Source organism: Chelonia mydas, chromosome 12 (genome assembly GCF_015237465.2).
Source record: "Chelonia mydas isolate rCheMyd1 chromosome 12, rCheMyd1.pri.v2, whole genome shotgun sequence".
In the NCBI taxonomy this organism is placed as follows: Eukaryota; Metazoa; Chordata; order Testudines; family Cheloniidae; genus Chelonia; species Chelonia mydas.
In genome coordinates this window covers 1,620,563-1,727,551 of record NC_051252.2, presented here as the reverse complement: position 1 = coordinate 1,727,551, position 106,989 = coordinate 1,620,563, and the positions used below count along the sequence as shown (strand labels likewise).

Below are 106,989 nucleotides of genomic sequence, written 5' to 3'. Positions count from 1 at the left end.
TGGTACTCCAACGCCCTCTATACACCAGCTGCCACTGGTGATGGAGCCCAGGGGAAAGGGCTGGCACTCCTGGGGCAGCTGCATCGGGGGGTTTGCTCTGAGGAAAGCAGGCTGCTACCTGGGCACAGCATGGCAAAGGAGCCAGGGTTAGAAGAGAAGTGTGGTGTTGTGCCTCTAGCCTGCAGGTTTCACGGCTAATACCCAGCCATTGCCAGCACTCAGGAGTGTGAATGCTCCTTCAAGTCCATGTATGAGGGGCACAGATGCCCTGGGTGCTGTTTGCACCCCCAGCCTGTGTTACACCCCAGAGAGGCCACTCCAAACTCCAGCCCAGTGGGGGTCAGGGGGCATGGAATCATTCTGGGCCTGAGCAGGGTACCCGGGGATGGCAGTGCTCACAGCAGGATCTCTCCCTCTCTCTCTCTCAAAAAACAAATATCTTTCAATTATATCACTCCCCCAATTTTTGTGTCATCTTCAAACTTTATCAGGATTTTCACAGCATATTTCTGAGCTGAAGATGGCCAGAGATTGATCTTTTCACCACCTCTGAGAATAGGAAGTCTTCTGTTCAAAGGCATGCTTGGGTCACTACTCCCTGGGAGGTGCCTCCCTGCTACCATGGAAGAGTCTGTTCTATGCCTTTCCCCCAACCCCATAATTCTAAGGGTGTTGAACAAGATCAGGCAGGACAAGGCCAATCATCTTCACAGCACCTACCTGGCCGAGACAAGCTTCGTACCCTTACCTGCTTCAACTCGGTGTCCAGCTGTCGATCAAGCTCTCGGTCATTCCTCATCTCCTGTCTCGGAATGCAGGTCACATGCTTCACCCCACCCCAGCAGTTCTACACTCAGGCTGTGGATCCTGGATGGTTCTCAGGAATAAAGCCTTCCTGCTCTATAGATGTGCACTAGGTGGTGTTAAACATTAGAAAAACATCAGCCCACACTACTTACCTGCAGAAATGGAAGAGATTTGTCCATAGGTGTAGTCTTCATTACCTCAGGCTGGAATCAGTTCCTCTTTCCATCATCCTAGATTGCCTGCTGGGTCTGAAGACATCCAAATTATCCATCAGTTCAGTCAAGGTACAGCTGGCCGCCAAACCAGCCTTTCATCCTCTGGTCAAGGGATTCTCAATTTTTGTTCACCCAGGATCATTCAGGTTTATTAATGGTGTGGGTTCTCCCACATTAGACACTTCACCCCCATCTTGGGACTTCAACCTGGTTCTCAACCATCTCACAAGACCTCCATTTGAACCAATGGTGACCCTTCCCCTACTTCATTTCTCTATGAAGACAGCATTCTTAGTTGCTATCCTATAGGGTCAAGGAGACTGCAGCCCTCATGGCAGATCCCCTTTTTATGATGTTCTTTAGTGACAGAGTCACTTTATAACTGTGACACTGTATAGAATATTGATGACCATTTATAATATTGATACCAATATTACAAAAAATTGCAATGAATCATGCAAGTTATGCCATATAAGTCAGTGGAAAAATTATGAATTGGCTAAGTATAACGATGCTTATATGCATGTATCATCTTTGTATTGAGTTATAAATGTGTGGAATATTTGTATATCAAACTTGTGCTGTGTTTCTGGGTGACACCCCCAGAAAGATTGGCATCAGCACTTCAAGGGCAATCATATACAATGAAACCATTGAGAAAAGGAAGGGGGTACACCCATGAATCAGCAGAGCATATAAGGACATACCTGTGGATAGGGGACTCCAAGTGCTTTTCCATGCCCATGTGCTGTGAGCTTGTGTTTGGGACCAAGGAAGTACAGACCACATGGCAAAGGATATAAAAGGCAGCAGCATTTTATCCATTTTGTCTTCAGTCCTGCTTTTTACCTCTGGAGCAACTTCTCAACAAAACTTTGAACAAAGAACTGACAGACCCATCCAAGCTTTGGATGTGTTCCAGAGGGACTCTACAAGCCAGCAAACTCACTAATGCTGATACATGGACTCTGAAGTCTTATGTATGCATCTGATTGCTTTGACCATTTAACAAATCTCTTCTTATTCTTTTCTAATAAACCTTTAGTTTTAGATACTAAAGGATTGGCTGGCAGTATGGTTGGCTCGCAGCCTTCAACTACTGAAGGGGGGTTCCAAAGAGGATGGAACTAGACTGTTCTTAGTGGTGGCAGATGACAGAACAAGGAGCAATGGTCTCAAGTTGGGGTGGGGGGAGAGGGGGAAGTCTAGGTTGGATATTAGGAAACACTATTTCACTAGAAGGGGGGTGAGGCACTGGAATGGGTTATCTAGGGAGGTGGTAGAATCTCCATCCTTAGAAGTTTTTAAGGCCCAGCTTGACAAAGCCGTGGCTAGGATTATTTAGTTGGGGTTGGCCATGCTTTTGAGCAGGGGGTTGGACTAGATGACCTCCTGAGGTCTCTTCCAGCTGTAATCTTCTATGATTCTGTGGTATTTTGGGTAAGATCCAAACAAGTATTGATCTGGTAATTTGGCTGGCCTTCTGGGGATCAGAAGAACATTTTGTATAGTGAGCAGAGTATTAAATAACTCCTTACATTACTGGACCTATGTGCTGATTGGGAGCCAGAGACTGGGATGCAATAAAGGGTGTGATTTCTCCTTTTCTTTAGCTTCTTGAGTGTGGGGGATCAGAAGCATGGTTGGTGACTGGTTGGTGAATCTAACTACAGTGTTAACCACCAGTTTTGGAAGAATTTACTCTCCTTTTGCAGCCTGCCCTGACCTTGGCATTTTCAGTGTGGGCTACCCTAGGCACCTCAGGTGACAACGTGCACATCCTAAATTCCTACCAATGATTACATCAGATGTTCATCTTACCTTATCTATTCAACTACCAATATTTTTTCTGAAACTCATAGTTCTCATCAGGAATCTTCTTTCCATACCCTGGATGTTAGAAGGGCCTTGGCCTTCTACCTGGAGACGACTAAGCAGTTTAGGAGATTGCCTAGACTCATTGTCTCCTTTGCAGATAGGAGCCCCCTTAGATCTAGCTCTGCTCAAAGATTTCAAAATGGATATCAGATTGTATCTCTACCTGTTACGAGTCTGCAGGTGCTCAGACCCCTCCCCCACTGTGACATTCTATAACCTTGGGGGAGAGCACCCTGTAACCCCCATACTCCTCATTTATATATAACTCTGATATTACATATAAAGCAGGCTGTGTAAGGTATCAGGGGAAAGGTTATGATCCGCTGAAAGTCACTGTTCTATCTAAATATGTATATCATTAATGCATATGAAGTTATGAAAATTGCGTTGTATTGTTGTTACTAAAATATGCTGTGGGTTTGGAAGGCGCCCAGATACTAGCTCTCCAGAGACAATGACAAGGGAGGTAACCAAAGCCTGGGTGTGCGCTGAACAGCAGACATCACCAGCCATTGTTCAGCAGAGGAGTTACAATTCAATGACTCACCTGCATAAGGCTGCACCAGGGGAATTGTTCAACCTTGCCTGGGGATTCAGCAGTGCCCAACAGACATGCCTGGACTTCTGTTCTCCAAGCACTTGGACTAAGGGTATAAAACAGAACACAATGGCCTCATATTTGGCCTTTTCTCCTGCCCCCACCTATGCTACAAGCAACAAAGACACTAAGAAAAACACTGAAGACTGCAGCATTGTAGTGGGGATTACAGTGGACAAGAAGCTGGATATGAGTCAGCCATGTGCCCTTGTTGCCAAGAAGGCCAACAGCATATTGGGCTGTATTAGTAGGAGCATTGCCAGCAAATCGAGGGAAGTGATTATTCCCCTCTATTCAGCACTGGTGAGGCCACACCAGAAGAATTGCGTCAAGTTTTGGTCCCCCCACTATAGAAGGGATGTGGACAACTGGAGAGAGTCCAGCGGAGGGCAATGAAAATGATTAGGGGGATGGGACACATGACTTACAAGCAGAGACTGAGGGAAAAAATGGTTACTCACCTTCTCGTAACTGTTGTTCTTCAAGATGTGCTGTTCATGTCCATTCCAACCAGGTGCGTGCGCACCGCGTGCACACCAGCCAGAAGATTTTTCCCTTAGCAGTGTCTGTAGGATCGGCCTGGGCGCCCCTGGAGTTACGCCTTCATGGCACACAATATAGCACCTTGCCGACCCCCACCCCCTCCGTTCTTTCTTGCCGACTACTCCGACAAAGGGATAGGAGGGTGGGTTTTAGAATGGACATGAATACCACATCTCGAAGAACAACAGTTACAAGAAGGTAACTGTTTTTTCCTTCTGCGAGTGCTTGTTCACGCTCATTCCAACCCGGTGACTCACAAGCCAAAGTTCAGGAGGTGGGGTCGGAGTCATCCACTGATTGGAGCACGGCTCATCCAACGGCCGCGTCGTCTCTGGCCTGTTGTGTGATCACACAGGACATTGTAAACATGTGTATCGAGGACCACGCTGCTACTCTGCAGATTTCCTGGGTAGGGACCTGCACCAGGAATGCAGCTGAGAAGGCCTGAGCCCTGGTGGAGTGAGCGGTGATCAGCGGAGTGGGCACCTTCGCCAGGCCGTAACACTCCCAAATGCAGGACGTGATCCACAACGAGATGTGTTGGATGAGATGGGGGAGGCCTTTCATCCTGTCTGCCACCGCTACAAATAACTGGACGGACTTTCGTAATGGCTAAGTTCTCTATATAGAAGGCTAGCGCCCTGCAGACATCCAGTGAGTAAAGCCTTCACTCCGTGTCGCAGGAATGTGGCTTAGGATAGAACACTGGGAGGAAGATGTCCTGGATCATGTGAAACTGGGAGACAACCTTAGGGAGAAAAGCCGGGTGAGGTCTGAGTTGAACCTTGTCCTTATGAAATACTGTGTAAGGGGGCTCAGCTGTAAGGGCCCTGAGCTCCTACACTCTCCTAGCTGAGGTTATCGCCACCAGAAATACCACCTTGTAAGAAAGATAAAGCAGGGAGCAATTCACAAGTGGCTCAGATGGAGGGCCCGTAAGTCTGGTGAGGACCAGGTTAAGATCCCAAACCAGGACAGGCTGACACGTTTCCAGGTAGAGTTTGTCGAGGCCTTTGAGAAAACGGCTGACCATAGGGTTCACAAAGACCGAGTGGCCGTCTGCGCCCGGATGGAAGGTGGAGATGGCGGCCAATTGGACCCTTATTGACGACACAGACAGAGCCTGTTGTTTAAGATGGAGGAGGTAGTCCAGTATAAATGGGATTGGGGTGAGCGTCAGCGACTGATGGTGCTGCTCCAACCAGAGGGAGATTCTCTTCCACTTTGCAAAGTACGTTGCCCTTGTAGAGTGCTTCCTACTGCCAAGGAGAACTTGTCTGACTTGAGCAGAACAGGACAGTTCCATCGTATTTAGCTATGGAGCATCCAAGCTGTGTGGGGGAGCGACTCTAAGTTCAGGTGCCAGAGGCGGCCATGATCCTGCATGATCAGGTCTGGGACCAGTGGTAAGGTGACCAGGGTAGCTATGGACATTTCCAAGAGCAATGTGAACCAGTACTGGCGTGGCCAGGCCAGAGCTATCAACATGACTTGGGCACAGTCCCTGTGGACCTCGAGGACCAATGGTACCGGTGAGAAAGCATAAAGCAGACAGTCCCCGCCATTGAAGAAGGAAGGCATCCGCGATGGAACCCGGGCTGTGATTCATGAAGGAGTAAAACAGTTGACACTTCCTGTTGCTGTGCATGGTAAACAGGTCTATCTGGAGAAAGCCCCAGAGATGGAAAATTGAGCTCACTACTGTGATGGGTTGGATCACAGAAACCCCCTTGGGGCTGCCAACTGATGCGCCAAGACTACTTCTGCCCCTGCCTTTCCTGCCAGCTTGGGACTCCAGAACCCTGCTTGGTTGCGCCAGACACACTTGCCAGCTACAGACACAGACCAGGTCTGAACCATGTCCCACAAACTGCAGGCTTAACTGAAAGCAACTTAAGAAGTGTTCCTGTCTCTAACGCTCAGATGTCCAACTCCCAATGGGGTCCAAATCCCAAATAAATCCGTTTTATTCTGTATAAAGCTTATACAGGGTAAACTCATAAATTGTTAGCCCTCTATAACACTGATAGAGAGATATGCACAGCTGTTTGCCCCTGCCCCCCCTTCCCCCGAGGTATTAATACATATTCTGGGTTAACTAATAAGTAAAAAGTGATTTTATTAAATACAAAAAATAGGATTTAAGTGGTTTCAAGTGATAACAGACAGAACAAAGTGAATTACCAAGCAAAATAAAATAAAACACGCAAGTCTATGCCTAATACAGTAAGAAAACTGAATACAGATAAGACCTCACCCTCAGAGGTGTTCCAGTAAGCTTCATTTTACAGACTAGTCTCCTTCTAGTCTGGGTCCAGCAATCACTCACACACCCCGTGGTTACTGTCCTTTGTTCCAGTTTCTTTCAGGTATCCTTTGGGGGGTGGAGAGGCTCTCTCTTGAGCCAGCTGAAGACAAAATAGAGGGGTCTCCGAGGAGGTTTAAATAGACTCTCTCTTGTGGGTGGACACCGCTCCCTCCCCCTGTGTAGAATCCCAGCTACAAGATGGCACTTTGGAGTCACATGGGCAAGTCACATGTCCATGCATGACTCAGAACTTACAGGTAGAAGCCATGGTTCACATGCTATCTTGAACATTCTCAGGTAGACATCTTATGTGGATTGGAGCCTTCCAAGATCCATTGTCTGTTAAGTGCTTCTTAATTGGGCACTTAACTTGCAAATTCCTTTCTAAAGAAGCTGCCCAAATGCCTTACTAAAGCTACTTAAAATCAAACCAGTACACAGCCAATATTCATAACTTCGAATACAAAAATAATACATGCATATAAATAGGATGAATAGATTCAGTAGATCATAACCTTTACGAAGATATGTTACATGGCATATGTAGCATAAAACATATTCCAGTTATGTCATATAAACATTCATAAGCATATTTCCATAAAGCCTCACTACATCTGGAGGGGACCACATGAGGTCATGAAAAGTTCGGCTGAGGCTGTCCGCCAGCTCGTTCTGTACCTCGGAGAGGCATGATGGCTGCAGGTGTATCAAGTGCTCTACACAGAAGTCCCACAACATGAGGGCTTCCCAGCACAGGGGAGAGGAGCCTGCACCCCCGTTTGTTGATATAAAACATTGCCGTGGTGTTGTCCGTTCGGACTGATACCCATCTGCCTGATATGTGGGCTCTGAAAACCTGGCATGCCAGGCGCACTGTTCTCAGTTCTCTGACATTGATATGCTAAGCAAGGTCTGCCTGAGACCAGAGGCCCTGAGTCCTCCCAAATGTGCCCCCAGCCCAGATCTGAGGCATCTGTCACTAATGAAGGGAATGGCTGGGGGCTGGTGAAAGGTACTTCCGCCCAAACTACCTGTGAGTTGAGCCACCACAGGAGGGAGTCTAGTACAGGGCAGGGCAGGGTTACAATGCTGTCCAGAGCATCTCGAGCTGATAGATAAACCGACACCAGCCATGACTGGAGGGTGCTGAGTCTGGCACGCTGGACTACGTAAGTACATGCAGCCATGTGCCCCAGCAGTTTCAGGCAGTTCCTTGCTGTGGTCATAGGGAACTGTCTGAGGTCCCATATGATGTCCCCTAGAGAGACAGAAACCTGGTTTCCGGGAGGTACATCTTGGCCTGAGTCGAGTCCAGTATGGCACCTATAAACTCTATCCTCTGCACCAGGGACAGAGTGGATCTGGCCTCATTGAGAAGGAGACCTAGCTTGAGGAAGGTCTTCCTTATGAAGCCAACCTGTTCCTCCACTTGGGATCTGGAGTGGCCTTTGATCAGCCATTCGTTGAGGAAAACCTGAATCTGGTGCTTGTGCAGGAACGCACGCTGACTGCCATGCATTTGGTGAAAACTCAAGGTGCTGCTGACAGGCCAAAAGAGAGGATAGTAGACTGATAGTGGCTGTTGTTCACCACAAATCTGAGGTAATGTCTGTGAGGAGGGACTATTGCTATGTGCACATACGCGTCCTTCAGGTTGAGGGCGGCGTACCAGTCCCCTGGATCCAATGCAGGGATCATGGAGCTCAGCGAGACCATGCGGAACCTGAATTTCTTTACAAACTTGTTGAGCTGCCACAGGTGCAGGATGGGTCCGAGGCCGCCCTTGGCTTTTGGTGTGAGGAAATAGCGGGAATAAAAGCCTTGGCCCCTTTGCTCCTGAGGAACCTCTTCCACTGCCCCCACCAAGAGGAGCGAGTGCACTTCCTGAATTAGAAGTTGCTCGTGAAAGGGGTCCCTGAAGAGGGATGGGGAAGAGGGGAGGAAGGGCGGGAGGGCACAGAATTGGATGGAATATCCCCCCTCTACCGTGCGGAGCACCCAACAGTCCGAGGTGATACGGGACCAAGCACGGTAGAAAGGGGATAGACAGGACAAGAAGGTAAGAGGGGATGGATCCAGATCTTGAACTGGTGAGCCGTCCTCAACCACACCTTCAAAAGGGGAGCCTGGGGCCGGCCGAAGGTTTGGGCTGTCTGGAGCTCTGCACCGATGAGGGGTTCTGCCTCCTTCTACTGCTCCTATTTCGCTCTGAAGGGGTGTCCTGGCGGTTCTGGGTCTGGTAGAACCTGGAGGGAGGCTGAGGTCTGAAATGCCTATGCTGGGTGGCTGGTGTATGGAGCCCCAAAGATCTTAAGGTGGCCCTAGAGTCCTTCAGACTATGAAGTCTCTTATCCATTTTCTCAGAAAACAGAGTCAAGCCCTTGAAGGGGAGGTCCTGGATCATTTGTTGGACCTCATGGGGCAGTCCAGTGACCTGCAACCAGGAGCCCTGTCTCATTACAACACCAGTGGCCAGGGTACGTGAGGCTGCATCCGCCACATCCAAAGTCACCTGTAGGGAAGCTTGGGAGACCAGCTTTCCCTCCTTCACTAATGCAGAGAACTCTGCACGAGAGTCCTGCTGCAGGAGCTCCACAAACTTGGCCATCGCAGCGCAAGTGTGTGCATACCTGCTCACGATGGCCCGCTGGTTTGCGACGTGGAGCTGTAGTCCCCCCATCGAATAGACCTTCCTGCTGAACAGGTCTTTACCTCCCTATTCTTAGGGGAGGGGCCCTGAAAGCCCTGGCGCTCCTGCTGATTGGCTGCATCAACTACCAACGAGTCAAGTGGTGGGTGGGTATATAACTGTTCATACCCCTTAGAAGGGACAAAATAATGCCTTTCATTTCTCTTGGCCGTAGGGGTCAGAGAAGCAGGGGTCTGCCACAGCGGTTGAGTCGTTTCAACTATTGTCTTTATCAGCGGTAGGGCTACCCACGATGGACCCGAGGGCGCGAGGTTGTCCACAACTGGGTCCAATTCCTCCACCACCTCCTCTGCCTGTATACCCAGATTTTGAGCAGCACAGTGTAAGAGCTGCTGGAGAATCCTATTATCCTTCAGAGCTGGGGCCACCGACGCTCCCGCAACCACTTCATCCGGTGAGGATGAGGAGGAGAGGCCCAGCAGCACCCTTTGGATCTCTTGGCACGTGGTATTCTGGAGGTAGAAGCCTCGGTGCCATAGTCGGAGCTGGAGCCACTAGATCCGGTGGCGCTGATCTCGTCAACGCCGGTGGAGTTGGAGCTGAAGCTGTTGGCAGTGCCGCTGATGGGGGGGTTGGTGCTGGAGCTGTCGTGTGTAACAGTAGGGCCGGCTCTGGTGGTACGCCCAGAGTGTCCAAAAGGGCCATTGAGACGATGGCTGCCACTGCTGAGGCCACGGTTCTGGGTAGGGCTGGTGGCTCCGACAGGATCTGGACCTCCTGCTCCTGGACCTGCTGGAGCGATAGGAGTCTGCCTCCGAGGTCTCCGAATAGGAGGACCATGGAGGAGCTGTGCCCTGGGCTGCCGGAGTGGTGCCGAGAGGCTGGGGATCGTTGTGGCTTCCCTAGGGGGATGGGCCGTGCTGGGGAGAGGTGCGCCGTGGATGGAGATTGGCATATCATCAGCGCTGGTTTGCCCCTAGACTGGAAGTGGGGCAGCGCAGTCACTGGCAATGTCCGTCCTCTGCAGGGAGGTTGGTACCAGGAGGCGCATCAGGTCCATGGCTGCCTCAAACGCCTCAGACGTAGATGGGAGCTGGAGGTGGTCACTTTGGTGATCTGGGGACCGTGAGGGGTTCAGACTTGACTGAACGCCAGTCGGAGCAGGAGTCGACGAGACCCTGGAGGGCTGCAGGGAGGTCTGTCCTGAGGTACGCCAGCCCTTTAGACTTTGGCGGGGGGGACCAACCCCTCTCCAGCCTTTTCTTCTTTAGCATCACCGGGGATTGAGAGTGGTGCTGCACCGAGGATGGCTTCTTATGGCCAGAGCCGTGGCAGTGCGGAGGGGCCTTAGGGTCCATAGTCGGCACCAGTTTGCGCACCGTCGACACCGGAGCACTGCGTACCGACTAAGAGGTGCTCAGCACGGGTTCAGTGGACCCAGGGTCGGAGTGTGGCCGTAGTGCTGCCTCCATCAGCAGGGTTTTAAGTCTCTGCTCCTGGTTTTTAAGGGTTCAGAGTCGAAAACCTTTTCACATCCTGCACCTTTCCTCCTGGTGGCTCTCCCCGAGCACCGCAGACAGAAAGAGCGAGGATCACTCTTGGGCATAAACTTGCCACAGTCCTCACAAAGCTTAAACCCTGGGGACCCAGGCATACCCTGGAGGTGGGGAAGACGTTGTTGGGGGGGTGTCACAATATAACTGCCCCCCCCAGGGGGTTCCCTGGGTAAGCCCCAGCACTGTACATTGCTAATGCTTTCATACACATTGGAAAGGATCTTGGGAAGGGTTGAAGTGTTGTGGCAAATTGCCAGCACTACTATGATGGGTCTCGCGCTTTCTCTTCTTGCGGGGGTGTGTGTGTGTGTGTGTGATTCAGGGCACCGTTTCTTGCCCCTGAACTGGGGTATTAACTGCCCCACTAGTGTCCTAGAGGAGGGGAGTGGACAGGGAGGGACCTGGGCCTGCCCTCTTCTCCGGGTCCCAGCCCAGGTGACCTAACCACTTGAACTAGTGGTTCCTTCCCCTGGGCTACTTCCCTCTCCTGCCCTTCAGCTTGTGGGGCTTCCTGCCCTCCCTATGCACAAACCAGGTGTCCCTTTACCTAGGGTCTTGGTCTTCTTAGCCCACTGCAGCACTTCTCCAAACTCTCCTCTGCTTCAACTCCTCCAAACTGCTCTCTGCTCCAACACCAATCCACTCTGCTTCAACTCCTCCTCTTGTCTGATTGAAGCAGGGGGTTTTTATCAGGTGACTGGCTTCAGGTGCTTTAATTGGCTTCAGGGACTTTAATTAATCTATAGCAAACTTTTTTCCCTCTATAGGAAATAAGGCTCCCTTCCAACACTCTCCAGCTGCCCTCTGGCCTGGGCTTTCCTTGCTTTTTGCCCCTGCTTCAGTCCCCTCCCCCCCGCCCCCCCCCCGACCAGGCCAGATGCTTTTTCTTCGTTTTGTTTTTTTTTGCTGTTTTTTTCTGCCGTTCGAGTGCTGGTTGGCTGCCAGCTTGCTGCTAACCCCCCCCCCCACGCCTGCTTTCAGACACTGCTATTGCTCCAGCTGAAACCCCCAGAGGAGGGGGGAGGACTGCCGACCCGCTCCCCGGAGGAGGGGAGTGGAAGCCCCCAGACCCAGCCGTTTGCTGTTTTTGTGGACCCATAATTAATCACTTCTTATCTGCTTGGCATTTCTGGAATGCTCCACAAAGCCCGGAAGAGAAGACAGGTGACGGAGAAATCACCCAGGGAAGCTACAAATCATCGTGGAGGGGGCCATAAGACTGAGTAACTTTTGAACTGTACTCTCGTGTGGGGGGAGTTTGACTGTGTCTTAACTGCATTTGTAGGGGCACAGGGGGTGTGGCACGGAGCTGCCCCCTGATCCATCGGTGCCCCCCCAACACTACTACAACCGTCACAGCCCCCCCGCCATCCGTCCCTGCTGGCAACTTGCCATCTGCCTCACGCCTCAAGTGCTTGCCCTGAATTCCATCATCCGGACCAGACACAACAGCCGACCAAACAAGACTCTTTGGACAAACGCGTGTGGGTCCGCATTCCCCACCCCCCCCGCCTGCCCCGGACTGCCCACCCCACAGTTTGCCCCTACTACCTGACCCCAACTCCTGTTTCCTTCCCCTGTCCAGTCCGACCCATTTGCCCCCCACCCCCGCCTGCAGCCCAACAGGGAGAAGTGGTTAATCTGCTTCCCCCTCCTCCTTCTGGAGTCTCCCCGTCTCTCTCTGCTCACGATGGCAGGGAATGAGAGGGGTGAGGCCCCTCTAACAACCTCAGTTGCCCCTCCCCCACCTACCCCCCTGCCCAACCCCCAAGCCCCCCCCCACTGCTGCCAAAACACCTGCCACCGCCCCCCCGGGGCATGGGCAGCCAGAGGCACCGGGGCGACTATTGCCGCTGCTACGCCCACCGCCGCCCCAGATTCTAGGAAAGCCCCCCTGGTTAGCCGGAAAGGCCAGGGTGTGAAGAAGGGGAAGGGCCCTGCCACAACCACCAAGCCCTCCATGGCAGGGGCTGCCCCCACCGCTGTGGCCTCATCGCCCATGGCATCCCTCCCCGCTGTTCCCTCCACCAGCTCTGCGAGCGTCCGGCCCCCAGGGCGTATGTCCGGGCGGTGGCAGCCCCCCCCACCTGCCGCCTCGTCATCTCGCCCACCCACCTCCTCCACTACCATCAATAGCGGCCGAGGCCCCTTTCCCACCATGACCAGGAAGCATGGCGTCCGTTGCCTCCTGGTGCCCTCCTCGCCCTACGTGGAGACCTACGTGCAGGCATTGGCGAGGGTGGTAGGACCCACGGCTATTGTGGCGGCCTCCAAAATGTACGGGAAGGTTGTCTTTTTCTTAGCAGTGGAGGCTGCCACCCAGGAGGCGATGGAGAAGGGCCTGGTGGTGGGAGGGGTGTTTGTCCCCCTTGCGCCGCTAGAAGACCTGGGCGTCCGCCTAGTCCTGACCTCCGTCCCTCCTTTTCTACCCAATGCCACCCTGTTACCCGCTCTCTCCACCTGGGGAAACCCGTTTCTGTCATCAGCCCTCTCCCGTTGGGCTGTAAGGACCCCACCATCCGTCACATTCTTTCGTTCCGCCGGCAAGCGCAGCTTCTACCGCCGCCAGCTGCGCATGACGGAGAGGCACTCGAGGGGTCCTTCCTAGTCCCCTACCAGGGAGCCTGCTATCAGGTCTACTATTCCACAGGAGAGGCCCAGTGCTACCTCTGCCGATCAGCGGGGCATGTCCGAAGAGACTGCCCCTTGGCCCGGCAGGGAGGGGCACCTGAGACCCCTGAGACCCGGCAGGACATCGGCTCCATCGTTGCCGACGCCCCTGGCCACCCGACATCTGAAAGCACCTCTCCTCCTGCTCGATCCACCACTGCTCCCGTCCGGGCCCAAGAGACACTTCCCCTACAACGCCCAGACGAGCGAGGGAGCCCCGCCCTTGCTGTTAACAATCCAGCGGAGCCTATGGAGGAGGATGCAGCAAAGATATTAGCGGGCATAGGAGAGGGCCTGCCCCAAGGAGAACCGCCCCCCCCATGCTGCCTCACCGTTACCCCCCCCCCCCGAGTCCCTGAACCATCGCCTCTGCCCCCCGACACGACCCCTGCTAACCAGCCCCCAGACAATGCTATGGAGGGCTGGACCCTAGTCCAGGGAAAGCAAGGGAAGCGGAAGGCTCGAGCTCCGCTGCACCCATCCGATGCGGAGGCCCCCCAGAAGACCAGGAAGGGAGGCACTGACACTGAGCCTTCCGCTACGCCCACGAGTGAGATCCATCCGCCGGTGTCAGGAGGGGAAGACAAAATAGCATTGGAAGGTACAATCTCCCCTCCACGGAAGACCCTCCCCTCCGAGACCCCTGAAGAAGCCCCTTCTGCCCGAATATCACCTGAACCCCCCGTGAACCCCAAAGCGACTGTCATAGCGGGTGCCAGAGGGGAGACCCCCGGGGTGGCAGAAGACGACCTCTCCTCCATGTATGAGGAGATCGAGGCCCTAGGTTTGATCCCGGTCACCCAGGGAGAGAATGACCTACTGCCGGCTGGCCTCGATCTGGGCAACCTTACCCCAGTCCCCCTTTCCCCATGCTCCTTCCCCCTAACTGCCTTCCCGGGCGAACACCCTGCAGAAGGTGGTCCACCACCTGATGCCATGGCTGCCAAATCCACCACAGAGCCTGTGCCTAGCATCACTGGGAGCCCCCTCCCCACTCCCTTAATCCTCGAATCTGTTCGGGAGACACCACCTCTCAGCTGCTTGCCTCCCGAAGCCCAGAGCCTCGCCTCTGCCCCCACCCCCACACCGTCCCTGCCCAATCCACCTCCTCCTGCAATGCTATTGCCGCCCCCGGGGTTATTTCTTTCCCGTTTTTTGCGGACCCCCCCCCAAGGAGCAGCCTTTGCATTTTCCTGCCGCGACCCATTAGGAGCTGCAATTTTCCCTCTGCCATCCCCTTCTTCCCCAAGGCTTGAGACGGACCTAACAACTTTAGCCTGTCAGACACCCCGTCAGTGGTCTGCACCCTGCCTGCCCGCCTCAGCGGACCACAAGGCTGCACCAAGAGCCCCACCAGGGAATAACCCGGAAATCGCAACCCCACCCCCCCATGAGCTGCGAAAAGCATTGCGAGAGTTCTTAGAAGACATCCGTGGCTCCCGCAACAGGGTACAGCTAGCTCTCCAGCTATGGGGGGACTTTGATCAAATCCTCCAGGCCACAAGGGCCCTTATAAAGGAGGGTAAAGGGAAAGGAAGGCACGGTGCTGCAGCCTACGGGCGGGGCCACAGCTTCCGTGACGATTTACTCACTTATGGGATGGGTCACGGATTGTTGCGCGACCCGCCGGGGGCTGCGAACACCCCCGCCAACAAGGAACCCCCACCCCCCCCAGCCCTCCGCATGACGCCTCTCATTATTGCAACTTTGAATATCAGGGGCTGTAGAATGGCTCTCCGCAGGTCCAAGGTGCTCTCTTACCTTCGGGAGGGGGGGTACTCTGTGGTTTTCCTGCAGGAGACCCATATGGATCCGACCGCCGAGGACAGCTGGCGGCTGGAGTGGGGGGACAGGGTCTACTTCAGCCACTTCACGATTCGACAAGCTGGAGTGGCGACCCTGTTCTCCCCCAACCTACGGCCCGAGGTGCTAGGGGTCACTGAAGCCGTGCCGGGCCACCTGCTGCATCTCCAAGTCCGTACAGAGGGGCTCGTGGTCAACCTCGTTAACATCTATGCCCCGACAACGAGCCCGAAGCGGCCGCAATTTTATCAGCGGGTGTCCGACTTCCTCAGCACCCTAGATTCTCACGAGTGCTTAGTCCTGGGAGGGGATTTTAACACCACCCTCGAGGAACAGGACCGCTCAGGGGCCGAGCTGAGCCCAGCCGCTGCGAACGTTCTCCGAGAAATAGTCAAACATCACTCCCTAGTGGACGTCTGGTGTGATCATCACCCAGAAGACACTTCCACGTTCACCTTTGTCCGGGTGGAGGCCCATCGGTCACACCACTCTCGGTTGGACCGTATTTATTCATCCCATTTCCATCTTTCACAAGCCCACTCCTCCAACATTTGGCCGGCCCCATTTTCCGACCATCATCTAGCCACCATAACAGCCTCCCTCCGTGCAGAGAGGCCGGGGCCGGCCTATTGGCATTTTAACAACAGCCTGTTGGAGGATGAGGGCTTCATGACGTCCTTCCAGGAGTTTTGGCTGGCCTGGCGAGAGCAGCGGCGCGCCTTTCCCTCGGTGCGGCAATGGTGGGATCTAGGGAAGGTGCGCGCCAAGCTCTTCTGCCGTGACTACACCCGGGGCACTAGCCGACGGAGAAATGCAGCGATAAAGCAGTTGGAACGGGAGGTCTTAGAGATGGAGAGGCATCTGGCCGCCAGCCCCGAGGACCCGTTCCTCTGCGGAGCGTGCCGGGAGAAGCGGGAGGAGTTCCAGGCCCTCGAGGACCATCGGGCCCGAGGTGCCTTTGTTCGATCCCACATCTGCCTCCTTCGGGAGATGGATCGCGGCTCCCGTTTCTTCTACGCCCTGGAGAAAACGAGGGGGGCCAAGAAACACATCACCTGCCTTCTAGCAGAAGACAGCGCCCCCTCACGGATCCAGTGGAGATGTATGGGAGGGCCAGTGACTTCTACACAGGCCTTTTCTCCCCGGATCCGACCGATCCTGGCGCTTGCAGGGTGCTCTGGGAGGAACTCCCCACGGTCAGTGTGGGCGACCAAGACCGACTATAGCTGCCTCTCACCCTGGCCAAGTTCTCGGAAGCCCTCCGTCGCATGCCCACCAATAAATCTCCGGGCATGGACGGGCTAACTGTGGAGTTCTACCGCGCATTCTGGGACATCCTTGGCCCAGACCTAGCCACTGTCTGGGCTGAGTCTTTGCAGGGCAGGGTCCTCCCTCTTTTGTGCAGGCGAGCGGTGCTCGCCTTGTTGCCGAAGAAGGGGGACCTCCGCGATTTACGAAACTGGCGTCCCGTCTTGCTCCTTAGCACGGACTACAAAATCGTAGCGAAAGCAATCTCGCTGCGGCTAGGGTCCGTGATGGCGGAAGTGATCCACCCAGACCAGACCTACACTGTCCCGGGTCGCAGCACTTTTGACAACTTATTTCTAGTCCGAGATCTTTTGGAACTCGGGCGTAGAGACGGTCTGTCGTTCGCCCTCCTGTCTCTTGATTAGGAGAAGGCGTTCGATAGAGTGGACCATGGGTACCTCCTGGGCACTCTGCAGGCGTTGGGATTCGGACTTCAGTTTGTCAGTTTTCTCCAGGTGCTGTACGCTTCCGCGGAGTGTCTGGTTAGGCTCAACTGGACCCTGACCGAACCGGTCAGCTTTGGGCGAGGCGTACGGCAGGGGTGCCCCCTCTCGGGCCAGCTGTGCGCTCTGGCGATCAAGCCCTTCCTCTGTCTCCTCCGCAGGAGGTTGACAGGGTTGGTGCTGTGGGAGCCAGAGCTGCGGCTGGTCCTGTTGGCGTACGCCGATGACGTGCTCCTCGTGGTCCAGGACCCGGGCGATTTGGCGCGGGTGGAGGCTTGCCAGGCCATCTATTCGGCAGCCTCCTCCATCTGAGTCAACTGAGTCAAGAGCTCTGGCTTGGCGGTGGGGGACTGGTGGCAGGTGAGCTCCCTCCCACCTGCGCTTCAGACCATCCGGTGGAGCGCAGGTCCACTGCTCTACCTAGGCGTTTACCTTTCTGCCACGCACCCTTCTCTGCCGGAGAACTGGCAAAATTTAGAAGGTGGGGTGATAGAGCGGATCCGGAAATGGATGAGGCTACTCTGATGTCTCTCCCTCCGAGGGAGAGCACTGGTGCTTAACCAACTAGTCCTGTCCACGCTCTGGTACCAGCTCAACACCCTGGTCCCAGCCCCAGGTTTCCTGACCAACCTCCGGACATCAATTCTACAGTTTTTTTGGTCAGGAATGCACTGGGCCCCTGTTGGGGTTCTTCATCTACCCCTGAAGGAAGGCGGGCAGGGCCTGAAGTATGTACACACTCAGGTCCGTGTCTTCCGCCTCCAGGCCCTGCAGAGGCTCCTTTATAGTGCACGTAGTTCGACGTGGAGCATACTGGCGCACGCCTTCCTGCGCCACTTCCAAGGGCTCTGATACAACCGGCAGCTCTTTTATCTCTGTCCGAGAGGTTTTCCGCGAGACCTCTCCGGGCTGCCGGTCTTCTACCAGGACCTCCTCCGGACCTGGAAACTGTTTTCAACAACCAGGTCCGTGGCGGTCACCGTGGGAGCAGATCTCCTCGCAGAGCCCCTGCTACACAACCCCCAGCTCCGTGTGCAGGTGGCGGAGTCCCGCTCGGTACGCCAGAGTTGGTCCTGGCGGAAGTCACGAGAGTCGGAGACCTCCTGGACTACGACCGGGGAGACTGGCTGGATCCCTTGACACTCGCTTGGCACATGGGGCTCTCCAGACCTCGTACCCCCCGGCGCGTACTTCAGGAGGTGAAGGCTGCCTTGACGCCCGCTGCTCGGGCTTATCTCAACCGAGCCCTGCGCGAGGGCGCACCCCGCCCAACCTCTACCCCAGGCCCGCCGGACCTTTCAATTGGACCCTTACCCCGTAGATCCCAACAAACCCCTCACCCTTTCACTGCGAGCCGGTTGCATAAACTGCAGCCAGTCAGCTTCCAAATCGCGACACGGAAATATCTATACACACTCACACTTCACACCCTTCACGCCCACACCCTGGTGTCCCACCCCGATACAAAGTGGTGGGACCTCCTGCCACCTTTGGAGGGTGAGCAACCCCGGTGGGCCAGCCTGTATTCCACCTTGGTCCTGAGGCCCGTCGGGGACATTAGTTGGCGGCTCCTTCATGGAGCTGTGAGCACGGGCTTGTTTTTGACGTGGTTCACCCCCTTCCTGGATACTTGCCCTTTTTACAACGTGAGGGAAACCCTGGCGCACGTATATTTAGAGTGTGCCAGGCTGCAGCCCCTTTTCCGGCTCCTCACGAATATTTTGTTACGCTTTTGGCTACACTTTTCCCCTCATCTTTTTATCTACACATTCCCCATCCGTGGCCCCACAAAATCGTGAGATCTCCTGGTTAACCTCCTCCTAGCCCTAGCTAAAATAGTTATTTATAAAACCAGAGAGGGGAGGTTGGCTAATGAAACATCCTGCAATTGTAGGGCCATTTTCCGATCCTCAGTACTTTCACATATCCGGGTGGAGTTCCTCTGGGCGGCATTCACCAACTCCCTTGATGCCTTCGAGGAGCGGTGGGCGCTGTCCGAGGTTCTCTGCTCGGTGACCCCGTCCGGTTCCCTCCGTCTGACCCTTTGATTGAGGGGAAGAGCGAGAGACCCCAGCCCCAACCGTTGCTGCTGTGGATACCATCATCACTGTCACCTCGGAGGGGTCCTATCACACCTGGGTGTACATCCCTCCCACTCCCAAACCGCCCACCCTGCAGCCGTGCCCATCTTGTCGGGCACTCTCAGGAGAGGAATAATTGGTGACACTGGGCGTGGCACTAGGTAACTCGAGGGGGTGGAAGACCATGAGTGTCAAGGAAGCCCCCCTGCTCTAGGCCACCAGGTAACTCAGGAGGGTGGAAGACCACAAGTGTTTAGGAAGTCCCCCTGCTCTGGGCCCAGCCTAGCCTGAACACTTCTCCCTCCTGAAGGCTGCTGTGTTATACCTTGTGTTGCTTTTGTTTTGTTGCATAGTTTTGCTTTACCTTTTTTGGTGATTCTTTGTAAGTGTTACACAAATAAAATTCTTTTCTGCTTCAAAAAAAAAAAAACCACACACACTCTCCTGCTGCCCTCCGGCCATGCTGTATCACAGTGTGGAGTGAAAGATTCCTTTGCAGGTTGCGAGAGGCCAAAGGGGGAGGAAGGGAGAAAGGAACAGGTTAACTCAATGATTCAGTGCAGCTCGAAGATAAGGGGTGAAACTGCCGCTCAAGACCAACGCACACAAACAAGCTTCCTCCTGCTAAACAGCCAAAAGCCTATGGGAAAGGAGACCTGAACCAGACAGACCTGAAATGGGGGTGCAAAACTAGTGAGAATGCAAAGGTCAGTGAATGGGAACAAAATAGTCTCGCGATCCTGAAGCTGATGTGTTTTGGGGAAACCAAGGAAGCCTTGGAAGGTCAGTTTGGACTGGTACCGAGAGCACGGGGGACAAAGGGCCCTGGACGAAAATGCGCCCGGAAGAACCCAGGGCTTAAAACCCTCCCGAGAGCTGAAGCAAGTCAGAGATCAACAGCGGACCCTAAACGGCCTGTGCACAGGACAGAACTCTCGTCTACCCCTCCCCCTCTTCTTCTTACGTTACACCCAGGCTTGGCCAGCCTCGGGTTGTATGTGTGTGAGTATGAAAGTGGGTTAGGGCTCAGGCACTAACACTTTCTTCCTTCCTCTGAGTGACCTGGGGAGCACCCAGCACTCACCGCTGTTATTTTACTTTTATTTTATTAATAAAGCTTTAAACTTAGTCACTTGGTGTGCTCCTTCATCGCCTCCCCTAACGATCCTGCGGCCTCAGCCTGATCACCTGATGCCTCAGGCAGGTTGGTAACACAAATCTGTCACAGGGGAACCCCCTAAACAAAGCTAAACTACTACAAACTGTATCTAACTACTTACACCGTTTGTACAAAAAACTACAGAGGACACTGCCAAAGCGCTTGCCACAAGAGCGAGTAATTTTCCAGCTAGCCATCGCTGGTGGTAAGAAGGAACTGAGGGGGTAGGGGTTGGCAGGGTGCTATATTGGGCACCATGAAGGCATGACTCCAAGGGGGGCCCAGGCCAACACTACAGACACTGCTAAGGGAAAAATCTTCTGGCTGGCATGCATGCAGCGCACACATCACCTGGTTGGAATGGACATGAACAAGCACTCAAAGAAGAACTAGGGTTATTTAGTCCGCAGAAGAGAAGAGTGAGGGGGGATTTGGTAGCAGACTTCAGCTGTCTGAAGGGGGGTTCCAAAGAGGGTGAAGCTCAGCTGTTCTCAGTGATGGCAGAACAAGAAGCAATTGTCTCAAGTTTGCAGTGGGAGAGGTCTAGGTTGGATATTAGGAAACACTATTTCACTAGGAGGGTGGTGAAGCACTGGAATGGGTTACCTAGGGAGGTGATGGAATCTCCATCCTTAGAGGTTTTTAAGGGCCAGCTTGACAAAGCCCTTGCTGGGATGATTTAGTTGATATTGGTCCTGCTTTGAGCAGGGGATTGGACTAGATGACCTCCTGAGGTCTCTTCCAGCCCTAATATTCTAGGATTCTAACAGAAGAGATTGGCCCAAGTTTAAGGGACAAATCTGCAAATTAAGGACTTGCAATACCCAGTGGGGTGAGAAAAACTGCTTCATCTAGATGTTGCCCAGTCTAACAGAGTTGAGAGTTTAGATTGTGTGCTTATATTTTATTTTCTTCTGGTAACTAACTCTGACTTTTTGCCTATCGCTTAAAATCTGTCTTTTCTACTCAAATTTGTTTTGCTGTTTATCTTTACCAGTGAGTTTGCCTGAAGAGTGTGGTAAATCTGCTCAGGTTTGCAAAGGCTGGTATATATCCACTTTCCATTGATGAAGCGGAGAACCAATTACTAAATTTGCACTGCTCGTCTTTAGCAGTGCAAGACGGCATATTCCTGAGGTACAGTGCTGGGAGCTAGGGGGATTTGGCTGGTGCTTTTCTGTGTGGTTTATGAGTGGCTCTGGGAGCATTCGTGCAATCTAGCTGGGTGTGCGGCTCCACATGCTGTTGTGCTGAGTGACAACAGTGCCTGGAGGGGTTTGCTCCTTGTCACTAGCAAAGCACTGTGAGAGACAGCCCAGACTGGAGAGTTAAGGGGGCTCAGTGGTCCTACAGTCCCAGGCTGCACCCCGGGGATCCCCTGGGCATGAAAACACATTTAGCCAGATTGCAGGCAACAACTCCCTTTTCTGAATCTAACCTCGCTGTATTTCTTCTATGCTGATAAAAACTGCTCATTCCCTGCGGTCTCTCTTTACCACCCCTGTGCAGAGGATTCCTGTTTTACAGATCTAGGAACTGGAGTGCCTGGCAATGCTATCAGGCTCATCTAACGACTTCCAGATCCTTAATTTAAATTAATTACCAGCCCTTTCTATCACCCTGCCTCTGTTTATAAGCAAATTACTGACTCCCTGCTCCTGGGACACAGGCTGGGAGCAGCACCTCTCCTCTGCAGAACTCACTACATTCCATACTCAGGCTGCACTGCACTTAAGAGCTCCGCCTGGAGCTAGGGCATGCACCACAAGCAGACCTCAAGTACGAAATCTGGGGCAGGGGGATAGTCTGGCTCACAGTAGGGAGCTGCCAACAGGAGCTGCCACTGCTTCTCTTAAGTTGCTGGAAGCACTCCTGGTGAGGACATGCACCACCAATCCAAGGAGGATAGTGTGAACATGCACCTCCACAGTAATTACTGTGGTGGCTGTAAGATGACCTATATAGGTCGACTTACGTTTTTAGTTGAGACATACCCAGTAGCTGGTATGGCTTCCACTGTCCCCCACAGTGAATGATGGCAAATGCTCCCTCATTCCAGCTACACATACTTGCATAAATATTAATGGGGAGAGTGATCAGAAACCAGAGTAAAGAACATAACTAGGCTCCAAAGAATGGCCCCTGGAATTCTGTGGCAAGAGCAGTTAAAATGTCTATTTATTAATATAGAAACCTAGTAACCTGTAAACCAACAAGGACGGAAATTATTAATTGAAACTCAGCATGATATAAATGCAGCATACAAAGTAGGTAATAACATGGCATTGGTGGAGAACAGCAAGCCCACCTTTTCTCGTGCACTTGGGAACAGACATTTAGGTCTCCCAGAACTGGCTCCAATTATTAAAGGGGTTTCTGTGTCTCCATAAATAAGTTCTCATTCTAAATGCTGTAGGAGAGGTGAGGCTGCTGCTCTCCGCAAATGCAGACAATATGGTACAATATCTTACAGTAACAACACTGAGATTTTCTACATCCCAAGAGTTCAAAGCAATTAAAAGCATAATTTGTACTCCTAGAAATGATCCATTTACATCCATCTGCTGAAACACATTCTCTTTGGAAGGGGAGAGGTGGTGGTTTGTAATGGCTGAGGAATCATGTTAACACAGTTGATTGTGGCTATCTCCTGCATCAGATGCATCCATTACACAACATTCATAAGCATAAGGCACTAGAAAACAGTGAGACTATAAATGTTTTCACAGTTTCAAGTCTCCAATTCTGGTTCTGCAGGAGAAATGATGGCACATTTTTTAAAAAAAACTTTTAAATTAAAGTTCTCCTAGCCCTATAAACTTGGTTCTTGGAAGGGGAAAGTGCAGACGGTTATGAAGGGATGACATTTCGATGGACAAACGAATTTAAGGTGCCACTAAGAATGAAAATAAGAATCACCCAAAGAAGGGATGCCTAATTCTGTGTGCAGTTCTGAGGGTCACAGTCCTGCTCCGGAAAGAACTGTCATGTTTTGTGTTGTACAAGGTGCAACTCTGGACATAAGTAGGGAAAGCAGAAGTGCTTGCACTGCACAGCTCAGTTCCCCGGAGAAACAGTGCACCAGTAACAGTGTGGGCTGCCAAGTCTAAGCAGCTGTAACAGAATGTTATCCAGAGCCCGAGGTAAGGATCAGGCAAAAAGGAAGCAGGCTGCTTACATAAATGATGATCCAGGCAATAACTAAATGCAAGAGACCCCTGTCCAGGGAGTTTTAAAACATTTCACTCACAGTTATTTGGGCCAACCCATTTGCAGATCTGACAGCAAACACCATGTTCTGGAGGGAGAGGTGCCAGCGAAACATCACTAATGCATGCTATGGAACTGTGAGAAAACTGCATGCCAGGGAGCTAGTCTATAGAGATCGATCCTCAATGTCAGGAGTAAGTTTGCTTCCCTCATGTAGAGCTTGCATCATTACTCTCTCAGATGATCACATGTGACCAGACCTCTATTCAGCTTTCTCTGTAGCCATAACAGCAGCCAAGACCGCCAGTTTTAGACCCCAGAGAGATGAATCTGCACCGACACATTACCCTAACATAGTAGAAGCACACTCAGTAAAAGGTGTAAATGCAACCATACCAGTGGAACAGAATCAGAGCTAGGTCCAGTCAAGGGGATCCAGTTGGCTCCCAACACACTTAAAAGATTTTGTAGCACAGAAGGGATCTTGACCACGTCCCTAAGAGGTACAAGAGCCTGGGACTGGCCCTTCTATGCTACAAAACAGAACTCTGCCATAAGCATGTGGGGGCAGCTCCTGGATAACCAGTGTATTTGTAACAGAGGTGGGTACCAAACACACACTTGGCAAGATCAGTTGTTTGTCGTCATTTGGTCAGGAAGCTGTTCATATACAACCATGCAAACCTTTCTCTCCATAACCTTCATGATCTCCCTTGATGCACATACCTTCTTAGGTGAATCATCTTAGACAGTAACTGTATACCAGCAATATAGAAATATTGCACTTTATATTGCAACTCCAATGCAAGCCTACACATTAGTAACATAATAAACTGAAGTATTTAAATATAAAGGAGTTAAGAAATCCAGAAGTTACCTGCATAAATAAAGCGACTGGACAAAAGAGCAACATGGCGAGGTTCATGTTGCTCTGAAAGCCTTAACTCCTGAATGCCCTGGCTTGGTGTGTAAACGCAACATTCAGATGGAGGATTTCATTGTGTTTTCTAAAAGCCGGAAGCAATGGGGCCCTGCCATGAAGCACGTTCTATGCCAGCGGACGCCTTTTTCTTTAAGCAAAGGACCTTAGCAGCAGTTACACTGGTGTTTTTCTGTCCCCCTTAATTGCACAATTCCACCCTTGAAAAAAAGCATTGCCTGCTGATATTTGCTCAAAAACGGAAACCGTGCATCTGCCTGGGTGTTTCCCTCCTGACTGAATTCCCACAGCACTTCTGTGCAAATTCCACTGCTGCATCAAAGGAAGAGGAACAAACGCTCTCTGGCAACTTCCACTGCCTTCAGCATTTACTCAACAGCCCCTGCTGGCATTTGTACCTGCTCTGCAAGTACAGTACTTGCAGTAACAAATCCAGCAGTATGCACCGCCTGGGCACAAACATCTAATGTAAAGCATTACGACATTTACAGACTTGTTAAGTATTCCTTCCTCAAGCTCAACATGGACTGTGCTCATTGAGGACTATGAGCACACCAAGTTTTTAATGATCAATTGTTTGAGCAAGTTTATTCTTTTTCTTTAAGTGTAAAAAATAAGATTTAATTGATTTCCTTAACCCAAACAGCTGAATTAATTTGCTTTAAATGGCATTAGGTTTTCTCCCCTTACAAACTGAGAGAGAGAGAGAGACAGACATGCACACGTGTGATGACTGAAGAGAAGTCAGTAGAACTGAAAGTCCTTCCCAAACTTAGCCAAAATGTTTGCCTCCAGAGGCACTATGATAAAAATTAGAAAAATAACCTGGGATGACAGAAATCTGAAAAATTATGAATATTTTTCTGTACCCATCAGAATATAAGCCTTTGTTTTAACAATAAACGAAACTCTTGCATTTGGAAGGAACTTTCCTTTTCACCCCTAGATATTGGTTTGTTTTTGTAGGGCTTCTGAACTTTTAAAAAAAAACAACACAAATGTGCGTTCAGCAAATTTATGAATGACAAAAGGGTTGGTCCAATACTGGGCTTACAGATGTTGACGTTACCTCTTCAGAATTAGGCACTACTTGCATGAATTTGCCTTTTAATGAGACCGGTACTCCAAGCTCTGCATACACAAGCAGCTCCATCATAACCTCTGATTTGCCTTGACTTCCTTCTAGTAAAAGGAGAGGCAATGGAGAGAAGTTTATGGTGGAAAGTGAACGTCTGCATTCATCATTATTATTCAGTGGGCATCTAGCACTGTAAATCTGCATGAAACTCACAGAAAACAGACATGCTCCCTTGACCGAGACCCCTCACCATCTTAATAGATGAACTCTGGAAATCACAACAGGTTGGGGAGGGATGAATGGACAAGGGTGACATGTCGAGAGTGAATCCTGGAAGATGAGAATATTACATCTGAGAACACAGTAGGGCAAACAAACAGATGGTGGATGGAAAACCAGCTGAGATAGCTGGAGTGAAAGCAGGGATCTGAATGCAGAGGGATGCTGTGTCCCACTGACAAAGGGAAGTATGGGGTATGTGGGGTATGGACAGCATTAGAAGCAGCATGAAGGTAGGATTGGGAGGAGACAAAGGGAGGATTAAACAAAGAGAGGGCAGAGTGGGGTGCAGGTAGGGGCAGAGTTGTGTAGCATCGTGAAGCTGAGAAGTTTGAACTTGATGCAGAAAGACCAATAAAGGGATTTGGGGTGGACTTGGTTGGAGTGTAGGAAAGGAAGCACTGTGGATAGATTGAACAGGAGGAGGAGCTTACAGTAGTTACAGAGAACAAGGCACGAACCAGGATTTTGGCAGTGGGGGGAGGAATGTAGATGTGTTACAAAGGGAAAAGCAACCGGACTTGGTGAGAGCTTGGATGAGAGAACAGCAGGAAACAGAGGAGTCAAAGAAAGTAAAGGCTGTGAGCTGGGGTGGGTAGGAGGAGAGTGTGATGTGAAAAGGGGGAAAGAAGGTGGAATAGGAGAGGTGAAGAGCAGACTTAGCCATGTTAAGTTTGAGGAGATGGTTGGACATTCTGGAGGAGGTACTGGGCAGAAGTAGATTGAGAGTCATCAGCACAGAAGTGATGCAAGAGACCATGGTATAGCCAAAGAGATCAGCCAAGAGGAGAGTGATAGAGAAGAGAGAGAGGATACGAGTCCTGCGGTGAAAAGCGTTCCCAAAGGGAATCCTGAAAGAGCAGCCAGCTCTGCAGAGCACCAACGGACAGCCCCAGAAATAGAGGGATGGAAGTGTCTCCAGAAGTGTGATCCACAGGTGTATATATTATGCGGGGGGAGGGAGAATGAGTGTGAAGAAGGGACCCTTAAATTTTTCCAGTCTTGTGGTGTCAGGGACAACTGAAAATGCCAACTTCATCAGACAGCACTGGAACTGTGTGTTACAGCATCTCCAAAGCTCAGATTCCCACTGCTTTTTTTTAATGAGGGGTTGTTTTCAGTCTTACTTTGCATCAAAGCCAAGATGGCAGCTTCCAACTTGTTTTTTTTTTCTCCCTTAGGCGCTTTATTCTTTGTAATTAGATACAATAGGTAGAATCTTTACACTGCAGTTTCCCTTTAAGAGTATGAAAGCATTATAGAAAAGGTAGAAGCTCCTTGCATGATCCTGGTGCCTAGTACAGTATTTCACAATCCATCATGTGACTGTCCACTGGCAAGCACTCAAGTTGCCAAAGTCAAATTATTCGTCAGCAGCCCAAAGGAAAAAAAAAAAATCTACCAAGGAAAAGGCGAGACTTCAAAGAGCACAGGCACAGAGGCTAGGCCATTCAGAGAGAGGACTCGTAACAGGTAAGGCCAGAATGGGTGCGCCTGAACTGGGAGACAGCCAATTGCTAAACTGTCTTATTTCAAAATAGTACCATTGTTACACTTAACCATCCCAGCAGGAAGAGACAGACATGGATGGAGTTACAGCATACCTGTGTGGCACCATTACAAAATCTTCACCCTCATATGTGGGTACTTCAGGGTTAAATAGACCTGGACAGAAAGGGAGCTATTAACTCTGCAAAAGGGCAAAAGGTACCCATGCTACAGAGACAAGTTTATCTTCCTAGGTATGGACCACTTTGGGATGGGGAAGCCATATTAAAAAAAATGCTCCTCTTCAGGGATTCCTTATTGCTGTGAGACTAATAGATACTGACTTTTTGGGTGCTCCTGACCAGCTGTGGTCATTAAAGTTTCACACTATAACACTCTTCCTAAGAAAGTGAAGAGTGTTCTGGTCCAATTCAAACTCAGATAGTTATACTCAGTCTACCCAGAATTCTCCATTGTGGAATAAAATATTTTTCACTTTCCCTCCTAAACTGCTATGTAGTACTTACCGTGTAAAGTGACTGATGTGTTCCACCGCAGAAGTGCCCTGGTGCTATACAGTAAGGGGAGGCTGAGGAGTTTTCCTTAACCTTGCCAGGTACTAAGTAATAACCACTTTCTGTGGGTCATCAGCCAGTACTCTATATAACAAAGACACAGCAATGTGCCAGATAACACAAGACAGGTCAGGACTGATCAGTACTTTGTAGGAGACCTCCAAGGAGAACCACATGTGCTGCAGAAAGTAGTATTGGTGGATTTACTAGGTGGCATTCTTCTGAATCAGTACTGAACAAATGCCCCAGCATGGGGGATGTAAATGTTATGGAGTGGCTGTAAAACGAACACCCTGACCACTTTGCCATGAAAGACCTTATGGCACATTTAGTTAAAACTGGGGTGCTAACCCTGGTACACTGGCCAAATTCCAATTCAGGTGATAACACTGCTAGAGGAATTTTAGCTAAACGGTATTAGCGAGATACAATAATTTCCTCCACAACCAAACTATTATGTCCAGTACTGCTTCTGTGTCCTGTCAAATGGCTGCGACGTTCCACCCCAAAAGTGGTTCCATTTCAAGCCATGAGGGAAGCTATTCGTGTGAAAGTCACTTGGGGATCCTGAAGGAGGAGACATTATTATTATTATTCTTCGTTTAGAATAGTATTAACTGCTGTTTACAAAAGAAGCCACTGCAGGAAGAAAACAGCCATCCACAGCAAGTGTATCCATGTCCTACCACAATGCAGACCCCACTCTGTGTTCCCTCCTGCCTGCCAACAGAGATCCTGCCAAGAAGTGCTGTCATTTGAGTCCCCAGTTCCTTCTCTAGTCCATGCCCCTCCCCGTGCTCCACTCCCAGAAGCTGTGAAAGCTGCACAACACTTTACCATTTGGGAAGCCTCCTCTGACAGCCAGTTCTTTACAATTAAAGTGTGTCAGTCTCCCACCTCGCCTGCTCTTACTACCTCCAGCAGCAGAAGTCAAAAAGCCAGCTTCCAGTGTATGGGAGGGAAGGTCTGGGACATTACCACCTCTACACTAGCAGGACAAAGACTTGATGGAAGCCAGAAAAGGAGAAAAACTTCAAAAGACAAGAATCCAAGCCAGGTCTCGAGTAGTGCTATGCTCAAATATAACGTTACTGATGCTCACCCAATGACAGGAAAAGCAAGTGCCAAAGCTAGGTAAAGTTCTGGCTCCTGGCTCAAAGACAAACAATTCAGCCAGCTAAGTGACCACAGACAATGTCAAATGGTGCTACTTGCTAGACAGAAAGATGCTGCCTTCGGTGGAAGGGCTGCTGAGAACCACCAAGCGGGGAAACCAGAAGTGTGTGTGGGGGCAGGAGGTAGTTTACTGGAGATGTTTTAATGGATAATTTTAAAATAAGGGAAGAGAAAATGCATTACTCTGATCTAGCTGACAACGGGAGGAGGAAGAATTTAAGAGACAAATCCATAGGATACAATTTAGCATTCTTCATCCACTTTCTTTCCCATTCCAGCATAACTATTTGTAATCAGTGCAGAGCTGTCACCTTCAGAGTGGGTGGATCCCAGCTCTGTAGTCTGAAGTGTCTGTGTGAGGTTCTGCATGATGACTGTGCAGAGAGATTTTGCCGAGGCAAGGCAATTCAAAGATCCTTACTCACTTTCTCTTCTAACCGCAGGGCCCTGCATAGTGAATCAATTACCTTCAACTGAGGTATTATTGTGATGGGGAAGACAGATATGCAACAGATCTGAGGAGAAGGGCAGGAAACACGCTATGGGCCAGCGGGCATAGCTGAAAGACATTGCCACCCTTATCAGGAGCATAGCGTTTTGCCTCTGCAGCACTCAGAGCATCATAGGTTCAAGGAACCAAACTTGGGCCCTCAACTCTAATCTCCCAGTGGTCACCAGCATGTTGCTCCAAGGCTGCTGCTGGCCCCAGCTGGCTGAAAATGCAAGACTCCATCCCTTCCTCTGCTCTAGTTTCCCAAATAACAAAATCCTCACATCCAACTCTAATGGTTGGTGTGTAAGCCAGACAATTGTACTTGCTCAAATACACAAAGCAAAACAAAGGAGAAAGGAGGAGAATCCACAGAGAATCCACTGTGCAGCTGAAACAAAAGCAGCATTGCAATAGTGCCATAAGTAGCCAGGAGTCCAGTGTCTCGGTCATTGTTGGAGATAGACATTTTCACTGAGAATAAAAATACAAAGTTCTGTCCCTTTGTAAGAGTGAAGTGCATATGTTGATCTTCACTTACTCAGAGAAAGCCATTCCCTTTCAATGACCCAACTCAGAAGAGGAAACTTATCAGTGCTATTTTGTCACTTGCACAGCCTCACGATCAAGCCTCTTAGACTCACTCCCTGGAAGGAAAAAAGAGGAGGGCGGTGATGGCCTGGAACCCACCAAAACCTGCCTGTTCGCTGCTGGCCACACAACGTTGTTACGTCTTGTGTGGTGCCAGTGAGGTAGCTGATCATTCTATTGCTCTGTGTATCAATGCACTGACCCCTCTGAATTGTGGACTGGAGGACCTCGGAGGAACTGGCTGGCAAGAAGGAACCCCCTAGTTGGCCGTGTGTGCACCCTATGGTAGATCTGGCCTCTCCACTGCAACTCACAGGTGAGGTTACACCAATAGGTTTAGCCAGGGGACAGAAAAACAGAGTTACAGGCCAGCAAACACCTCCTGTTCTAGGCTGTAGGCAGCAGGGGGATGGGAGGGGTACAGTCCTTAAGACTTCACTTGCACCCCTCGCAACAGCCATTGGGGTACAGCCTAGGGTTTCTGGAGGTGCTTGCTCCCATATGGGCTTTCGGATGTACACTCAACACCACGCTGCTGCCATGTGGGGAGGGAGATGTGGAAACATGGCATGGGAAGGAGTAAGGGGGTGAGAGAGACTGGATGAGAGGGTGGAAGGGTTTGAAAAATTAGTTCTACAATGTACAAAGTGTCACACACCGAAAAGGTTTAAAAATGGAAAGAGCAGGGGGAAGAGGAAGTGGAACCGTATAGGTTGAAGAATGAGGGAGATCGTGGGGAAGGAGAGGAGGATGGTGACAGAGACTCCCATTATGGAGAAGGGGTGGGGCCAGGTGGTTCTACTTCCCATGGTAGCCACTCAATTCCATCTCGTCCTTGCGGCGACGCTGTGTGAAGAGGGAGCTGAACGGGTAGAGCTTGGCTTTAGCCTGGAAGCGCTGCCCAGCAATGTCAATCTCATACTCGCCCCGGTTGATGAAGTCGGGTGTCACCAGCAACACCTCCCTGGTTTCCTCGTCAAAGTTCTGCACAAAGCCCAGGCAGACATGGCGTTCCAGGGTGTAGCTGTAAGCGCTGCTGGTGGTCTTGCCCACATAGTGTCCGTTGCGGTAAATGGGCTCCCCCCACCAGGGCCAGAGATCTAGGTCTGTATCATGATCCTCCAGGATGAACATGGTGAAGCGCTTGCATACGCCGTCCTGCTTCTGCTGCATCAGTGCATCCCGGCCAATGAAATCAGTCCCCTGGAGAGAGAAGGAAAAGCCAGCTGATGAAGGGCATGTGATCTGTGCCAGACTCAGCTGCTGGAGTTTAAGCGATAGATGCTTAGTGATACAAGGTCAGCCTAGGGCCAACACTATCCACTGAAGCTGGTTCCTTCCCAGCTGCAAAGAAACAAGAGCTGGCGAGTCACTCACATGTTCTGCCTTCCCTCATTTTCAGCTGCTGAACTGCATTAAACAGGCATAAAAAAAAATACAAAAACAGAGTAGGTGCAGTTAAATTCATTCCAGGTTTACCAGCGTTACTGATTCCAGCAGACTCCCCCACTTTGTTGTGTGTAAATTGTTGGAAGTGGCAATGCCTCAAAGCAGAATGGACACCCACTGTACTTCCTTAGCATTACATTCAATGTAAGCAATTACTGTAGTTGCCACAAAGATGCGATCTGGTCACAGATGGGCAGGGGCAGTGTGCACACAGTCAGCAATAGGAAGGTATGCAATCTCTATCAACATGTGGTCCGAAGCTAATGTTATGGGAAAAAATGGAGGACTGCTGCCTTAGTTCTCTCCACCTAGAGGTGTTTTAGAATGGCTACTGCTGGCCATCTATTTATTACCTTCCCTTTCAATCCTTTGTTTTCCCTTAGTTCAGCTGCAGCTTTTCATGTTTTGTGTGTGTTTTTAAAAGGGTGGGATTTTGTTATATTTTGTTTCTCTCCTATAGTCTAGTCCCACAAGCACTTTGTTGGAAACCATGAACAAAGCAATCATTCTCCACTTCCTGGATTAGCATGGATAATCATTTTAGACTTTGGTAGTAGCAATTTATGGTTTGGCTATACTGTGAAATTAATTTGGATTAAGGTAGGATGTGAATTTAAAGCAGAATAAACATTCCTGATTAACTCGCTGTTTGGATGTTCTTATTCCAAAATAAGAGTGTCTTATTCAAAATTAGCTTAATCCTCTTCCAAACCGAGTTAATCAGGAACAGCTATTCTAGAATCACTCAAGCCTTTAACTTACAATCAGGGGACTGCACGCTGTTTCACAAAGATGGGCAGATATCTGTAAAGTAGGGATAACAACAATAAGTAAACAGGGCACACTGGTTCAGTGACTTGCCTGACTTGCAAAATCAGGAACAGAAACCAGGTCTCCTGACTTTCAGATCCCTACTCCAGCCACTACATCGCACTGCAGGAAGTAAATGGCCAGATCTGCACCCCAAAGCAAGCAGGGCTGAAAGTAGATACAGGGAAGGTGCACTCCTTCCCCCAATGCTCTTGTGTAGCATTACTCCACTCTCTGGGGACGTTAGCTGCCCTCCTGGTCACATGGTTTGAGCAGGGTACGCATTGCTGATATAGTGACAAAAGGGAGCCCAGAAAGAGCAAAGGCAAGTCAAACCTTACAACTCCAGATCAATGGGATCAAGTTCCTGGAGTCACTACTTTACCAAGAAAAACAACAAGGAGTCCCGTGGCACCTTAAAGACTAACAGATTTATTTGGGCATAAGTATTCGTGAGTAAAAAACCACTTCTTCAGATGCATGGAGTGAAAATTACAGATGCAGGCATTATACACTGACAATGAAGAGAAGGGAAGTACCTCACAAGTGGAGAACCCGTGTTGACAGGGCCAATTTGATCAGGGTGGATGCAGTCCACTCCCAATAATTGATGAGGAGGTGTCAATTCCAGGAGAGGCAAAGCTGCTTTTGTAGTGAACCAGCCACTCCCAGTCCCTATTCAAGCCCAAATTAATGGTGTTAAATTTGCAAATGAATTTTAGTTCTGCAGTTTCTCTTTGAAGTCTGTTTCTGAAGTTTTTTTGTTCAAGTATAGCCACTTTTAAATCTGTTATAGAATGTCCAGGAATATTGAAGTGTTCTCCTGTTGGCTTTTGTATGTTACAATTCCTGATGTCTGATTTGTGTCCATTTATTCTTTTACGTAGGGACTATCTGGTTTGGCCAATGTACATGGCAGAGAGGCATTGCTGGCACATGATGGCATATATAACATTAGTAGATGTGCACGTGAATGAGACCCTGATGATGCAGCTAATGTGTTTGGGTCCTCTGATGGTGTCGCTAAAGTAGATATGGGGACAGAGTAGGCAACGAGATTTGTTACAGGGATTGGTTCCTGGGTTAGTGTTTCTGTGGTGTGGTGTGTAGTTGCTGATGAGTATTTGCTTCAGGTTGGAGGGCTGGCTGTAAGTGAGGACTGGCCTGGCTCCCAAAGTCTGTGAGAGTGAGGGATAGTTTTCCAGGATAGGCTGTCGATCATTGATAATGTGCTGGAGAGGTTTTAGTTGGGGGCTGTACATGATGGCCAGTGGTGTTCTGTTATTTTCCTTGTTGGGCGTGTCCTGTAGTAAGTGACTTCTGGGTACCTGTCTCGCTGTGTTAATCTGTTTTCTCACTTCCCCCGGTGGGTATTGTAGTTTTAAGAATGCTTGATAAAGATCTTGTAGGTGTTTGTCTCTGTCTGAGGGATTGGAGCAAATGCGGTTGTATCTTAGGGCTTGGCTGTAGACAATGGATCGTGTGATGTGTCCTGGATGGAACCTGGAGGCATGTAGGTAAGTATAGCGGTCAGTAGGTTTCCGGTATAGGGTGGTGTTTATGTGACCATCACTTATTTGCATTGTAGTGTCCAGGAAGTGGATCTCTTGTGTGGACTGGTCCAGGTTGAGGTTGATTGGTGGGGTGGAAATTGTTGAAATCATGGTGGAATTCTTCAAGAGCCTCCTTCCTGTGGGTCCATATGATGAAGATGTCATCAATGTAGCGCAAGCAAAGGACGGGCGCTAGGGGACGAGAGCTGAGGAAGCGTTGTTCTAAGTCAGCCATAAAAATGTGGCCATACTGTGGGGCCAAGTGGGTACCCATAGCAGTGCCGCTGACTTGCAGGTATAAGCTGTCCCCAAATCTGAAATGGTTGTGGGTGAGGACAAAGTCACAAAGCTCAGCCACCAGGTGTGCTGTGGCCTCATCAGGGATACTGTTCTTGACAGCTTGTAGTCCATCCTCGTGGAATATTAGTGAAAGAGCTTCTACATTCATGGTGGCCAGGATGATGTTTTCAGGAAGATCACCAATGCATTGTAGTTTCCCCAGGAAGTCGGTGGTGACGCGAAGACAGCTAGGAGTGCTAATAGCACAGGGTCTGAGGAGAGAGTCCAAATAGCCAGACAATCCTGCTGTCAGGGTGCCAATGCCTGAGATGATGGGGCATCCAGGGTTTCCAGGTTTATGGATCTTGGGTAGCAGATAGAATACCCCTGGTCGGGGCTTTGGGGGGTGTCTGTGTAGATTTGTTCCTGTGCTATAGCAGGGAGTTTCTTGAGCAGATGGTGTAGTTTCTTTTGGTACTCCTCAGTGGGATCAGAGAATAGTGGCCTGTAGAATGTAGTGTTGGAGAGTTGCCTGGCAGCCTCCTGTTCATAATCCAACCTGTTCATTATGACTACGGCATCTCCTTTGTCAGCCCCTTTGATTATAATGTCAGAGTCGTTTCTGAGGCTGTGGATAGCATTGCTTTGTGTACGGCTCAGATTATGGGGCAAGTGATGCTGTTTGTTCACAATTTCAGCCTGTGCACGTCTGCGGAAGCCCTCTCTTTAGAAGTCCAGTCTGTCATTTTGACCGTCAGGAGGAGTCCATGCAGAATTATTCTTCTTGTAGTGTTGGTAGGAGGGTTCCTGTGGTTCAGTGCACTGTTCAGTGGTGTGTTGAAAATATTCCTTGAGTTGGAGATGACGAAACTTGGCTTCCAGATCACCGCAGAACTGCATCATGTTCGTGGAGGTGGTGGGGCAGAAAGAGTCCCCAAGATAGGACAGACTCTTCTGCCGGGCTAAGTGTGTGGTTGGATAGATTAACAATATTGTTAGGGGAATTGAGGGTACCACTGTTGTAGCCCCCTGTGGCACGTAGGAGTTTAGATAATTTATTGTCCTTTTTCCTCTGTAGAGAAGCGAAGTATGCGCTGTAAATGGCTTGTCTCATTTTTGTAAAGTCCAGCCACGTGGAAGTGTGTGTGGAAGGTTGGTTCTGTATGAGAGTCTCCAGTTTTGAGAGCTCATTCTTGATCTTCTCCTGTCTGCTGTACAGGATGCTGATCAGGTGGTTCCTCAGTTTCTTTGAGAGTGTGTGGGAGTCTCTCACCGTAATCAGTGTAGTATGTTGATTGCAATGGATTTTTTACCTTCAGTCCATTTGGTATGATGTCCCTCTGTTTCCACTTGGAGAGGAAGATGATGTCTGTCTGTATCTATGCGAGTTTTTTGTTGAGGTTGATGGATTTCCACTTATACGGCTAAATTTAGTGCCTTCCATGGTGTCAAGTACCAGGGGGCAGCCGTGTTAGTCTGTATCCACAAAAACAACAAGGAGACTAACCGATTTATTTGGGCATAAGCTTTCGTGGGTAAAAAGCCAAAGGTTTTTTACCCACGAAAGCTTATGCCCAAATAAATCTGTTAGTCTTTAAGGTGCCACCGGACTCCTTGTTGTTTTTGTGGATACAGACTAACATGGCTACCCCCTAATACTTTACCAAGAGGGTTCTCGCCCCTGCAAACAGGACAAAATCAGATGATTGAACTGACCTCGTTAGCCCTAGCCCGATTCTTGCTTTCATATTTATACCTGCCTCTGGAAATTTCCACTAGAATCATAGAATATCAGGGTTGGAAGGGACCTCAGGAGGTCATCTAGTCCAACCCCCTGCTCAAAACAGGACTGATCCCCAATTAAATCATCCCAGCCAGGGCTTTGTCAAGCCTGACCTTAAAAACTTCTAAGGAAGGAGATTCCACCACCGCCCTAGGTAACCAATTCCAGTGCTTCACCACCCTCCTAGTGAAAAAGTAGGATGCACTACATGCATCCGACGAAGTGGGCATTCACCCACGAAAGCTTATGTTCCAATACATCTGTTAGTCTATAAGGTGCCACAGGACTCTTTGCAGCTTTTACAGATCCAGACCTAACAGGGCTACCGCTCTGAGACTTGTGACTGTATAGATCACTGTTGCAACCAGGGTCCTATGGTTGCACCAGATCTTGTACAGAGGAGGTCAAGTGGGGTGTCTATGGAAAGGTTGAAGTTTGCTGGTTATGACTATGATGTCTGTATCATTTTTGTATCTGAAGTTATGAATATTGGCTAGGTACTTCTATCTCAATGTGTTTGATTCTAAGCAGCATCAGTGAAGCATTTGGTCAGCTTCTTGAGAAAGGACTAGTCTCAGTAAGTGCCCAATCAAGAAACACTTAACTGACAATGGACTTTGGGAGACGCCAATCCACATCTAAGCTTTTATTCAAACTAACATGTAAACAATGGCATTGGCCTGCAAAAAGCTGGATCATTCACGGATATGAAACTCGCCCAGGTGGCTACAAACTCCATCTTGTTGCAGCGATTTTGCACAGGAGAACAAAGGAGTTTCTGCCCACAAGAGAAAGAATATAAAAGGCCCTGGAAACCCCTCCATTTTGTCTTCAGTTGACTCAAGAGATGGCCTCTCCACCCCCAAGAGATGTCTGAAAGAGACTGGAACAAAGGACAGTAAATACGGGGGTGTGAGCGATTGCTGGACCCAGACTAGGAAGGAGTCCAGTCTGTGAAAAAAGCTTATTGGAACATCTCTGTGGGTGAGATTTCATCTGTAATCAGTTTCTTACTGTACTAGGCTTAGACTTGCATGTTTTGTTTGCTTTTGCTTGGTAACTTACTTTGTTCGGTCTGTTATTATCTGGAACCACTTAAATCCTACTTTTTATACTTACTAAAAACATTTTTTGCTTATTAATTAACCCAGCATAAGTAATCAATACCTGGGGAAGCAAACAGTTGTGCATCTCTAGCAGTGTTATAGAGGGTGGACAATTTATGAGTTTACCCTGTATAAGATTTATACAGAGTAAAACAGATTTATTTGGGGTTTGGATCCCATTGGGAGCTGAGTGTCTGGGTGCTAGTGACAGGAGCACTTCTTAAGCTGTTTTCAGTTAAGTCTGCAACTCTGGGGGCGTGGTTCAGACCCTGGGTCTGTGTTGGAGCAGACTGCTGTGTCTAGCTCAACAAGGCAGTGTTCTGGGAGGCCCAAACTGGCACAGAAAACGGGCTCAGAGGTAGTCCAAGCACATCAGGTGACAGTCCCAAGGGGGTTTCTGTGACCCAACCCGTCACACCGATCTCTACCTACCCCTTGCCATAAGAGCAATTATTTATGGATGATCCCTGCGAAAAAACAGGGTTTGCTGCTCTTGGCCTTCCCTATGCAGTTGAACTGACCACAAATCTTGTTCCATGGGCTGTGCTGGCACCATCAATGAAACTGGGCAGGGGGACTGGTAGGAGAAAGCTAAACAATAGGCTGAATCCTGCAAGGCGCTGAGTGTCCTCCACACCCATTGTCCCTATCCAGGTAAAAGGTTCACACTAGGCACAAAGCCATAAACACTAGTGCCAAAGGGGTTGCTGGGAGATAGGATCTGCAAACATACACATATGCGAGAAGAGTTGCACTTCTAATTCTTCACTAACAAGTAGTTGAGATTACTGCCCTAGAGGCTGGAGGGTACAGCATTTGGTTTCTAGCATCTTTTCAAGATGCAACAGAATCAGTCATTAATACAGACAAAATATTTTCACAAACAAGTTCTCCACTTCCCCATGAAAATATTTGTGTTGGAATCTATCCCGTTAGAGAGCACTCTCTTTTCAGGGCAGTACTGCTTTGCCTTCTTTGTTTCAGTGTTCTCATGCAAACACTGCTGAGGGAGCTGATTCAGCCTCAGACACAGTACCTTGTCCAGTTTCACCCGGAACTCTCGTCCACATTCCAAGGGGGTGGTGAAAGTGTCCAGATCCTGGCCCCAGAACGCAAAGAACTTTTCAATGCGTAAGCTGCGCAGTGCGTAATAGCCAGCATTCCGGATCCCGTACTTCTGTCCCACGTTCATCAACTCATTGTACACATGCAGAGCATACTGCAGGGAAGAATTAACACGTCAGGATTACCAGCACACACAGCATCAGAGAAGATAAAGGGACAATCTGCCACACCAAGAGGCAGACTCTAAAACCCCGTCTCTGATGCAATGCTTCACAGGAAAGACTGCACAAGGTACCTACCCAATTGTGTAATGCTGCACAAAGAAGGGAAACGTCCTCCTGTCCCTTTCAGAGATCAGCTCACACAGTAAAGCCAGATTTGACTACCCTGTTTGAGTTAGTATTACTACAAATAAGGGGCATATAATTATGTATCCATCCTTTAAAAGCCAGCCACAGTATGGGACATTGATCCTGTATATCAGTGACTTCCACAGCCTGACTACACACTGTAGGAAGGAATATTTCATTTATTTGTTTTTAAATTTGCCAGCTATTATTTCCATTGAATGGGTCATTCTTCCCATAATTGGCTTTGAATAACATTCGACTCCCATAATCTTGAGTTTAATATGCTGTAGTTTCCCTACCCCCACCTCCTTCTGTCCCACAGTGTCATAAGACCCAGACCTTGCACTGAGTGCCCATGACTACACAACAGTATTTGATCTTTTACAGCACTATAAGAACTACAGTGGTATGATTTGGACTCCAAGGGCAGAAAATAGTCCGGCCTGGTAAACCTTCCTTTTATACAAATGGCTAAGTATTGACTCTAGCGAGCAAACACGTTCGACTGAATGTAAAGCAGCATTAATTTCACTTCCAGAATTCAGAGGTCCTAGCAAAGGCACTGGTATACTTCAGATTACAAAATGCCATTCTCCATGCTAAAAGAATCAAAGTTAACTACACCCACCCAAACAGGAAAGAAGCCTATTCATCTTTGTATGGTTAAGATGGAAGTGTTACTGATTAAAGACATAAGGACTGTACTGACTGGTTAAGACTTATAAACCACTCTACCTCTATAGGGATGTATAGCATGAATCCAGGTTCTCCTGTGTGTGTCATGCTCATCACACGGATCCCATTAGCATACCCCACGCTCATTTCCTGCAGAAAGAAGGAGTTAAAGAGAGAAAATCAAAGTTCAGACTGGACCATGGAATCTAAGATCCAGAACAGGGACCACCCACTCACAATGCAAACCCCATGAGCTAAACCTTTTCCCCTTCCTCATCTTAGCTCACTTCAAAAGTGAAGTTTAATTCAAACAAGGAGATTTGATCAGTTCTTATTTCCTGAAGTTGATGGTTTTCAGGGCATTTGCTACTTGCACTAACATATAACTCATTAGGAAAGCCATAAACACTAGTGCCAAAGATGTTTCTGGGAGATAAGATCTGCAAACACACACGGGAAGAGTTGCATTTCTAATCCTTCACTCACAAGCCATATGAGAAAGATGCCCACATTCATACCAATCATAAATACTGGCAGAGCTGTGGACACCCACCTCTTATTTTAAGAAGAGTTTCCTCAGAGGACAAGAGAGTGGATCCTGTGGTGGGAAGGAAGAGGCATAATTCATTTTGAGGTTATTAGGGGCCAGGTCCAGTGGAAAAACTGCTTTGTCCATGGGTGCTCTCCAGTCAGATGTATCAGAAAACAGACAATGATAACAGTATGTATATGTGGGTTTTGGAGGGAGGATGGGAAAGATAAGAACATCCCTAAAAAAAACACGTACAAACACACACCAAAATGATCTAGGCATTCCAAGCCACTCATTTGTGCACTACACAAAAGTATACCTTAATAACTAGAATGTTGTCATAGAGTCAGATACAGACACCAACCCCTCACTATAATTATGTGGTACTGAAAGCAACCAAACCTCCTGACTGGCTAATTGACTCCTAATAGGCCTGCCCCAGTTACCCAAAAAGTAAATGTAAATAACTCTTCCTGTTGATAGAAATTAAGTCTTTTAGAAGGATAAAAGCCAACTATTTTGCTCAAGAAACTTAAGATAAATGGATGCTTTCTCATTTGGAACCTTTCTAATCATGATTTTTATTAAGTAAAATACAGATTGCAATCCACACAATAGAGTAGCAGTTCTGCTTTATTTTTTGACACATCTCTGAAGCAGGGCCTCTGGAAAATTACAGGTAGTTTTCTAGACTTTGGTGGAAAACTGCAGGAAAAATTCTCTTACTTGCACTGAACACTTTATGGTTACTCTCGTACTATGACATTGTTTTTCCGTTAGGCTGTGCAGATCCTTTCACTTCAGACTTACTGCCTGACCTCCTGGCTCATAGACAAAATTGCCAGAAATGGCTGAGATTTTCAAAAACAATTTTGCATTGAAAACCTAATGGAATGGACAATGTTTTAATCTGTTTCTCAGGCATTCTTGCAAGTGAGGATGCATGCAAGGTATTTTGGATCTATGAATCCAACAGGAATAATACATTATCCAAGGCAAATAAACAACTATGAATGACTCACTTCATCGGATGTAGCTGTAGCTCACGAAAGCCTATGCTCAAATAAATTGGTTAGTCTCTAAGGTGCCACAAGTACTCCTTTTCTTTTTGCGAATACAGACTAACACGGCTGTTACTCCTGAAATGAAGTATGAGCAAGGACTGGACAAAGGCTTGCAGTCTCAAGACATGTAAGAGGCTGCACAACACAAAGGCATCTGCTGAGCCTCTAAATAGTAAAGGGCAGGGATGGTAACTCCACAGAAATTGATCCTAGGTGTCACCAGTGACTGGTGGCTTCGTATTCCATTACTGTCACATACACTGAGATATCAGAACTACAGCTACACAAAATAAAGTCCATTTCAAAGAAACTCTGCTGTATAATCAGTAAGTAGATTTTAAAGGGAGAAAATAAAAATACATTCTGAGTAGTGCTAAGTACCTAGTTCAGTTATCTCAGTAATTCTAAGTATTTGTACTCTCATCTGTAAATGCAAGTCACCCACCTTGCAAAAGAGAGAGGGGAAGTGTTCTGGAGTCATCGGGACATAGGATAATTCTGACAGCACGTCCACTGCACGAGGGCCAATCAGATTGAGAGCTAGATGGAGAAAGGAAAAGGTTTTCTACTACTGAGTAATAAGATGGATGAAGGGGAAGGTTCCATTTGGCTGCATGCTTACCTTACCTTTTTCCAGTCTCTGATTTCTGTATCAATTGTTGCTATGGACAACAGTCACAAGATTTATAGAGATTCACAGAAACTAGAAATGGAAAAAGATCTTCCAGGGGTCAGCTAGCTGCTCTCTTGGGAGCCTATGAGGAAGTGGAAGTGGCATCTAAGCTTATGCACATTGGAAGGAACAGTTTGAACTACTCAGACACATTACTGGGTTCTATGTAACCATTCAGGAAAAAAGACCTGAGTGTCATGGTAGACAGATTACTATCACTGCACGCTAATCAGCTGTGTAAAAAAAAAAAGCATGCAGAATTTCAGGGCAATTTCACCTCTGCCTCCAGGCATGTCTTACCGGTATACTTCCAGGTCACATCCTCCAAGAGCAAGTTACTGTCATTAGGCATATGCTTTTTGAGCCAGGCCCAGCAGTGGACTTGCTGGTCAGTAGGAGAAATCATGAAGAAGCTAGAATAGAAAATTAAAAGTGGCACAGTGACTGGATGGCCAGAAGGTGAACCTTTTCATTCTATCTCGGGGATGCCACACCAAAACTCACGTCTCTGAACTCTGGAGCCAGGCAGTAATCCCCTGAGCAAACAAGAACAGAGGCAAATTGCTTTGCTAAGACCATGTATAAAGTCACTGTCACAATGGGAAACCATAGCCTTGGAGTGTTAAGAGTGCTGGTGATTTATTTAGGGAATAGAGGCACAAGAACTGGACTAGAGATGGTGTCAATTCCTAAAGAACATGAGGCATCTCAAATGTCATGACCACAATACAAAGAAATTAACTATTCACACCTCTCTGCAGCCACCAAGATTCTAGCTACTCCAATAACCAATAAGTGGTTCTACTCCCTGTGTAATTTCCTGTTTCAAGAAAAAGGAGTGAAAAACCACCTGTCGGTACACCTTGGGGGGTTATTTGTATCAGTTTCCAAGGAAACAGAACTCAATTTGATACAGTAAAATGAATGGTATCTCTGAAGACCTAATACACCTTTATTTGGTTTAATGTCTTTCATACAAAGTGAACCCCAAAGTGCTTTACTGAGTTAGATAAAACAGCTGAAAAAATGAATAATAGGAGGGAAAACTACGAGGGTCACACAAATGCTTTCACCTGGTATATGAAAACACATGGGAGAACTGATGCAATGACGAGATAAAAAGAAACTGTTCCAGACAGCAAGAGCCGCAAAGGAGAAGGTTCTCACACTAACAATAGGGAGACTGTGCGGTGGGACATAAAGAAAGCTGATCCTGTGAGAGGGGAATGGAGGAGAGAGATATAAGCTATGCAAGAGAGATTGGAACATATCCATGGAGAGTTTTAAAATTGAGGGAAGCTTTGGACTTGATCCTGAAATGAATGAGAAATCAGTGGAGCTCTCCAAGCACTGGGCCATGTGACCATGCTACACTGTACATCTATGGGGTGGGGGCAGGCAATAGAAGTTTGCACAGGCTATAATCTGGAGAGCTGATGATTGGGGAAGTCATACAACAACATATGTGGAGTTAAATAATCAAGGAGAGAGGAGGTGAGGGTTCAGCGCAGTTATGCTGGCAGGGCTGCCTAGAATCCAATGTGTGTGCATTCTGTCTTGTATTTTAAATAATTAGGAAAACATTAACAACAGCTTCAAAGGACTACTGAATAGAATTTACCTTCCCTTTAAGAAGCTTAATAGTTCAGGCTCTAAACAGACTGGTCACACACGTCCTTTTAAAAACATACGCTTATTACTGCACCAACAGAGAAAAGACGGTTTTCCCCCACGTTGCCTTGTTACAAACAGTCATTCTACTGGGTGAGGAAATCAGGATTCTGTGGGGGTGGAGAAATCAGACTTAATTGCAGCAAAGGACTACTAAAAGGGAAAGAAAATGAAGACGCTGACTTATCTGCAATAAGAGGTACTATGGAAACTGAGATTAACGCCAAGAACACAGAGAGACTGAGTGTTAAATAAGGATGCTGCTGTGCTGACTTACCTGCGCTTATTTAATCGTGCAATGCTACAGTCATTCTCATACCCTCCTTCTTCATTGAGCATGCCTGTGTGCACAATGTGCCCAACTGGCACATCCAGGTCATTCGAGAAGAGATACTGCAGAAACTCCAGTGCCTGATCCCCTGTGGACTGCAGGGATTGAAATGGAAAGAGAGGATCAGGCTAGTTGGCTGAGCAACAAGCTGCAGGGCAATGCAAAGTCATGGAGGCTGTTCTACATAGCACCCATGATTCATCCCACCAAAAGCCTCTCAATTCATAACGGTAATTACACAGATGGCCAAGGCTTTTCACATAATACAAGAGTATCCAAGAATTTTCAGAAAGTTAAGTCTATTAATTCTAATTAATCTTGTCACAAATACTCTAAATTAAACCACAAAGGGTAGTACAAATAAATACTAATCATACAATCAGAATGTTACAGGCATGTGGTAAAAGCAGCAATTGATCATACAATTTTTCCTCCTATATCTATCCCCAATGGGACATGCTGTTCCAAGAAGAAGGATTGCTAGCCAGAGACAGGCTCTACCTAACGAAGAGAGGGAAGAGCATCTTTGCAAGCAGGCTGGCTAACCTAGTGAGGAGGGCTTTAAACTAGGCTCACCGGGGGAAGGAAACCAAAGCCCTGAGGTAAGTGGGATACCAGGAGGAAGCACAAGCAGGAGAGTGCGAGAGGGGAGGGCTCCTGCCTCATACTGAGAAAGCAGGAACATCAGTGAGTTATCTCAAGTGCATACACACAAATGCAAGAAGCCTGGGAAACAAGCAGGGAGAACTGGAAGTCCTGGCACAGTCAAGGAATTATGATGTGATTGGAATAACAGAGACTTGGTGGATAACTCACATGACTGGAGTACTGTCATGGATGGATATAAACTGTTCAGGAAGGACAGGCAGGGCAGAAAAGGTGGGGGAGTTGCATTGTATCTAAGAGAGCAGTATGACTGCTCAGAGCTCCGGTATGAAACTGCAGAAAAAGTCTCGGGATTAAGTTTAGAAGTGTGAGCAACAAGGGTGATGTCGTGGTGGGAGTCTACTATAGACCACCGGACCAGGGGGATGAGGTGGACGAGGCTTTCTTCCAGCAACTAACAGAAGTTACTAGATCACAAGCCCTAGTTCTCGTGGGAGACTTCAATCACCCCGATATCTGCTGAGAAAACAATACAGCAGTGTACAGACAATCCAGGAAGTTTTTGGAAAGTGTAGGGGACAATTTCCTGGTGCAAGTGCTGGAGGAACCAACGAGGGGCAGAGCTCTTCTCGACCTGCTGCTCACAAACAGGGAAGAATTAGTAGGGGAAGCAAAAATGGATGGGAACCTGGGAGGCAGTGACCATGAGATGGTTGAGTTCAGGATTCTGACACAAGGAAGAAAGGAGAACAGCAGAATACAGACCCTGAACTTCAGAAAAGCAGACTTTGACTCCCTCAGGGAACTGATGGGCAGGATCACCTGGAGAACAACATGAGGTGGAAAGGAATCCAGGAGAGCTGGCTGTATTTTAAAGAATCCTTATTGAGGTTGCAGGAACAAACTATCTCCATGTGTAGAAAGAATAGTAAATATGGCAGGCGACCAGCTTGGCTTAACAGTGAAATCCTTGCTGATCTTAAACACAAAAAAGAAGCTTAGAAGAAGTGCAAGATTAGACAAATGACCAGGGAGGAGTATAAAAATATTGCTCAGACATGCAGGAGTGAAATCACGAAGGCCAAATCACACTTGGAGTTGCAACTAGCAAGGGATGTCAAGAGTAACAAGAAGGGTTTCTACAGGTATGTTAGAAACAAGGTAGTGGTCAGGGAAAGTATGGGCCCCTTACTGAATGAAGGAGGCAACCTAGTGACAGAGGATGTGGAAAAAGCTAATGTACTCAACGTTTTTTTCGCCTCTGTCTTCACGAACAAAGTCAGCTCCCAGACTACTGCACTGGGCAGCACAGTGTAGGGAGGAGATGACCAGCCTTCTGTGGAGAAAGAAGTGTCAAGACTATTTAGAAAGCTGGACAAGCACAAGTCCATGGGGCCAGATCAATGTAGTGATCAACAGCTCCATGTCTAGTTGGCAGCCGGTATCAAGAGGAGTGCCCCAAGGGTAGGTCCTGGGGCCTGTTTTGTTCAATAGCTTCATTAATAATCTGGAGGATGGCATGGACTGCACCCTCAGCAAGTTTGCAGATGACACTAAACCGGGAGGAGTGGTAGATATCCTGGAGGGTAGGGATAGTATACAGAGGGACCTAGACAAATTAGAGAATTGGGCTAAAAGAAATCTGATGAGGTTCAACAAGGACAAGTGCAGAGTCCTGCACTTAGGAAGGAAGAATCCCATGCACCGCTACAGACTAGGGACCAAGTGGCTAGGCAGCAGTTCTGCACAAAAGGACCTAGAGGTTACAGTGGACAAGAAGCTGGATACGAGTCAACAGTGTGCCCTTGTTGCCAAGAAGGCTAATGGCATTTTGGGCTGCATAAGGAGGAGCATTGCCAGCAGATCGAGGGACGTGATCATTCCCCTCTATTCGGCACTGGTGAGGCCTCATCTGGAGTACTGTGTCCAGTTTGGGCCCCACACTGCAAGAAGGATATGGAAAAATTGGAAAGAGTCCAGTGGAGGGCAACAAAAATGATTAGGGGGCTGGAGTACATGATTTATGAGGAGAGGCTGAGGGAACTGGGATTATTTAGTCTGCAGAAGAGAAGAATGAGGAGGGATTTGATAGCTGCTTTCAACTACCTGAAAGGGGGTTCCAAAGAGGATAGAAAAGGAGTAATGGTCTCAAGTTGTAGTGGGGAAGGTTTAGGTTGGATGTTAGGAAAAAAACTTTTTCATTAGGAGGATGGTGAAGCACTGGAATGGGTTACCTACGGAGGTGGTGGAATCTCCTTCCTTAGAGGTTTTTGAGGTCAGGCTTGACAAAACCATGGTTGGGATGATTTAGTTGGTGTTGGTCCTGCTTTGAGCAGGGGGAGTTGGACTAGATGACCTCCTGAGGTCCCTTCCAACCTTGATATTCTATGATTCAGCATTTTAAGAAAGCAACGAACAGCCCACAATAAACAGCATTTGCCAGTTTGTCCCTTTGTCACCCCTGAGGTACTTACACTTATTTCAAACTTGGTAAAAGATGACATGTCAATTACACACACAGCCTCCTTACAGCACTTGACCTCTGACCCCACAATGTCAAACCAATCTGGTTTGTAGAAGGTCTTGCTCTGATCCAATGCCAACAGATCTATGGAAGGCAAGAATCAAGAGAACAATTCATAAGCTGACTGCAATGCACATTAAATCAACAGGAATGCTCTATGCAAAGGAGAATATGATCTCACCTTTCCCTGGTGGGACAAAGTACTTGGGTCTCTCGAATCCATGCTTTTCCATCCATCTGGCTCCCTGGGCATCCAGGCGATCATACAGAGGGGAAGTACGCAACTGCCTGCCAGTCTGGAAGTCCCAACGGGGAACCTTCAGATCATAGATCAGGGCTGTAATGGTCAAGGGTGGCCAAATATCAGCTAACTTGCTGACACTTCAGCCCAGCTTCCTTATAAAGACTGCCCTTCCTCACAAGTATTCCTTTCTAACAGTTAAAATGTACCCATTCTGCAGTACTTCTAGAGAGTTTATAAGGTAGCAAAATCATAGCTGAAGAAAGAATTCTGGTATTCAGCTGTTTGCTGCTCCTTATGGTATCAAACTTCACTTTTCAATGCTGTCCCATTATATCAAGTATGTCACTTCTGAAGTGCTGTCATTCAAATGTCAGCTCTTCAGAGGACACTGGTAAGTTCGATGCAGTACAGAAGCTGAGATGAGGAGGAGCAGGAAAAGGATTCATAAAATTGCTGAGTGCAAGACTAACTATTAATTGAATTGTCTTGTTAGCACTGACACCCCCAACTTGGTAAGGCAACTCCCATCTTTTCATGTACTGTGTATATATATCTGCCTACTGTATTTTCATGGCATGCATCTGTGAAATGGGTTTTAGCCCACGAAAGCTTATGCCCAAATAAATTTGTTCATCTCTAAGGTGCCATAAGCACTCCTTTGTTGTTTTTATTTCTAGGTTCTGATTGTTGTTTGCTGGTTATAACACAACACTATAGTTCTAGATTATGGAGCAGCCTTACTCCACTATTACCAATGGGTGGCTGGATTACATATATCTGGAGCCATATTTAGCTTTCTCTCACCAGCCTGCCCCCAAATCCTATGCCATGGCAGCTGGGTGCATGTGTCAGATTTTAAACAGCAGAAGGAACCACTGTGATCGTCTAGTCGGATCTCTTGCATAACACAGGCCGTAGAACCTCTGCCCGTAATTTCTGCATCAAGCCCATAACTTCTGAGCTACAGCATATCTTTAAGAAAGACATCCAGTCTAGATTTAAATATTACAAGTGATGGAGAATCCACCACATCTCTGTGTAAGTTGTCCCAAAGACTAATTATCCTCACCGCCAAAAGTTTGCATCTTGTTTTTAGTCTGAATTTGTCCAGCTTCAGCTTCCTACCATGGCCTTGTCCTGCTTAATTAAAGAGCACTCTACTGTCAGAAATGTCTTTCCCATTTAGGCCCTTACAGACTGCGATCAAGTCACCTCTTAACAAACTTTTGGATAAACTAAATAGGTTGAGCTTCTTAAGTCTCTTGTCATAATCTCGTCTCTTTCCAGACCTCGAAGCATTCTTGTTGCTCTATTCTGAACTCTTTCCAATTTTTTAACATCCTTTTTCAAGTGTGGGCACCAGAACTGGACAACATATTCCAAGAGTGGCCTCACTAATGCTGTAAACAGAGATAATACAACCTCCCTACTCCTATTTGATATTCCCTGCTTATAAATACAAGATTACATTCACCCTCTTCGCTACAGCATCACACTGTGAGCTCATGTTCAATTGGTTATCTACCATTACCTCTACATCTTTTTCAGAGTCAGGACATTACAGGACATTGTCACTCATCTTGTAAATGTGTTTATTTCTAGAAGTATGACCTTGTATTTGGCTGCATTAAAATGCACCATGTTCAGATGAGCCGAATTTACCAACCAATTCTGATCAGTCGGTATAAATGACCCCATCATTATTTACCACTCCACCAATTTTTGTGTCATTGCAACTTTTATCAGCAATGATTTTAGATTTTCCTCCAGATTGTTGAAAAAATATTGAACAGCATTGGGCTAAGAACATATCCCCACTGGAATCATTAGAAATACCCCCAAAGGACTATGATTCCCCATTTACAGTTACTTCTTGAGGTCTATCAGTTGTTTTTGATCAATGTAATATGAACTACATTTTAAAAAAAAAAGTACCACTAGAATCATAGAATATCAGGGTTGGAAGGGACCTCAGGAGGTCATCTAGTCCAACCCCCTGCTCAAAGCAGGACCAATCCCCAATTAAATCATCCCAGCCAGGGCTTTGTCAAGCCTGACCTTAAAAACTTCTAAGGAAGGCGATTCTACCACCTCCCTAGGTAACGCATTCCAGTGTTTCATCACCCTCCTAGTGAAAAAGTTTTTCCTAATATCCAACCTAAACCTCCCCCACTGCAACTTGAGACCATTACTCCTTGTCCTGTCCTCTTCTACCACTGAGAATAGTCTAGAACCATCCTCTCTGGAAACACCTCTCAGGTAGTTGAAAGCAGCTATCAAATCCCCCCTCATTCTTCTCTTCTGCAGACTAAACAATCCCAGTTCCCTTAGCCTCTCCTCATAAGTCATGTGTTCCAGACCCCTAATCATTTTTGTTGCCCTCCGCTGGACTCTCTCCAATTTATCCACATCCTTCTTGTAGTGTGGGGCCCAAAACTGGACACAGTACTCCAGATGAGGCCTCACCAATGTCGAATAGAGGGGGACGATAACGTCCCTCGATCTGCTCGCTATGCCCCAACTTATACATCCCAAAATGCCATTGGCTTTCCTGGCAACAAGGGCACACTGCTGACTCATATCCAGCTTCTCGTCCACTGTCACCCCTAGGTCCTTTTCCGCAGAACTGCTGCCGAGCCATTCGGTCCCTAGTCTGTAGCGGTGCATTGGGTTCTTCCGTCCTAAATGCAGGACCCTGCACTTATCCTTATTGAACCTCATCAGATTTCTTTTGGCCCAATCCTCCAATTTGTCTAGGTCCCTCTGTATCCTATCCCTGCCCTCCAGCGTATCTACCACTCCTCCTAGTTTAGTATCATCCGCAAATTTGCTGAGAGTGCAATCCACACCATCCTCCAGATCATTTATGAAGTTATTGAACAAAACCGGCCCCAGGACCGACCCGTGGGGCACTCCACTTGACACCGGCTGCCAACTAGACATGGAGCCATTGATCACTACCCGTTGAGCCCGACAATCTAGCCAACTTTCTATCCACCTTATAGTCCATTCATCCAGCCCATACATCTTTAACTTGCTGACAAGAATACTGTGGGAGACCGTGTCAAAAGCTTTGCTAAAGTCAAGAAACAATACATCCACTGCTTTCCCTTCATCCACAGAACCAGTAATCTCATCATAGAAGGCGATTAGATTAGTCAGGCATGACCTTCCCTTGGTGAATCCATGCTGACGGTTCCTGATCACTTTCCTCTCTTGTAAGTGCTTCAGGATTGATTCTTTGAGGACCTGCTCCACAATTTTTCCGGGGACTGAGGTGAGGTTGACTGGCCTGTAGTTCCCAGGATCCTCCTTCTTCCCTTTTTTAAAGATTGGCACTACATTAGCCTTTTTCCAGTCATCCGGGACTTCCCCCGTTCGCCACAAGTTTTCAAAGATAATGGCCAATGGCTCTGCAATCACAGCCGCCAATTCCTTTAGCACTCTCGGATGCAACTCGTCCGGCCCCATGGACTTGTGCACGTCCAGCTTTTCTAAATAGTCCCCAAAACTACACAAAACCAATGTCATGTGGGACTAAATTAAATACCTTACAGGAAGTCTACGTATTTTATGTCAACACAGTTAACTTTATTAATCCAATTTGTAATCTCATCAAAAGAGGATATCAAGTTAGTTTGACAAGACCTATTTTCCATAGAACCATGCTGACTGGCATTAATTATGCTACCATCCTTTAATCTTTTACTGATTGCATCCCATATCAGCTTTTCCATGATTTTGCTTGGGAATGTCATCAGGATACCCAGCCTATAGTTACCCAAGTCATCTCATTTGCCCTTATTTTAAAATTCTGGTACAACATTAGCTTTATTCCACTTCTCTGGGACTTACACAGTGTCCCAAGATTTGTTAAAAATTAATATTAATAGTTTAGAGAGCTGCTCAGCCAATTCTTTACTACTCCTGGGTGCATCTAAAGCCACTCTTCATTGAAGCTCAGTTTTGTTTCACGCAAGATTACCCAGTGATAGGAAGAAACACATAATGATGGGCCTCACCCTACAAGGCACTTAATATACAAGATTATGGGCCTCAACTGATTAGAAACGGTGGCATGAGGGGAAATACACACAGCAGCAGCATGCTGAGCCTTTTGCCCTTGACAGTGGAGCGTGTCTCTAAAACCTTTACAACTGATAAAAGATCATTAGACTCAATATTCCTAAATTTGCATTTTCACATTATACTGACACAAACTATCAGGATGCTTGCGATAACACAATGCTTTTAGGTGGAAACTTTCACAGATTCAGACTTTATGGCCAGGAGGGACCATCAGGCTCATCTAGTCTAACCTCCTGCACATCGCAGGCTACAGAACTTCTCTCACCCACTCCTGTAATAGACCCATAAATTCTAAGTCTTGATTTAAAGACTTAGAGTTACAGATAATCCACCATTCTGCACTGCCTTTATTCTATTGGAGTCCTAGCCGCCATGCACGGGACTCACATGCAGAAGATATGTTAACCAGGATCAAAACCACAAGGTCTGAATGGTGTTGGGTGAGCAGACAAGTACAAAGGTGTCTGTAGCACCAGTATAGGAGCATCTCTCTGGAACAGATTAGCGGAGTGCTACTAACTATCTGTGAGGAAACCAGGTGCTCTCTCTTATTGGGCAAAGGCTGCATGGCCACCCAGAGGGCCAGAAAGGAGAAAGTGGCCCTCAGAATGACTGCAGTTCAGTGCTGGGAGAAGAAAAGGTGCAGCAGAGACAACAGAGTCCTACACACCTCTGTGAATGCTAGACAGAGTCATCACAACCTCACCACCTTCCACTCCAAAGGAAAGGTGCATTTCTTCGATCTTGCCTTCTCTAACATAAATACAGTGCAACATGAATATATATATTTTCACAAACCTAAAACCCCATTAAAACAAGACACTCCCTTGAAAAACATGTCTCCCCCGGGGGAAGAGGATAAGAGAACAACACTTGACAGATGTTAGTCATGTTGCTCAGTGCACCAGTGGCAGATGATTGGGTAATACGGTGATAAGCACAGTATAAGAACCTACCTAGACTAGAATAGAGAGTACACTGGAAGGTTACTTACGCATTACTTCCATGACGCGGTGACGGAGGAAGGTGCGACTGCTCTGAAGGGCACCAAAGCGCTTCAGGTCCAGTGGCCAAACATTTTCTGATGGGCAACCATTTACCATCCACTCAGCCAGGTACCTGGTTGAAGGCAGAAACCAAGGAGGATTTGGATGTTAATTGAAGCACTATGAGCAAGAGTCTAGCTCTTAAGTCAAGGAGTAAAGGGAATTTGGGCACCAGGATTTCGTGCAATCAGCAGAGGCTTTGAAAAAGGTGGTTACAATAATACAGAAACCAATGGGAGCTGGGAGATTTCAATCTAAAACAAAACCAGCCACCAGATAATGGAATTATTAACTTCCCACTGCAATAAAATTTACCACACAGAGCAATGGAAGCTGAGGACACTGCAAGTGAAACCACAGAGCATCAGACTGCTAGCATTATGCTAAATCCTTAGGATACACAAAGCAGGGAGGGTTGAAGTATGCTTAATCTTTGTCATTTCCAGTACCTGGTGCAGGCTCACGCCTTAGCAGAAGGTGCCTGTCAAGTTGGAGGTTACATTTGGCAACACCTCCGGCAATGACTAAGCTAGGCCTGGAGGGTGTACTCCAGACCCCTGTCAAGTCAGAATGACAGAAAGCTAAAAGGAAGAGAGCACCCCAGACTAAAGCAGAACAGTTCAACACATTTGGCTGGCAGAGACAATAGCAAAGGGGTCATCGGAAAATCTACGGAGAAAGCTATGTTAATGCAATGTCAAGACAGACAGCTTGAACGGACAAATGGACAGGTCTGGTTCTGACCCAAAAACTGAAATAGCCTGCAGATCTTCCTGTAATGGTGCTATGGACCTTATTATGACCGAGAAAAATGGAGGATTCCCTTTTTTTGGTGAATCATTTGACAACTAATGGCTATCAGAACCAAACGGATACTAAATCTAGATACCAATAGCCATCACAGAAGAAGGGGGAAAAAACAGAGGTCGCTCTGGGGCTGGGATGATAGGAAGGATCCTGACTAACGGAAGGCAATGGGTGGGGGCAGAGGATGCTGGGCCAGATCAGGCTGCCAAGATGGAACCACAATAGGAGAGACTGGGTGAGGGCGAACCAGGGTGAGGGGCAGCAGCCATTTTAAATGCAGCCTTTTTTCCTGGATGTGATTTGTACAATTCTGTCAAAGTTCCTGGATTTGTGTGAGAGTCTAACCTATCAGGGAGTCATCACAACCCTAGGATGCTGGCAGAAGGAAGTGTGGGGGAAGTTTGTTTGGGAAATATATAAATGAGTCTCTAGGGCAGTGAACCCCAGAACCTTTCACCAACATTTAACTCACATTAGTATTTATAGTACAGAGTACTTTATCACCTGCATTTTTAGTGAAAATTAACTCTGAGAGTCACCTGAACAATCTGGCCTGAGAGAGGCTGGCCTGCAGGTCCAGGATTTAGGAGTTTCCCCCCTCTTGTGGCAGCACCACAGAGGCAATGCACCCAGCCTGTGCACAGGGGACAAGATGAGCTGTGCTGTGCTCAGCATTTACTTCTGCCAGCTGGGAAAAGGAACAGGACTGGTGGACCCTGCAAGGAGCCTCATCAGTCTTCAGCAAGCTGTTGGTCCTTGACATGTGGAGCCCAAAGAAGATGCGCAGGGAAAGCCAACAACCTGATTAGTCAGAAACCCCCACAGAGAAGGAAATCAGAGAAAATGCAATATGCTTTTCACCCTCTCAAATGCAGTGCTCTTTCATAACCCAGGCTGCTTTCTTGACTAAGCTCAGGCTCCCATAATTGACAAACAGTTTTACATGGTCAAATTCTGCATGTTGTCTTGTGGTACACAAAAAACACACTGTGCCTCTTGCACTATACCGGTGAGCTAAGTTCCCTCTAAGCTGCGCAGCAGGCTATAAAGGGCCACGCAGGCTGGGGAGAGAAGTGAGGTAGACAGGGAGGGGAGGAAGTTGGGGGTGTGCAGGGCTGCTGTTGGGGAGAAGCGCCTCTCTCCAGGGGCTGCCGCCAGTGGGGACAGGGCTGCGGGGGGAGTCCTCCGGCCCCAGCCCAGAGGCAGCCTGCACACCAAACACCTCATCCCCGGCCCCACCCCATATCCCGCACCCCCACCTGGAGCCCACACGCCAACCCTCTGCCACAGCCCTGAGCTCCCACACACACTCCAAACCCCTGGGTCCCACCCCCGTCACACGTCACTTCCATATTGGTGCACATAACATTCACCTCTACCCTGATATAACGTGACCCGATATAACACGAATTCGAATATAACGCAGTAAAGCGGCGCTCCGGGGGGGCAGGGCTGCGCGCTCCTGTGGATCAAAGCAAGTTTGATATAACATGGTTTCACCTATAAGTAAGATTTTTTGGCTCCCGAGGACAGCGTTATATCTGGGTAGAGGTGTAATTCATTCCACACATGGATATAAAAAATTAGAGGGAATATTGCTGGTGAGCCACTTACTTGCCTGCTCCTCCACCGAAAGAGGTGCCAGCCGAGTTCATTCCAGCCAGGACGAAGTAGCCCTGTACCGTGGGCGACTCTCCCATGATGCACCGCATATCTGGAGTGAAGGATTCTGGGCAGTTCACTAACTGCATGATCTCCAAAGCCTCCAACCTCGGCATCCTCCGCAGAAGAGAACTCAGCAGTGGCTCTAGTCACCAAAACAAAACAATACAATTTAATCCTTTAGTCTACAGACACTTCAACCACTCCTCCTCCATCCCAAAACCAGACACACAAACCAGTCCATTTACACCAAGACAGACAAACAGTAAGCTATATGATCTTAACAGACAGCAGTATCCTCCATGTCTCAGTGCATCCATGGGACAAACTGGACATTTTCTGTAAAGTACCACAGGTGTAGATCAGCAGAAGGGCAGGAAACCTAGCAGAGCTTGCCTTCTCAGGCTAATTAAAATGGATCAACCCTTAAAGAGAACCCTTTTGGGGGTATGAAGAACTGGCTATCCCCATAAAGCAAATTATCTCATTTCAATTTTTTTTTGGTTCGGGGTTTCCCTCCGCAAGGTATTTTATTTAAAATCTCTCACCTTCCTTTGCTCAAAATTCAGCAGCTGCAAGCACTAAAATGGTCAAGTTTCATGTTCCCTTAAAAATGTCTGAACAGAAATAAAACTTTTGTGCCCACTCCCCATGCACATGAGGATTCCAGCGTGAGTATGGGGTTCTGAATTTCTCTAGAGAGGGGTCTCAGAGCAGCCGGTGTCAGCTCTGGTCTTATAAGATATCTAGAACAGCGGTGTCAAAGGCTGGTGGACCCTTTAAAGCAAGCCAGGCGCAGCCTTGCCTGTGACCCAGCAGCAAGCAAGCCCCCCTCTGCCCACGTGACTGTCATATGGCAACTGAACAATAATTTGTGATCCAAGCTGTGAAACAGTTAGGAAAAGACAACACAATGAAGAATTCTTTGGGGGAAAGAGATGGAGCCTGTGACTGCAGAGACGGTAGGACTCTCTGACAGGTAGGAGAACCCACAGGGAGCGGCATAGGCTCCTGTGGGAGAAGCCCTGAGCTAAGGCCTACAAGGTACAAGGAGATCCCTAGGGGAAGATGCCAGAGTCCCTGGGGAAGGGAAGCAGTGAGGGAAAGCATGCTAAGACAAGACACAACAAAGGAAGAACTCTACAGGAGCAGGTTAGGCTCTCGTGGAGGAGGTCCTGAGGTAGGGTCAGTAAAAGCAGTGGAAGATTTAACTGTTCAGCAGGGAAGGGAGAAGACAGAATTGCAACCCTCTAGTTAAAATTATGGACAGAAAATAAAAATGAGATTCAACTTGGGAAAATACAAGCCAGTACATCTGGGGAAAAACAATCCAACACCCCACCCCACCGGGTGGGAGGAATCCAGGAGCAGCCATGCTATACTTTGTCCACATAAAAGGTATCATAAAATTAGGTGCACCTGGCAGTCCCTGTTCAAAAGAGATGCAGGACTGGAGTATGAGGAGTGCATGGCAGGTTACTGGTGCTGAACAGGGAGCCTGTAACTGGAGAAGCAGATGGTGCTGTAGCTTTAAGATCAAATGCTTTGGGGAGGTTTGCACAGTGCTCTTCTGCCCTATACTTGGTACAAACTGAAGTATGTGAACGGACATGCTGAAGGCTAATGGTGATTTCCAGCAATGCACATACAAGGCAACTGCAATTGATGGGAGTGGGATTCTCACACTAATTGCCCCACAAACTGACAACTGAACTCACTTATTAAAGTGCCCAACCTCCCCTGCCTCTTAAGAAAGGACAGATAAGAGTTCTAGCAAATCCACAGCACAGTCTCCCTTGTAGGCAGCACTGCCTTCCCGTTGAGCCCTCTGTTGTGCTGCTGTGGGAGCACATGTAAGGACTGTAAACCATGTAAGAACTGTAAACCAGGGTGGATAAAAATCAATGATTTTTTAAAAAAATAATTTTTAAAAAATCATTTTTTTCATAAAATGCTTTTTGAGGAAAAAACCTTGCTAAAGGTATCTTTGAGCTATAATGTATCTTAATTAAAACTATCTCATCATGGAACAGGGATTATAAATTCTAATTCTATAGTATGAGACAATATATTCATGTAATGTTTAAGAAAAGTTTTGTAAATGAGTTCCAATAGTTCATGGATTAGGGACCCAATTTTATGGGGTTCCAGGGGCTTCTGTATAGATTATTTAGGTTAATCTTTCTATCTACCCAATGGGACTCAGTGCTCAGTCTAGAAGATACTATCAGAGATGCTTAGTTTTGCAGTTCTCAAATTGTGGATTTGTGTCTCCAGAGATAACATGCTTGTTAACAGCAAAAATGTTTTTAAATAAATAATATATAGAGGTGAGAAATAACAGACCTCAACCCTATTGTCCCTCTGCAAATTTGTGTACACAGTCAAACCCTTACCTCTCTCTAAAAGTGCAAAGTTTCAAAAAATTCAATGAACAGAAGATTGTTGGGGTGGAATAGATCTGGACAAGGAGAAGAAGTCTGGAGATAAATGTGAAAAGGGAGGGACAGGCAGTAGAAACAAAAGTGAAACTGTTTGAGCAGCATATTCCAGAAGTCTTAAGGTCTTTCTCAGTGTAGCCTTCATTGATTTGAGATCTACCATACCATTCTCTCACTAGAAGGGAAAACCTACAATGGCAGCAGGCCGTAAGAGAGACCCAGTTTGAGAATATTTTAATGAAGTTCCTCTACCTATGGGTGACAAGCATGCGTGCAAAATGCAAACAGTGCAACAAAGAAATGTAAGGCTTGGTTGCCCGAATGAAACAACATCATGAGAAGTGTTCCTTCTCAGGAGGAAGCTGCGTTGAAGATGATGAAAGGAACATGTCTGAACATGCAGGATCTTCAGGTTGGTAAACTTTTTTATTTCATACTTGTTTCTTAAGAACTGCCTGTCTTCCTTCTGGACTATTCTTGAATTCTCATGGCTAAGCAAAAAATATAGTTGTTACTCTATGGTACTATCATTTTAGATGCAGCTGTGATAAAAAATAAATAGCTGAAATAGGCAGATTTTCCTTTTACAATTTCACCTTTAAAGTAGTACTGAGTGTCAGCGAATGCAATGAAGAATACTAAATGAGCAGTATGGTAATAATAATTAAATAACTGCATTGATTTATTTTGTTTAATAGAATCCATTCTCAACATACAGGATTCTGAAGACTATCCACCTTCAAGATCACCATCATTTTCTACAGTTTCAGAGTTATCTGCCAATGATAATGTTTCAATCACATCATGTATGTCACATAGCCACAGTATATCACCTGTAGCAAAAAGAAAAAGAAAAAATCTCCATCACCCAGAAACAACCATAGATAAGTTTGTGATAAGAACCAGCAGATTACAAAAAGAGGCAATTGATGAAAAAATTGCCCGGTTTGTTTATGCAACAAACTCTCCTTTGCGTATGATTGAGAACCCACACTTCATTAACATGGTTCAGTCATTAAGACCAGGATACAGTCCATCCAACAGAGCAGATGTCGCACGCAAATTGCTGGATAAAGTGTATGAAAGAGAAATTGAGCAGTGTGCAAAAGACCTAGAGGGTGAAATTGTTAACCTGAGTCTTGATGGGTGGAGCAATGTCCACAGTGATCCTGTTGTATGTGCTTGTGTGACAGCAGAAGAAGGGAACATCTTCCTGACAGAAAGAGGAGGTTACTCGACTGTGCAGTAACTGACGTTCTTCGAGAGGAGTATCCCTGTGGGTGCTCCGCTGTAGGTGTTGGTGCGCCCTTGTGCCGTTGTTCGGAGATTTTTACAGCAGTACCCGTATCGGCCGCGCATGCGCGAAGCCTGCCTCACATCCCAGTCTTGTCTTAATAGTGCGCATGCGCGGCCAAACTCCTCAGTTCCTTCTCTACAACGGAGGCCGCCCCAGCTCCGAAGTAGAGGGGAGGAGGGTGGGAAGTGGAGCATCCACAGGGACACTCATCTCGAAGAACATCAGTTACTGCACAGGTGAGTAACCTCCTCTTCTTCTTCAAGAGGCATCCCTGTGGGTGCTCCACTGTCGGTGACTGAAAAGCGGTCTCTCTCAAGGAGGTAGGGACTTTGGATCTGGAAGGAATGCAGTAGATAGAACAGCTCTGCCCACACATGTACTGGTGATGGGTCCCGGCGTAAGAGCATAATGTTTTGCAAACGTATTTTCAGAAGCCCAAATGGCAGCTCTGGAAACGTCCTTAAGGGTGACATTACGTAGAAAGGCCACTGAGGCTGCCACGTATCTGGTGGAGTGAGTCCTGATAAAAGTAGGGGGAGTCACATTCTGTAATTGAGAGCAGAGACAAATGCAACTCAAGATCCAGTTGGAAAGTCTGTGGTTAGAGATAGATAAGCCCTTAGAGCATTCTGCAGTGGGGATGAATAGCTTGTCGGAATGCCTAAAGGTTTTAGTCCTGTCCAAGTAGAAGGAGAAAGCTCTGCACATGCCAAAAGTGTGCATCGTAGATTCAAAGGAATTTGCATGTGATTATTGAAAAAGGTAGGGAGATGGATAGGCTCATTGACATGGAAAGAATTCTGGGGGTAGGCGTCGGGAGACTTTGTGCTTAAAAAATATGGTGAATTGCGGATCTGCCATGAGTGCGGCAATTTCTCCTGCGCGTCTCGCAGAGGTAATTGCTACTAGAAACGCAGTTTTCATAGAGAGATGTAGGAGGGAACATGTGGCTAATGGTTCAAATGGTTTTTGGGTTAGGCATGTTAAGACTAGGAGAAGGTTCCAAGGTGGATTAGGCAGTTTGATGTCTGGGTATAGGGTTTGGGGTCCCTTAAGGAATTGCTTAGTAATGGGGTGAGCAAAGATAGGCCTATTGTTAGTGGCATCACGGAACATTGTAACTGCGGCCAAGTGGACTTTGATGGAACTCAAAGAGAGTCCAGAGAGTTTAATCTCTAACAGATAGTCAAGGATTAGCGGGAGAGGCGCGGAAAAAAGGAGCGGTTTCTGTGGCAGCCCACCAGTGTGTAAATCTTGTCCAGTTACGAAGGTAGGTGGTGCATGTAGAATTTGCTGTGCTATGAAGGAGTACATTGCTCCAAGCAAGTTAGCTCGGCATGAGAGAACCAGGAAGGAGCCAAACCTTGAGGTGTAACATGGTTAAATTGGGGTGGAGTAGTAGACCGCATTGTTGGGACAAGAGATTCGGGCAGAACAGTAATGGGATGGGTGCGGAAAGCGCCATCTTGGCAAAGAAAGGGTACATGCCTGTCTGGGCCATGTGGGGGTGATCATTATGACCCTGGGTTGGTCTGTTCGTATTTTTATCAGTACTTTGTGTATGAGTGGTATCGGGGAAATGCATACATTAGGTTGGTGTTCCATGGGAACATGAACGCATCCCCCGTGGAGTGTTTGCCTAGTTCTGCTCTAGAACAAAATCTTGGGCATTTCTCGTTTGCTGCAGTTGCGTATCCCCCTGTGTGGAATACGTCTAGTACTATATCCTTGTTTAGTTCCCATTCGTGGTCTATGAGAAATCTTCTGCTGAGGTCATCTGCGGTGGTATTGAGAGAGTCAGGTAAGTATGCAGCTGATATTCAGACATTGTGTCTGAGACACCAGTTCCATCGTTTCAGTAGAAAGGGAGTGGGATCACCCCCCCTTGCCTGTTTACATAGAACATGCAGGCAATGTTGTCAGTCATTATTTTATGATGAGATAACTGGGCTCTGTGGATGAGGGGAAAGCAGTGGACGTGTTGTTCCTTGACTTTAGCAAAGCTTTTGACACGGTCTCCCACAGTATTCTTGCCAGCAAGTTCAAGAAGTATGGGCTGGATGAATGGACAGAAAGTGGAGGTGAAGGTGGATAGAAAGTTGCAGTGGGGGAGGTTTAGGTTGGATATTAGGAAAAAGTTTTTCACTAGGAGGGTGATGAAACACTGGAATGCGTTACCTAGGGAGGTGGTGGAATCTCCTTCCTTAGATATTTTTAAGGTCAGGCTTGACAAAGCCCTGGCTGGGATGATTTATTTGGGGATTGGTCCTGCTTTGAGCAGGGGGTTGGACTAGATGACCTCCTGAGGTCCCTTCCAACCCTGATATTCTATCACCTCAGTCCCCGGAAAAATCATGGAGCAGGTCCTCAAGGAATCTATCCTGAAGCACTTACACGAGAGGAAAGTGATCAGGAACAGTCAGCATGGATTCACCAAGGGCAAGTCATGCCTGACTAATCTAATTGCCTTCTGTGATGAGATTACTGGTTCTGTGGATGAAGGGAAAGAAGTGGATGTATTGTTTCTTGACTTTAGCAAAGCTTTTGACACTGTCTCCCACAGTATTCTTGTCAGCAAGTTAAAGAAGTATGGGCTGGATGAATGCACTATAAGGTGGGTAGAAAGTTGGCTAGATTGTCGGGCTCAACGGGTAGTGATCAATGGCTCCATGTCTAGTTGGCAGCCGGTATCAAGTGGAGTGCCCCAAGGGTCGGTCCTGGGGCCGGTTTTGTTCAATATCTTCATTAATGATCTGGAGGATGGTGTGGATTGCACCCTTAGCAAGTTTGCAGATGACACTAAACTGGGAGGAGAGGTAGATACGCTGGAGGGTAGGGATAGGATACAGAGGGCCCTAGACAAATTAGAGGATTGGGCCAAAAGAAATCTGATGAGGTTCAACAAGGACAAGTGCAGAGTCCTGCACTTAGGACAGAAGAATCCCATGCACTGCTACAGATTAGGGACCGAATGGCTCGGCAGCAGTTCTGCGGAAAAGGACCTAGGGGTTACAGTAGACAAGAAGCTGGATATGAGTCAACAGTGTGCCCTTGTTGCCAAGAAGGCCAATGGCATATTGGGATGTATAAGTAGGGGCATAGCCAGCAGATCGAGGGATGTGATCGTTCCCCTCTATTTGACATTGGTGAGGCCTCATCTGGAGTACTGTGTCCAGTTTTGGGCCCCACACTACAAGAAGGATGTGGAAAAATTGGAGAGAGTCCAGCGAAGGGCAACAAAAATGATTAGGGGTCTGGAACACATGACTTATGAGGAGAGGCTGAGGGAACTGGGATTGTTTAGTCTGCAGAAGAATGAGGGGGGATTTGATAGCTGCTTTCAACTACCTGAAAGGGGGTTCCAAAGAGGATGTATCTAGACTGTTCTCAGTGGTAGCAGATGACAGGACATTCCGTCTGCAGGCAGTGGTCATCCAACTTTGGAAAACACCTGATGAAGAGGCGAGCATTCCTGACTACAAAAGTGCAAGAGGCCATGTGGCCTAGGAGTTGTAGGCAATCTCGTGCAGTCACCTGTGGACTGTTGTACAGCTTGGCAACCAAAAGGTTGATGATGTTGAGCAGGTGGAGTGGGAGAGATGCTATTCTTTTGCATGAGTCGAAATGTGCTCCTATGAACTCCTGTTGTGGGATGGGAGTGAGTGTAGATTTTCTTTGTTCATTCGCAGGCCAAGAGCATGGAAACATTGGACTGTCCGTTCTGTGGACTGAACGGCTTCTTGGAGGGTCCTGGCTTTGAAAAGATAGTTGTCGAGGTAAGTAAAAATTATGATTCCCTACCTTCTGAGATGAGCTGTTACAACTGCAAGGAATTTGGAAAATACATGAGGTGCAGTCGAGAGGCCAAAAGGTAGGACCCTGTACTGGTAGTGTTGTGAGCCCAGAACAAAGCGAATAAAACGTCTATGGGCAGCATGTATGGTCACATGAACATAAGCACCCTGCAGGTCAAGGGCTGAAAACCAATCTCCCTGCTTCAGTGGTGGGATTATGGTTGCAAGAGTCAATTTTTATTTTTTTTTAAATAATGAATTTGTTGAGGCATCTGAGGTCGAGAATGGGTTGCCATCCCCCAGTTTGCTTTTCTGTTAAAAGTAATGGGAGTAGAACCCTTTTCCTCTGTGTTGGTCGGTCACTAGTTCTACTGCTCCTAATTGGAGGAGGTGATGCACCTCTTGATGGAGCAGTTGTTCGTGAGAGGGGACCCTGAAAAGGGACAGGGTGAGGGGCAAAGATAAGAAGGGAATGGGCACTGAAGTAGGGATGATGTTTTCTATACTCTCGACCACATCTTCAAATTTGCTTATTAGTGGGAGAGGGTTGACGTGGAGCTGATAAATTGGTACAGCAATGATGTTGTTCATATGGTCTATGACTTTGTTGAGTATATGTCGGGTGGACATTGATTAGGTCCATATTGTCTCCTCCTATTTGTAGGGGTTTGGATACAGAGATCGTAATGTCGCTCTCGAGTCCTTCATGGAGTGAAGCACATCACTGGTGTTACTGGCAAATAGTTTTCCACCATCAAAAGGGAGATCTTTTTTGGTATTCTGAACTGCGCGAAGAAAAGACAATGACGAAAGCCATGAAGCTCGATGCATCATAACTGTTGTAGCAGTGGATCTTGTAGCTGTATTAGCAACATCAAGCGCAGCTTGTAGTGCGGTACTGGAGAAGAAGATTTGTCCCTCAGAGACTATGGCTTTAAACTGATTTTTTTTTGCTCTCTGGAATGTCATCAATAAAGTCCATGAGTTTCTCATAGTTTTTGTGGTCATGTTTTGCCAGAACGGATGAATAATTAGATATCCAGAATTGTAATGTGGACGAAGCATACACTTTACGATCAAGCAGGTCCAGCTTTTTACTGTCTTTAACAGTTGGGGTAGACCTGGGAAACTGGTGTTTGTTCTTTTGGTTAGCTGCCTCTACTACCAATGAGGCTGACGCTGGGTGAGTAAAAAGGAACTCAGACCCTTTGGAAGGAATAAAATATTTCCGGTCAGCTCGCTTACAGGTAAGTGTGCTAGTAGTCTGCCATATGGTTTTGGCAGGATCCATTATGGCTGAATTTATAGGTAAGGCAATCTTGGATATGGAGGTAGGTTGCAGGAGATCAGTCATCTCATGCTGATTTTCAGAAACTTCCTCCAGATTAATCCTCAACTCGTTGGTGACTCTTTCGAAGAGGTCTTGAAATTTTAAGAAATCATCCGACCGTGTTGGTGGGGTAGGCAGTATAGCCTCATCCTGCGTGGATACGGGCTCCAGAACGGTTGGGGAAGCCTGTGTAGTGTGTTCATCGAAGTGTGGAGTAACAGCTTGTTGTTGTGTCTCATTCGTAGCCGTATGCACTGGTGGTGGCAAGGTGGCATTGCTCCTATTTCTGGCATCTTGGTTATCATAGTGGAATCGCTTATATGATGCCCACGGACCTCAGTATTGCCACTGACCGGGGAAGGACATAGGTGGTGCCATCCACGGGTTTGTATACCAGGGAGGGAGGTCTTTGATGAACGAAGACCTAGATTTTGTGTGACCAGTGCTGATTTGGGTCTGTGACTGGGAGAACTGGTATGATGAAAAAGTCTCCCTGCACTATGGCTTCCTCACCACTAGAAAAGTGAGATATAGGAGGAGACAGCTGTCCGGACCGCATGCGAATGTCTGGAAAAAAAAAAAATAGGTGTCAAGTAGATGAGACTGTAGATTAGGTGACACCTGTAGGTCCGGTGCATGAATGAACTGCGATGCCGGAGAGCCTGTGTGAATAAACCCTCTGTTAGGAGCGCCTGCGGAGCTGGAGGGTCGTTCAGCACCGACGTTCTCTGCACCGTAGCGCTCAATGCATGCGCTGAGGTTGGTGGTGCCGGGAAGGTAAGAGCAGCCCGAGTCTGTTCTGGGAAGGTCCTCTGTGCTGGCACCATGTCCACTGCAGTGCCGAACGGTGCCATGAGAGAGGCAGGCAACTGGAAGCCTGAAGCCTCGGCACCAGGAGCTTGTGCTGTCGCTGCAGCCAGAGGCAGGATTAGCACGATACTGGAGGAACCCGGCGCACCCAAGGTGCTGAGCCGAGAGAAGGTCTGCACAGAAGAAAAAGACCTGCTCAGCAACCTTTTTGCTTGCAATGTTTCCCTTCTGGGTGAGGGAGGCGGGCGTTTTCTCTTTTGTCCTTTTTGGAGGCGGGAGGGCTGCGGTTCACTGAGGAGCCCGTACCTGGGTAAGAAGCAGGTCCGAGTGACTCCTGCCCAAGAATCATTTTCAGCAATCTTTACTTGCCCTGGATTTTAATTTGGAACAATGGGCACATTTCTGAAGAATGAGGGACTCCCCCAGGCACTTTATACACTGGGAGTGACCATCCAAGATAGGGATGGTGTCCCTGCACATAGTGCACTGCTTAAATCCTGGGGAGCCAGGCATATTAGCGTCGGCTGGAGGCTGAGAGGAACAAGGGGGAATTTTTTTTTTTTGAGGGATGAACTTATCTAGTAACTAGAGTGCTAAACCAAGGGGGGAAAGGATGTAGAATGGGTAAGAGAAAAAGTTTTAACGAGTCTGCTGTAGGTCCAACTCTGGCAGGGGATGGTAGAGAAGGAACTGAGGAGTTCGGCCGCGCATGCACACTATTAAGACAAGACTGGTATGTGAGGCAGGCTCCGCGCATGCGCAGCTGATACGGGGACTGCTGTAAAAGTCTCCAAACAACGGCGCAAGGGTGCACCAACACCTACAGTGGAGCACAAAATGCACACACAACAGAATACTTACAAGTAGCAGAAATAAAAGCTATAACAAACTGAAAAAAAATTCAAATGTCTAGTACACAGCTTGGTCACAGACAATGCTGCAAATGTATCCAAGATGAGAAGAAATTATTTAGAAGAGAGTCCCAAGCTAATAAACATACGGTTGCAGTGCTCATTTGATGCATCTCTTAGCCAAAGACTTCAGTGTTCCAGAAATAGATTCATAGATTCATAGATATTTAGGTCAGAAGGGACCATTATGATCATCTAGTCTGACCTCCTGCACAACGCAGGCCACAGAATTTCACCCACCACTCCTACAAAAAAACCTCACACCTATATCTGTGCTATTGAAGTCCTCAAATTGTAGTTTAAAGACCTCAAGGAGCAGAGAATCCTCCAGCAAGTGACCCGTGCCCCATGCTACAGAGGAAGGCGAAAAACCTCCAGGGCCTTCCAATCTGCCCTGGAGGAAAATTCCTTCCCAACCCCAAATATGGCGATCAGCTAAACCCTGAGCATATGGGCAAGATTCATCAGCCAGATACTACAGAAAATTCTTTCCCGGGTAACTTGGATCTTACCCCATCTAAAACCCATCACAGGCCATTGGGCCTATTTACCATGAATATTTAATTACCAAAGCCATGTTATCCCATCATACCATCTCCTCCATAAACTTATCGAGTTTAATCTTAAAGCAAGATAGATCTTTTGCCCCCACTACTTCCCTCGGAAGGCTATTCCAAAACTTCACTCCTCTGATGGTTAGAAACCTTCGTCTAATTTCTAATCTAAATTTCCTAGTGGCCAGTTTATATCCATTTGTTCTTGTGTCCACATTGGTACTGAGTTTAAATAATTCCTCTCCCTCTCTGGTATTTATCCCTCTGATATATTTATAGAGAGCAATCATATAGCAATCAAAAATAAAGGCTAATGTTGTTGAGCAATCAAAAATAAAGGCTAATGTTGTTGAAATTGCAAAATGCTTCCATAACAACCACTTTGCAGCTACTGCTCTGAAAAAAGTAGGAGAAATCAAGCTCACTCTCCCACAAGTCATGCAATGAAACTCAGTACTGGTCTGTTTTGAGCACTAGATCAAGAACTAACCTAATCTGATGACAGTTTGTGAACAAAAGCATGAAAAAATGGATGGCCAAAGTTCCCAACATTGGGCTTAAGAGAAAGGTTGAACATATGCTGAGTATCTGGAAGCCTATTTTTGTCGCCTTGAACAAAACGCAGGGAAATAGCTGTTTTATGGCTGACGCTGTTGAAATTTGGAAGGAACTGAGTGAGATCTTAAAAAGAGAAATATGCAATCATAGAATATCAGGGTTGGAAGGGACCTCATGAGGTCATCTAGTCCAACCTCTTGCTCAAAGCAGGAACAATCCCCAACTAAATCATCCCAGCCAGGGCTTTGTCAAGCTTGACCTTAAAAACCTCTAAGGAAGGAGATTCCACCACCTCCCTATGTAACGCATTCCAGTGCTTCACAACATCCTAGTGAAAAAGATTTTCCTAACAACCAAGCTAAACCTCCCCCACTGCAACTTGAGACCATTACTCCTTGTTCTGTCATCTGCTACCACTGAGAACAGTCTAGATCCATCCTCTTTGGAACCCCCTTCAGGCAGCTGAAAGCAGCTATCAAATCCCCCCTCATTCTTTTCATCTGCAGACTAAACAATCCCAGTTCCCTCAGCCTCTCCTCATAAGTCATGTGCTCCAGCCCCCTAATCATTTTTGTTGCCCTCCACAACAACAGAGTTAAATTACAAGCACCAAAAAAATAAATGGGACAAGCACTATCTCCAGCTGATTTTCTTGCAAATATTCTCAATACTCAGTACCAGGGTCAAACCTTAACTGCTGAAGAAGAGGAGTTGGCTGTGACATGGACATCCAGCAATCATCCCTCCATAATGCCAACTATAATAAACTTCAGAGCTAAGGGTGAACCATTCAAGAAATATATGTTTGCTGATGATGTTTTAAAGAAAGTCACACCAGTGAACTGGTGGAAGTCACTTAAGCACTTGGATTCAGAGACTGTGGAAGTGATAATCTCACTTTTAACAGCAGTAGCTTCTTCTGCTGGTGTAGAAAGAATATTTTCTTCCTTTGGACTAATTCATTCCAAATTGAGAAATCGTTTGGGACCTGAAAAAGCAGGAAAGATTGTTTTTCTTTTCCAGATTATGAACAAACAGGAAAATGAAGGTGAAGACGACTGAGTTAGCTGCAGAAGCCAATATTTTATGTTGACCTGGCTGACAGAGTCGATTTGTGGTTTTTTTAATTCAATTTAGTTAAACAATTTTAAACAACCCTGATTTTAAGAAACTTGAATGTTTAACTAAATTAAAAAATTAATATGCATGTTTTGTTAAAATATTATGTTTGCTATTGAAGAAAAAATCCAGAATAATGTTGCATAACAACATGCATCTGAAGAAGTGGGTATTCACCCATGAAAGCTCCAATACGTCTGTTAGTCTGTAAGGTGCCACAGGAGTCTTTGCCGCTTTTACAGAATAATGCTGTTGTTTTAGTTAAATAAAACAATTTAAATGTCTGTCTGGTGATGTTCTCTTCCTAATACAGCATGGCAAGAAAATCCTCCAAATATTAATCATTAATCTGTTCAATTAAAGATAGTTCACCTCCCAGTGACTTCATAAAATATCTGCGTCAATTACCTTTGGTAAATGAAATAACCAAACAAGCATTCATTTTCTGATATAGCTGTAAAACTAATCTGAAAAGTTTTCAAAATAAATCACTTTAAAAATGTACAGTGTGTAACTTCTAAAAATGAAATCTACATCTATCTCTGAGTTCTGAAGAATATGTATTAAGGTTATAACAACCAACAAGAATGCACCTTTATGTAGAAATCCATTATTAAATCGAGTCTTCCTAACTAGTGATTTAAATCCTCATTTAAATCAAATCCACCCTGCTGTAAACCCTATCTGATTAGCATACCAAAGTGATCCCAGTCCTCATGCAGATTCTGAATCTCAAGCTGGTTCCGGCCCTCAGTAAAGATGGGCTTGGGGTTCTTCTCAAAGCCTCCCGAGAGGATGCCACCTTGCCAACCGCGGATATAGATCCTGCCGTCTGGGTCCACGATAGCTGCAGAAGAAACATGAGAGCATGTGGAAGGATTGGGAAGTGCAGGACAAATTACAACTTTGTTTATATCAAAATAGACCATGCTCCCCATACAGAGAGGCTGGGAATACAAAAATGACTAACAAATCAGTCAGTGAAGAGAATTCACTAGAGAGTGAATCAGGCCCTCAGGTCAGAGAGCTGGGTTCCCGGGGGAGCATAACCATTACTTACTAGTTGCGGAAATGCTTGCTAGAGAAAGAGAGACAGACTGCGCATGTGTGTGCGTGCGCGAGAGAGTTTTCCACTTCCCAGCACTGGTATCCATATGTGCGCTCTCCTTCAAGGGAGCCAAAAGCCAGGTGTGTGGGGAGGGAAGGGTAGTTATCTCAATACTCTGGATGCCCCCTACTGCTCAATGACATGCAAATGCCATTGTAAAGCCTTAACTTCAGCTGAAAGAGAGAAATACATGGCCCATATGGGCACAGCAGCCTCCAAGGAGAACATAATAGCAAGGTTAGCACAATCCCTCCAGATCATGTGGTGCACAGTTGATGCATCCAACAGAGATGCAACCACCTGTAAAGCAAGAGTCAAAATCATTCCCAAGCCACAATCTCTGCTAGCTGAGCTGGTAAACCTAAAAGAGCTCATCTTTTGTGGCAAGAGTTTATATTTGAGTAAATAGACAACTATTCCCCACCTCAACTCTGAGAGAGGGCACTCAGAGCAAGTGAGCCTGAACGCCAGGCACGTTCCTGGCAGAGTTCAGGTCTGCACACATCAGCTCTACCTCTCCAGCCAGCCTTGACTTTGGAAGGATAGAGAGAGTTCACCAGCAAAATAAAACAAAGTGGGAGAGTCCTCACTTGGTGTGTTGCTCTCTAGTGGCTTCTTCAAGGGACGTGTCAAGAGGTAAAAGTGCTCACAGCCGTGCAGCGGGATACTGACCGGCTCCTCACTGGAGAGACCCAGCTCGTAGGCCCACTGAAACCAGAAAGGGTTAGTTGGGATGGAAGTGACAGGGAGAAAGCCGAGTCACAGGCCTATTTTGTCTTCATCGGAGTGCTTTTGCTACAGCACCAGAGAGCCGGTCCATGTCTACGCTGCTGCAATATTGCCTTAGACAGAGAAGGAATTTACTTTTTTCCCCCCCTTTCTACTTAGATTATAAGCTCTTTGGGGAAGGGAACATCTTTTTGTTGTGTTTGAACAGCAACTAGCACAACGGGGGCCTAGTCCATGACAGGCTTCTAGGTGCTATCATGATATAAAATAAACAAGACGAAGAAGAAGGAGAAATTTATACAGTGAAGTCACTATTGGTTTGGCTTCTGAAGAAAACATAATAGACAATGATTCTTCTCTTGGGCTCCTGGACTGCTGCGGTCCCATGTTACCAAGATGGCCAGTTGCAGGCTGAGAAACATCAACTGGCAAATATATCTTCAGGGCTGACAAGCTGTGACAGTTAGAATGAGGGAGGTTTTCAGAAACATCATGGAGATTCAATAGTCTCATTAAGAGTCACAGCAAAGTCCTTCACCTCAGAAAGATGTACCCCTCCCACTAAGTGAGACTTGGCAGGTGTGTATTGCCACACTGCAGGATGCTTCTTAACAGGCTGCCACTTAGATTACAGTGCCAAGCAAACAGCATGCACTAGTCTCCTCTTAGGGTATGTCTACACTACGAAATTAGGTTGAATTTATAAAAAGAAAAGGAGTACTTGTGGCACCTTAGAAACTAACCAATTTATTTGAGCATGAGCTTTCGTGAGCTACAGCTCACTTCATCGGATGCATACTGTGGAAAATACAGAAGATGTTTTTATACACACAAACCATGAAAAAATGGGGGTTTATCACTACAAAGGGTTTTCTCTCCCTGCACCCCACTCTCCTGCTGGTAATAGCTTATCTAAAGTGATCACTCTCCTTACAATGTGTATGATAATCAAGGTGGGCCATTTCCAGCACAAATCCAGGTTTTCTCCCCCCACCCCCACAAACCCACTCTCCTGTTGATCACTCTAGATAAGCTATTACCAACAGGAGAGTGGGTTTGTGGCGGGGGGTGGGGGAGGGGGAGAAAACCTGGATTTGTGCTGGAAATGGCCCACCTTGATTATCATACACATTGTAAGGAGAGTGATCACTTTAGATAAGCTATTACCAGCAGGAGAGTGGGGTAGGGGGAGAGAAAACCCTTTGTAGTGATAAATACCCATTTTTTCATGGTTTGTGTGTATAAAAACATCTTCTGTATTTTCCACAGTATGCATCCGATGAAGTGAGCTGTAGCTCACGAAAGCTTATGCTCAAATAAATTGGTTAGTCTCTAAGGTGCCACAAGTACTCCTTTTCTTTTTGCGAATACAGACTAACACGGCTGTTACTCTGAAACCGTTGAATTTATAGAAGTCGATTTTTTAGAAAGCGATTTTACACAGTCGATTGCATGTGTCCCCACTAAGCACATTAAGTCGGCAGAGTGCGTCCACACACCGAGGCTAGCATCGACTTCTGGAGCGTTGCACTGTGAGTAGCTATCCCACAGTTCCCACAGTCTCCGCCGCCCATTGGAATTCTGGGTTGAGCTCCCAATGTCTGATGGGGCAAAAACATTGTCACGGGTGGTTTTGGGTACATGTCGTCAGTTGCCCCTCCCTCCATGAAAGCAACGGCAGACAATCATTTCGTGCCTTTTTTCCGTGTGGGCGCCATACTGCTTTCAGCAGCCAGTGCAGTAGGATGCTAACTATCGTCATCGAACAACAGCTTCCGCTGCCACTCTGCCCTCCTGCTCTGGCAGCAGACGGTGCAGTAGGTCAGAAAAACTGGTCTTCTGACCACCGCTTCTGCTGCCACTCTGCTCTCCTGGTGGTCTCACAGGTCCTCTATATGACCGTCGTCATCCACCGCTTCCGCTGCAACTCTGCTCTCCTGCTCTTGTCTCGCCATACCTCGGCAAGCGTGCAGCCCGCTCAGCTGTTGTGTCCTAGTAGCAGACTGTGCAGTAGGTCTGCAAAACTGGTCATCCAACCACTGCTTCCCCTGCAATTCTGCTCTCCTGCAGACGCCATACCACAGCAAGCATGGAGCCCACCCAGATCACCGCAGCAGTTATGAGTATTGTAAACACCTCGCGCATTATCATGAAGTATATGCAGAACCTGCAAAAGCAGGCGAGGAGGTGATGACAGTGCGGTGATGAGGACATGAACACAGACTTCTCTCAAAGCACAGGCCCTGGCAATTTGGACATCATGGTGGTAATGGGGCAGGTTCATGCCGTGGAATGCCAATTCTGGGCCTGAGAAACAAGCACAGACTGGTGGGACCGCATAGTGTTGCGGGTCTGGGATGATTCCCAGTGGCTGAGAAACTTTCACATGCGTAAGGGCACTTTCATGGAACTTTGTGACTTGCTTTCCCCTGCCCTGAAGGGCAAGAATACCAAGATGAGAGCAGCCCTCACAGTTCACAAGTGAGTGATGATAGCCCTTTGGAAGCTTGCAATGCCAGACAACTACCGGTCAGTCGGGAATCAATTTGGAGTGGGCAAATCTACTGTGGGGGCTGCTGTGATCCAAGTAGCCAACGCAATCACTGAGCTGCTGCTATCAAGGGTAGTGACTCTGGGAAATGTGCAGGTCATAGTGGATGGCTTTGCTGCAATGGGATTCCCTAACTGTGGTGGGGCGATAGACGGAACCCATATCCCTATCTTGGGACCGGAGAACCAAGGCAGCCAGTATATAAACTGAAAGGGGCACTTTTCAATGGTGCTGCAAGCACTGGTGGATCACAAAGGACGTTTCACCAACATCAAACGTGGGATGGCCGGGAAAGGTTCATGACGCTCGCATCTTCAGGAACTCTGGTCTGTCTGAAGAGCTGCAGCAAGGGACTTACTTTCCAGAACAGAAAATAACTGTTGGGGATGTTGAAATGTCTATAGTTACCCGTGGGGACCCAGCCTACCCCTTAATGCCATGGCTCATGAAGCCATACACAGCCAGCCTGGACAGTAGTCAGGAGCTGTTCAACTACAGGCTGAGCAAGTGCAGAATGGTGGTAGAATGTGCATTTGGACTTTTAAAAGCTCGCTGGCGCAGTTTACTGACTCAGTTAGTCCTCAGCAAAACCAATGTTCCCATTATTACTGCTTGCTGTGTGCTCCACAATATCTTTGAGAGTAAGGGGGAGATGTTTATGGCGGGGTGGGAGGTTGAGGCAAATCGCCTGGCTGCTAGTTTCGCACAGCCAGACACCAGGGCAGTTAGAAGAGCACAGCAGGGTGCACTGCGCATCAGAGAAGCTTTGTAAACCAGTTTCATGGCTGGCCAGACTACGGTGTGACAGTTCTGTTTGTTTCTCCTTGATGAAAACCCACCCCCTTGGTTCACTCTACTTCCCTGTAAGCCAACCGCCCTCCCCTCCCCACTTTGATCACTGCTTGCAGAGGCAATAAAGTCATTGTTTCAAATTCATGCATTCTTTATTAACTCATCACACAAATAGGGGGATAACTCCTAAGGTAGCCCGGGAGGGGTGGGGGAGGAGGGGAGGACAAGGCCACACCGCACTTCAAAACTTATTGAATGCCAGCCTTCTGTTGCTTGGGCAGTCCTCTGGGGTGGAGTGGTTGGGTGCCCAGAGCCCCCTCCCCGCCCGTTCTTGGGCATCTGGGTGAGGAAGCTATGGACCTTGGGGAGGAGAGCAGTTGGTTACACAGGGGCTGCAGGGGCAGTCTGTGCTCCTACTGCCTTTCCTGCACCTCAACCATACGCTGGAGCATATCAGTTTGATCCTCCAGTAGCCTCAGCATTGCATCCTGCCTCCTCTCATCACGCTGCCACCACCTCTCCTGTTGCTCCAGCCATCTGTCCTCACGTGCATTTTGTGCTTTCCTGGACTCTGACAATGTCTGCCTCCACACATTCTGCTGGGCTCTTTCAGTGCAGGAGGACTGCATGAGCTCAGAGAACATTTCATCTCGAGTGCGTTTTTTTCACCTTCTTATCTGCGCTAGCCTCTGGGACGGAGATGATAGCGGCATTTGCAGCTGTGGGAGGAAAAAAGGGAGAGTAGTATTTAAAAAGACACACTGACCATTTAAAAAGGAGGGGCTGATGTTTTCAGGTTAACGTGCAGCACAAACCCAACTAAACCCCCTCAACACCCAATTCTCTGGGATGATCGCTTCACCCCTCCCCCCACCGCATGGCTAACAGCAGGGATGATTTCTTTTCAGCCACAGGCAAACAGCCCAGCAGGAATGGCCACCTCTGAATGGCCCCTTAATAAAATTCCCCTATTTCAACCAGGTGACCATGAAGGATATCACTCTCCTGAGGATAACACAGAGAGATAAAGAACAGATGTTGCTTGAATACCAGCAAACACCGGGACCACACGCTGCCATGCTTTCTTATGCAATGATTCCAGACTACGTGCTACTGGCCTGGCATGGTAAAGTGTCCTACCATGGAGGATGCAATAAGGCTGCCCCCCCCAGAAACCTTTTGCAAAGGCTTTGGGAGTACCTCCAGGAGAGCTTCATTGAGATGTCCCTGAAGGATTTCTGCTCCATCCCCAGACACGTTAACAGACTTTTCCAGTAACTGTACTGGCTGCGAATGCATCCCAAGTCTTCAGGGCAAATTCATCATTAAACACACTTGCTTTTAAACCGTGTATTATATTTACAAAGGTACACTCACCAGAGGTGCCTTCTCCACCTTCAAGGTCCAGGAGCCCGGGTTGGGAGGGTACTGTCTCCAGGGTGATCAACAGTTCCTGGCTGTCGGGAAGAACGGTTTCTCCACTTGCCTGGTGTGCGCTATCATCTTCCTCGTCCCTACTGCGTGAGACTCCCTTGCAGGAGTCCATGAACAGGGGTGGGGTATTTGTAGGGGCACCCCCTAGAATTGCATGCAGCTCATCATAGAAGCGGCATGTCTGGGGGTCTGACCCCAAGCGGGCGTTTGCCTCTTTGGTAGGCTTGCCTGAGCTCCTTAAGTTTCATGTGGCACTGCTGCGGGTCCGTTATAGCCTCTGTCCTTCATGCCCTTGGAGATTTTTTTCAAATATTTTGACATTTCGTCTTTTGGAATGGAGTTCTGATAGCACGGATTCTTCTCCCCATACAGTGATCAGATCCAGTACCTCCTGTTCGGTCCATGCTGGAGCTCTTTTACAATTCTGGGACTCCATGATCACCTCTGCTGATGAGATCAGCATGGTCACCTGTACTGATCAGCTTGCCACACTGGCCAAACAGGAAATGAAATTCAAAAATTCGCAAAGGCTTTTCCTGTCTACCTGGCCAGTGCATCGGAGTTGAGAGTGCTGTCCAGAGCGGTCACACTGGAGCACTCTGGGATAGCTCCCGGAGGCCAATACCATCGAATTGCGTCCACACTACCCCAAATTTGACCCAGCGATATCAATTTAAGCGCTAATCCCCTCGTCAGGGAGGAGTACAAAAATCGATTTTAAGAGCCCATTAAGTCGACAAAAATGGCTTCGTCGTGTGGACAGGTGCAGGGTTAAATTGATCTAACGCTGCTAAATTCGACCTAAACTCGTAGTGTAGACCAGGACTTAAATATAACTACCATTCTGGGGTATGCCTTTAGCACGCCTTTGATGTACTGCAGCAGACCAGGCCAAAGTGAACCTTAACATTATAATAATGTATGAAACTGCAGAGAAAATACAGAACATATACACTTCTTTATAAAGTAAAAATACTATTAAAAGCAAATACATGGGTGGCAGAAACTTAGCACTGCTTGTTAGGACTGCTCTAATTAGGACAGAGATAGCATGGAGACAGAGGGTGCGAACTCAGCTATTTCGGGATCTAACCAATATTTTCCTATTTTTGGGCCTGACAAGCATTTGTTCGTTCTGAAGAAACGTGACATGCTCTTTTCACTGGTTACTGAATGATCTCCTCCTCTGCTATTCCAGCTACCGAATACACTGGGAGTCCTTACAAGAGGACACAGAGGGGGAAATTCCCATCAGATCTAACCTGCCCAGCACAGTTGACAAAATACTGGCATTCAATCTGTCCTCTGTCAGTCTCCACTCCAGTCACGCAACCCTTCTGGACCATGACATGGCTGATGCTTGTCCGCTCATGGATCTGGACACCTGCAGAGAAAGGCCAGAGAAAGGAGTCAGGATACCACAGGCCTTACTGAGAGAATGAAAAATCAGGCTGCTACCCCCAAAGCCAAACGAACCGCCTCTCCTTCGTGTCAGACACAGGCATTCCTTGATCTAGCTGAAACCCTCTGACAGGGAAATCAGCAGAAGGGCTTGCGTACAACGGAGCAGGACAGATCCTGCAATGCAGTGAGCTGGAGTTACAGCCTTTTTAGTAGGAGACTTATACTGGGCGACAGGAGCAAACAAATAGGGAGCACAGATGGCATTTATGGAGGAAGGAAGTGTGAAGAAGGCACTCTGTAAACCAGAGTAAAGACTCTATAAACTTTATTTATAAACGCTGGAGTCTTAAGTTTGGATGGTGGCACAGATACAAAAGCTAATGGTTATTTCAAGGGAACACAGTCATTCATTTTTGCCCCAGTTAGTGAATGACACTGAAAACAAGCGGGACTCAGAAATCCAGCTGGCAAACAGAAGATCCAGCCAATGCAGTTCTGGGACACCCAACTGTGTGGCACTCAGTGAGATGAGCAACATATTTTTCTTCAATCAAAGACAATGATATGAGGTCATAAGTACAATACTAAGAGATGCTAAATTATAAGAATAGCACTTCCAGAGCATTGAAGGCAATTGGCTGTTGGCCTCATGCCTTGCTATACACAAAGAACATGCCGCTGCCATACAGCCTCCACCTTGGCTTCAGAGCTCGACCTTTGTTCACCTCATAAACTTCCTCCAATCTGACCAAGTTCCACTCCCATCTCCTTTGCTAAATCATGACTTTGTCCCTTCTTTCAGACCACCCCAATCTCACTGAACAAGCTTCCAACGGCTTATGCCAGGCCCACCTCCAAATCCCCAAAAATCCACCTGTCCGGTTAAATATTCCAGCTTCTGATCTCACATCCCTCTAGGCTCATATATAATGAAACTGTCCAGACAGGTATGAATCCACTTGTGCCTTTAGACTAAGCTCCCATCTGGGTTTCTACCTATTGTAAAGCACTGTGTAGACTTGTAGGGTTGTATATAAATAATGACTACAGCAGCCTGTGGTGTGTGATTCCTTCTACTACATATCTCTAAAGATGCAGCACCCAAACAAGATCTGACCTGACTTTAGGGTGGAGAAAAATGGATTTAAAGAATATTTCCTTTAAAGAAATTAGTAGACTTTGGTCATCAAAACAGAATAAGATGAATCCCATATCTGATACCATCCCTATGAAAGGGTCATTTTCCTTTTTAACAACAAGGCAGACATCACACAAGGGAGCTGGCATATTATAGATTAAAAATATTCATACCATTTCGAGAGGCAGCATTTGCCAGAGCAAGACTCACATCGGCAGATGATACGACTGCATCCTCTGGCACATACATGGCACCCACAAGGTCATGAATGTTGATTAGTGGATGTAGTTGTGCCACTCGTTTTGGAGCCATGATTTCACAAGGTATTCCCATTACACTGCCACAGAACACACAGAGGATGCTTGTCATTAGCTTCTCAGGAAAGGCAAGCACAGGAAAAGTTTAAGATCAGGTACAGTTTCTCTCTTATATTTACCTGAGCCTTGAGGCAATGCGTTTCAGGGAGATCAGTCGATCCTGAGTCTGAGCCAGTGAGATAGAGCCTGTCTTCACGTAACCTAAGACAATGGCCAAAGTCAAGTCAAAGTTGGGCAGGTTCTCCAAGCCCTCGTGTTTCAGCAGAATCATTGCTTCCAATACACAGTAGTCAAGAAAGCTTCCCACATTCATATACTGATTAGCTAGTAACCTACAATTGTTTTACAAGGCACAGTTTAATTTAGACTACTAAAGTTATTTTAATCCTGCGCTATACTAAAAGTTACTCAAGTTCATAAAGACAGGTTTCAGAGTAGCAGCTGTGTTAGTCTGTATCCGCAAAAAGAAAAGGAGTACTTGTGGCACCTTAGAGACTAACAAATTTATTAGAGCATAAGCTTTCGTGAGCTACAGCTCACTTCATCGGATGCAGGTTCATAGATACTCTCACAGATTATATGCCACATATTTCTGCCCAGTAAAGGAGAAACTGGCAGGGCAAGAAGAGGCTAAAACTAGGGATTCAGACCAGTGCCCCATGTGCTCTAATAACTGCTTAATAAGCTGAAGAAAAAACTAACATGCAATAAATGAATGTAAACCTTTTTGCACCAAGGTAACTCCATTGGCTTTAATGGACGAATACGACCCTTTAAATATATTAAACTTAATTATAGGCAGGGCTAGTAACGCTGACTATTAAGGTTGCCTGACACATTCCACTGTAATACCCTGTTTTCTGTTGCTTATAATTCTGCCAAATGGTAACTGTGGGCTGAAATCTTCCATGTCAGCTGTCTGCCTCAAACGGATTTTTTTTTTTTTTTTTTTGGTTAATTTTGAAATTTCAGCCTAAATGATTCAGCCATTCTGAGAATGAGGCTAGGGAAAAATTTGTTGCCCATGTTAAAAATTTTGGCAACCGTTTCTTTTAAAAAGCTAAAGTTCCCCCAGCTTTGGAGCAAGGACCTGAAATTTGGCAAGGGGGTGGTCTAAGTGTCAGGGATGTACCTTTTGCCGTCCCTGCGAAAATCAACCAAATTTAACCAAGCTATGCCTTTGAAAAAAATCACAGTTCACACATGCACAGTAGAGACCTGCTAGAGTTTCACATCTAAATCCCCAAAGATTATGTCCACTCTGAGCATGCTCTGGCCTGGGGCTAAGCAGGTCTTTCCCTGAAGCTGCAGCTCTGTGCTACTGCAGACTGAATCAGGGCTGGTCACTGGAGGAGGAAGCTGCCCGATTCGAATGCAGAGGGAACAGGACCTGGGAAGGGAATGCCAGGAAGAGTAGATTGGGACAAGTAGCTGGAGAGGGAGAAGAATAGGACTGGCTGGGCAGAGACTGGGAGCTGGGAAGTGGGTGACTGAGATCAGATGAGTTTGGGGGAAGGGAGTGGGGATATTGGGACTGACTAGGTGAGAAGATTGGGATTTGAACCAGAGGTGTTGGGGAGAGGGAGGAAGGGAGACAGATGTGATGAGGAGATGGAGTTCAGGGGAAGAACTAAGGCTAGCTGGGTAAGGAAACTGGGACAAGATGATGGGGGCCAGGACACAGAGACTGGCCAAGAAGCCCAAGGAAGGACACTAGGACTGAGATCCAGTGGTAATGGGGAACAGGGTGTGTGTCACTGAAGACTGGCAGTGGACAGAAGGAACAGATGAGGAGCAGGGTGGCAGGGGGACTGGGATTGGTTGGGCAAGGAGCTGGGAATTGGGGGAGGGGAGAGAGTCTGGGACAGGGAAAGGTTGGAGGGGGCTTGGCAGAAGGGGTTAGGTTTGGGGATAGCAGGCAGAAAGCTCTGTGCCCACTAGATCACATTCCCCTCCAGATCCCAGAATGTCACCTCAGCTCCCTAAGTCTCAGTGTTCCTCTGCTATTTGTGAAACCCGCTGGCAATGTCCCATCCCCTCTAGTGCCGGTCCACAGAGGGTGACAACCTATTACTGCTATCAGTTACTTCATTAGTTGTTGTGGTTTAACTCATATGGTGGATCTAAAGGTTTTGACCCTGCTGATGACCCATGTGGGTTTCAATTTGATGCCACACAATGGAATTTCTGTTTTTCCAGTTTGCATATTTAAAAACCTAGGAAAATACAAACTATGTTAAAAGTCAAGCACTCAGAACTCCGGAAATGCTAGAATTAAGGATCCCCCGAAACCTTAATTTGGCCCCTTTTGCATATATATATGCATCAAGATAGATTATGTGATCATGTAATGAAAGGCTATTTCCCATAGGACCCCAGACTCATTCAGTGCACAAGAGGTACTTGCTCTGGGGGTGAATCACGATAGTGGAGTGGTGAATGAGGCAGAGGATTGTGGGAAGGGAAATGATGATTTCATGGTTCAGGCAGCTGAATGCTTGCCTGAAGAACTGGATTCTACCTCTGCTTCTGTAATGGAGTTCCTATATGATACTTGGCAAATCACTTAAACTTTTCATAGTGCTCACTAATTGCGAGTGTATTTTCTGCATGCTTGACTTGAGATCCTGATGTCTGATCTGTTGAAGTGTTGAGTGCTCTCAGCTGCAATTAAAATCAATGGAACTGAGATTTGCATTTTGAATACTAAGTGCTATATAATGCTATCGGAAAATTTAGATCCTAGATGTCTCAAATTGGGCACCCAAAATTAGTGTATATGTTAGTCCCCTTTTACAGATAGGGTCTAACACCCCCTGGACTATAAGGTGGATAGAAAGCTGGCTAAATCATCAGGCAGCGATCAATGGCTCCATGTCTAGTTGGCAGCCAGTATCAAGAGGAGTAGCCCAAGGGTCGGTCCTGGGGCCTGTTTTGTTCAATATCTTCATAAATGATCTGGAGGATGGCGTGAATTACACCCTCAGCAAGTTTGCAGATGACACTAAACTGGGAGGAGAGGTAGATATGCTGGAGAGTAGAAATAGGATACAGAGGGACCTAGACAAATTAGAGGACTGAGCCAAAAGAAATCTGATGAGGTTCAACAAGGACAAGTGCAGAGTCCTGCACTTAGGACAGAAGAATCCCATGCACCGCTACAGACTAGGGATCAAATGGCTCGGCAGCAGTTCTGCAGAAAAGGACCTAGGGGTTACAGTGGACAAGAAACTGGATATGAGTCAACAGTGTGTCCTTGTTGCCAAGAAGGCTAACAGCATTTTGGGGTGTATAAGGAGGAGCATTGCCAGCAGATCGAGGGATGTGATAATTCCCCTTTCGACATTGGTGAGGCCTCATCTGGAGTACTGTGTCCAGTTTTGGGCCCAACACTGCAAGAAGGATGTGGAAAAACTGCAAAGTCTAGCGGAGGGCAACAAAAATGATTAGGGGGCTGGAGCACATGACTTATGAGGAGAGGCTGAGGGAACTGGGATTGTTTAGTCTGCAGAAGAGAACAATGAGGGGGGGATTTGATAGCCGCTTTTAACTACCTGAAAGGGGGTTCCAAAGAAGATGGATCTAGACTGTTCTCAGTGGTAGCAGATGACAGAACAAGGAGTAATGGTCTCAAGTTGCATTGGGTGATGGTTAGGTTGGATATTAGGAAAAACTTTTTCACTAGGAGGGTGGTGAAGCACTGGAATGCGTTACCTAGGGAGGTGGTGGAATCTTCTTTCTTAGAGGTTTTTAAGGTCAGGTTTGACAAAGCCCTGGCTGGGATAATTTAGTTGGGGATTGGTCCTGCTTTGAGCAGGGGGTTGGACTAGATGACCTCCTGAGGTCCCTTCCAATCATGATATTCTATGATTAATCTCACAGGAGTGTTGTAAAAATAAATTCATTAATGTTTGTGAAGCCCTCAGATATTGTAGTGATAAGCATCATGGAAAGCCAATAAGGAAATTAACAGTTCTGTCTTCAAAACAACATGCAGTAAATAAGGCATGGTGCCATACAACGAACAGCTGTTAAGAGAACACCATCCAATCTGTGCATTGTGTGAGGCATACTGTTTCATAATGCATACATACAAGGGGACTGAATTAAGGTTGTGAAGGAAACTTAATACTGGCATATGCTAACTTTTGAGTGCTTGACTTTGAAAAAATGAAGTATGTTCTATTTATGTAGTTGTACAGAATGTGGGAAATTTCTGTATTTTTATGAAATACATATGACTGTTTCCCCATTCACTTTTATGTTGTGATCTACTATGACTCAAGGGGCTGTCATCTTCTCTAGGACAGGGAGCTAAGAGATGTATGTAAGTCACATAAGCATGTCAGGATTGGTATGAATGAATTATCAAAATTGCCAACGTAGCATTAGCTTCCCTTGGAGATACAATGGAAGACCATTGACTGGACGTTAACTTTTAATGACTGGGAGCCAAGGGAGGCAGATCATGTGCAAACAGGGTGACTAGGGCTGGAAACAAAGAACCGAGGTGTTAGAAAACTGTTATAATGATACAGCTGCCCTGTGCAGTGAGAGAGATTTAATCTTGAACATTCTGGGCAAAAGAGGCAAGTTGTCCGGCCAGCATGGATGTGCATATAAGCTTTGCTCTTCCACTGTAATTTAAGGATCCTAAAATATTGTATTCTAGTTGACTAAGAAAAGCTGTCCTGTACTGAAAAGCCTGCCCTGTATTGCTGCAAACATCTGCTCCCAAAGGGGTAAAGTCTCCCTCCAACAGGAGTTCAGGTTCTTTTGGTCTTACTGAAGTAGCCATGGTGAGAAACAGCGGTGCTGAAACCAAGGCCCAGCCACAAAGTAATGGTGCTCCAGGGGTATCCCTTGCAAAAAGTGGAGACCTAGGGACTAGCCCTATTGGGATCCGGGAAGTGGGCGGGCAAAGCCCGTCCACTGCTAAAGGATCCCCCCGCAGCCTAAGAGGGGGATCCACAGGACCTGGACACCAAATAAATCTGGGGGACAACTAATGAAACAGGGACAGGAGTGTGGTCAAAGGGTCAAACGAAGGGAATCGGACGGGGACACCGAGCAGAGACTAGCACTAAGAGGGGTACACTCCCTGACAGACTGTTTAAAGGCTTGAGGCAAACTCGCCCTGTGGATCTGTGACAGTATGTTTCTCACATGCTATAATTAAGGCTGGTTGGAAACAGGTGTGGAGTTACTGCTACTGGGCTCTCATCCTCTGCTCCCCCTTTAATATGCAGGTGTGTGCGTGCAATATAAACAAGTACTTTATGCTAAGATTCTGCTCCTGTTGGAGATACAAAAATGAATGCATCTGTATAAGCTTCATGGCTAATTCTAATTAACTCTTACTCGGTTAACTTTTATGTTGCTGATTTAAGCATAATGGGGGCAGTTTTCTTTCAACAATTCTGCCTTTACCGGTCACAAGTATTGTGTTCTAAATGACTGCAGCAGGCGATCCAAACGTGAGGATGCCATGGGAGTGTCTCCAAGCTGAGAAGGCTAAAGCCCCATTCAGTGCTTAGAAACCAGCAATCATACATGCTAGTGTTACTCTCATTCCAGGCCCCAGAAAGCAGTGGAGTTCATGTGAATCCACTCAGCAGGGAACTGAGCCAGAAGTTCCTTTTCTTACCTGTTTTGATTCCTGTCTCTTGTTCTAACTGCTCATACAGCTTGTTTGAATAGTCAGCCATCTTCAGCTCTATGGACAAGTGTCTGACTGTGCTCACAATGCCAGCACAGAATCGAGTGGAGCCAGCAGCCAGCCTGCAGGAGAAAATACAGCGGGAGCCTCATACAAAATAGTATCATACCAAAAAGAAAAGGAGTACTTGTGGCACCTTAGAGACTAACCGATTTATTTGAGCATAAGCTTTCGTGAGCTACAGCTCACTTCATCGGATGTGGAAAGTATAGAAGATCTTTTTATACACACAAAGCATGAAAAAAAAATGGGTGTTTACCACTACAAAAGGTTTTCTCTCCCCCCACCCCACTCTCCTGCTGGTAATAGCTTATCTAAAGTGATCACTCTCCTTACAATGTGTATGATAATTCAAGGTGGGTCATTTCCAGCACAAATCCAGGTTTCCGCGCCCCCCTCCCCCCACCCTCCCCACAAACCCACTCTCCTGTTGGTAATAAGCTATTACCAACAGGAGAGTGGGTTTGTGGGGGGGGGAGGGGGGGAGGAGGAAGGGGGGGACCCAGCCTACCCCTTGCTCCCAGGGCTCATGAAGCCATACACAGGCAGCCTGGACAGCAGGAAGGAGAAGTTCAGCAATAGGCTGAGCAAGTGCAGAATAGTGGTGGAATGTGCCTTTGGACATTTAAAAGGGCGCTGGCACAGTTTGCTGAGTAGGTTAGACCTCAGCGAAGGCAATACTCCCATTGTTACTGCTGCTTGCTGTGTGCTCCATACTATCTGAGAGGGGAGACAAGGGGGAGACATTTGTGGTGGGGTGGGAGGTTGAGGCAAATCGCCTGCCGGCCAGTTTTGAAAAACCAGACACCAGGGCAATTAGAAGAGCACACCAAGGCGCGCTGCGCATCAAAGAGGCTTTGAAAAACAGTTTCATGACTGACCAGGCTATGCTGTGACAGTTGTGTGTTTTGTCCTTGATGCAAAGCCGCCCCCTTTAGTGAATGTACTTCCCTGTAAGCCAAACCCCATCCCCCCTTCATCCACAGCTGGCACAGGAAATAAAGTCCCTTTTGTTCTGAATCCATTCATTCTTTATTTATTAAAAAAAGCTTTAGATCACTGACAACGCTCACTAGGGCAGATTGGAAGAGGCCCTGGGGGTTTTTCGCCTTCCTCCGCAGCATGGGGCACGGGTCACTCTGCACCTTGAAGTTTTTAAACCATGATTTGAGGACTTCAATAGCTCAGACATAGGTGAGAGAGGTTTATTGCAGGAGTGGGTGGGTGAGATTTGGTGGACTGCATCATGTAGGAGGTCAGACTGGATGATCATAATGGTCCCTTCTGACCTTAATATCTATGAATCATGTCCATTTGCTCCCCCATTAGCCTCAGCATCTCTTCCTGCGTGCTCTGATCACGCTCACTGTATGCTTTTCTGGCCTCTGCCACAAAATGCCTCCATGCATTCAGCTGTAACCTATCAGTGCGGGAGGACTGCATGAGCTCTGAAAACATGTCATCGCAGATGCATTTTTTTCACCTAATCTGCAATAACCTCAGGGACAGAGTTGATGCAGGGAGCACAGAAGCATTTGCAGCTGCAGGGGGGAAGAAGAGGGAGAGCAGACTTTAAAGAAGATACATTTCTGAGAACAAAAGGGAGATTCTTTCACAGTGAATCAAGCAATTCACAGCAGACAGCACAAATGTTTTAGGTACAAAGTCGCATTTTCCTTTTATATTGAGCACCTGCCGGTATGGTGACACATCACACATGGCTGGGCAACAGAATCTGGTTTGCAAGCAGCCATGATAAGCCAAAGGGTACATGGGTTTGGCTTCTTTCATGTTCATAACATATGGAAATGGTTTCAAACTGCAGCGCCCTCCTTTCCCATAGCAACCAATGCCCATTGTGTTCGCCATTTAAAAGGAGGGGCTGCGGTTTTGGGGTGGATGTGCAGCAAACCCCTCCTCCCCACACACGTGGCTATTCTCCAGGATGATCCCTTTTAGCCATGCACAAACAGCCCAGCATGCTCGGGGTCTAATTTGTTGGGGATCACCAAACAGAGGGGATTACTGTTCCCTTACAAAGTTTCCCCTATTTCAACCAGGTAACTATGAATGGTAACTCTCGAGGCTGACAGAAAGATAAAAGACCAAATGATGGATGAATGCAACCAAAACCCAGGACCATTCGCTGCCATGCTTTGTGCTGCAATGATTCCAGATCACTTGCTACTGGCTTGGCGTGGTAAAGTGTCCTACCGTGGAGGACGAAATAAGGCAGCCCTCCCCAGAAACCTTCTGCAAAGGCTTTCAGAGCACCTCCAGGAGATCTTCATGGAGATGAACCTGGAGGATTCCCACTCCATCCCCAGACACGTTAACAGACTTTTCCATTAACTGTACTGGCTGCGAATGCATCCCAATTGTTCAGGGCAAATCAAACATTAAACACAATTGCTTTTAACCCCTGTAGTGTCATTATAAATGTGCACTCACCAGAGGTGCCTTCTCCGCATTCAGGGTCTGGGAACAATAGGCCCTGAGAGGGTATTGGCTCCAGGGTGAGGGAAAGGTCCTGGCTACCCAGGAGAATGCGCAGCAGGCTAGCGGAGAATCCATTCTCCTCCTCCTCCTCCTCCACAAAATCCTCATCCATGTTGCGTGAGGCTGCCACCTTGCAGGTGTCCACGGAGAGTGTTGGGGTACTGGTAGGGTCCCCCCTAGAATGGCATGCACCTGATCATAGAATCGGCATGTCTGGGGCTCTGACCCGGAACGACCATTTGCCTCCTTTATCTTTTGGTAAGCTTGCCTGAGCTCCTTAATTTTCACGCGGCACTGCTGTGCATCCCTGGTGTAGCCTCTCTCCACCATGCCCTGTGCGATTTTGGCATATATATCAGCATTTCTTCTGCTGGGTCGGAGTTCTGCCTACACAGATTCTTCTCCCCATACAGCGATCAGATCCAGTGTCTCCCGCTCACTCCATGCTCGAGCTCGTTTGTGATTCTGGGACTGTATGGTCACCTATTCTGCTGGGCTCACCACGCTGACCAAACAGGAAATGAAATTCACAAGTTCCAGGTGCTTTTCCTGTGTACCTGGCTAGTGCATCAGGGTTGAAAGTGCTGTCCAGAGCAGTCACATTGGAGCACTCTGGGATAGTTCCCGGAGGCCAATACCATCCAATTGCTCAGTGCTGCATCTACACTACCCCAAATTCCAACCCAGGAAGGTTGATTTTAGTGCTTCTCCCTGCATTGGGGAGGAGTACAGCAGTCGATTTTAAGAGCTCTTTAGGTCGGTAGAACGGGGTTGGTTGTGTAGATGTATTCATTATAAAATCAACCTAACGTGGCTAAATTCAACCTAACCTCGTAGCGTAGACCAGCGCTAAGATATGGGAAGGGGGGAAAAAGGGGGAGAAAGAACAGCCCAGAGCTGAGGTAGGCATGAATTCCTGGTAACCTGAGCTGATGTTAGAATAATAAACTCTGTTAGTTAAAAGCCCTCTGTTTGGAGTACTCCATTGACTGGGCAGATCCCATGTCCAGATGCCTGCAACCCCTGCTACAAACAAAACCCCACTGGGCATTCCAGCTCTAGAGTGTATTTTTAGCTGCCTGTTGATAACATGCACCCTATACTTGCACCCCAGCAAGAGAGACAGGTGGCAGGAAGACTGCTGTCCAATGAGGCATAGTACAGTGAGACTGCATTCAAAGCTGGACACTGAAGAGTGATTTTACCACAATTAGGGCTCCGCGTCGGTCATGGCAGTCATGGATTCCGTGACTTTCCGCAACCTCCATGACTTCTGCAGGGGCCAGTGTAGTTGATCCCAGGGCTGCCCAAGCAGCAGGCCAGCTACTGGAGCAGCCCTGGGCAGCTGTCCCCAGCCGGCCAGAGCAGCCGCAGTCCACAGCCCCGGGCGGCAGGCCCCGGCCGGTTGGAGCAGCTGCAGTCTGTGGCCCCCAGGAGCTGGAGCCGCTTGCCCCAGCAGCCCCTCCCACCCCCCAACAGCATCCCCACACACACACACATCCCCAGCAGCCCCTCCCACCCCTATTTAAACACAGGTATTTTTAGTATAAGTAATGGACAGGTCACAGGTCGTGAATTTTTGTTTATTGCCCATGACTTGTGCATGACTTTTACTAAAAATACCTAGGACTAAATCGTACCCTTAACCATGACCTACACATGCAAAGAACCTACCAAACAGAATTGACGCCACTCCCTACAGCATAAGGAAATAGTCTTCAATCAGCGAAAGCACATTCCCAAGTCAAAGACGCAAAGGAAAGCACCACCACAGAGCAGACTGAATTTGAGGGGTGTTCTCACAAAGACAGAGCAGCCCATAGCACAGTGTATAGTTTAGTATGCTATACAGAGCTCACACTGCTCATCTGAGCTATGCACATGGTGACATTACAATCCTAGAAACTAATTCAAAATGACTCATGATTCCAATAGAAGCGACTGGTGAGACACACCAAGCAGAAGAGGGACCTTATTCAAGGAAATTATTGTCTGCTCCAGTGTCATGTACACATCTTGTAAAATTACATGTCCATCTGGTGTATTCTGTCTCCATTCACTCAGCTGTACCAGCATGGTCTTGTTAAAAAAAAATGCACGGCTGAATAAGCAAAAAGTTTTCATTCTATTCTGAATACTTTTTGGAAACCTCTGCTAAAATCCAGCAGTTTAACAAGCAGAGCAGTGGGCACATCTAGCTTACTCAGGATATCTACCTTTAATCCAACAGCCTTCCCATAGTTTGAGATTACTGTTCTATCTCCTGCCCTCTGCAGTCCTAATTTCGTGCTAGTAAGGATGGCTTTAAAAAAAACAAAAAAAAAACAAAACACAAAAACAAGTTATCTGGTATGGGCATCTACTGCAGACATTTCAAGCCCCATAATCCCACACATTTGGTTTTGAGACAGGAATTCATAATCAGAAAGACATGAATAACCTGGAAGGTAGAGAGAGTCCAGAGTGACCTAGACAAATTGGAGGATTGGGACAAAAGAAATCTGATGAGGTTCAACAAGGACAAGTGCAGAGTCCTGCACTTAGGATGGAAGAATCCCATGCACTGCTACAGGCTGGGGACTGACTGGCTAAGCAGCTGTTCTGCAGAAAAGGACCTGGCGATAACAGCAGATGACAAGCTGGATATGAGTCGGCAGCATGCCCTTGTTGCCAAAAAGGCTAACGGCATATTGGGCTGTATTAGTAGGAGCACTGCCAGCAGATTGAGGGAAGTGACTATTCCCCTCTATTTGGCACTGGTGAGGCCATATCTGGAGTACTGCGTCCAGTTTTGGGCCCCCCACTACAGAAAGGATGTAGGAAAAATTGGAGAGAGTCTAGTGGAGAGCAACAAAAATGATCAGAGCACTGGGGCACATGACTTATGAGGAGAGGCTGAGGGAACTGGGCTTGTTTAGTCTGCAGAAGAGAAGAGTGAGGGGAGATTTGATAGCTGCCTGAAAGGGGGTTCCAAAGAGGATGGATCTAGGCCATTCTTAGTGGTGGCAGATGACAGAACAAGGAGCAAGGGTCTCAAGTTGCAGTGGGGGAGGTCTAGGTTGGATATTAGGAAACACTATTTCACTAGGAGGGTGGTGAAGCACTGGAATGGGTTACCTAGGGAGGTGGTGGAAACGCCATCCGTAGAAGTTTTTAAGGTCCGGCTTGACAAAGCCCTGGCTGGGATGATTTAATTGGTGTTGGTCCTGCCTTGAGCAGGGGGTTGGACTAGATGACCTCCTGAGGTCTCTTCCAACCCTAATCTTCTATGATTCTATAACCTCAGCGCCCTACAGAGAATCACTGTTGAGAAGCAACTGGTTATGCACGGAGTTTCAGACATCTTTGTTTATTGTGGGTGTGACGTTGCACCCCATAATGCTTTACAGAAATATGCTTATGAGTGTAAATATGACATAACTGGAATAGGTTTTATGCTAGATATGCCATGTAACATATCTTTGCAAAGATTATGTTCTTCCGCATGTATTCATCCTATTTGTATGCATGTATCACTTTTATATCTGAAGTTATAAGCGTTGGCTCTATGCTTGTATTTAAAGTGTTTGCTGTAGGAAGCACATACGGCAGATTCGGTCAACACACTTCAAAGGGGTTATTCAAGTAAATGGAAGTACTTGGTTAACAATGGACCTTGACAGACGCCAGTACATATCTAAGCTTTCAGCTTGGCCTGTAGACAACTGAGTCACGCATGGACATGTGACTTGCCCATGTGATTCCAATACTCCATGCTGAGCTATGATTCTACACAAGTGAGAAACTATATAAACCCCTGGGAAACCACTCCATTTTGTCTTCAGCTGGCTCAAGAGGCAGCCTCTCCACCCCCAAAGGATACCTGAAAGAAACTGAAACAAAGGACAGTAACCATGGGGGTGGGAGTGACTGCTGGACCAAACTAAAAAGAAATTAGTCTGTAAAAGAAGCTTACTGGAACATCTCTGAGGGTGAGATTTCATCTGTAACCACTTTCTTACTGTATTAGGCTTAGACTTCTGTGTTTTATTTTATTTTGCTTGGCAATTCACTTTGTTCTGTTATTACTTGGAACCACTTAAATCCTCCTTTTTGTATTTAATAAAATCACTTTTTACTTATTAATTAACGCAGAGTATGTATTAATAGCTGGGGGGGCAAACAGCTGTGCATATCTCTATCAGTGTTATAGAGGGCGAACAATTTATGAGTTTACCCTGTATATGCTTTATACAGGGTAAAACGGATTTGTGGTTTGGACCTCATTGGGAGTTTGATATCTGAGTGCTGGAGACAGGAGCACTTAAGCGGTTTTCAGTTAAGCCTGTGGCTTGTGGGGAATGTGGTTCAGACTTGGATGTGTGTTTGCAACAGGCAAGCATGTCTGGCTCATACCAGGCAAGGGACTGAATTCCCAAGCTAGAAGGGAAAACAGGCTCAGAGGTAGTCTAGGCACATCAGATGGCAGTCCTAAAGGGGTTTCTGTGATCCAACCCATCACAGAATCATAGAATATCAGGGTTGGAAGGGACCCCAGAAGGTCATCTAGTCCAACCCCCTGCTCGAAGCAGGACCAATTCCCAGTTAAATCATCCCAGCCAGGGCTTTGTCAAGCCTGACCTTAAAAACCTCTAAGGAAGGAGATTCTACCACCTCCCTAGGTAACGCATTCCAGTGTTTCACCACCCTCCTAGTGAAAAAGTTCTTCCTAATATCCAATCTAAACCTCCCCCATTGCAACTTGAGACCATTACTCCTCGTTCTGTCATCTGCTACCATTGAGAACAGTCTAGAGCCATCCTCTTTGGAACCCCCTTTCAGGTAGTTGAAAGCAGCTATCAAATCCCCCCTCATTCTTCTCTTCTGCAGACTAAACAATCCCAGCTCCCTCAGCCTCTCCTCATAAGTCATGTGCTCTAGACCCCTAATCATTTTTGTTGCCCTTTGCTGGACTCTCTCCAATTTATCCACATCCTTCTTGTAGTGTGGGGCCCAAAACTGGACACAGTACTCCAGATGAGGCCTCACCAGTGTCGAATAGAGGGGAACGATCACGTCCCTCGATCTGCTCGCTATGCCCCTACTTATACATCCCAAAATGCCATTGGCCTTCTTGGCAACAAGGGCACACTGCTGACTCATATCCAGCTTCTCGTCCACTGTCACCCCTAGGTCCTTTTCCGCAGAACTGCTGCCTAGCCATTCGGTCCCTAGTCTGTAGCGGTGCATTGGATTCTTCCATCCTAAGTGCAGGACCCTGCACTTATCCTTATTGAACCTCATCAGATTTCTTTTGGCCCAATCCTCCAATTTGTCTAGGTCCTTCTGTATCCTATCCCTCCCCTCCAGCGTATCTACCACTCCTCCCAGTTTAGTATCATCCGCAAATTTGCTGAGAGTGCAATCCACACCATCCTCCAGATCATTTATGAAGATATTGAACAAAACCGGCCCCAGGACCGACCCCTGGGGCACTCCACTTGACACCGGCTGACAACTAGACATGGAGCCATTGATCACTACCCGTTGAGCCCGACAATCTAGCCAGCTTTCTACCCACCTTATAGTGCATTCATCCAGCCCATACTTCCTTAACTTGCTGACAAGAATACTGTGGGAGACCGCGTCAAAAGCTTTGCTAAAGTCAAGAAACAATACATCCACTGCTTTCCCTTCATCCACAGAACCAGTAATCTCATCATAAAAGGCGATTAGATTAGTCAGGCATGACCTTCCCTTGGTGAATCCATGCTGACTGTTCCTGATCACTTTCCTCTCATGTAAGTGCTTCAGGATTGATTCTTTGAGGACCTGCTCCATGATTTTTCCAGGGACTGAGGTGAGGCTGACTGGCCTGTAGTTCCCAGGATCCTCCTTCTTCCCTTTTTTAAAGATTGGCACTACATTAGCCTTTTTCCAGTCATCCGGGACTTCCCCCGTTCGCCACGAGTTTTCAAATATAATGGCCAAGGGCTCTGCAATCACAGCCGCCAATTCCTTCAGCACTCTCGGATGCAACTCGTCCGGCCCCATGGACTTGTGCACGTCCAGCTTTTCTAAATAGTCCCTAACCACCTCTATCTCCACAGAGGGCTGGCCATCTCTTCCCCATTCTGTGATGCCCAGCGCAGCAGTCTGGGAGCTGACCTTGTTAGTGAAAACAGAGGCAAAAAAAGCATTGAGTACATTAGCTTTTTCCACATCCTCTGTCACTAGGTTGCCTCCCTCATTTAGTAAGGGGCCCACACTTTCCTTGGCTTTCTTCTTGTTGCCAACATACCTGAAGAAACCCTTCTTGTTACTCTTGACATCTCAAGGAGTAATGGTCTCAAGTTGTAGTGGGGGAGGTTTAGATTGGATATTAGGAAAAACCTTTTCACCAGGAGGGTGATGAAGCACTGGAATGCGTTACCTAGGGAGGTGGTGGAATCTCCTTCCTTAGAGGTTTTTACGGTCACACTTGACAAAGCCCTGGCTGGGATGATTTACTTGGGGATTGATCCTGCTTTGAGCAGAGGGTTGGACTAAATGACCTCCCGATGTCCCTTCCAACCCTGATATTCTACAATTCTGTGCTTTGGAGCACTTAATAGTCCACAGGCTGCAACCACTAATCCTGTCAATGTGTGAACAATGAAACTTTACATGAACCAAATTAAGAGAGAATACAAAGAGGTTTAGAGTGCTAAAAACACTGCCCTCTGTTTCCAAGAAATATACTATTTCCCCTCTATAATCAGTTCTGCCTATTTGTATAGGTCTTTCACACAGCAACGAGAGAAACACTTTAAAATACAAAAATATGGCTATAAAAGCATAAAAATCAGCAAGAGGACTCAGGCAGGTGTGATTCCTGAAATGACTTTCAGCTCACCTTTTGAAATTTATGAGAATTCATGACAATAGACATTCTGACAACATGAAAAATATTCCGCTGAGGTTTCAGAGTAGAAGCCGTGTTAGTCTGTATCTGCAAAAAAGAAAAGGAGGACTTGTGGCACCTCAGAGACTAACAAATTTATTTGAGCATAAGCTTTCGTGAGCTACATCCGATGAACACGAAAACTTATGCTCAAATAAATTGGTTAGTCTCTAAGGTGCCACAAGTCCTCCTTTTCGTTTGCGAATACAGACTAACACGGCTGCTACTCTGATACTTTTATATGTTCTAACTACTGTACATCTATATTACTGGGCAAGGGACTGCTGTGGTGCCACTAGAATCTTACCCTTTGAAATTCTCTGAACATGTAAAGAAATGACAATTAGATCTAAGCATACTATCACCACATTGCCAGGATTCCCAGGGCGATTAACCCATTTTTCCTGCCATTACACCAGCTGACACTTTGCCGCACAGGCCTTCGCAGAGCTCACTATTGTCTATCATATCTATCTCCTGTAAGAAAGTAACACCTCAGTAACCCTGTCTATGCTATAACCTTCATAAATAATATCCAGCTGACATTTTTAAAACATAGGTATTCTTGTGTACAGTAAACAGGGTGACCAGATAGCATGTGTAAAAAAGCAGGGCACTATTTAGGGGGAGGAAAAAGTTGTATATATAACACAAAGCACCTAATATCGGGTCAGCTATGTCACAACCATGTTTAATGTCATGCTAATTAAAATGTCTAAGTTAACTGATTTTCTAACACAATGCTTTTTCTCAGTATGTACATGGACTGGGCTTGTATCGCAACTAGCTCACCAGGGACCTGTGATGAAGTGTATGTGCCCCACTGAAAAGGAAGAAGTTAATTCCCTGCAAAGGCAGGCAGGCAGAGGACCCACTCAGGGCTCAGGCCAGCAGTGCACACGGCACAATGGGTAAGTACCGTGGGCTTGGTACCGCTAGAATCATAGAACTGGAAGGGACCTCGAGAGGTCATCTAGTCCAGACCCCTGCACTCAAGGCAGGACTAAGTATTAGCTTCACAGCCACTGCTGTGATCAGAAATGTAATGACAAAACTATACAAGAAGGCCAACTTGGGTACTGCCCTGAAAGCCAACCCCACTGGAGGAGCTTCCCATGTGAAGAGAATTGTTCTAGAAAAAGTTGGTGTAGAGGCTAAACAGCCAATCAGAAATAGCTTCCACCTGGACTCAATAGGGCACTCAGTTTAAAAAGGCTCTCAGACAAGATTACTTGATTCACTCTCTGTGTGAATCAAGTAATTTAAGGATTGAATGGATGTTTAAGGACTGAAAGAAGTCTAGGGCCTTGTCTAAATTATCAAGTTTTGTCACCAAAAACTGCCTTTTGGTGACAAAACAGAAAAAGCATACACACTACAATGGGATTTGTGTCACGAAAAACACCCAGTTTGGCGACAAAAAACTTCCACCCCTACGAGAGACTTGTCTTTTCCCCTCCCTTTATTGTCCGCAAAGAACCAGTGTAGACACTGCTGATTGTTTTGTCGACAGAACTGGCTTCGGCCAATATCCTACAATGCCTGCCCTGATTGCTCTGCTCAGTGTTTTGATCTCTGGTGCCCTGCAGGCATGTGCCCCTCCTCTTTCAAAGCTCTGGAAAGCTGCTCCGTTTGGGGAACAAACAAAGAGCAAATCATTGGAATGCTCCTGTTCTGCCCTGCACTAGGAACACAGCAGCAGGCAGACAGCTGCTGCAGTGGGAAGGAGACAGACTGCTGTGCTGCTTTGCCATTCCTCAAATGTTGCTCTCGGCAGCTGAGGGGGCTGTGGGAGAACTCAGAGAATCCCAAGATGTGCAGGGATCAGCTCTTCCTTTCCACAACACTGCACTGTGGGATACATACCCACGGTGCATTGCTCACCTTGTCAATGATGGAGTCCCCTATGCGGACATGATCTGTCAACAGAGGGAGCAAGCGTGAACACCCTTTGGCGATTTTTGTTTTGTCAACCTTTGGGTGTCGACATAAGTTTTGTCAACAAAACTTGGTAGTGTAACAAGCCCTAGCAGTAGCTTCTTATCAATGACTGAAAGCTGAAGGTCCAATTTTATGAAGAACATGCAAAATTTTCTGGGTTTCTTTCCTTTATTTTGCAGGATCATTTGAGTGTCACATAGACCTGTTTTCATTCAGATGGCCTCATTATGAGAAAGACCCTCAACATTTAATTTGTATGAAGATTAAATTTTGCATTAAACACAAGCACAAATTGGGGAGCGTGGAATTCCATGTGTTTTGATGCAAAACTACCATAGTAGTGAAAATTCATAGAAAAGCTGGGACTTGCAGGCACAAAATCAACTGAAATGAAACTGTAAAATTGTTTTATTTTAAAATTTCTCAAGGGCTTAACCTGCCCATCAGTAACCCTAGCAAGTCTAGGTTCCTCCACTTAGCAGGGAGCACAGACAGAATGAACTCAGGGCTTTATTCTACAAACACTCAATGTGTATGTACATAATACTTGGTCCTGCCATGAATGCAGGGGACTGGACTAAATGACCTCTCGAGGTCCCTTCCAGTCGTATGATTCTATGATGATGTTTATGTAACTTTACTCATGAGAGCCGCCTGACCTCAGTGGGACTATTCACATGCATAAAGCTATGGGCTAAAGCTATTACAGGATTGAGGATATTATGGGTTTGTCTGCACAGATCTACTTGTGTAGTTAAGTCCCTGTGTGGGCAATCCTAGATACAGTTAGAAATGGCTTACAGCATCCACACAAAGGTTTGCACAGGTTTAGCTAAAATGGTGCAAATTTGTGCAGGCAGGCCTGAGTCTACACCCTAGCCTCCCTTACATACACAAAGAAATAAATTTAACATTGCCCTCTCCCAACTCAACAATTCTTCATCTAGACCCCACCCTAGTCTCTGCCTTAAGTACAGATTGCTGAAGGTTTGGCAAAAAGACTAAGAATTTAATATAGTGGATGAAGGATCATAAACTCAGGATGTGTCTACAGAGGGATAAAAGTATGGCTGTGGTTGGCCCAGGTCAGCTGACTTGAGCTCACAGGGCTCAGGTTGCAGGGCTAAAAATTGCTGTGTAGACGTTGGGGCTTGGGATGGAACCCAAGCTCTGAGACTGTCCACCCTCACAGGGTTCCACAGCCCAAGCCTGAATACCGACTCTGCAATTTTTCAGCCCTACTGCCCAAATCAGCTGACCCGAGCCAGCCAGAGATTTTTTTATCCCTGTGTAGACAAACAAAGAAGCAGTTCCTTTGTTTATGTTGGAGTTTGTTCAGAAGTTGGAGTGAGAGATCTTAAATAAATTGGGAGGCCAGCAAGATCATCATGATAGCAGTGAGAAAGTTTAGTGTGGAAAAGAAAGAAGACTCAAGTATAGTTTGAAAACTAAAGTTATTACTTTTCTTGACCTACATGAGGCATTTAGGCTTCGAAGAATGGCCTATAAAGTTCTTCTGGGTAGGGTAGAGCTCACAATATGCAATTACCTGGGGGCCTGTGAAGAAAAGGCAAAGCCAATGGTTTGACTTAGGTTATATCACTGATGTGCAGTGTTAGCAGCTCCAATGCTGGGAGAAAGTAAGATGATGAAAAGATCACACAAAGAAAGATACTGTGTGTGCGCAAGTCCCATACAGTTCTGAGGTTTTGGTTTCAGTATGCTTTAATGAAGAAAAAAATCAAACTCTTACCTGCCCTGTTCCAGTAAGACTATATCCTTCCATCCTAGCTTGGAGAGGTGGTATGCAATGGAGGTGCCCACGATTCCACCACCACAGATTACCACCTGTGCCTGAGCTGGCAGGGAAATGGGGGGAGGCTCTGCCGCAGATGTGGTCATGTGCCGGGAGCTGGACAGGCTTCTCCATCTTGGGCTGGCTGTCCGCCACCGGACATCTGACAGTAACCGAAGAAACATCCCAACGGGTGTCAGTCAGCTTTCTCGACACACCACCTACACACGTTAAGATGCTAGCTCACTGCCACTTCTTCTAGGGAAGGAAAAAGCAACAGAGATTATTATTACCATTTATCAGAGAACATGTGCGCAAAGCTGTTCTTGGGAACTCAGGGGTAGGGAGGAGGAGCGTAGTGACTGGGACAATGTAATACATGATGTGCAATAAGGTATCTGAAAGCCTCTATACTGACAACTTGGGATCTTTAAATGCTGATGGATGAGTAAGCAGGAAAACAGACTGGGCAGACTTTGAGAGTTCTCAAAGAACAGCCTTACTACTGAAAGGAACTAGACCGATCAGGAGACTGATGAGACCCAGAGTTTCTCTCTTCTGAATTTGGCTTAGCTCAGTAATGAGGAAGAAAACAAGAAAGTTTTTACATATACCCAGGACGTCCATTCCAGGTGACAAGAGCTGCAGAGAAAAGGCTCTTGCACCAACACAGGCAAGATCATGTGATGAGACAGAGAAGAGGCCAATGTGAACTGAAAAGGAGTACTTGTGGCACCTTAGAGACTCACCAATTTATTTGAGCATAAGCTTTCATATTTCCTCTTGTTTTTTCCTACCCCCTTCCCCCGCCCCCCTCCCCGCTCCTCAGACGTTCTTGTTAAACCCTGGACTTGTGCTGGAAATGGCCCACCTTGATTATCATACACATTGTAAGGAGAGTGATCACTTTAGATAAGCTATTACCAGCAGCAGAGTGGGGTGGGGGGAGAAAACCTTTTGAAGTGATAGACACCCATCTTTTCCTGGTCTGTGTGGATAAAAACATCCTCACTGCATTTTCCACTTTTATGCATCCGATGAAGTGAGCTGTAGCTCACGAAAGCTTATGCTCAAATAAATTGGTTAGTCTCTAAGGTGCCACAAGTATTCCCTTTCTTTTTGCGAATACAGACTAACACGGCTGCTACTCTGAAATGTGAACTGAGTGGAGGGTGCAGGGAATGAAATAGAGAAAGTCGAGTCCATGAAGGACTGTAGAGAATTTTTAACTGGCTTCTGAAATTAATTGGCAAAATGTGGAGTTTATGAATGAAGTGATACGTTTTTGTCCTTTATTTGAATGGAGAGGCACAGCCTGCACGAACTAGAATCCGGACAGCTTCGACTTGAGGCTATACAGTTGCTTCATAATGATGCTAGTTTGACCATGGATGCTGCTGAAGGCTCCTTGCTGTACAGTTAGCATTGCTCAGCTTGATACACGGTCTAGTCCCACTGCTATGATTCACACACTGGAGCTCACCAGTTATATAACATTTCTCCCTTTCTTCAGTTCACCCCCAACCAGTGTTCCCTCTAATCTTCCCACCCATGTGCGAAATGAGTTTTGTTATGTACATCAATATGGAAGTGATGTGTGACACATCACCTCCATATTGGTGTACATAACAAAATTCATGTGGTGGGGTGGGGCCAAGGAGTTTGGAGTGGGGGTGGGGGCTTAGGGCTGAGGCAGAGAATTGGAGTGCGAGAGGGTGCGGGCTCCAGCAGGGCTCCTTGGGGCTACAGTGGGGAGAGAGGACTCCCCCCCAGCAGCAGCACCTGGACTTGGGGGGGAGAGACACCTCTTCCCCAGCCGTGCCAGGTCCAGGCCTAGCTGAGCCGGGGGAGGGGCACCTGTCCCCTGGCCACAGCAGGTCCAGGGCTGGGTTGGGGGAGGGGTGCCTGTAGCCCGGCAGGTCAAGGCCAAGCCGGGTCAGGGCCAAGGGGCACCTCTCTCCTGGTTGGGGCAGGACTGGGTCAGGGCCAAGGTGCCTGTCCCCCAGCCGCAGCCTTACAATCTCATTTTAGACATGTCCAACAAGAGTGGACTCCAATGGAGTTTGAATTTTAATGGGAGTTGGGCACCTACCTTAGATTTCTTTAAAGCCCCAGCCATTATTACCACTCATAATCAAGAGCATCATGCCAGAAATCACAAAAATGTAGAGCTGAAAGGAACCTGAAGAGGTCATCAAGTCCATCTCCCTGTGCTGAGGCAGAATTAAATTCATGTAGATCACCCCTGCCAGGTGTTTGTCTAACTTGTTCTTCAAAACCTCTAATGAGAGAGATTGCACAAGCTCCCTAGGTAACTTGTTCCAATGCTTAACTATCCTTATAATTAAAAAAACTTTTTCCCTAATACCTAGCCTAAATCTCTCTTGCTGCAAACTACGCGAATTACTTCTTGTCCTACACTTGGTGCACATGGAGATCAATTGGCCACCATCCTCTTCATAACAGCCCTTAAAGAATCTGAAAACTGTTATCAGGTTCCCTACACTCCCCCACCTTGGCATCTCTACATGGAACATACCCATCTCTCTCAACCTTTCCTCCTCGGTCAGGTTTTCTAAACGGCTCTTTTTACTGCTCTCCTCTGGACTCTCAACAGTGTGTTGCTCTCTTAGTGTAGCACCCAGAACTGGCCACACCGGAGGCCTCAGCAGTGCCAAGAAGAGTGGAGCTACCACTTCCCAGCTGCCACACACGATACGCCTATGAACACACTTTCTAACATGACATGGGTCTTCTTTTTGCAACAGCGTTACCCCGACTCACGTTCAGCGCGTGACCCACCAGACCCGCGGAGCCCCCCAGCCCGGAGCTGGGCGCTGACCTGCCCTGCTCAAGGGAGCATTTTACACCGCTCACTGCGGAGCTTCATCTCCTACACCGGGGATCCGGCCTCCGGCTGTCACGGCTGCTTCCCAGCCTGACCCCGGCTCGCAGCGCCTCTGCCGCCCCTCGCGGCTTGAGGTCAGCCGCCAGCCCCGCCAGGCCCGCGCCCAGACCGTCCGCGCCCCGCGGCCCCCAGCGCCGACCCGCCCCGGCCCCGGCCCCGGCCCCCAGCGCCGACCCGCCCCCGGCCCCGGCCCCGCGGCCCCCAGCGCCCCGGCCCACCCCGAGACCAGCCGCAGCGGGCGGGGCCGCCCCACCCCGGCCGGTCCCAGGCGGGAGGGTCCCGGCGCCCAGGGTCACCTCTGCGCGGGGAACGGGGGGGGTCGCTGCCTCACCTGCCGCGAGCTTCGCCCGCGCCCGACCTCCCGCACTTTACGGCTCTCGCCCACAGTACGACAACGGCGCGCGGACCAATCAAGAGCCATCCCCGTCTCCTCCAGCTCCTCCCCCCTCCCGCGCCCCACGTGGGCTTGTTGCTGCTGGGGGCCGGCAAGTGCGGCGGGCGGGCCCTGGGCTTCCGCCTTCAAGGCACGACGGGGGCGGGCCGGAGCCGGAGGCGCAAGCGGCGCCCCCACGCTGTGGGCGGGGCGAGCTGAGGCCCCGCCCCCGCTGGAGGCCTGTCAGTCAGTGGGCTCTGCTGGGAAGGGGGGCAGGGCTCGGAGAGAGAGGGGGCGGGGCGGACATGGGGCAGTGGGGGAGGGGCATGGGATGGGGAAGAAAAGGGGGGCGAAGTGGGGGCAGGGGGAAAGAGGCACTGGGAAGTGGCCCCCCCTCCAGAGACCTCCCCCACATGTCTGTGTGCCCCCCAACCTCCTCCCAGAGACCTCCCCCCACAGGTGTCTGTACCCCCCCGCCCCGCCTCCAGAGACCTCCCCCCACAGATCTGTGTGCCCCCCCACCCCCCACAGACCTCCCCCCACAGGTCTCTGTACCCCCCCGCCACCCCTCCAGAGACCTCCCCCCACAGGTCTGTGTGCCCCCCCCACCCCCCACAGACCTCCCCCCACAGGTCTGTGTGCCCCCCAACCTCCTCCCAGAGACCTCCCCCCACAGGTGTCTGTACCCCCCGCCCCGCCTCCAGAGACCTCCCCCCACAGATCTGTGTGCCCCCCCCACCCCCCACAGACCTCCCCCCACAGGTCTCTGTACCCCCCCGCCACCCCTCCAGAGACCTCCCCCCACAGGTCTGTGTGCCCCCCCCACCCCCCACAGACCTCCCCCCACAGGTCTGTGTGCCCCCCAACCTCCTCCCAGAGACCTCCCCCCACAGGTGTCTGTACCCCCCGCCCCGCCTCCAGAGACCTCCCCCCACAGATCTGTGTGCCCCCCCACCCCCCACAGACCTCCCCCCACAGGTGTCTGTGACCCCCCAGAAACCTCCCCCCACAGGTCTGTGTGCCCCCCAACCTCCTCCCAGAGACCTCCCCCCACAGATGTCTGTACCCCCCGCCCCCCCCCCCCGAGACCTCCCCCCACAGGTCTGTGTGCCCCCCCCACCCCTCCAGAGACCTCCCCCCACAGGTCTCTGTACCCCCCCCGCCCCCCCCAGGCCTCTGTACCCCCCCGCCCCCCCCCAGAGACCTCCCCCCCACAGGTCTGTGTGCCCCCCCCACCCCTCCAGAGACCTCCCCCCACAGATCTCTTTGCCCCCCCCGCCACCCCTCCAGAGACCTCCCCTGGTGACCTCCCACCAGAACGGTGCAGCACCCTGCACACCGCACCGCTTGCCCCCCCCCCAGAGACCTCCTCACTGCCCACCACCCTCCTCACAGTCCCCCCATCACAGCTGCACAGCGCCCCATCGTCCTGGGGGGACTCTGCACCAAAAATTAAACGGTCTGTGCACGTTTTAAAATTCTGCCAATTTTATTTGTCAATAAATCGATGTGGAGGCTCCGGCCTGGCAGTGAGGAGCAGAGGCCACTGGCTGCATGGAGGTGGGAGATCACCCTGCAGCCTCCCCACCTCGCCCGGGGACAGGGACTGGGCAGTGAGGCTGCACCCGACCCTGACACAGCGAAAGGGCCAGGCCTGCCCCAGAAACACCCGGAGCCCTGCCCCTCTGCGCCAGGCCCCCAGGGTGGGTGAGCAGGCTCAGCCCAGCAGCAGGATCCAAGTGCAGAGGGACTTAGCGGGGGAGGGGGGATCCAGGTGGGGGTCAGAGAGTTCGCTGTGGGGCAGTCTGGGTGCGGGCGGCTCAGTGGGGGATCTGGATGCACAGAAGCTCATTGGGGGTTCCAGGTGCAGGGGATATGGTCTCTGCAGGGGATCCAGGTGAAGGTGTTTGGGGCTCTGCGGGGGGGGGGTCTAGGAGCAGGTGTTTGGGGCTCAGTGGGGACAGTGTCTGGGGGGGGCACTTCAGGGTGGTACAGATGCAGGGGAGATGGGGCTTGTCAGGGTGAGGGTTCAATGGGCCTGCTTAACAGGGGAGCCCCAGCTTCTGCCAAGGTGATGCCGCAGGCTGGGCTCCAGCTTCCCTTTCTCTTCCCCATCCCATGTCCCTTCCCCACCTCTCCATCTCCTCTCCAGCCTTCCCCACTGCCTCTTTCCACCGGCCCCACTTCCCCACCCCCTTCTCTTCCCCGTCTCGTACCCCTTCCCCACCGCTCCATCCTCTCCCCATCCCACCCCCTTCCTTCCCCCCTGCTCCATCCTCTCCCCATCCACCCCTTTCCTTCCCCCCTACCCTTGCTTCCCCCCACCCCCGCCTCTCCTGCCCCCTTCTCTTCCCCATCTGGTGCCCCTTCCCTACCTCTCCATCTCCTCCCCAACCTTCCCCACCCCCTTCCTCCCCACTGCCTCTTTCTCCCAGCCCTGCCCCCGCTTCCCCTGCCCCCTTCTCTTCCCCATCCCATGCCCCTTCCCACTGCTCCATATCCTCCCCATCCCACCCCCTTCCTTCCCCCTGCCTCTTTCCCCCTACCCTTTCTTCCCCCCATCCCCACCTCCCGTGCCCCCTTCTCTTCCCCATCCCATGCCCCTTCCCCACTGCTCCGTCTCCTCCCCAGACTTGGGGGGCAGAGGAGACACCGCCCCCCCAGCACTCACTGGCAGAGCAGAGCTGGTTGGGGCCGGGTCGCTCCACTTCCTGCTGCCCAGTGATTGCAGAGTGGACCCAACCCCACAATCACGGGGCAGCGGGAAGTGGAGCGACCCGGCCCCAGCCCACTCCACTGTGCCCCCCCTCTTTGGGGGAGGGGGAAACCGCCCCCCGCCCAGCCGCCACCGAGGTGGCAGACGGGCCCTTGGCCAGAGACCAGCACAGCCGAGCGCCATGAGTTCCTGGAGAGAACAGAGCAGCGGGACAGCTTGCTGCCGGCTCCTCTTTCTGGGTTACACCGAGAACTGGGAGCAGGCGCTCACCTTCAGGGCAGACTCCCGCCACCACCCTGAGAAGATGGACCCTCCTAGGGAAGAAGCAAGAGGGCTGCCCAGCCAAACCTTAGCCACCTGCTACCAGGGGCCCTGGGCTAGAATCCAAGGTAGAGAGAGGCACTGAGTTCACCTCCATGGGGTTGCCAACTTTCTAATGGTACAAAACCGAACACCATTGCCCCTGCCCTTGTTTGAGGCCCCACCCCCGCTTGCTCCATCCCCCCTCTCTCTGTCCCTCGCTCTCCCCTCACCTTCACTCACTTTCACTGGGCAGCAGTGTGGGAGAGGGGTGAGGGCTCTGGGGTGGTCCAGGGTGCAGGATGTTGGAGTGCAGGGGGGGTGAGGACTGCGGGTGCAGACTCCGGGTGGGGCCAGAGATGAGGGGTTTATGGTGTAGGAGGGGGCTAGAAGTTGGGGTCGAGGAGTTTGGAGTGCAGGAGGTAACATTAATACCAAAAATTTTACCTCAGATGGGTGTTTACAAGTATCTTTATGATACCCTGCCTCTGTGCTGGGATATCTGAAGGTGGCAGCTTGGAAGTGCTGCTCGACCCAGTCTGCTGAGCCCAGGGGCATCTAAGGGGTCAGCTTGGGAGTGCTGATTAACCCCGTCCTCTCAGACGCGCTCTGTTAATGTGCGTGTGTGTTCGTCTGACTCTGGGCTGGAGGAACCCAGCCCTGGGGAACGTAGGTCCTGCAGGAAGCTCCATTGGGAGGGGACTTGCAGAAAGGAGAAGCAGAGCTCCATATGAGAACACAAGTGACACAAGCAGGACCCCCCCCCCCAGAAGAGTAACCCTAATAAATGAGCGAACCCCAAAGTAACGGGCAAATCTGGCAACACTCCCAGACACTTTTTCTCCACCCACTCTCAGCCTTCCAGCTCTCCAGCCCTCACCTCTCTTGGGCAGAGACACGCGTCTCTCTCCCTCCTGAGCAGGGTATTTCCAGGCTGCACAGTTCTCGCCCGACACTGTATTTCCCAGCAAGTTAGGCTGCCTAAGCAGGCCTTCTTTGCCCTCTCGAAGGCTATAAAGAACGAAATTGGCACAGTTAAACTACCACATAGCTCTTTCTAAGCAAGCACATTTATTCTTAAGGTAAAAACGTCAGAGAGAACATTTATTAACAGCACTGGAGAGCACACCCCAACCACAGTAAAGAGTCAGGCAGGTGAACAGTCCTTCAAAACCCACCCAGGGTCCTTCCGTGGTGACGGATTCTTCATAGCACCTTTTCCTCAGAACAAGAACCCCCAGGAATCTGAATGATTCCTTTATACAGGTTTGTGGTCTTTGATCTTGTTCTAAACTTGTTTGCATCTAATAAGCAGCACACATATTTAAGCTTAAGTGCTGGTTTTAAGCAGAGAGAGAATAGGAGAAATCTTTCAGTGTCACCCAAACAACAAAGAGAAAGTTCTTCAGCCATGGCCCAGAATTCCTTGCTGACTGGGTGAAGACACAGGCAGTGAAGAACTAGTCAGGCTGAAGAGATTTTGCACTGCACCGACTGCCCTTCCGGGCGCTCTCTCCTGCCTCTTTCTGCTCCTGGGGGAGGATGACAGCATGAACCTCACTCTGGAAGCTTTGCTGCTTTAACTAGGCCAGGAGCAAAACCACCCCTAGCAGGGACGTAGGTTTATCAGTATAAAAGTGCTTATTGTTACTTCTGATTCTGGTGCAGGGAAGCGAAATGAGCTAGAACAGGGGTTCTCACAACAAATTTTTCGGTGGCTGCACCAACACTTTCCTAAAATACTTTTAGCAGCTTTAGGAAAAATAAATATGCACATATAGACATCCAAACCATTGTAATTTAGTTATGAAGGTTTATTTGGTTTTTTTTGCATGCTCAATAATAAAAATAATGCTGTGAAAAGGGATATTTGCATGTTTGCTAATATAACTTTTCCCAGCAAGCCCCAGGACAAATTAAGCCCTGGATAGTGGGGTTGGAGGGGAAATCAGGGGGGACCAGGGGCAATGGGTGGGGGCTGGATGCAAGGCTGGGGCAGGTAGCAGGGGCCAGGAGCGATGTGGGTGGATAGTGAGTTCTGCGACCAGAGCCAGGGGTCGGTAGCTGTGTGGCTGGGAATCAGTGCCCGCACCCAGAGCCTGGGGCAGGTGCTGCTCAGCGGGAGCCGGGAACTGTGGCTTGACATCTAGGGCCAGCACCTGCTGCTGCATGGCCAAGGCTGGGGATTGGCACCTGGGGCCAGCATGCCCCAGAGCCTGGGTCAGCACCCACAGCCGGGCCTGGGGTGCTGGCACCTGGTACCAGCAGTCACTGCAGCATGGCTGAAGCTAGGGGTCGGCGGCTCGGGGTTGGAGTCCACAACCATACAGCAAGGGGTCGGAACCCATCACCAGGGATCTGCACCAGGGGCTGGTGCCCGCTGGAGTCCGGGTTCGGCAGCCAGGGCCATGGATCCATAGCTGAGGCCGGTGCCAGCGGCCACTGCTGGGGATTGGCGCCCAGGACCAGTACCTGCGGAAGCTCAGGGTGGCACCCAATGCCACACAGCCGGGGCAAGGGGTTGGTGTTCAGGGTTAGTGTCTTGGGTCAGCGGCTAGAGCTGGGGGTTGAACTTGTGGCCAGGGGTTAGCATTGCACAGCCAGAGCCAGGGATCAGAGTCTGCTTCCGCGCGGCCATGTGTTGGAGCCTGAAGCCCCAAGGGCCTGGCCGCAGGCTGGGGCTGCGTGGTCAGAGCTGGGGGTCAGAACCTGAAACATTGCAGCTGGAGCCAGGAGTTGGTGCCCGAAGCCCCATAGCTGGAGCCCTGGTCTGCGCAGCCATGCTCCCCAAGTCCTGCCACCTGAGCCCGCTGCCCAACCACCCCGGCGTGGAAGCCTGAGCCCCACTGTGCACCCCCCCGTAGGTCAAGAACTCACCTTGCTCCTTCAGTGCTGTGCCCCACCTGTCTCCAGAGGAGGTGCAGGGTAGCACATGCAGAAGCAAGAGGAAGGAAGGGAGAGGGACTGATACTTCTCCCTCATCCCAGTCACCACCCAGGTGATCTGTGGCCATATGAAAAGCCCCTGGTGGCCGCATTTGAGAAACACTGAGCTAGACGAGTAAAACTGCATCTGCACTAGGGCTCTTCCCAGCATAACTGTTGGTTTAAAAAAATAATCACACCCCTAACAGACATAGCTCTGCTGGTAAAACAAGCTCTGCCAGCCTATGGCTCAGTCTTCAGGCCTCAGACACCAAACCTGGGCAGGTAGGGGCAGGCTCACTTGTGTTTGAGGTGGACTGCAGGGCTTCCTCCATCATGTTCGGAACGGCCAGGCAAGCAGGGTTCCCCACCCAGCTGGCTGCTAGGTGCTGTGGGCCATGCCAGCCGGCAGTGGCTTGCCTCAGAGTTCCTGTGCTAAGAATCCAGCTTTGGACAGGACACTCTGGGCGGTACGAGGAAGGAGAGGATTCCCTGCAGCTCGCATCTGGTGTTCCCGTTTTTCCTGAGGGAGCCAGATTCAGGTCTGGATCAGGAGAGCCTAGTGGGCCTCCCCCTGCTCTCCCCATGAAGGGGCCAGGGACTGATCCTGTGCCCCCTTAAAAGCTCCCCAAATGAGTTTTTCCTCCACAGCTTCCCACTTCTCCTCCTTCCCCTTTAGAATCCACCCCTCACAAGGAGCAGAAGCATGATCTAGTTCAGTCTCTGCTTTTCTTGCCTCATTCAGACAAGTGCTTGTATTGTGGAGACTCCCCATGGTGATTTGCTACTCGCCACGAGAGACAGACAGTAACATTGCTCCGTTCAAGGGTTTTGCAGGCAGTTGGGGTTCCTAATGGCTGAGACCATGCAGTCTGTCTCATGCTGCGTGGCTTCTAAGGAGTGATTTATGGCAGAGGTGGCAGGTTTGAAGGAATTGATTTTAAATGACTCTCTCTAAGATAGCAGTCCCTGAGTAGGCACTCATTACTCATCTAGTCTTTATGCGTGCAGATAAAGCCATTAATTTCAATCAGGACACAGGATCAGCCCCCTAGTAATTCAGTGTGCACTGCTTATTTATATTAGTATACTTTGTTTTAGTAAATCATGTTAGTATTTGGGATTTCAGATTTGATGGTTAGAATTCTGCCCTTGGATGGGAACTGCACAAGTGCAGAATTTAGCCTTTGGGGAACAGACTAGAGTTTCAGAACTAACTTGCCCTGCTCCTACCTGTGTTTCACCTGTTCTACGGACAGATGGCTTTAGGTTCCAGGGCTGTCAATCCCATTCCTATCACACCCTTGGCTTCAACACTTCGAGAGTCAGAACAGCACAGTATTACGTAGGAGGCTTTTTGGTTTAGAACTTATTTTAAAATAGCCATTTAAAAATGCCCAAATCTGTTAAGTTACGGTGACTACAGTTAAGTGTCTGACTCTCAAGAGGGTAGACAGGATCCTCATGGACGTTTTTGCAGCATCAAGAGAAAAGAAAAGGGGCTAACAAACCGAAAAATGTCCAGACATACTGCTGGAGAAGTAGAAGACAGAAGTCGGTGGGGCGAGTGTCAGTACTCCCAGGCTGTATACATAGTGTATAGCACACACGCAGCACGAACAACCAGCGTCCTGCATTCTCATTGGGTTCACTGGAATGTAGCAGACGAACTGGTCTGGGAACTTGGCTTCCCTACTTAGTGCACTGACTGCCAGTTCAAACGTACCGGGACTCACGTCACAGGAGAACACGGACTGCCTGATAGGCCTTGAGTTGACAACCAACACTTTTCCGAACTATCAGTTCTAGCAAACCTGCTCCACCCCTTGTTTATAGCTTGGGTCTGTATAAATTAACTCTATTTAGCCACAAAAAGTTACATATTCCGGTTTACCAAGAGAAGGAGGCGGGTGGTGGAGGTCGGGGACTCTCTCCTCAGGGGGACCGAGTCATCTATCTGCCGCCCCGACCAGGAAAACCGAGAAGTCTGCTGCTTGCCAGGGGCTAAGATTCACGATGTGACGGAGAGTCTGCCGAGACTCATCAAGGCCTCGGATCGCTACCCCTTCCTGCTTCTCCACGTGGGCACCAATGATACTGCCAAGAATGACCTTGAGCGGATCACTGCAGACTACGTGGCTCTGGGAAGAAGGATAAAGAAGTTTGAGGCGCAAGTGGTCTTCTCGTCCATCCTCCCCGTGGAAGGAAAAGGCCGGGGTAGGGACCGTCGAATCGTGGAAGTCAACGAATGGCTACGCAGGTGGTGTCGGAGAGAAAGCTTTGGATTCTTTGACCATGGGATGGTGTTCCAAGGAGGAGTGCTAGGTAGAGACGGGCTCCACCTAACGAAGAGAGGGAAGAGCATCTTCGCAAGCAGACTGGCTAACCTAGTGAGGAGGGCTTTAAAGTAGGTTCACCGGGGGAAGGAGACCAAAGCCCT

At 48.2% G+C, this 106,989-nt stretch overlaps 1 protein-coding gene and 1 long non-coding RNA gene across 14 annotated transcripts; one reads left to right on the top strand and one right to left on the bottom strand.

The window, feature by feature from the left end:
- Positions 1-22,179: 22,179 nt before the first annotated feature.
- On the bottom strand, positions 22,180-98,672 carry PDPR (pyruvate dehydrogenase phosphatase regulatory subunit). Of its 12 annotated transcripts, none has more exons than XM_037877326.2 (19): positions 98,568-98,672; positions 97,421-97,541; positions 95,287-95,586; positions 82,100-82,233; positions 76,572-76,653; positions 76,309-76,472; positions 74,856-74,977; positions 68,678-68,795; positions 67,677-67,826; positions 54,118-54,310; positions 51,645-51,769; positions 46,499-46,654; positions 46,268-46,401; positions 43,134-43,282; positions 41,486-41,598; positions 40,958-41,052; positions 38,977-39,066; positions 37,863-38,045; positions 22,180-31,049 (listed from the first exon to the last, which is right to left on the bottom strand). In XM_037877326.2, the coding sequence occupies exons 3-19, from the start codon at positions 95,511-95,513 to the stop codon at positions 30,645-30,647; spliced, it is 2,640 nt and encodes an 879-aa protein (XP_037733254.1). In that variant the 5' UTR covers positions 95,514-95,586; positions 97,421-97,541; positions 98,568-98,672; the 3' UTR covers positions 22,180-30,644. The 12 variants fall into 12 exon arrangements, with proteins under 12 accessions (XP_037733254.1, XP_037733256.1, XP_037733255.1 ...); XM_037877328.2 differs by having other exon boundaries at positions 95,287-95,583; XM_037877327.2 differs by having other exon boundaries at positions 98,533-98,610.
- Positions 59,640-62,691, top strand: LOC122462535. Of its 2 annotated transcripts, XR_006285144.1 has the most exons (3): positions 59,640-59,704; positions 61,593-61,679; positions 62,362-62,691. It is a non-coding gene; the product is annotated as an uncharacterized LOC122462535 (long non-coding RNA). The 2 variants fall into 2 exon arrangements; XR_006285143.1 differs by lacking the exon at positions 59,640-59,704 and having other exon boundaries at positions 61,286-61,679.
- Positions 98,673-106,989: the final 8,317 nt, after the last annotated feature.

Bases quoted from the DNA above. Each gene is read 5' to 3' on its own strand.
- PDPR (XM_037877326.2), bottom strand. From the start codon at position 95,513: ATGTTTCTTCGGTTACTGTCAGATGTCCGGTGGCGGACAGCCAGCCCA. The intron at 82,234-95,286 runs GTAAGAGTTTGA...TTTCTCCTGCAG, and splicing joins GTCTTACTGGAACAGGGCAG to GCTGGCTGCTGGCTCCACTC. The intron at 41,599-43,133 runs GTAAGTCAGCAC...TTTCTATTCTAG, and splicing joins GCACGATTAAATAAGCGCAG to CTTCTTCATGATTTCTCCTA.